The 144,179-nt window shown below is 36.5% G+C and overlaps 1 protein-coding gene and 1 long non-coding RNA gene across 2 annotated transcripts; both read left to right on the forward strand.

Annotated features, from left to right (window-relative positions):
• The first annotated feature begins 3,039 nt into the window (after positions 1 to 3,039).
• cdh11 (cadherin 11, type 2, OB-cadherin (osteoblast)) lies at positions 3,040 to 59,846 on the forward strand. The gene is made up of 12 exons (XM_051114591.1): positions 3,040 to 3,542; positions 41,044 to 41,501; positions 42,215 to 42,509; positions 43,213 to 43,332; positions 45,033 to 45,200; positions 46,736 to 46,923; positions 49,027 to 49,280; positions 49,484 to 49,620; positions 50,257 to 50,378; positions 51,010 to 51,127; positions 56,570 to 56,821; positions 58,377 to 59,846. The coding sequence occupies exons 2-12, from the start codon at positions 41,250 to 41,252 to the stop codon at positions 58,871 to 58,873; spliced, it is 2,403 nt and encodes an 800-aa protein (XP_050970548.1). The 5' UTR covers positions 3,040 to 3,542; positions 41,044 to 41,249; the 3' UTR covers positions 58,874 to 59,846.
• Positions 59,847 to 102,038: 42,192 nt separating this feature from the next.
• Positions 102,039 to 136,970, forward strand: LOC127168069 (uncharacterized). Its single transcript, XR_007828063.1, has 3 exons — positions 102,039 to 102,176; positions 136,305 to 136,377; positions 136,456 to 136,970. It is a non-coding gene; the product is annotated as an uncharacterized LOC127168069 (long non-coding RNA).
• Positions 136,971 to 144,179: the final 7,209 nt, after the last annotated feature.

Here is a 144,179-nt window from a genome sequence, read left to right on the forward strand (position 1 = left end):
AAATCTCTTAAAGAAAATAAAGCAAGCTCTCTCTGATGAGCACCTCCAACTGATAAGGTGTCAGATGTACCACTCCATTACTGTGACTGAGGTTGTTCTGTTTTTCTTTCATTTGAACTCCCACCGCAATAGAGTGAGTAATCAGCTCCTCTCCGTGCTCTGTTCGGAGACCCCCGCCAGGTCTCTGATCCACCAACAGATATCAGTGTCTCGTAATGGATTAAAATAGGGTTAGACAAAATGGATATTATATCAAAGAGTACATATGTCTGGCTGCTTCCTCTGTTTCTGCAGCGAATGCATGATCAAAACAGCGGAGACGGAGCAATAGTAATGGTTCTGAAGTGTGTCGGAATCCAAGCCGTGGTGGAACGTGTTTGATTCGGCTGCTGGGATGTACATTGGCATGGGTGTCTGATTTTATTTACCCAACTGTGCCCCAGTAAGCCTGTGCAGTTGATACTGGCAGCCATTTGTTTGTGCAAATGAATGATAAAAGACGTGTTCATCTTTGTCTTTTTAGACATATTAAATGGTGGCTTTAGTCTAGCAGGTCTTTTAATGTGTTACTTCAAAACAATGCTGCCACTGTCGTATAATCTCTGGTGGAAAGTTAATAAGACAAACTGCTCAAATCGTGCCATGGAATCCTCCCGAGAAATCTCAACAGGCTCTCCTCAGATGTAAAATTGTAAGTTGATACAGTACATGCAATTGTGCTACGGAAAGGCAAAGCAAGACATTTTCCTTATGTGACGGCTAATTTGTGCCTCCGAGGAACCTGATTAAAAACTGACACGGATCTGATTGCTCTGCCATCCTGAGGTATCACTGCCAACGTTGTCGCTCTGCTTCTTTTTGCTTTTTTCTATTCCATCCACACCCCCGCCCTCCTTCGCTACTTCTCTCTCTCACACTTCTTTAAACCAGGCTTGGCTGAAGCGACCGTGTGAGCAGTGAATCCATTACCCGAGCGACAGCTCAATTCAATTATTAGACGGGCTAATAATCTGACTGAATTGATTGTTCACTATATCCCCAGCCAAATGGCTGATGGAGAGAGGATCATGTTTGAGATTTCTTGCCGTAACGACAGGAATAGAGCACGCGCTGAATATGACCAGGAGCTGTTCTTAATGAACACAACACAACACTTCCTCAACCTGAGACTGTGGGACCTGAAATCATAAACATGCCTAAGGAAATCATTTTTTTAGCGAACAATCAGTATTGTCTTCCTTTATTGTATCGGTGGTGCACAAACAACACCGAACAGTGAGAAGAAAATTATTTTCATCTCATTAAACTCTCTCCATCTAAATGGAGTGTTTTGCATTTCTCTTGATAGACTTCAAATGGGATGCTGAACAGCGATATTAGATCAGTTTTATTTTTCAGCATGATCCACATTCACACAAAAAGAGACTTTCCTGCCTCAACCTTAAGCCACAAATGGAAAAGAAGTGGGTCAAACTGCAGTTTTAGTAGAATACCAATTTCAATCAACAAAGCACAATGGTACGAGTAGACATTCCAATTAGCAGGCCAGTAATGGATACCATAATTATAGACCTAACCTACAATTAAGCTCTGACATGATGACCAGAGTAATGGTCTTACAACATAATGACCTATTTTCAAAATGAGTTTTTGTGAGCTACTCTGCTGTGATTGTATGTGCGAAACACTGTGTAACCTTAGAAAAATTGTAGTACTGTAAAAGATACAGTCAGCTTTAAAACAGAGGGGTCTTGTAGCACAGGGTGAGTTGTAACTCACCTATACCTTCAAATAAGTCTTTGAATACCTTATTGCTTACATTGTTACAACAAATTGTTACAACAGTATGTATGTATATAGCAGTATATGTACGTATGTATGTATATAACAGTATATATATATATATATATATATATATATATATATACTTTTTTTTTTTTTTTTGCTTAAAAACATAATTTAGTAAATTATTATTATTAATAATAATAATAATAATAATAATAATGTGACTTAATTAATGTGAACAATTAATCTGACCCTGGACCGCAAAACCAGTCTGAAGTAGCATGGGTATATTTGTAGCAGTAGCCAAAAACACATTGTATGGGTCAAAATTATTGATTTTTCTTTTATGCCAAAAGTCATTAGGATATTAAGTAAAGATCATGTTCCATAAAGATATTTTGTAAATTTCCTACCATAAATATATAAAAACTAGCATTTTGATTAGTTATATGCCGTGCTAAGAACTTCATCTGGAAAACATTTGTTCTTTTTTTTTTTTTTTTTTTTTTGCACCCCCAGGATCCAGATTTTTCAAAGTTGAATCTCTGTCAAATATTGTCCTATCCTAAAAAACCATACATCAATGGACATTTTATTTATTCAGCTTTCAGATAATGTATAAATCTCAATTTCAAAAACCTTATGACTGGTTTTGATGTTTTGCAATATATAAATGATATGTTTTTGTTACAATATTTTGCATCATAGAACAGCTTTGTATTGGCTAATCAGAAGTCACAACTATATTTATTTTCTTATAATCTGGTAACTTCTAAAGGATTTCATCTAGGCCTCTATGTTACTGACATTTAAAGATAAAATGTTTATTATTTGTTTACTTACATCCTGAATGAAAATGGAGGACATTAAGTGAATTTTACAAATAAAAAAGTGAAATTGATCAACAAAATAAATCCACTCACAACACAATAAGCTGTGTCCGATAAATACGGAAATACTGTATTAAAGATAGACAAAGAAAAAAAAAATGTTACAACAGTCCTCTCGGTCCTCGCAATCATGTCAACTAAATAAACTACACAGAGAAGAGTGCGAGATTAAAAGAGTCATTGTGTATTAAACAATCTTTATTCGTTTTATTAGCTTGATTTCTCAATGTGAAATGTGTCACTTTTTACAGTTTCTATATTCTTTTATTTTATTGAGACGAGCGGGTTTTTCATTCCCCAGTGGGGGCTCAGCTTTCATCCGCCTGTTTTGATTGGAGGAGGATTTTAGAGGCCGGTTTAACAGTTGCGTTGGCCGCTCGCTTCAGATGGGACCGCACGACAGGACAGATGAGAAACTGCTTCCATCTGGAAACGCAGGGAGAGAAGGAGGGTTGACTCGACACAGTCACCGGCGGTAAGACACACATCCTGCTTGCGTTACATCGCACCGGTCATCATCATTCCGACTGTTGGAGGAGCAGAGCGAACGTGCGCGCAGAGCAGCTGCACCTGACTGATCGTGGACATACCTCAGTTTGATTCCACCAATCTTCATTTAACAGTTGCCTTCGGTACTTACTTGAAGAAGGAAGAGAGAAAAATAAATAAAATAAACCAAGCGGGTTTTTATGTTTTGCTTCATTTCTGGGAGAGGACTTTGGCAAGGAGGACCCTGCGTCTGGAGTGCTAATACACAGACTGCTCTTGTTGGATGTTGATTGTTGGTCAGAGAGAAGAAGTGGCAGCGTTTAGCCGCTGTTGGGACCATCACTGGACAACCGGTGTCGTCTCTGAAAGTGTTCAAAGGTAGGAAGTGCTGTTGCTGTTTACGACTGAAATGCGCATCATATGAACGCTGGACTGCAAAAAGCTGTCTTCTGAGGAATGGAGAGGACAGGTCAGCCGTTCTCACCAAAGGTTTTCTCCATACCTCAGCAGACAGCTCTCTTGCGGTGACTGCACACCTATTGTAAACCATGCGCTCTTAGAGCGCCTCAGATGACATTCACAGGAGCGATTTGCTTTCGTGGACAGTTTACTGGACCATGGAGCTCTTGCTCATGGCTCAGTGAGTGAGCTCAACTTTTAGTTTTGAGCTGCTCTTCACGATCGTGAGCACGACGTGGTGGAGATGCATTGCGTTCCACTGAGCCTGAGCCTGAGGAGAAAAAAAAAAAAGAAAAGAGGGTCATGAATTCAAGTTTAGTAAAATATAGGCTATATAGTGAAGAAATTCGCTGCAGTTTTATTTTAATGGTTATACGACGTTATTATTAGCTTATCAGATTAACTGATTTATTTTTTGCGACTTTGGTAATATTTGGGACTGTCAATCATCGACAGTGTTGCATAGAACTTTCCATGCAGCTTTAATATAGCCTAATATCCGTAATAAGGATTCCATCTGGCGCACAGCGCAGGAATGGTGTCCCCTGTTCCTCACTTATGAATTTATCCAACAAAACGTTAAAGCGATTTTTTTATTATTATTATTTGGATACAAGTAATGGGGTTTTCCCCCATCACGAGTTTCTGGTTTGTAGAAGGGAATGCGAGTCGCCTGTCGCTGGAGTGAATCCACAAACGCCTCAGCATTCACGGTGGGGAATGAAGGAGTCGTGCGGGTGGTGAGAGAGCACAACCCCGGGCATAAAAACAGTCATATACCCCCCACTGTGAGAATCACACCATGAATCATTACACAAATCTTTTATGAACAATATCAGCTCTGTATTTCCTCGGTAAGACAGTGAGTGATTTAGTGAACTGAATTAGTGCGTTTGGAAAAGGCCATTAGCTGTTAAGAAAAGGCCATAAACCGTGAATGTTGCATTTCTAAATTAGGTTTGTTTGTAATTATTATTTTACTTTTTGAAAATGATTTGTATTTATTTTTATATTTTTGAAAATCATATTTTTTAGTTACATTGTTTAGTATTAGCGTATTATGACATTAAAATGTTTTTTTTTTTTTTTTTTTTAAGTACTACTTAGTTGTCAGACTCAGTGTAATGCAGTAGCTAAAAGATAATAAGATGTTACTTTGTGGCAGTAATATCTCAAATATAGGCTTAACAAGACATATCTAAAATATACACATATTTAATCAAAAATAAAATAAATCAATAAATAGTTAAATAAATCCAGTTAGCTCAGCATCCAATACTAATGCATTTAAAATAAGAGTTAAAAAGTAAATAAATAAAATAACTATTTGAAATAAGGCAAATGTGCGGATAAATGTGTTAGTATTATTAATATTAATAATAATAATAATTGAAGAACACCATGTACACTCACATGCATTCAATAGAGGGTGCTGTTGTTCTTTTTAGCCCTGGCCCAGTTTGCTTACCACAGTTTTGTCTCGGAGGGCCACTCAAAAAGATTGAGCGCCACCGTCTGTGTTGCTCATGCTCCCCAGGGATGCAGAATTCAATCTAGCAGAGGCTCTGGCTAATGCTGTGGCACTTTGTCAGGATTAACATCTTTCTAGTCAGTGGCTTCTGTTACCTTTGGTGTCACATTACCACCTTGGAGTTGTGTGCAGGGAGAAAAAATGAAGCCCCGGTATCTTGCTCTTGCATTGTGTTGGGTGCTGCGCTGCTCCAGTCCCACATCACTGTGGGTCGATAGAGGAAGAGACTCAGTCATTTTCAACAAATAAAGGCATTTGTTACGGTGACTGGTGAAGCTTCTCAAAGAGAATCTTTTTTTTTTTTTTTTTTTTTTTCACCACCAGCCACATCCAAACAAGGCAGAGAGACCTCTATGCAGAGTTTAATTTTCAATTAAGAAATGAATACCTGAGCTCCTCTGATCAGTTTGTATTCTACGAGGGAGCATTTCATTTGAGGTTTTATTAAAGCAAGTCTTTTGAAAGGCAAAAGCGAAGTTAAGATCAGACAAACATTGCTTTTGCACATCATTTGGCTTTGCTGAAAAAAAGGTAAATTAATTTGCACGCCTAGGTAAATCCAGTCACGGTGATGCATGAAGAAAATCTTTCTGAATCAGCTGGCAGCCTCCACGGCAGTATGGTCTCATTGTGGTGGTTTCTACTCAGGCGCAGAATAATGATGATTGTACCGGCACTTGGACAGGGCCAAGTTATTCGTGCCAACTGTCTCCAGTGCAGGAATCTCATGCCATCTGTTAGTGACCTTGGAACACATAAATACTATTTCCTGACTGGTAGCATGGCTCTATGTGAGAACCCCACACTTTCTAGTATTTACCTTTCTGGTGATTTATTAAAGTGCTTCGTTTGATCTGGTATCAAGCTTATATGACAGCCTGCATCTTTAAGTATACATACAAAGAGTCTACAATTACCACTCTGAAGTATGGTGGATGAAATGTTGCAACAGGAGCATAAATTGGATGCATTCGTTTTTTAAAAATTCCCCTCAAAGAATTATTAATAGAGTATTTGACACAGTGGAGAATTATAGCTTCATTTATACAAAGCAGCCTTCATGCTGAACGTGGTTGTACTAATCACTGCGTGGGTGCGTGGAATACATCCATTCACCCTTATGAGGAGCAATTAGCAAAGCAGAAAATCATACACCCTTTTATATGCTAACTTTTAGAGCAGGGGGTGATTTTCTTTTCTTCCTTTCATTCTTTTAATGCCTTGCTTTACAAGGCGGTCCAGTGACAAACATTACTCATCATTCATGATCTCACGACTAATACTGTAGGGAGATGTTGAGATTGTGGAAAGAACGCCTAATGAACAACACCTGAGAGGATCTTCTTAGTGATACCGAGGTACATGAGGATGAATTGATAGAACAGCGTAAGATGATCGGCCACAACGTTCCAGTTGCAGTTTGGTGTTTGTACAGTTTGTTGTTTGATGAGATTTGGTGTGATATGTGATCTCACATTGAAATGTTGGCAATCTGAAGCCTGCTGTTCTGAAAATGCACTGGATTATGAAGGAAAACATGTGAATTCGCTGCCAACAGTATGGCGTGCTGGTTTTACTAGCCTTCACTGTTAATATTCTTCATTTGCTCTGGATGGCCTGGAGTGTGACAGGCCAAGTAGATTTTGTCAAAGCAGTTTGGAAATACTTTTTTTCTGATGTCAAGACCGCTCTTTGATCTAGCACTATATCATCATACTGCTTTTTTTTTAACCTTTTCCTTTGAAGACCATGATGTAACTCACCCTTCTTTCAATGTTGTATTCTTTTATGGATGACTATACATAGATAAAATACAGCATATATTTTAAAATGCTTCAGGTGCACTGGTGTTCTCCTGCCTGCTTGTATATCCCTGGTTTAAAATGCAGCAAAATGTAATGCATTTATGAAATGATTAAACAATAAAAAGAGACATTATTTGCTTGCTTTTGAGGAGGGATACGGATACGGTTAGGGAAAGGGTTTGGTGGTATGGGTAGGTTTAAGGGTGGGTTAAGTTGTAACGGATGGGTCAGGTTTTTTTTTAACTACAATTACAATGTAAAAATACTGTATGCGTGTACACAATAAGTGCATTGTATCAAATTATTAATTTAAATGGAAGTAGTTAAGGCCACCTAATATAAAGCGGCGCTATGAAGGATATGGATATATTTTATTTTGATATATTTGTGGTATTACCTCAAATAAATGGCATTGCTAATTATAAGCTAGTACATTAGTGACCCTGGACCACAAGTAGCACAGGTATATTTGTAGCAATAGCCAAAAATGCATTGTATGGGTGAAAATGATTTTTTTATTTTTTATTTTTAATGCCAAATATCATTAGGATATTAGGTAAAGATCATGTTCCATGAAGATATTTTGTAAATTGCCTACCATAAATATATCAAAACTTAATTTTTGATTAGTAATATGCATTGCTAAGAACTTTATTTGGACAACTTTAAAGGTGATTTTCTCAATATTTAGATTTTTTTTACACCCTCAGATTCCAGATTTTCAAATAGTTGTATCTCAGCCAAATATTGTCCTATCCTAACAAACCATACATCAATGAAAAACTTATTTATCCAGTTTTCAGATTAAAAAATTACCCTTATGACTGGTCCAGGGTCACATTTAGGACCGGCATTATCTGTGAGGTTTGAATGTGTTTTTTCATTGCTTCCATTGCTAATTTTTCCTAATGTATTCAGTCTTATCTTTGTTATAAAACTAGATTTTACATAATAAAATTCTACTGACTAACATTTAAACAGGCTCATTTTGCTAGTGATATTTTGTTCTATAGGCCCAGTCATTAAAATACATCTTGAACTAATTTTATTGAAATTAATCCAAAATACCAAATCTTGCTGCGTTCTCACAGAGCTGACCTTTAGAAAGAAAGCACTGTTCATAAGTGATGTGTCTTAGGTGTATGGCCAGTAATAGGCCTGATTCTTCTCTCAGGCTTGCTTGGTCGCAAAATAGCAGATAGCATTATCCTGAACCCATTTCCACACAACGCAATTAGACATGAGACACATAACCTTTTCTTCGATAATGTGTCCTATGACAGGAGTGCCTCCCCCTCTTTCCTCTCATTTTGAATTCCAGTCGTAATACCACTGATAAAACAGACGTGATGGGTCAGATACAGAAAGCGCAGGAATATTTTAAAATACTCTACGCATACCGCAAACACATAGGGGCGACAACATGTGGTTGCGTGAATATGGTTTTCTATGCATTAGTTCCTGGCGTTCCATGAATTCCTGTAAGTAAACAAGTCCCAGCTTATTTGTGAATCCAGATACCAGCCATCTGGATAGTGTTACTGAGGGTTTTCACAGGTTTGCAACTCCTTTTTGAAGTGAGAAAGGGGTGGGAGGATGAACTGATCTGCAATGACACGCTCCATTACTCCTTCTTTGCATCTGCAATAAAGCTAATTGTTGGGTTTCCCCTGTTTAAGCTCAGCGTAGCCACAGTGCACAATAACACTAATATTCAAGACGCTGAAGACAATGAGCACGGGCTGCGTTCCTCGTAGACCAATCAGAAGGAGCACACCGGCACAAATGGATCACAAATACCCCCTCCTGTTCCTTCTGAAAGTGAACTAACATCTTTTAATTTACAGATCACCCATAGCCCGCAATCAGAGCGTTAAGTGCTCTGGGTTCATTATCTGGTGGCATATGGTGATGCATTTGCATAATACGCTAATACTTACTCAGACTCTCTTCCTTTTATCCTTCACTGTGCTATTGGCGATGTACGATTTGGTGCAATTAAACTTTCCCTGCAATGTATACTCGTTGTTCTCTCGTCTAATTAAGTCTTCGAACGTAATGAAACAATAGGGAAGAACACACCTTGACTCATACCCTGATCGTTGTAATTCCGCTCGACGTGTCTCTGAATGCGTGAGGTGCGTAAATGGCTACATTGTTCTGTCTTTAAATATTTATTTACTGCCTCCCCATTCCAGAAATTACCAGAACAAAAGGAAAAAGACAGAGGATGCCAGTCATGATGACAGCGGCTAATGCTCGGTATTTGTCTCTTAGCTAGTTGTCTCTCGCGGTTTGCAAGCGCTACGCCATCACGCGAGTTTTCACAGCAATGTTCAAGTAGCTTATTGTTTCCTATTTAATGGTAATGAATATTGCTGCAGATTGTTGATATGCAGAAACAAAATAGTGAAAGGGAAATCTCTTAAAATTAGCTCACTTTAAGACATGAGGCATGAAATTGGATTTTAAGTTTGCAGGAGAGAGAGAAAGAGAGTGAGAGGGAGGAAAAGTGCGTTGCTGTTCTCACAGTTCAGTGCATCTCTCATTGCTTGCTGTCCTTTTACTCTGTTGTGTTTCCTCAGAGCTGCTGCCTCACCTGTTCTCAATATTTAATGTGGTGGAGGGTCTTTTGGGCTTGTAATGAAGTGGAGGTCAAGAGCTTCCTCCAGCTTCTTTCCTCCAAACGGGCCCTGTAAATGTCAGACGGCTGCGAGAAAAGAGTCTGAACTTTCCCCCGTCTATCTCAGTCAGTCATCTCTTATTTCTCTTCATCACTGCCCACTCTTTTGCTCCCTCTATCTCCGCCAGCCTTCGTCAGAATTCATCTCAGAGCCCTGGCCTCCACTCAGCCATAACCTGAGCTTTTTCCATGTTATATTACCACCTCATCAGCCTTTTTTCTGTCACTCATCTCCCCTCTACTACCACTTTTTTTCCTTATCTGATGAAAGACGGAGAAAATCCGCCAAAACAAAACGAATTTGACACGTGCGACGTGTATGGATGCGGATGGCCGCACAGGATGTTTCTTTTCAACAGAGCTTTTTGTTTGTTTTGTATATATATCTTTTTTCGGTTCTCAGAGAACACGGTCGTTTCTTTTGGCAGAGGCAGGAGAAAGACGTAAATCATCACCTCCCAGACTTAGCGCCTCAGTTTTGTGCGGTCCTGGCCATTTTGGTGGCCTTGATAAAATATTCATCCCTTTTAATCCCTAAGCTGACAAAATGGTGTGTGAAGAATCAGGCGATGTTCCATTCCACTGACCATCTGATGGGCAGCCTTCTCTAAAGACCTGGCCACAATGCTAGCGTTTGGCTGGTTCACTTAGAGAAAACAAGAGCTCCAAATCTAGCAGCACTGGGGCTTTGTCAACAGTGAATAACAAGCAGGCCAATTACAACTCAGTTACCAAAAGAACAGGGGAAAAGGCTGCGGGTAACAGCGACTCCCAAACGGTGAGAGAAAACTAGGTTTATGGAACAGATGATGTGGAAGATAAAAGAATTTGTTGAATAACCTGGTGGGCCAATATTTCAGGCATGGGGTATGGATAAAGGCTTCCAATTTTTGTGTTTATACATAATAAGTAGAATAAATTGAGCTTGCACTACCGGGACTTTAACAAGTACAGCACTGATAACCTTCTGTAGTCCTTGGCATTCATAGCCGTCTATCCGCGATCTCCAAGGTCTCATATTAACTTTTGGATGGAAATCTGTCTCGAATGAATTATGATGCAAAAATAATCCCAGGGGTTTCTAATCAGTAATTTTGTTTACTTTAGCCAATCGCAGGGCCCCAGATCCAGGCTATGATGTGGCCCTTTCTCTGCCAGGATTTTGAGGACTTGAAAAGATATGTAAATGATATTATTTTCTCCATTATACCTCTTAGTTTTTCAGGGAATTATAATAGGGCAAGATGCATGATTGATTGCATGTATTTAGCTAAATTTAACTATCTGAAGAGCTCATTTCCTCGGAGGGAAATTGGAACTAAGTCAATAAGGATGAATAATATTTTTTTTTTAATAAAAGAAAGAAAGAAAGAAAGAGAAAGTAAGAAATGTGTATGAGATTGGAACATCTGGTGTTCTATAATGTATAAATTCTTTTGACTTGATATGCTAATTAAATTTTTAGGCAAAAAAGAAAAAAAACACTCACAAGAGTAGTGGGACAGCCCCGGCACATGTTCTCGGATCCCGGTTTTCCTTGCTATTGATGCTTTAAAGAGAGGGGCATTCAGTCAGTCTAATCTCTTGAAATGTTATTTGTGTCATTTTCGTTTTTAACCCTGAGATCAACAAAAATAGCATGGAATGAGTGAATAATTTATTTAGTTCTACTTCTAGTGCCTGGGTTAATGGGAAGCAGTTTGGTCACAAAGGCATACACTTGTAAATGAGGCAGATAAACCTTTGGGTAGACAAGGAGCGTTTTGTTTGACACAGGAATTCTGTTGTTGGCTGTTTTGGTTGTCAAGTACTCTGGGAAGGCAGGATGTGTACTGGGCCTACAATGGGCCTTTCAGCTAAGCATCTCAGATGCACGGCGATGCTGTCCCGCCTCCTTTCACAGTGCCCTAATCTCTTTATCAGGCAGCCACAATGGCGGATTCAGTCTTCAGCCTTGCCGGCGAGATCTTAGAGACCAGGAGGCAGATGCTACAAAACTGACCACCGTCTAACCTCAACCAGCCTCAAAGTTTTCACAAGTGGCCAAGGGTTATAGCCATTTTTGAAAACATTTACATAATGTTATTAAATCAGTTCTAGGGTTAGGGTTAGGATTTTTTTTTCTTTTTTTGTACAGTCACTTATATGCAAGTTTTCAGTGACACATTTATTTAATAATTTTGGACTTTAAGCTTGTTTGAAGTACAGATTCCCCATTTATTTTCTGCTAAATCAATGCTAGAAATTACTTTTTTCTACATGACATCATGCACAGATATACTCAATAAAGGAAATACATATTCTAAGTTTAGATATACATAAAGAAACTGTAATGAACATTCAAGAAAACGCAAGATTTCCAATCCAATGGTATCAAAGCTATAATCTGGTTATCAAGGCACACGTGATCTAAGATGACCATCACGCGTTCTCCAATAGTAAGTAATACAGAATAAAATTTAAATACTTTTTAATCTCAAGCGCTTGTCTTGTCTTGTTCTCCCTGAACTCTGTGTATTCTGGCTCAAGACAGTTAGGGTATGTCGAAAAACTCTGATCGTCCTACATCGCTGCAGAAGTACTGACCCAGTCTTTCCAAATTGAACATGCAAAGAAAATCAAACACCCTCAACAAAAAAGGTAAAGCAGCGATATATTTTGAAATTGAGGGAAAACATGAGATGGGATGTTTTCAACATATCCTAACTGTAATAAACCGGAGTTCAGGCAGAGCAAGACAAGATAAGCATTTGACATTAAAAATATATAAATTGTATTATTTTTCTGAAAATAACCAATCGTTTTGCTAGATAAGACCCTTCTTCCTTGGCTGGAATCATTTACAACCGCATCTGGGATCGTTTGAAGCTGCATTTAAACTGCATTTTGGAAGTTCAAAATCAGGGCACCATATCAGTCCATTATATGGAGAAAAATCCTGAAATGTTTTCCTCAAAAAACAAAAATTTATTTACGACTGAAGAAAGAAAGACATGAACATCTTGGATGACAAGTGGGTGAGTACATTATCTGTAAGTTGTTGTTCTGGAAGTGACTCCTTTAATGTACTTAATTAACCAAAACAAAGTATGAAATGAAATCAAATATATTATAAATTTCAAAGAAAAGAGGAAAATGTAAAAAAAAAAAAAAAAAGAACAAAAAGACCGGCACCAGAAAGCAGCATTTGTCTCCCTCTATCTAGCGGCCTATTTTTGTTTAGTGCCTGTCAATGAGGGTTTGCATCAGTAAACTCATTCACACTCTTGGATCCAGCACCCTCAGGAATCTGCCAGCGTTGCAGTGCTGCCTCTGTGGCGCAGACATTGTCATTCCATTTTCGGGGCTGTTTGTCTTTGATGCAACAGCTTTTCCATTGCTTATATATCCTCTCTGAATCATTCTTCACTCTCGCATTAAGCAGGCATTTTAGGTTTGGCTGGATCACTGCAATGCCAAATTGCACTTAATTTCACACCTCTGTAAATTCTGTTGTGTCAGGAAAGCTCGTTTTAGACCTCTTTCTGTCACAGACAAGCTCTGTAGTAAATAGTTTGGGGCCTCAGGGACTCGTCCAGCCTGAGGTTTTAATTGTTATAATTTAATGCAGGGGTGTCCACATCCTGTTGACCCCTGTTTGCTGGGCTTTATAGGTTACAGTAAGGCAGAAATTATTTCCAGCTGCCTGACATTGTGGGTGGCCCATGGGTGGACAGTCTTTTAAGAAAAGCAGCCGCTTCCCTTTCTAATTAGGCTGTTAAACATTAGCACTACAACTGTTGGAGGAGAAGGATGTAATGGCCTTTTCAGTGAGAACGGTAAAGGGCTGTACACTGCTTGTCACTTCCACAAGGACACAGGGCTCGTGAAGGCCAGCAAGGCGTTCATTAACATGACAGTTAGGCTGGCGTCGTAAAAACCGAACCGGCTTGTAATAGAGAAGCCCGGCCCCTGCTGAGAGACCAGGACAGTGTGGTGTATGGGGGCCCTAAACTAAAGACCACCATCCATACAAATCAGGCCGCCACTCCCACGAAGAGCAAACAAGCTGGACTTCCTTCAACTGTCATGTAAAACACTGTCTTTCATTTTATGCCGGAAAGACCTGTTCGCTTCCGCACAGTCCCTTTCTTCTTTTGCCATTCGCCCGTTCACCTTCTGTGTGCTCCTCTTACCCCACAGCAAACCATCTTTACTTTGATGCCCACTTGTGTTATTGTTGACCTGACAGCTGTCTGTGTTTCAATAGCTCTCCTTGGTAACAGTCGAGAATGTGTGTATGAAAGTGCTAAAGCACTGAATGTGCTGCCTAGAGAGTATAAAACCATTGCTTATGAATTGCATCATACGCTCCTTGACGTTATGTCACTTGTTACATACCGTACATATACGTATTAAAGCAATTCGACTCTGAGTTACTTTATTTCTCAATGCTGTTTCTCAAATCCAAGCTTTGAGCAGAACAGTTACTGCTGAAATTTAAGAGCTGAAGAATTTTCTTTGCTTTCAGTGAAAATCTCTGCTGTGTTTTTTTTATATGTGGACAGTTCAGGGTGAGCCAGTGTGCATTGTTTCTCAGAAGTGTCTTAACGCAGAATAGAGGTATGTGCGTCACCACATGCACACACGCTGCTCCGAGCGGCATTGTAGCAATGGAAATAGAAGATTCTGAGTGGCATGAAAGCTGACAATTCTATAACTTCGTAACTTGAAGGTGTTTCTCTGCTTCTGAGGGTTATTTGGGGTACCACATATCATCACTGGAAGTGGGGGATGGATAGAGAAAACAGTTACTCTTGTTTTTTGTTTTCTCTGGCCTGACTTTGAGGTCACGTCAAGCATTGTTTGTGTAGCGTTTAAAACAATGTGTGCGGTTTTAAAGCAACTTCACAAAAAATGTTTAGAACTGGTTTTAAGAGCAGACTGAGATGGTCAGAAGTGGTGTTGTGTAAATGATAAACACAGTCCAAAAGGTTTTGTGATTTAATCACTCCATGCGGAGGATAGACCACATCCTTTTTGCAGTGTAAACACTAATCTGTCCTGATGCAACCCAGATGGTTAACTTCTAAAATAAGATTTTTAAATGTTGCTGTGTTCATAATTTATTTAGATCTTATCTTAAGACATTTTAGTGTATCTTTTATTTGAGTTTATTCTACTCATCCAAAATAATTTATAACATTTTTTTAGATATGTAAAGTTATTATTATTAATAGTAGTATTATTAGTAGTATACTGTTCAAAAGTTTGGATCAGTGATTTTTAAAAGGATTTTAATACTTTCATTCAGCAAAAAACCATGTAATTGTTCAAACGTTACAGTAAAACCATTTATTTACATTATTTATTTAAGTAAATCATGACAAAAATGTATCACTGTTTCCAGAAAAATGCATTTCAACTTTGATTTCAAAATTTGTCATCATACCATATTAGATATTAAAATGATTTCTAATCATTGTGACATTTTTTTCAAAAACGTCAAAAAATCTTAATGACTTAATGATATATGCAGTAGTATAAGTAGTATAGGGCCCTGTGAAATCCGTTTTATTTTTTTCCCCAAATTCCGTTTAAATTTTCTGGATCCTTTTTTTTTTCCATTTAAAATTTTCTGGACTCTTTTTAATGGTTCAATTAAATTTTATTAATCAAAATGCATGTCTAATTAATTAAAATCATGAAACTTAAACAATTTAACATCAGTTTATTAAAGGTTTAACAAAAATTACGTGTTTAGGGCCCTTTGAAATGTTTTATTTTTGCCCACCTTATGTTTTATTGTTACCAAATTCTGTTCTAGCATGTCACATTATTTAAATGCATAAAAACTAATTTAATTTATTCTTACAATAGCCTTGTGAAATGTTCATTTTTCTCAGAATTCTGTTTTTTTTTTTCTTTTGATTAATGAAAATTAAAATTAAATGTTATTTTTTTGGGCAAATAAAGAGGATTTACTATTACAATTAAAATATTGAAGAAATATATGATTATTACTTAAAAATAAGGTTTAATAATTTTAGTAGTAGTACATTCTGCTGAACAATAGTAATGTATTCCTGCCACAATGTCTTGAGTTTAAACCGAACTTTTATTTTGACGGGTTGCTGTGAGTACCTTTAAATTTCTGTGTAGTTTTACTCAAATTAAATGGTAACATGCTCACAAAGTGACTCTTAGAGCGGTTCTGAAGGTGTTGTTCATGTATTATTGTATGTATTTAGGGAGACGACAGACGCTAATATCACCACAAGTGTCACGTGTGAGTAGTAAACAAAAAAATTAGTACTTCATTAAAATAACCATCTGTCTCAGCTCACTGCTTGTGAACAGCTCACGCAATGTGTAAAAGTGGTACGATGGTTATGTAAAGGGATTTTTTACATATATATTTTATTTTTCTTAAATTTTCTTTTATTTTTTCTTCAATGTGCGATGTGCGTAGTACCAACCTTTTCCCAGTGAGCACCTATATAAGGAATTTGTAAATGCAGGTGCTGAAGAAAGCAGGCAGATGCTATCATTTATCACAACCCTTGTGTATGCAAGCCAAGCAAATCCTGAGGCTAAGAACAGAGCGAGAGGGATGAAAAAGAGAGCGATTTCCATGCCTGTTGAGGCCACGCTGACAGATATGGTCGCCTCTGAGATTAAATCAGATTCACAATGAACACATCTGATACTAACACAAAGCTCGGCGAGAGCTTCGTTATTAACATTGTTATTCATTCCGTCGTCCAGTTATTCCACCTCCCGTCCAGCCTGAACAGAAAACATTATTGCTCGGACGGAGGGTGCCCGGTGGGTCATTATGGGTCAGCGCAGGTGTCCCTGGAAATCCTGTTGGGTAGCTATTCACACTGAGGTGGTAAGACCCGCTCGGGCCATTTTCTCCTTGGTCTCCGTCGTCAGTATGCAGCAAACACAGTCGCTCAGTCCCTCCGTCGGAGGTGGCTTTTCAATTACTGAGCGAGGCTGCGGGGGAAAGGCGCTTGACAAAAGCCATGACATAAACCATTTATAGTGCGGCTCCATCATGGCCCCAATGCCAAACCGGGCTGGACGGTTCATTTAAAAGAGAAATTAATCACACATGGTTTCAGGCACACAATAACAGATTATGACTGGCTAGTGGCACCTCACTGAGTCCAGGGATAAAATTTTAAAAAGACACTTAAATCTGTGGAGAAATGCACAGGGTTTGTGCGCCCCTTGAAAGGAAATTGCAGGCCTACAATTTTAGCTTATTTCAGAGCTGCAGACTTTGTATTGAAATGAGGGAGAGAGGAGAATAAAACTGCATAAATGTGTATTTAGCTTTATTAAGTAATCTAGAAGTAGTGACACTACAAACTACATTTTTCAGTAATGTGATAGTGGCTCAGCTCTCTTCAAAATACCAACAAGGAACTTTTTCCAAAAAAAAAAAAAAAAAATCTAAAATGCATTTTTCATCATATTTTATTATGCCTGCAGCTTTACAGATGAATGAGATGAGGCAATACTCACACAAGCTCTGTCCCCTGTTGCATGTGTAGTGTTGAACTGATTCACTGAAATCATCTCTTCTTCACAGTTCATTTTAATACATTTAAATCATTCACAAATAAATGATTCATTTTAACTATTACTTTCAAATGCTGTTTTTGTCACTATTTTTAAATCTTCTATGTAAATTGTTTCCTGCTTTTATACATACTTGTATTAGTTTATTAGTAATATTTAAGTTAAGTTAAAATTGTAATGCGATCACCCTAATAAAAAAGTAGTAGACAACATACACTACTGTTCACAAGTTAGGTTTTAGTATGTTTTTTGAAAGAAATTAATCGTTTTAATCAGCAGAGACGAATCCTGAGGGGGAAAAAAAGTATTGCGGTTTCCACAAAAATATTAATCAGCATACTTCAAAATAAGAAGAATAGTAAATGGTTCTTGAACATCAAAAGTAGTGTATCCCCTTTTGTTGAAGCTTTCTCTCAATAAAAAGGTTTATACAGTTTATACGTCGCTTCCCTAATAGTACGTACTGTTTTAAGTTACAAAAAATGAGTGTTCAGTGTAATATATTCCCTCATTATCATTTTTTACTGTAATATGGAAGATTACTGTGTCTATACAGTCAGAGTATGCGAATCTGGGCTCACTTTCATTAAACCACTGGAATAATTCATTTTCATGAATTATTCCGTATTGTAGTCTGCTTAATAATTGGGCAAATGATTGTGGAAAGTACGAGACGTGGGAAAAGAATGTAAGGAAAAGCCACTGAAAGACCAAACTGAAGATGAGAGAGGCAGCGAGAGAAAGAAGGATGGAGGGATTCTGGGCAAAACGTCCCGGAAACCATTGAATCCAGCGTAGCACAGCTTGATGGCGACTGTAAGCATAAAGAACCAAAACCTTTATAATGTTGAAAATGACAGATTTAGTCATTAGCCACAGTATGGAGCACACATTGGAAGTTACATCTACCTCTCCCCCGTGAGTGAGGGGTGCGAGCCCAGTTTGAGAGCTACTGCCTTGATGAATGAGGCTCAACTGCTGGCGATTAACGGAGCGTCCATGAGTGGGTGAGATACAGAATCCAGATCGTCCTTTAAAAAAAAACTCCCTCTCAGCAACCCATCCCGCATCCTTCTCAGCCACCTTTTTGTTGCCTTTTAAAGCTGTGTGTATTGATAATTCAAGCTTATTGATTTCATTCTCGTTTTATTATCACGTCCTTTTCAGGCCGTCCGAGCGGGCGAATCAGATCCACATTAGGCATCTCAGGATGCGTTTAGTATTCACAAACACAGTCCGGAGCCTCTTTTAATTTGGTGGGCGACAGTGGGTGTATGTCAGCGGCCCTGCCTCACCTCTGGCTACTGAGCCTCGAGGTAATGGCTGTTTAAAAGGAGGCGGCGATTATAATGGAAGGGTTTTTTTATCCCCTCCGGAATGGCTGCAGACTGTGACTCACGTCACTTGATATTCATTGGAGGCTGTCACAACGCATGCAGCTCAGGGCCTACTCTTATCAAGATAACCATTCAGCTGCTCACCGCTTTTGAGCGCTGAAAGAAATAGAGCGAAATAAATAAATAACTCTGTAAATAAATAAAAAAAGTGCATTCTATAGGTCACTTTCCAATGACAACAGCCAAGGAACGAAGAAAAATAGTACGTTCTTATCATAAGGAACGGGGCGATGCCTTATCTTGGCGAGATGATGTTTCTTTCGTTTAGCTCGTGGCACCCATAACACACCGCAAACAGGAAAGTTCAAGTGCTAATTAATCACAAGGTTTATATTGACTGCTAAATTATGATCTGGAAAAGTTCAGGAATTAAAAAACGTGCCAGACTACCTTCAGGCTTATCTCATTTTCAATGCTCATTTTGGCTTGAAGACAGACAGTCTTTCAAGCGTCCTATACTTATCTCTCGGCCTATCTAAATATTGGTTTATCTCCCATGTATCACTAGGTTCGTTGCATGGCCGTCTTTTCTATTAATGACGATTTTATCAGAACGCACCTCGGCTATGCAAACAGGGCATCAGTGTTGTGCAGGCACAAAGCCCCATTTAATAGCAATTTACAATTTTCACAGCTTGTTCTCCAGCTCTCTTCATTTCTAAAGATTTCTGTAAATAGATTACTACAATCAAATATGCTGCTGCACAAATCCTATTAGAAAGCACTAGAGTGGAGAAAATCATTTGCAGTTTGATGTGAGGAACTATAGACAAATAATAAAAACCTAATGATTTACAAAATTAGGGTCAGATAGGTGGAACTGCAATAATTCGATGAGCATACCGGGAGAAACATTGCTTTTTTATCAGATATACACAATAGCAAATCCGACACCGGTCCCGCAGAGGCTAAATGCATGTTGAAAGCATATTGAATTTCCCTCAATCGCGGGTTTTCGCACAGGTAATACGATGCACTAGGAGCCTCTTCTTCAAAATAAATGACAGTCAAGAAGGAAAGTGGAGTGATTTAATTTGGCCTCGAGTCAGGTGATCGCCCGCAACGCTGGGTCAATGCCCTTTTTCAGGGGAAATAAAGGACAGTCTTTCTGAGGCACATCTCATAATCTGTGGAATACATATTCAAGAGCTTATCCATAAACATCACCCTCGAGAGAGAAGTGGTGCCAGGAATATCAGCGTTCCATTGACCCATGCTTCCTTAAGCTTCTGCGGCTCTCCACTTTTACATATATTACCAATGCGATCACAGTTTGTGTGTGTGTGTGGTTTTTTTTTGACCTCTTGTTGAGACACGCACAGACACAGACGTATAAATCCTGATTCGCATGTTTGCGCCAGGCATGCTTCTGTAATCGCCTCCTCACCGAGAGGAAAATGCCGGGTGGTTTTGATGATGCTTCGAGTTGGAAGCATCAGGGACAAAGTCATTACTTGGGCTGCACCCTCACTTGAGGCTCCAAAAAAATGGCTTGGAAAAGAAATGAAAAACCAGAATAGATGACTAGCTGTGAAAAGAGGATAGCCATTCATCAGCCACTCATTTCACGCCACTGTTGTCTCCCATACATGAAGCAGAAAAGCACAGTCGCTAGAACACGGCTTGACTTTGAACATGTCTTCTTATCAACAGTTCACTGAATATGTATAGTTAGAGGTGAATAGAGGTGAGTCACGCAGTTAGACAAGGTGACCTCGCCGTCTGACTCTTTTTCTCTCTGCTGTTTAAACTCTGAGATGTTAATAAAACAATGTCCTTTGATTGCTAAATGAATTGTGTCCATTTTCCCCACAGAAAACGCATTTACTTTCTCTCGCGAATTCGCATAAACAGCCTATCGAAAGCACTGGACGTGTTTGCGTCTGAGAGGCCTTTGATTGTTCTTCGTGTCTGTAGGAGATTGGATGGCAGTTATTGGTTTTTGTGCTGCCTGTGTTGGGCGCCATGCATGGTGTTTGAGGATGCTTATTTATGCAGTTTGTTCCCCCTGTCTGGCTTGAAGTGCTGGAAATCAGGCCCAGACGGTGTTGTTAGGATGCTAGAGCTATAGATGAGTGTTATGTCTCTTGACAAATCCTTTAAGGTTGCTTTTTATTGTGCCGCTTTGATCGTATTTGGACTCTTACGCTACAGTACAAGATGTCCACTTGTTGTGTTGTGGTCCCAGGGACATTGCTGGTCATTGCTATTCAGAACAGACAGTTTTTCAAACGGTTGTAATTGGACAGCAATAATAAATTATGAAACAAACTATGTAATATTCACAAAGACATAGAAAATTCAAAGGGAGAGGGAGAGTAACATTGGGCCCATCTCAAATATATTCACTATTTCCTGAAAACACACAGCTTTGAACATGAGTAATTCAGTTCTGTCTAACATCTCTGCCACAAATAACAGTAGTGTCTGGCAGGATGCTTCGTCACGTGTGGCAAAGATGAAGACTGTGGCACTGGCTCCACACAGCTGTGACCTGCATATTTACCCTGTAAACAAGTCTAATCTGTCCACCCATGCTCCATGTTTGCCCAAACCCAATTTCATTCTGATTCGCAGAGGTTGGACTCTACCACACAAGATATTTTACATAAAAATGCAACACATTCATATACACAACAGAGCTGTCAGATTCACACACAGCGTCTGTGCTTAGTTAAAGAGATACCTCTATTTGAAATGTGTGCCTCAGTTATTTTTTGGCAGGTCTTCATGTTTATGTGAAGGAGCGCTGAAGCATTTTTTTTTTTTTTTTTTTTAAGCAGACGGCTGATCGGAGGTCCTACTCGCTGTAATTATGAGGATAACTTGCTCTGCCAGGCTTCACGACTAGGCTGTTAATTACCCTTCTCATGCCTTAAGATTTGCAGTCTTGCAGCTGGGGAACAGCAAAACTCAATGGGCTGTGATTGGATATATGTGCTGGCAGATTTCTTTCTACTTGCATTTGCAAGTCTAGACAAACATCTGTATCAAAGCTTTAGAGATTTGAGTCCAAATTTGACTTTTTTTCAAACTGAATTTAGCAATGACTAATAAAAACATTTCATTTCAGCTCTACATGTGGTCACATGGAGAGATTGAAAAACACAGCAATAAAATAATGGGCTAGTCTTGGGGTTTTTGAAAGTTTGGAATCAGATGGATGCAAGTATATCCATGAAATATTGAACAGTGTGCAAAAAAAATACAAATTAATAAGTGAAAATGCGTAGTTAAAATGTTACTGTTACATTCTGCTTTCAGAAAAGATGGGTCAGGAATCACAAAGATATTTTATTCTATTGACAACTCTGATTAAACTCTGATAAAATACCTAATGTAAACATTAGAGCTAATGTACACTGTGCATTATACAAATGCCTGCAGAGGGTGCAAACAGCCTGACGACTGTTTTTACACTTTACTGCACTTTACTCTACATTTAATTCAAATGTCCACATAATCTTTAATACTTAGCTATTTCTTTATGATAGAAAAGCTGCAGCCATTGTAATTTCTTGAATATGTAAACATGAAAATGTATAAACTTTTATACAGGGTTTAAGCTTTTATTTTGAAATCATGATTAACAGTTAGCATATTGATAAAGATAATGATGTATTCTCCTATGTTCGCGTAGGTTTATAAATGGTTTACCTTACAAATCTGATGTAATTGCACATGTTTAATTCCCAGATAAAAGTTATAATAAACCCAAACTCACAACAACATGCAGAGATGGAGTTTTAGATGCTCTACACATGTACATTTCCACACACAGTTTGTGTAGCAGAATTTACTGTGAAAGAAGCCACTCTGAAACACACGTACGTAACCTAACGTAACGTAACACGTAACGTAAAATATATATATATATATATATTTAATTGAATTGTAGCGTTTGTGAATTCTTAATAGCATTTTGTTTTTTTATGATTTTTAAATAGGTTTAATATGTGGAATGTGCCACTTATTTTGCCAATTACTCGACACAAATGAAATTGAATCGAGGAATTGTTGCAGCCCTAATGTTATGAAAAAAAAATGCTAGGAGAAGTAAGAAAGCAAGATGTGTTTAAAAGAACGAACATCTTAAAAAATCCTTTTACAGATACTATTTGACACATATTTGTAAAATTATTTTGTTGCATAAGTAGGTGTTTGTACAAGTCCATACATGTTGTACACGTTTGTACATGCTGCTTCTATATTTCAAAAAAAGTGTTCATAAATGGGGGGTTTGCATCAACAAGTTAAAAACCCCTAGTCTACCCTGTTGAAAAAAACAGCATATGCAGGTTAGGTATGTTTTGAAGCATGGCAGCTAGTTTGAGCTAGTTTGTTATGAGCTGGTGCTGAGCAGGAGCTAGTTGCTTAGGACCAGCTCGTGACAAGCTTAAACCAGCTCACAACCAGCTTAAACCACCTCAAACCCGCTGCCATGCTTCAAAACATGTCTAACCAGCACATGCGTTTTTTTTGTTTTGTTTTGTTTTTTTTTTGTTTTTCTTAATAGGGTAGTCTACAACCAATTAGTAGAAAGTTTTTTTCTTTCCTTTAATTAGCATGCTGACAGTGTGGTGTCCTAGACAGCATGCTAGCTGTTAGACAGTTTATAAAACCTTCTCGTAAAAGTTAAAGCCTTAAAATTCATCCCCTCACCACTACGCCCATACACATTCAGACAGCATGCCAATTTAAAAAAAAAGCCCAACGTCTAAAAACATTCTGTTCCAATCCACTGCGTTTCATTTAGCTGTTTCTGAACGCATCTTACGTAAAGGAAATGCATTCCATTGGGGTCAAGTAAACGTGAAATCATCCTAATTATATAGTCGATTAGTCGTCTAGTCATTCAGGCAACCCATCAACAAGTCAATTTTGAAAATAAGTTGTTTTGCGCAACCCTAGTTTGAATTTGATTTTACAGACAGAGTATCCGCTTACAGTATAGTCAGGCCATATTTCTTGACAGTCGCTGATATGTCTGTTAATTCAAACTCCCATGTTCCTTACCTCCAATACTTCCCGCTGAGAGACCATTTCTCATGTTCTCTCATTACTGTACAGAATCATTGATATTCAGAGAGTTCAGAGAACTGACTGTGAGTCTGCCTTCTAGTTCCCAAAGTTGATTTGATGCTAGTGTAGCACTAAATGAAATTCAATATGTCATCAGAAGTCATTTATGGCCCAGAGCATATAGCATTTAATAGTTTAACCTTTCTTCATCTTCAACCACCAGCTTGTAGAGTTGTGTAAGGATGAAGGCTATAGTGAGTTTCTCTCAGTGCTTTGCTTACTATAATTGGCTGAAAGACTGAGGGTTTCTTCAGTTTGTCATAACAAGCACTTAGCGTGTGATGTATTTGTCAGAAAGCTTTTGCAGAACAAACTCAGCTGTAATAAGTAGCAGCACCTGAATGTACAGCTCTATGAAAGAGTCGTTTTTTTTTAATAAATAAATAAAAACAAGCCTGTTGCGACATTTCTGTGAAATGGTATTTACCTTGCTTCTGACATGTTTTCTGACTCTTTTAAAGTAAAATGTCCATTGAGCGGCACTGAAAGAGCATGAATTTGGCAATGTTTGGTGGAAAATAAATATCGGACACTTTTTTAAAAATACATTTAAAAATGTTATGCAAACATCAAAATGATTAGTTTACAAATCATGTACTGTGGTAAAAGTGTTTGAGGTCATAACATTGTATTGCTCAAGTAACATAGCATAAAAGAAGTCTTTATTAATCAGCACTGTGAAAAGAAATAAAAGTTATTGGTGTTTTACCATCACTAGTGTTCATCTCAGCTGGAAGCAGAAGGGAACTGGTAACAAGTGAAAGGAAAAACCCAAACAAGACACCTTAGGAATATGATCCTAAATTGCACATACTTAGCAACCTGGCCCACACCACAATGATTCCCCTGGTCCTGTTAGGCACAGCGTTTAGTGTATACGACTTTCTTCTTTATAGGCTTGAAGGCAAACCCGTCCATTTAACTAAATGATTTTTCTGCATGAGTTGCCTGGATAGAATTGTACATTTTTTTCACAGCATGACCTTTGTGAATCAAACAGCCACTGTGGAACCCTCAAAAAAAAAAAAAAAAAAAAAAAAAAAAAAAAGGGTTTGCCAAAAGGATTCACACACATGCAGACTGTGGAATTCATGTGAGAACTGCTGCCATTACGTGACTGACATTTTCCTTGGTGTGCTCTCACTCTCACTCTCATATTGTTGTGTTCTTTTCATAGACTGGATTTTTATAAATGGCATTTTGAGAGTGCGAAGATGACTAATCTAACTTGAGAATAAGCAAAGGAGAATTCTTGTTTTGGCTGGGTTGAGGAATGTTTATGTGCATTGCATTTGGTTTATTTTGAGTTATTTATTTGCAGATATAAATTCTAGAAGATTAATTTTCAAGTGGTCTGTACCAAAAAAAAAAAAGTATGCATAACAATGTATCGGCAGACATTTGATGTTAGCATGGCCTACATTTTCGTTCAATTTTCCCCGTGCATTTTGTAGGGTGTAGTTGTTGATTAAATTATTTTGACTGATTGATGTGTGATGCATGTAAATGTCAGGTGGTTAAAGAATGCACATCCTCAAACCAGCGCTGAAAATGACTCCTGTGGGTAAGCAAGCGTTCGCCTCCCATTATTTTATTACATCAAGATGTGACAGCTCTCATCACAGTTGAGATATGCACTCTCACAAAGCGACTTGCATTAATGAGCACCAACGTCTAGTTGTTTTAGCAGCCTTGCAGTTTTATGAAACTCTTTTGCTAGAACACGTACTAGGAATAACGCATGGTGTGATTTTGATCTTGGCTTGTAGCCTGGCTTTGCCATATGTCATGATTGTCAGCAGCCACTAATCCTGTCCCGTCTACAACGTGAGAAAAAGAAAACGGAGAGATACTCGATTTAAGCAAATGCCCTGGGAGTTGGATGCTAATGTCAACATTTGCAGCAGTTAGCCCCCCCTCTGAGCCTTAACCCCTGACCCCGGCCCCGGCGTAGGATAAATCAGCACGCTGGTGACATTTATGGAGGAGCGCGTCTCTTCATGTGCAGATGATAATGATTCTGTTGTCTTTAACCATTGACCGAAGGACAAAGCATTAGCATGACACACATGCTAGGCATCGAAACAAAACACTTAGCCTTCTGGGTTGTAGACAGAGATTATAAGTTTAATTCTAGCCATGCAGGTTAAACGATTAGATTTATTGTCTTGTTGCCATGGTAGAAGACGGATTTTCTCTCAACTAGTTTGCAGTTTATTGCTATAAATAGATAAGCAGCCTCCCATCCATCCAATTCTTCCCCCTGGTAGGATTTTCCTGGATTCTTGATGTGCCACGGGTGTTTTTCAGACCCACTGGAACTATTGATTGTAAGCAAGAGTTTTGATTAAACTGAGAAACAAAAATGACAAATCGATAGTAGTGCTGCAGTTCAAAGCAATTGCTGATATTTGTGCCACTTTGATCAAATTTGTACACTCAAATTTAAAATGTACCAGTTAGTCCACAAACAACAGATGCTGTGGCAGAATATAGTCTATAATGGTAACTTCGGAATTCAGGTTCTTGACAAGTATTGTACTTTAAGAAAAAAAAAAAAAAAAAAAGACTCAGGTAGTTCCTGAATAACAGTAAGCACAATTTAAAGAACTAACAAAACAAAAATCCGATGATACATGTACTCAGTAAATAAAGAAATAATACAAGGCCCAGATAAATAAATAAAGTAGAACTCCCTTGTCGTGGGATTATAATGATTCATAAATCCCAGAGGAATCAAACTTAGAGACACAAAACAAATGCAAACCCCAGAGGATTAACAATCTCATTTTCCAACTTGCTAGAATAAAGAGAGGATTGCCCTGCTTCCTTTGATACCTGCTAAATTACTATCTTCTTAATTTCTTCTGCTGCACAGGAAGCGTGACGGTGTTCACTGGGGCCTGGGAGCTCCGGTCAGAATCAACCAGGCAGACGAGCCGCCTTTTGTGCTGCTCTTGAAATGGTGGATTGTGTCAACTGCCGTTGAAAGCCCCATGAGGCACATTCACGTGTGTGTCTGGATGTGTGTGAAAAGGTCATTATGTAAAGGTGAAAAAGCACTGGGTAAGATTTACAGGCAGTGATGCTCAATTCAGTGAAGGATTGCTTGGGGAAGATACTTCACAACAGAAGAGACCTGATGATAAGGGATATGATTTAAAGGTTATTCTGCTAGGTACAACAGAAATGTGACATGAATTATCAATTGATGTGGATTTGATATTGTTGAGACTGTGTTGGGACTGCTTATGGCATTGAATAATAGTGATAATATCACTCAACAGTCTTTCAAAGCTTTTAAATTACAACAGAGTAGGTTTTTTTTTTATTATTATTATTATTAATTAAGTGGAGCTGGAGGAGATATAACTTTTTGGTGGTTCACAACAAGTGGTTGACAGACACACTGCGGAGAGGCGGTTGAGGGGGATACTGTCAGTTTGTTAAATTGCAGTGTTGCATTAGCCATAAAATGGCTTATTGCTGAAACAGCTGGATAACATTTTCTGCTACTTACACCTCCATTATGGCCAACAAACATTGCCAGAGCAAAGATCAAGGTCCCATAATGCAATTTGAAAATGTAAATAATGGAAAAACTCCTGTGAATCATTTGCTATGCACAATTTCTGTTAAAGTATACAGTCATACAGCTGTTATAAACACATATTTCTTACAGTTTAGCATGCACATGAGACTGTAGGTACATGGGTGGCTTCTAAAATGTGAACCTGGACTACAAAACGGGTCAATTTTTTGATTGAGATTAATACATAAGCTTTCCCTTAATGTATGGTTTGTTAGGATAGGACACTATTTGGCAGAGATACAACTATTTGAATATCTGGAATCCGAAGGTGCAAAAAAAATCAAAATATTGACAAGGTTGCCTTCAAAGTTGTCCAAATAAAGTGCTTAGCAATGCATATTACTAATCAAAAATAAAGTTTTAATATATATATATATTTACAGTAGGAAATTTACAAAATATCTTCATGGAGCATGATCTTTATTTAATGTATTAATGATTTTTGGGATAATAGAAAAAATATATACCCGTGTTACTTATGACCGGTTTTGTGGTCCAGGGTCACAAATTAAAAGCATTTATCTGTCTCCTATAATAATTTAATGAACAAAACAATATAAAAAAAAAGAACTATTCTTTCAGAATAATTGATTTTATAACTTTTTTGATGTTCATTTGTATATTTACTAATCATAAAGCTTGTTTCATATGCAGGCTTTTTGAACTATTAATCTGTATTACATTTTAGTTAAAACTAGTTTGCACCATTAATTAAGAACTAATATTTTCATTTTAGTTGGTATTTATGTGTCCAGTTTATATAAAATTCTAAATATATCACTGTCCCTAATATTTATGTCATTACCTTTCCGAAAAAAAAAAAAAAAAAAAAAAAAAGAGAAGTGGCAGAGAAGCACATTCTGCCAGGGCAGCAGAGTCACAGTTTAAAGATTTAATTAATTTTCTAATTAATTTTAAGATTTCTACATAATTATATGATAAAAGATTTATTAGTCATTACTAAACTGGTCAGTAGTTGAGCATTTTTAATTTAGAAACAACTCATTTTTTGAACTTTTAAGTTTAAAGTTATTTAACCCCTAGCTGTTGAACAGTCCAGTGCGTTAATAACTTTTTTTTTCCAAAAAAACTGTCAATTTTAAGTAATAAAAAGTGTCCCTACTGAAGAATCACCCACATTTTGACTTCCCCCAAAAATGTAAACTGTCATATCCTCCGTGAAGGAAGTTATGGCAGCACTTAATAAGTTCACCTAATCACAAAGTGCCTTGATATGGGCGATTGGTAATTTCCTGAATAGTGGCCCTGACAGACAAGAGCTTTTCCAAATTGATTCTGGAATATGACTCATTAACTTGAAGCTGTGCAGTTTCAGATAGACAAGGATATCGTTTAATGACAGATGTATCAGTTGCAGATAGGAAAGTTAGTGCTCATTTATAACCCCTGATTTCGACAGCGAAAGGTCCTGAGAAGATTGATAACGAGTGTGATTGTGTTCCCCTGACTACATTTTCCTTTGTTTACTCCCTGCTGATCTACAGGTCCAAGGTTCTGTGTTATTATATCACTGCCTTTTCCCATTTTGAATCATTTACACCTAATCTGTGGCTTGAGGCCGTCTCAAAGGGGTCCTGCTGGTAGGTAGTTGTCACCAGATGTTTTAAGGAAGACAGAGTATCTTTGTTGAGTCAGCGGAGCATGACAGGGGTGGATTGGGTCGGAGGATTGAGGACAGGCATCTCCTTGTTTTAACCACCTCTCAAGGTCTCTAAGCCATAGTAAGAGGGAAGCTTGAGCTTCAAATTGCTTGTGCTGAGAGACAGATGCATTCTCTCTAATGCCTTTAGAAATGGTCCAAAAGCAGCTTAATATTTTTTTCGAGGACAAAAATTCAGACTCTGCAGTTTCCGCTATTGCCATTGTGTTTGTTAGTAGGTTTGCCTTCTCTGTCCTGGTATTAGGACTTTATAATGTTTGCTTGCTCTAGAAACAGGCTGAAAAAAATGCCAGCGTTTTTTGCAGTCCCAGGGCCCACAATACACCCCTCTGCGACGGGATTAGGAATATAGGTTCAGTGTCACAGCCTTCTGTTCAAATGAGTCTATGTCTTCATCATTGATAAGAGGAAATTGGACGCAGTGAAGTGCTCTCCGACAGCGCTTTATGTTCCCTGCTTTTGATTTCCCTTTGCTCATGTTGTTTACCCTCAACCCTCCCGTCCTCTTCGCTACGTCTTGCTCATCACCTTGACGTCTCTGTGTTTGTTTAACAACCATAGAGACAGTTTCGGTTCTGCTGCCCGCACACATGAATGAGATCTGTTCAGTGGCTATGAAATTGTGAGTTTAACATGTTGCTTTGTATTTTTGCTATATTTGATAGCCCCAATCCTCTCGCAAAGCCATCCTGGCAGAGAAAACTGTCTACAAGGACAATTTCAAAGTCATCCTTTTCACGTATTCCAGTCAATCACTGAAAACTGGCATACGTATACGAAATCCATCGTGGGATTGGATCGTTTTTACCCCAGCCTTTGACTATTATATAGTTTTTGACTTAATGTGACACACACATGCCTCCATTTCATTCTCAGTTGTATGCCGTTCTATGCCAGAGCAGCTGGATAATCATTTTCCGTCTCTCTTCTTTTCAGTTGTGCGCACTATTGAAATGGCTGTGAGCTTTAATTTCTCTGTTTACCAATTCAATGAATTAACCTCTCCTCAGAGGAGATGCTTGGTGAAAAGGTATTAAAAATCGAGTGATGTTTATCAATGCACCATTTGCTTTTCAATCATCTCTGAAAAAGTCAAACAATAAAGCTGTCAGTCAAGTGGCTTCACCAAGGAAGAAGCTTGCAGATGTTAACGGTAAAAAAAGAGTGGTTTTAAAAATAAACAACCTTCATGGAAATTCAGAAGAGGGATGTTATTGAAAATATGCCTAGTAATTTTAAATATCGGCGGTTGCATGATCCAATAAGTTGTCTGGGCTTTGAGATTTGAAATGGCTCCCTACATACACCCAAGTTTGTCGCAGTAGCATAATAGCCTCATTTCTTACTCACTCCAGTGTCTCCCTACAAAGCGTTGTTGGGATCCATGACTTTTTTTGCCTGCTGTCCCCCAAACCTCAGGAATCCCAAGTATTTTATTTTCCCTTTGCCTCAAATCAATTCCAGACACCGCAGTTTCCTGCTCCCCGGATCCTCCGGGACGGGGCTGTCTGAAAACCCTGACTAGTCCTCCATTTTCCAGGAAATGAAAAGGTTTGGGAATGAGAGGCTTTGGCAGCGCCTCACCATTCACCTCTTTGTAACATAGCTGCTAAAAGAAAAATATGCAAGCGCGTCTTCCACACTGACAGAAAAAAAAATTCTGCGGCCTTGTGCGTGAGACAAAAGAGAAGACACGGGGCCTTTATTAGCCTTGTACATTTTAATAATGGATGAAGTGTCTTGCGGGTGATTGAAGCTCTGAGGAGATGCAGCTGTCGTTAGTCAGTGTTTTTATAACCTAGTCATTAGTATTCTTGCGTATACAGTGAAGCTATGAAGTGCTTATTGGAATAGCATAATAACTGAAGACATAATTAGGATGTTATTGATGTGTAAAGAGGGGAAAAAGAAGAAAGGAACAATTATCTTAAATAATTAGAAACCATGTTAAATGACATCCAAGAAGCCAAGTGAGAGGCTATAGAACTCAGGATTCATCATTCATGGCTGAATATTTTTAAGTCAGTCATGCATGAGTTTTTCCATAGACCCCAATGATTCCATTTAGTACTGTCATGTACGTCTCCTTGAACTGATTATCTGTCAGCTTTTGTTTATTTGCTCTCAATTTCCTTAATAATTGCTCAAATACTGCATTATTCTTGTATTGCTTTGAGCTTCAGTGTCATCATCTGCAATAAATACAGGAGGAAATGAATCATTTTTCAGTACATCGGCGTATTCATGAAAATTAACACAGTGGACTTTTTTGTGGAGTTTTTGTTGGGGGTATGGCAAGAAAAGCACAGACTAGCTGGGAGGATTTACAGATTGTTATTAATACACCCATATTTGTGCTTGCATGAATAAACAGGAGGATAATGTGTTAGCGGAAATGAATAATGAGAGGAATTATCATTACCAGGCATGTGCAAAAGCTGATTCTTGTTAATAATTATGGCTAAAGCTGCAGTGAGTTTTGATCACTTGGTTAAGCCAAATGTAGGCCCACCTGCGTATGCGGACACACCGATGACCCTTACACCGTAATGAGTGTTACCGATCGTGCCGTATGCATTTTTGCAGATTGTTATCTGGACATTCTGCTGTGTTTCACTTGCCTGACGGAAGTTGATGTTCTATTGGAAACGAATACGCCTCGTAGAGTGGATAATCGAGGTATGCGGGGAATACAAGGCACACACTGTTGCCTTTAGGCGTCTAACCTTCATGTTGTTCTAGGTAATATAAGTAGAGTGCTGAGCCTTGTTTGCCCTAGTAAGGTGATACTCGGTTCTCTTCTCCAAGGGCACGTGCTGCAGAACAGACAGTGGCGGAGCCTTGGGCTCTTCTGAAATAACATCACGAGAAAGTATAAGGGCGTTCAACTCTGTAGTCCGACTTACAAGACTCCAACCAGCTCAGTGTTTTTTAGCCACTGTGGTTTTCCACTAACATAAAGCGGTGGCAGCAGCAGCGGCATCAACATCTCAAAAGGCGGCAAAAGCAAAGGCTTTCCCTCACTTCCATATCTAAGAACCCTGGCCACAACTGTTAGCATATTCATAATCCAGACCTCTCAGAGGAAGTGCGGGAGGCAGGAAAGGAGAAAGAGGCATGAGCATTAGTCACCTTTTTAGAATACAAATCAGCTCTTTAGCCGTGCACTGCAGTGAGCCAGGCTGAGGGATTTTTGTTTGCGAAACACCTCCACCGATTAGTCTCTGTAATTGAACGGCAATTAAGAGTCAGGTTTCGCCCTGTGAGCACAATCGCTGACCAGGGGAAGTACTGCTGGGTAATGAGAAACCAAAAAGCTCTTTTCTCCGTGACAGCATCGGGAAAGGCTTTGATGGCAGAACTTTGAAGTGAATAGATACGCATCTCAATTCCCAGGTCCATCACGAGCACGTGTAGTGTTTAGAGGTTATGACTTCCTGTTACATTGCCACTTTTTAAAAGCCTCCTACTTTCCATGCCTCAAACAGCAATTAGTCATTTGAAAGCAGTTCTTTTTTTATTTCTGACTTTTGGTCTTGAAATTATGGTAGAAAGTCCTAAAAGTTTTGGCCTTCGGCACATTTTTTTAAGGGGGTGAGTTCACCACTCTAATGTAAATGTTGAATGACAGTCTGAGATCCTTAAAATCGGTGCTAAACACTTGACCCGGTTGGCTAACATGAGCACTCTCTGTGATGTAGTAGCACTCAGATCTGTGTGTCTTGAGAGATGATCTCTAAGTGCCTGAGGAGAAAGTGAAGATGGAGGAGTCGAATGAGAGAGAAGCAACCTTAACAAAAGTTCAGAAGTCTCAATGGCTTTGAAAACAAAGAGCTAGAAGGAAGCTCACATTGTCTGTGGTGAAACAAGCCTACTTAAAGATTAAGTGTGTAATTGTTTCATTGTGTTTAGAATGTTTTTTCTATCCCTAGCTAAATATCAAGAGGCAACTACAAAGGTGCGGTCAAATTAGTGAATTTTTGCAGGCAAAAATGTCCATTGTCTATTGTTCATATAGCAATGTATGAAACACAGCTTTGTGAAATCTGTTTCAAATTCCCTTTGAAATTACTGGATTTTGCCTGCAAAAATGATCCAAACAGCAGTAAAGGTGGCCAGACCATAAGTCAGACATTTGTAGGCTGACCAGTGGCATATTATAATGAGGCTAGACCATCATAATCTACTATAATTCCGTGTGGTATGGTGGTATAACCTTTAAGCATTCCTGGTTTCTCCATCAAACCTATAATATACTATTATTAATGCTATGATTCATTAGATTCAATGGTGTTGAAAAGAGCAATTGTCTCTGTGTATTAGAATTGGGCGATGTCTACCAATTTGGCATCGGACGATGACTAGAGTGAAATGCAGCCTCAACATTGTGGTGTCTATCAGCCATCGGCGATGGACGATGGCATCGTCTATCAGTCCAACACTACTGTGTATGCATTAAGGCAGTAAGATGATGGTTAAAAAGAAAGGTAACACTTTATAGTAATTAGAGTATTAGACTGCCTTCTTAATATCTGCTAACACTTTATTTTGATGGTCTCCTAACAGAGATTCTGCTGTACTGACTGTAAGTAACTTTGCAAGCTTATTCTACTAACCATATAACACTAACCCTAACCATTTTTTGTTTGTTGACATATACTTGCAAATTAATGGAGAGTTGGTTGACATGTAGTTGCAAAGTTACTTATAGAGAATCTAGCAATGTGGACAATCGAAACAAAGTGTAAGCGCTTAGTAGATGCTTTTGAAATATAGACCCCGCTATATACACCAGGGTCGAAGGCACTCAAGGTTCTTCACCACATCTGTAAGAGCTTCAAAGCAAGCCACCAAACCAGCAGGCAGTACTTGAGATCTCTTTCAGAAAGCTCTTGAAAATATAGCAAGGGAGAATAAATTTGGATGTACAGTCAACCATGGTTTAAAAGTCCAGTCTTAACAGACCATCAAAGACCAGTGACCAGTGACTTACTAAAGCAAAAGAAACTGCTGGATCATTTTAGATAAACACCATGTAAGTGTATACTCTTGAAAAACATTATGGTGACTGTATAAGTGTGTGAGTGACACAGATTTACTACATATTCTAATAAATACTCTGAAAAAAAAAAAAAGGCTGAATATGTTTACTTACTTATAGTTCATAGGTGATATAATGCTAATATACCAATCTATCTGAACCACCAAAATGAGTTTTATATTAAATGTACTGATTACCACCATAATAATATGGGTAGAAAAACAGAAAGCCACATGCTGAATCAGAGTTAATCATAAGTGGTCAAGTAGAAACTATTTATATAAATTTGAAACAAATGTGATGTGTCACAGAGGGATTTCTGGGAAAGTCTGTTCTGTTTTTCACTGATTTGTACATTATACAGCAATTCCTAGTTCGTATGACATGCTTAAACCTTTATTGAGCTTGTTTAAAAGTGCTTTAGAGGGTCTGTCTGAAAAAGAGAAATGCTCTAGAAGTACAGGCTTATAGCAAAGATTTTTTTATATCTGTTTTCAGGTGGCTAACTGGCAATTAGCAATGTAAGTAAGTAGACTTATGTGAACTGTTTACTAATTATGCCTAAATTGAGTCATGTAGATTTCATAGTCTGTTGTATGGTCAAAATATATAAACAGCACAGTATGATTTGCACATTTAATTGAGAAAACACAATCTAACTGTCACCATGCATCATGGAAAATTGCTACACAGCATTCCGGTTCACTCTGCCAGCTAAATAGGATTCCTGTATGTTGGTAATGGTAAAATAACACCTCAGAACTAAGTCTTGGTAGGGGAACCTCTACTATGGAAAAAAATGTGATGTGTATGTGCAAACATACTATACAAATACGATCTCAGCGTCTTATGTGAACACATTGAGCGTAGCTGGATCCAAGGATCCAAGCAGCCAGTAGCATATATCAAATATACAGAGATGAATCATCTCTATTGCTTTACATCACTTTTACAAAGGTGTGCTTTTGCCCAGTACTACAACAGTGATTGTTACTGAGAAAAAATAAAAGAGAGAAAGATGAGTGCAAAATTGAGTAGAGCTGACCACACCATTTTCACATTAGAGTTTGCTCTCGAGCCACTTTTCATTAGATACCAAGTTTGTGGTTGGAGATCCAGAGCAGCAGAGTGTGCTTGCAGCTGAATTGCTGTAATTTTCTGCTTTCGTTTAGCGATAGCTACTAAAATTCAGAAACCAACAGGGTAAGTGGCTGTTAACTGAAAATACTGTGCAAAGAACAGAATAACTGTCTTTCACTGAGGTCTCAGTCTTCCACAGAAATAGCTTCACTTCTGTTTGATTTCAAGTGTCATTCCATAACCCTTCCTCTCTTTCGTTCTCCGTTTCCTTTTCTCGATCCTTCCGCCGAGAGAAAATATGATAGGAAATTAGATTCTTCTCAGACTTCTGAATGCTTGCAATAGGCCGTGACAGAGCTTCTGGATCCGGTTTGACATTTCTCCTAAGCATTTTGAAATCTATTCATTCAGCTATTCAGCCGTTTATTTGTTTTATATCTTCATACTAGTTGGGCCAGAGGATCACTTCCAGTGCCTTTCAGACTTTGCAGTTGCTTCATTTCGTCCCAAGACTCTTGCAGTGGCAACTGAGCCTGTAACTCTGCATTATGATTAAGGTCTTGGCATTTTATAGTGCAGAATTCAATATTTAGTTTAAGGCATGTGTAATATATTCCACTGAATATATCCCACTAAACTAGTAATTATAGGCTGTGAGGCAGGGTGATCATTTGTGGTTCCAAAACACCGAGGTATTTTCTTGCCTTGCCCTCCATTAGGCGTAACAGTACACGCTAGCAGTTTCTTTGTTCCAGAGACAAATACAGCCGCTCTTAAAATACTATATCTGCATTTTATTTCCTTCGTCAAATATGTTTTAAGATGCTAGAGCTCGAATCCTCTCAGCAGAGACACACATAGATGTCTGGCCGATAGGAGTGAGTGATAAATATCTCTTTTACAGATGTTACAGACATTGCAGGGCTGGTGAATCACTTACCATCTCTGAGTGACTCTACACTTGGTTTGTTATACAAATGTTGCAGTAAGGACAAGAATAACTCACTCTGGGGTTAGACCATTTACTGTAATTTCTCATTGTTTTTACAAATCATCCAGTGGTTTGGTGTTTGAGACAAAGAGCGCATACCCCTGATGACTAAGAAAAGGCTAAGAACTGTTTTGAAAACAATGTTGTGGGTTGTAGAACTGGAGTCTTCAACCTTTTTCAGATCCCTTGGTGGAGATGGAGCACAAACCTGGCCTATGACACCACATATAGTACCATATTAATGTATTTACATACTCTGTTATGCTTACAGTGCATTGCAAAGCTATTAAAATAATCACTGTTAAATGCGCAGTCATATACTTGTAAATTGTAAATGTTAATGAGTGAGAAACAATGAGCATTTAGCACAACATTAACCTCTTAATTAGAAGTTAACTTAATATAATGCTTTTGGTTGTGCATATTCATTTTGTTTTTACAAAAACAGTAATGTGCAGACTCTCTGCTGTACCACCGCAGACCCCCAAGGGGTCACAGACCTCCTTTTGAAGATTTGTTCTACCATACTTTTAACTAAAATTAAAAGACAAAAGAACAAGGCTTTTACTGAAAGGTGAGCAACGATTATCAACGTGTGTTTGAGTACAGTATTCAGTTATGCACATCGCAGCCTCAAATAAGAATATTTTTGTACCGTAAAAAAAGCTTTGCCTCAGGAATAAATTACATTTTAAAGTATATTAATATAGAAAGCACTTGTTTTAATTTGTGAACATATTTCACAGTATTGCACAGTATTTTCGGTCAAATAAATTCAGCCTTTGTGAGCATAAATAAATAAATAGCTTTGCCTCAGAGAAATAAATTACATTTTAAAATGTATTAAAATAGAAAACTGTTATTTTAATTTGTGGAAATGTTATGCAGTTTTACTGTATTTTTGATCAAATAAATGCAGCACTGGTGAGCATATAGGAGGCTTCTTTCATTAAAAAAAAAAAACTTTTATACAAATGGTCAAATTATTATTTTTTGCCTCACATGAATACATTACATTTAAAATTATATCATAATAGAAAACAGTTATTGTAATTTGTGAAAATATTTCACAGTATTGCAGTTTTTACTGTATTTTTGGTCAAATAAATGCCTTGGTATAAGATACTTATTTAATTAAAAATAAAATAAAATAAAATAAAATAAAATAAAATAAAATAAAAATATAGCTTTGCTTCACAATAATAAATTACATTGCACAAGTATATTAAAACAGAAAACAGTTGTTTTTTGTTAAAATATTTCACATTATTGCAGTTTTACTATAATTTTGGTCAAATAAATGCAGCCTTGGTGAACATGAGAATTCTTTCGTTTAAAAAAAATAATAATAAAAATTTGAAATAAAAATGACCCTACAGAAATAAATTACATTTAAAAATATATTAAAATAGAAAACAGTTATTTTCATTTGTGAAAATATTTCACAGTATTGCCATTTTTTTACTGTATTTTTGGGCAAATAAATGCCTTGATGAGACTTATTTCATAAAAAAAAAAAAAAGAAGTATCTTATTTTGATCGGTGTAAATGATTCCTAGTGTCTGCCAGAAGCACCCTTGAGAGGAAGACTTTAAAGGCTGTAAAACCACTCCAAATAACAGTGCATCCTGACATTTTGGTGGCCGGTCAATAATGAAAGGAGGGAATAGAATGTCTTCTTTCTCTACAGCCGATGCCAATTTACAGCCAAGTCTGAGATGAGCGTGAAGCAATATAATGTAATCAGGGCCTGACAGTACAGAGGCCCGCCTGAGTTAGGGCACCCACTTTCCTAGTTCTCTGCTGGATGCACTTTATTTGGGAGATATTTACAGGCTTTACTTTGCAGACTGGCAACTGGTTAGGTTTAGGCTTCTGTCTTGCTTATCATCCAACCCTCTGGTGCCTTTCACACTCTCACAAACCCCTCCTCCGTATGTGCGTGAAGTGAGGATTTGACTTACTATGATTAGGGTAAGGATGGTGCAGCATGCGCATGTGTGGGTGCAGCAGGCCACCGTGGCTGTTGTTGTCAGAGCTGAAGGTTGTTAGCGGCTCGGTGGATGAGAAAATACCCGGCGGGCCGAATTCCCATACCACGTCCGCCTACGCCCAGACAAAGAGCGATGAATGGACTTTATAGGATTTCACCCAACACCTCAAGTGGTTAATTATGGGATGTGTAACATGACAAGTGTTTACACAGCGTAAAGATCTGGAAAATGATGGCACTGATAGCTGTTTGAGAGCAGGTCTTGTGTGATATTAATTAAGGAATTTTATTAGATATATATTAATTAATGTAAATGTCTATTGAGAAAGCCAACTTACTGATCTGCTATATAAGCAGCTTCTTCTTCTGAGCCAAAAGTTAGTCAGTATCTTCTCCTAGAGCTACAACCACCAAAGTTGGGTCAGACCTTCAGACTGGTCTGATGTTAGTTGTTATATCTTTTCTAACTGATCCAGCTTACGGTTTTTGAAAACCAGACTATCAAAACCACCTAAAATCCCGTAGACTTTGATTGAGGGGGTCAAAACTTTTATACAAAGAGACATATGGTGTATCCAAGCTGTTTGTTGCTATAGAAAAGCTTAACAACTGTCTACTTAAAAAATAAATAAATAAAATAAATAAAAAAAAAACAGCTAAAGCCAGTCTAAGCTGAATGGCTGATTTGGCTGGTCTCCTAGCCTGGGTTTACAGTGGTTTAAAGTGGTTTTGGCCACTTTTTAGCTGGTCAGGCTGGTATTAGCTGGCCAAGCTGGGACACCTGCTAAAAGACCAGCCTAGGTTAAACCAGCCATTTTGAGCTTAGACCAGCTAAGTTTAGACAACCAATCTAGGCTGGTTTTAGCTGTTTGTTTGTTTTTTTTTTTTTTTTTTTTTTTTTTTTTTGCTGAATCAACTGGTTTTAGCTGGTTTAAACATGATAATCATGCTAGAAACATGTTAATCAAGCTAGCAACATGCTAGTAACATGCTAATCATGTTAGTAACTTGCTAATCATGCTAGCAGCTGCTAGTAGCTGGTTAAACATGCTAGCAACATGCTAGTAACTTGCTAATCATGCTACCAACATGCTGACAACATGCTAGTAACATGCTAATTATGTTAAAACATGATAGTAACATGCTAATCATGTTAAAAACATGCTAGCAACATGGTAGTAACATGTCAATCATGCTACCAACATGCTAATCGGGCTATAAACATGTTAGTAACTTGCTAATTATGTTAACAACATGCTAGTAACTTGCTAATCATACTAAAATCATGCTATTAACTTGTTAATCATGCTAGCAACATTCTAGTAACTTGTTAATTATGCTAACAACATGTTAGTAACTGGCCAATCATGGCAGCAATGTGCTAGTAACCTGCTAATCATGCTAGAAACAGAAACATGCTAGCAACATGCTAGTCCCCTGGTGAAAAAAAAAAAAAAAACAGCATATGCTGGTAGGTATGTTTTGGTGCTGGTTTAAGCTGGTCCTTTTGTTGGTTTAAACCAGCATCAAAACATATCTACCAGCATATGCTGTTTTTTTTCACCAGGGTCATGCTACCAACATGCTGGCAATATGCTAGTAACATGCTAATCATGTTAAAACATGCTAGCAGCATGTTAGTAACATGTTAATTGTGCCAGAAACATGCTAGCAACATCAGCTTCCATACTTTCACAACTGCTTTAAACTTTCAGGGTAGGTTTTCTCAAGCCAGCTCAGTTTGTTCTCTGGCTTTACTCATCTAGTGTCACTTGTGATCGATTTAAGACATCCTTGTTTAATAAAAGTATTAATTTCCTTACTGACCCCAAGCCTTTGAAATATAGAGAGGGAGTTTTCTTTCTTTCTTTCTTTCTTTCTTTCTTTCTTTCTTTATTTATTTTCTCTCCGCTTTGTGTTCTTTATGCTGTGTCTGATCTCCTGGAATTGAATAGAAAGTTCTTTTTTCATTACATTTTCAAATAAACAGCCATGAGACCTGCAGACCTTGTGGTTTATATCCTGCAACATAGAGAATAGCTTACCGCAACAATGGTTTGCTGGTAGACCGCTGGCTGTGTAATGTCTAACTGAATAGGCGCAAATGGGCTTACAACCTCTGATGCTTAATTAATTCAGGGGACACTGTTACTAAATGACTTAATACATTTCAACACAGTCAATTTAACTTGACTCCAGTGTGGTCTGACAAAAGCCACATTGTATAGCCAAGTTGTATATACAGTGGGGTACAAGATTTAGACCACCATTTTTCTAATTTAATGAATAGTTTTTATTACAAATCATATTGTAAGCATAACAATTTAACTACAAGTTGAATTGAAATACTAACATGAATTTTAGAATGTCTTTGGGTTTGATTTCTCACGCTTTTACTTCAATCAAAGCAGCACTCAAGCTGTATGAACACCCCAAGTGTGTTTGTAAAACCTGATGATCATATTCTCCAGCATGATATGAGCCAAAGAACATTTTGTGCTTTAACGGAAACAAGAATATTTGACCTTTACGAAGGATTTGACATTATCAATGACACAGATTTTCTCATTTGATTAGTGACTAGTAATAGTGCAGAATCTTTTACTTCAAAGTATCATTAAAGGACTACTCCACCCCAAAATGAAAATGTTGTCATTAATCACTTACCCCCATGTCATTCCAAACCCGTAAGAGCTTTGTTCGTCTTCAGAACACAAATTAAGATATTTTTGATGCATTCTGACAGCTTTTTTGGCCTCCTATAGACAGCAATGTAATTAACACGATCAATGTCTAGAAACATAGCAAGAATGGTAAAATAATCCATGTGACATCAGGGGTTCTACCGTAATTTTATGAAGCTATGAGAATACTTTTTGTACGCAGACGAAGTTGCTGTCAGAATGCATCAAAAATAGACTCTACTTATACTTCCACATGTGACTAACGATGTCTTTTCTTTTTTGTTTCAGAATCAGCGAGGAAGAAGGAACGGAAAAGTATGACTTTGTGATGAATCTCAGAAGTCAAATCCAGTGAGGTCTCCTCCTGTCCCCCTCAACCCCTTTAGAGACCACGCTTTCCAGAGGACACCATTTCAGGGATTCTCTCTGGACCTTGATACCCACAGGAGGGGTGCAAACAGGAAGGCCCAGAGGAAGTGGACAGTTTGGGCAGGATGTGGGAGGGACTGAGATTGCAGGTGTTCTTGTTGTGTTTGGGAGCCGCACTATGGAGCGCTGCAGCAGCAGCGACGCACAGGGGCTCAGGTCCACGGGAGCGCGGCCACCGCCGCCATCTCTCTTTGCACAGACACAGGGAGCGAGGTAAAGAGGGCCAGGTGCTTCACCGCTCCAAACGAGGCTGGGTCTGGAACCAGTTCTTTGTCATTGAGGAGTACACAGGCCCAGATCCTGTCTTAGTAGGTCGAGTAAGTAGAAACTTCTACGTCCATTTCTTGTTGTCCTGCTCCTCGTTCTCCATCTCCCTCCCTCTATTTTTTTCTCTTAAGGTTATGCTGTGAATGAAAGTCATTGGGGTTTTCATTACAGACAGAGTCCTTGCAATATCCTCCATTTGTTCCACAAAAGCAATCAGTGGCCCACTTGATTAAAGGTTATAAATTGGATTTCCTTTTTAATAACGCAGCAGTCCCCTATGGTTCTTGCATAGGGGAAATGGACGATTTATGGGCCTGCCGGATAGTTACATGGCGAACCTGCAGCACGTTGGCCTTTAAATTCCCACCTGAACCCAAGTGGAGGTTTAGACTTATTGAGTGGGGATATTCTGTGTCAGGAGTTTAATTTCATTTTAACCAGCATAATCAACATCCCTTGATTCGCATCAGCTCTATAGACTGTTAGTGCAACATATAAACAGTCATACATTACGAAAATGAGGTTCGTTCTCATTTTAATATAAAAGTATGAAGTTCGCCTGAGAGTAATGTAGAGGTTTCCCTGCTGAATTCACTGTCAATCCTGCCGGCCATCAAGGTGGATATTACTGTAAGATATGAGTGTGTTAATGTGATACTCTATGCTATCATAGGTCGTTGAAGACCAGCCAAAAAGCTTTCTACTTCGAGTCAGCGTTCCTGTTTGACCTGCTCTCACTCACATGCTCTTTCTCTTCTTCCAGCTTCATTCGGATGTAGATTCAGGAGATGGAAACATTAAATACATCCTTTCTGGGGAAGGAGCAGGCACTATTTTTGTCATCGATGACAAAACAGGCAACATTCACGCCACAAAAACACTGGACAGAGAGGAGCAGGCCCAGTACACCCTGACCGCCCAGGCTGTGGCTCGAGACACCAACAAACCCCTAGAGCCTCCCTCAGAGTTCATTGTCAAGGTGCAGGACATCAACGACAATCCACCAGAGTTCCTTCATGGCCCTTACTATGCGCGAGTGGCTGAGATGTCCAATGTTGGTGAGTGCGAGCCTCTGGAAAAGCATATTTGTCAGCTTCTTCTCTTTCTCTATGAGCCCACGCCTGACAGCTTGTTCCTCATGCATTATTCAAAAGAGCTGAAATCTGACTCTCAGAAAGTGAGTCGGTACTCTTGTTGCAACTGTTGTTTTGCGACTGCTGACTTGTCTGGGTGTGTGTGCGCGTGCTTGCATTTGTTTGTGTGCATGTGTTTGTGTTTACTGCAATTTTACCGTGCAATACATCATCAGTAATGCTCTCCTGTCACGGGGTAACGATCTGTTACCCCGATACCCCCCGTTCACAGCTCACATAATACTACTGGGAACCTCGAAAGGCTAGTTTTGTCCTGGTCAATTCCTTATACTTTTAGACAAGTTGATAAACATGCTGAGTAAATTGATTTTCGTGTGTAAACAGAATCAGATTTCATGGAAATTAGCCTGGCTGCCAGCAAAACATTGCATGCACAAACCCAAGGCAATGGTTTGTATCGTCTAGCTTTAGAGTCTGAAATATTCTCGTTGCCTTTAAAAAAGGTTATTCAGGATCAACTTCATAACCTGAGAAATAGCCAAGCTGCTATTCTTCCTCTTATCTTTGTTGTGAATGTCGATGGGTGGTGTATCTTAGACTGTGAGATCTTTGCAGTATCTAAAAGCGATCTCTATCATGGCTGATGTGTGATGTTCTTTCTCTCCAGGCACTTCAGTGATAAAGGTCACAGCTACAGATGCTGATGACCCTACGTACGGCAACAGCGCCAGGCTGGTCTACAGCATCCTACAGGGCCAGCCTTATTTTTCCGTGGAGCCACAAACAGGTACAGTCATCAGTAATGATCTTTTCACTGGTTCTGTGTTAGTTCTGTGAAGCCAGCCATGCATTCAAATATGCATCATGTGCAATTTCAAGTCATGTTTGGCTTCAATTCAATTACCACGGTATGAGGATTGGGAATGAAGAGGGTAGTCCTTTCACGCTTGGCGAGAGCACCTTGCGTTCTCTGAGCTAAATTAACCCGTGGTCACATTAGTCCCACAATTTCCCAGTGGCAGTGGAAACCCCTACAGCAGTCAGAGGAGATGGAGCAGATGCTGCTAATAAACTAAAGCTGGATGTTTTGCTTGATCCTGTTTAGTGCTGCTCATCTGTGTGGTACTATCAACACCATCATATGACTATTCCACATATATATGTTCTCTTTTGCATCATGGGGGAGTGTGTTTGTGTTAAATGCTTCAATAACCTAAAATGAGCAAAATACCCACATATTTTTCAAGTCTGAAAGATGAATTGAAGAGTAAAGTGTCAGTTGAAAGCTACTGTAGAATTTTATTCTACAACACTATCCTGAAATGTAAGACCAAGGTCAGTTGCCCTGCTGGATAAAAGCTGTCTGTGTATGACATGTACATAGATGTAGAAGACGGTATAGAAGACGGTATAAGATGCCCCTTTAAGAACACCATGCATTTTCTGTAACTTGCAACTGTAAACTGTAACATATTTACAGATGAAATTGATGATGATGATCATCTGGTATATTAAGGAAAATGCAATTTTTAATGAGTTTTCCTAAGTTGTCATTCAAGTGAAATACTACATCAGTTATTCTATGCAAATGCATGCATTCTGACAGATTAATTGAATGAACAATTACAATAAAATCAAATACAGAATACAATCATGCAAATTAATTTGACTTCTAACTGAACAGATTGTTGTAATAGCAATAACATACATTTTAGTCATGACAACTCTCGGAAAGTATTGTAAAAATTCAGGGCTATTTAATGATTAATTGCGATTAATTGCATCCAAAATAAAGGTTTTTGTTTGCATAATATATGTATGTGTACTGTGTATATTTATGTATATATGAATACACACACGTGCATGTATATATTTAAGATATGTTATGTTTATATACTAAAAATATCTATATAATATTAATTATATGAATATAAATATATACATGTAAATATTTTCAAAATATACACTGTATGTGTGTGTATTTATATATACATAATAAATATACACAGTGCACATACATATATTATGTAAACAAAAACATGCTGCTGCTGCTAGATCTAGGCAGGTGGTGCTGGGGAGGCGGTGGGCTAATATGAGGACAAATATGTCATTTATTGAATATAAGCATGTGAGTAATGAGCATGTGAACACGATTTGTTGGGAACATTAAAATTGAATAAACCAAGGTAGAGTTTCATGGCCGAACTATTCATTTAGACTAAATGACTGCACTGAATTAGCCTATAGGTTATATTGAGAAAATATTTGAAATGTGCATTTAATTCAGTAAAATATTTAACTTTCTGCTCCAGTTCTGAGAGGGCATCTAACTTGAAGCGTTTTCACTTTAAAATAACAATATTTGCAACTGCAAAAATCCATGGAATGAATCTCATAAATGTTGAAGAAAGTCAAGTCATTTAAAATGAGCCTAAGCATTCAATGGTCTGGGGTGCATCTTCATCTTATGTTTATGTGTGTTTATAGGAATTATTCGAACAGCTCTTCCCAATATGGACAGGGAGGCCAGGCAGGAGTATGATGTCGTCATCCAGGCCAAGGACATGGGTGGACACATGGGCGGTCTGTCAGGAACCACTCAGGTTAAAATCACCCTGACTGATGTCAATGACAACCCTCCGAAGTTCACTCAGAGTAAGAGAATTTATTCTTCCAGCTGTGAATATGCCCTCTTTCTCTGTCTTTCTCTCTTTCCCTATCTCCATCTCTCCTCCATCCATCATGTTTTGTCCCCTTCTATCCTTGTCAGGTTTTATTATAGTCACTGTGACCATGCCTTGCTCTTTGGCTGGCTACACACAACATCACTCTGACCTCTGCTATGCATACACCAAGGGAGGAGACTTTGCTTTTAGCCAGTGTACGGCTCTTTCTTTTCCACACTTCAATCCTCAAACCACATATTAACATTGACAAGCCCTCAGGGACCAAGTCAGAATCTGCTAATATGAGCTACAGATGTTAACATGAAAATATCACAACTTAATTATTCAAATGTTCTTTAAACGTTCAGCACGAGCATGATGACATCAAGTCTCTCGAGCGTGAAAGGCTGGATGAAATATTTACCGTGTTTGCTTATACAGAAGAGAGCGGGAACGGGCTAGTGTGTTGCCAATGTGACATTAAACTGCACACTAAGCACATAGATTTTATCTATCTTTTGTTCCAGAAATCGGCCCTATAAATCTCCTCCGAGCTTTTGCTTTTTTGTTCACTCTGAGCCTCGGGCTCGGTAGCAAAGGGCCTTCAAGCTTTTCCCTGACTTAAGCAGAATGCAGCATGGTCCCTGTGCTCCAGCTCCTACACAAGCCCTGTTTTTGGTGCTGGTAGAAACCGTTATTCATGGACCAAAATAAACTGTACATTGCAAGGTTATTGCCCACAATGAGTAGCTTAGCCAGCAGATCCTTAAATCTACCTCACCGATAGTTTTGAGCCGACTGCATGATGGAACAGTTCGGGAGTGAGATAGATTTTTTAATGTGGACAGCAGTTTGGCTCAGAGCACAGGTGAGAATGTGAGCTTTAGATTTTTAATGTGGTTCTGCTCACTGCGAAAAATGCAGTTTGAGTAGTCGGCTGTCTCTTTTAGGCTCGATATTGATTCCAAGACTTGTTTGCCCTATCCGAAACAGACTTTGACACATGACTAAGTCGTTACAAACTTGTAACGTGTCGATGAAAACGCTCCTTTTCTTTTTTTGGTCTGTCGAGGGTCTGATTGAAAAACCAGACCTCTTTGCACGGCCTGGCCTTTCTTCGCGAGGACTTCCTCCCCATGTGGGAGTTATTTTTATAAATGCAGCTGAAGCCTTTGGCTCTCAGCAGACAGGGAGTGGAGCCATATGGTCCTTCTGCGAGCTCCTGCCTCAGGCAGGTGTCTGTTATAGTCTTCATACACCCACCCACATACACATACAGGCTCACTCGAGCACACAAATATAAATTTCACACATGCACTCCTGTTCTCACCAGCTAAGAGCTCACAGGTGCCAGGCAGCTAGCTGAAGGTAGCTTTGGTATCACGCAGAGAACCGGCTCTCCATTCCCGGGTGGGCAGTGTGATCATGATTTTTCTTGCCTGTGATTCAGAGATATTATAAACCATATAACCTCCTACCCCCTCATTTCTGAGAGCTCCCGGGACTCACTCTCCTTCTTCACAGCTGTTTACGCCATGGCGGTCTCGGAGGACAAGGTTCCCGGTGAGGAGGTGGGTCGATTGAAGGCCAAAGATCCCGATCTGGCGGAGAACGGTCTGGTGGATTATCGCATCCTGGAGGGAGACGGCATGAACCTCTTCGAGATCTCCAAGGACTCGGAGACCCAGGAGGCAGTCATCAAACTAAAGAAGGTGAAGAGTGTGAGAGTGCCAAAGAAGTATGTGTGAATGCAACATCCAGTTACGTAAGTGCGATTGTGAATGGAAGTAAGTGTGCGCGCGAGAAAGGGAGGGGTGTGGTTGTCAGATAACATTAAAGTGAATTTCTCTGCCCATCCCTTTCTCTTCTTGAAGAATTGTTTGCATTTAGCTTATTTGCTTGTTCATTTGTGTTCCTATTTGCATGGATGCTCCAATATGCAAGGCTGTGAGTGCAAGTGCAGAACTGCTCGGAAGCTGGAGTGATTTTTCACCATTTTCACTCTGTAATTGCAATGACATTGCCCATCCCTTCCCTATTATGTCTGAGATGAGCATTGACTTTCATGGCTGCTTCTCTCTGTCCGTGTGAGGGAAGCTCATCTGGGCCGTGCTGCCCGGGTTATTCCTCCCCTGCTCTGAGGGCCTGGATTATGCAGACAATTACACAGCCACTCGGGTTAGGCTGCCTCCCGTCCGTACCCCCACCTCCCGTGGCCGAGAGAAGTCTCGCATCGCCCCGAGAAGCCCGCTAGCCACTAACCAGCTTTAGCCTGAGAGCCAAAGAGACCCAGCCTGCAGCCTTAACACTGCCACCTGCTGGTTATCCTGTGCATTTCACCCCCACAGCTTAAGGTCTCTACTGATCATCTACACAATGATCATTAGAAGGGGAAGCACGCTGAAGAAAGGAAAACGTATGCAGTCAAGAATTATTGCTGTTTGAGCTATGTAATCCGGTGGAGCGTCAGCATATTGTGGATGTTGTTTGTGTAAAGGTGGTTTGTATGGTGCAGGAACAATTGGAGGGGGATTTTGTCAGCTTCGCTTGTTTTTTAAAAAAACGTTGTGGCCACAGCAGTGCTTTTTCAGATTGCCGAGAAGGGTATAAGGAGGGGATGAATCACACAGAAGGGTGAGAGAACTGACAATACGGCATGCCAACAACAATCAGCTTGATGCAACGCTGCTTCACTCAATAACACAATGCCTCGCTGATACACCTCTTGGGAAATCATCACCTTTTGCTCTTCAAAGCATGTTGAAAATTAAAGTCGAAATTACTGACGGAATTGCCAGGGTTTTAATCAAGTATTCTGTTTCAACTGCGGGCAGGCGACGCAGGCTGAATATTAAGAGGAGACGTAGCATTATTGTGAATATTATCTGCTCCTGATTAGGTTCAGTCGGGAGTTATTAGGTGCCAAATAAAGGATTGTAGTAGGGGAAAGAGAGAAAGAGAGGGGGGGACTGCTGTTGTCAGGATAAACAGAGAATACTTTCCAACCTGTTGGAGGAAAGAACTGGGTCATTCTTGTTTCCAGCGTTGGCAGCTCCATTAAAGAGATCCAAAGAAAAGAAAATGGGAGAGAAGAGAATGAGGAAGCAAGAAAAACAACTTTCGACCAATCAACACACAGCTAGCCGGCATGTGTACGTGTGAGTGTGTGTTTGAGTTGATATGTACCCTTTATGTGTAATTCTCACTTGGTAATTTGTGACCGAGAGGTGTGACGGGTGAGACAGGCTAATCAGAAAACAGGCGGACGTGTGAAAACTGGCGATGCAGGAGGACATGAGCGGACCAAATGACTGGCTGCTTTTGAGCGCAGCTTTTTTTCTTTTCTTTTTTAAATCTTGTTTCATTTGCTTGAACCTAAATTGCATAAGAATTGTGCCATTTGAGAATTGTAAAAAAGTGCAATCTGTAACTGAAAGACATCTGCAAGAGCCTTGATATTCGAATGCTGTCTCGTTTGAGGTTCTTTCTGGATTCAGTCTCCTTCCCAAATGTATAACAACAGTGCCCTCTAGTCTGCTTCTTTTAAACTTTTCCTTTTTTTCTGGTTAGATATATTCTGCTGTTTACTTTTCCTATTTCATTTCACTTGATTCATTGGTAATCTATTATGGTTATTTTATTGCCCAGACTCATTTATCTTTTAATTCACCTTTGGTGCTCCATGTAGTCCAGAATCAATTGACACAAGGGTCATTTCATGTAAATGTATAATGATTTCTAAAAATATTTCTTGTTCTATCGACAGCTTTCATCAAATTGAATAACTAAACTGTATCCTAACCTCTTGTTTTCAGCCTGTGGACTTTGAGACCAAGCGATCGTACACGCTAAGGGTAGAAGCCTCCAACCCACACATAGACCCACGTTTCGCTGCCTGGGGTCCATACAAAGATACTACCACTGTGAAAATATCAGTAGAAGATGCAGACGAGCCCCCGACCTTCATGGCTCCCGGCTACAACTTTGAGGTGGAGGAAAACGCCCCAGCAGGCACTCTGGTCGGCCGTGTGCATGCCAAAGACACCGACATCATGAACAACCCCGTCAGGTAGCAACTGCTTCCTGTAAAAAGAATCAGATTACTTTGCTGTGGCTATTTTTTGGTCAGTACAGTGCTTTGTTTGATGACAGACTGTAAAATATTGTACTCTTCAGAAAATTTTGATTTATTAGATACAATTCAAAGACTGGAGAAAAACAGAAAGAAACCCAAAAAAGATTTTACATCATATTTCTTCTCTTTCGTCCCAGTTATATGATCCCACGCTACACAGACTTGGAAGAGTTTTTCACCATTAATCCTGAGGACGGCATTATTAAGACCACAAGGCCTTTAGATCGGGAAGCACAAGCTTGGCACAACATTTCAGTCAGTGCTACAGAAAATGGTAGGTCACTCATCTCTTTTCTGGGCTTTTAAATAACAGAGTAGCCTTGCGTGTTTCTCATTTTTTCCCTAACCAAGCTCCCCAGCTTTCCCTCCACCCTGCTCTTATGTGGTTGTAGTGTCGCCAGGCCTTCTGCATGATTTCAGAAGAGACAGCCACAGATTACCTCTTCAAACTTCAAATGATAGCCTCAGTTCAGTGAACAGTGTGTAATTGGCCCTAAAATGTTATATATTTATTTTTGTGCGTATGTGATTTCCTTGAGGTGCAGTTAGTGTTTGTTCTGGTTGAATTCAAAGTTGCTGTGTGATACATTTTCCTTTTCATTCCACTGTCTTTGATAATTTCGACCATCAAAAATTCATGTCTAAAGACACGGAAACTAGACAGAAAATATTCTTTTGTTATGTGGAAGATGCTTGTGTCTGAAAGCAAAACATCAAGGCATTTACTAAACCTGATCATTTCAGAAAAGAGATGCTAGTGAATCATACTCCAGCATTTTTCAAGGCAGCTTTGACAGTTTTGTCTTGTCACCCACGTCCTTCCCCTAAGGGCTAACTAAGGTTTTTACAGCAGACTGAATTATTGATAAATCTTAAAAATTTGTCTCTTGTTGTTCTGTTGTTGTTCCAGGCGGCCATCACCAAGATGCAAAAGTACGAGTTAATATCAAAGTCAAAGATGTGAATGACAATGCTCCAGAATTTGCCACTCAAAGCGAAGTGCTTGTCTGTGAGAATGTCAGCCCTGGAAAGGTAAGTCAACTAATTGTTTATTTGAAGACCAATTAAATAATTGTAAGCACACTTTACAGTAAGGTTCATTGGTGATACTAATAAATGTTTTTTGAGTACCAGCTCTGCAATTTCAGAAGGATCATGTGACATAAAAAAACTGGAGAACATTGCTATTTTTACTGTATTTTTATCTAAAAAATGCAGCTTTGGTGAACATAAGAGACTTATTTGAAAAACATAAAAAGTATATATATTACTGACTTCAAACCTTTGAACATTAGTGATGTGTTGCCAGATGATATTTTAGACTAGTGGTGAAGCTTTGGCTTTGAAAACTTAATGTCACTTATTTAATCCCAGTGTCTGTGAAATGTATGACTGTCTTTAAATAGGTACAGGAAACTGTTAATGAATTAGCTAAAAGAGGTCACAACTTCCATCAAAACTTTTAAATGAACACTATAAAAGATTATATTGATGTCTAAATTTAATCAATTCAGTGTTCGCTTTTCCTTTGTCGGGCAGTTGTAAGTTTGAATGAGTGAGAAAGAAAGAGAGAGAGATAAACGAGACATACATTTATTTAAAGGCATGCCCTGGTGATTTTAACCAATTTAACATGACCTGATTTGAACCCTCTGCTCCACAGCTCATTGAGACGGTTAGTGCCACAGATAAGGACGAAATGGCCCACCGCCAGCACTTCCACTTCAGCCTGGCCCCTGAGGTCGCTAACAACCACAGTTTCTCCCTCAAGGACAACAGAGGTGTGTGGCACACAAAACAGCCCATAATAGAATAATTTGCACTGAAGAACTACTTCTTTCAAGCCAAGTAAACTGCCTAAGGAAATACGCCAATTGAAAACACAAAATGTTTTAGTCTTTTTCCAAACCAAATGAGTTTATCCATGTGTAGGAGTGAGTGTCTGCAGTGTCGCCCAGCCAGCCTCGTGTTGATAATTAGGTCATGATGAGGTGGGCAAACTCAAGGCAACTTCCTCTCTTATTAATTATGGAGGCGTCGCTCTCGTTCGAGCTTCTCCATCTGTGGATTCGAAACGTGGGTGAGGCCCAGCTGGTAGGCAGCCCTGTTTCTGTCTGTTTCTCAAGCATCCCGCTCGGTGCACCCAAAAAACCTTCAACACCGTACTTTAGTCTAAAAGTCTTTGCTCAAACAGGTAGACATAGGTCTGAAGAATATGTATGTGGGAGTCCCACCTACTGTAATGTGTGAGTCAGTTGCTGGGAAATGAAAAGCCCCAAGTTAAAGCCCATTGAGGAGCCTCTTTTTACCCTTTTTCTACCAGCATGAACCAGTTGCTAGTTCAGAGCCAGTGCTATTGTCCATTTGGAGCTGGTTCGACTGGCGAGCCTTCTAAGAACCGGTTTGCCTTTCCACAGGCTAGAGAGCCACCACAGAGCCAGATCTTATGTTGCTGAATATGCCTCATCTTTCCCAGCAACGCTAGAGCGCCACAGGCCTGGCTCCAGAATCAAATCGCTGGGGGTGCTTCTTAAATTAGTGAGGGTGCTCTAACATTAATATATATAGGAGTTTTAGTGCCGTCCATTGCTATGGCGCAAAGAGCGGTCCGTTTATAGGCATAATCACTAAAAAACATAATCACTAAAAACTGAAAATCACTAAAAAAATTTTAATTAGTTTTTATTTTAATGTTATTTTATTTTGCTGTAAAATAGTTTTTTTTATTAGTTTCATCAATTGTTTCTTAATTTTAATTAGTTTTTTTTTTTTTTTTTGTGAACAGATTTCTGTTTAGTTTTTATATAGACTTAGTTTCAGATTTTGTGTAAGTTATTTAAACCTCCAGCGACACAAAATTAAAGCATGCTGCGATTGATAAGATCATAAAAGTATGCAAATATGGTTGGTAAATTTCCCTCTCAATCTCCAATGCATCGATCATCCCTTATTTCTGATTATACCTTTCTCAGTGCACACTGCGCCTGTAATGATTACAAAAATGATTATTTTTGATTATTATTTTATTTGAGTTATGTTTTCCTAACTGTTGTTAGTTGTAGTAGTTCTTTCTTTTTTTCTGTCTTTGCCTAATTGCCTTTATTTTCATTAATGCAACATATTTTATTTTAAATGTATACAATATTTCTTACATCTAAACTCATTTAACAAGAATTTTAGAAGTAAAAATTAAATAAATCGTCGTGAAAAGACCTATGCGGTTCGTTTGTGTGACTGACATTGTGTCTCTTTAGTTTGCTTTGCTTAAATAAAATGATTTACAGCAAAGAAACAGTTTTACAAAATAAATAAAACATCAATGTCACCCTTCTTTGTTCCAGAACCTCGCAATTTACAAATTAACCACTGGTTAAAATCAATGAAGTTCTCTGCACAGCGAATCTCTTATTTACACTGCGTCTACCCTTTGTTATAAAGAGATGATTCTTGCTGAACACAACACCTGTTTCGCTGTTGCGTTCAAGTAATCCAAAAATATCTGTGATTGGCTACATTACTCAGTGCTGCAAAAACATGCTGAAACAGAAACCGATCTCCAGAGTGCAAACCCTAGCTGGATAGTTTGCCAAATCTGCCATTAAATGCTATTATTACAACTGAGGGTGTTATTGATTGCATTTGAGGGTGCTTAGCACCCTCTAGCACCCCCGTAGAACCAGGCTTGCTCGAGATTCATCGTGCAGCACAGACCAAACGGTGCAAGACACCAAAGCACAGCCAGAGCGAATGGAGAACAGACGACTTTGTAAGCTTTTGAATCGCTCGCGCGGTACTTTGACGCCACACGCCGACTGGTCCGTGCAATGCCGACGCATCCCAAACAAGCCTAGAATCAACAATGGTGGACGTTGTGTTGCTATTAATATTCATGGCTTTGCAAACCTACATCGGCATCCAAATGTGGTGAATCCAACATGGTTGTGATTAACTGCTATTTCAAAATTGGCAGTTAAAAGTTTCTGTTCATCTTATTGGTCACCGTAAACCCGCCCCAGCCCCTGACGAAAGCAGTTCTTACTTCTAGACCAGTAATGTTTTGGTGCTATTTACAAACCACTTTTCCTGGTTCATAGCTGGTGCTTTGGGTGTCGAAAGACAAAAAAACAAGTTGAAACTAGGCTCTGGTTCTGAACCAGCACTCAAACTGCTTTGGTGGAAAAGGGTCATCTGAAGAGCACCATTGTGACTGGGTGGTGCTCAGTTTGAGCAGAATTTGCTGCTTTTATATGAACTCATTATGTGGTGGTTCTTGGTAGATTACAAGCTGAATTGTGTATGCTCCAAAGAAACTGTGAGGCATGTTTACTTTGCTTACAAGGAGGTTTGGTGTTATTTTAGAATGCTCAGTATGACTGCTTAGATAATGATAGTAGTCTAACATATGCTAACAAACTCGACTATTTTCCACCTGTAGAGCTGTTGAATTTGTAGTCGTTAAACCTGGATTGCCATAGGATCAGACATTTCCAGTCGTTTTTTAGAATTACTTTCTTTTCTTTACTTTCTCATTTTATTTACGTAAAATTACACCTAAAACGATGGAAGCTGCTGTTTTTCGTTTCTAAATGAGGACAACTATATGCTATCTCAAGGATGTGAGTTTACACATGCTTAACGAATCAGACAACTGTAGCTCCATGCAATTTAACCATGTTTTACCACAGACCTTATTTTACTCAAAAATCGAAAACCTTTTCTATTCGAAACACCTCAAGGGATCCCATGGCGAAATAGCCTTCCAGGTTGGCCTACAAATTGACGTCAATGACTGAGCTGCTCTGTTCCATTGGCTAATTTCTGATTGTGCTATATGTCTCTTTGACCACCAATAGATTGAAAATATCGTGAAATCCAATAACAACGTCGGTAGCTGATTCCAGTAACTCCACATAATTGTTGCCTGACTGAGTGAAACATGCGTTAATTGTTTTTAAAGGGTGAATGTTTACAATCACAGATCTGTTTAAGCTTCTTTCTTGGTTAATAGAGCGAACCGATGTGAACAGAGAAGTTGAGGGAGTGAAAAAGAGAGAGAGAGAGAGAGAGAAATGACTGTCTTTCCCATTTGGTCTGCTTTAATGAGAAAGGAGATGAGCACTTTTTAGCGGGCCATTTCAAAAGCCAACAATATTAGGGAGACAGATTAGGCTACTCAGATTGACTGGCTTTATCAGGATCCGGAGCCTTTCAAATGGATACAGTTTTCAACAGCTTTGCCCACCCATTTATCTGAAGCTCCATTATGCTCCACTCTCTGCGCAGAGGCTCTGACATCGCTCCTCTTATCAGACAGACGTAATAAAGGCCTGCTGATTATATATGTGCATGAACTCGAAATATTAAGTGTACAGAATATTATCTGTTTAGTAATAATAAAAAGTAAAAATGCATCAGATCTGGTTTTGATCTGCAAGATTTTGAGAGTGCCAACTGCATTTAAATGTGGGAACTAATCATCATCCAGAAATTGCAATCTTTAGTAAACTTCTGCTGTTGAGAATCATAAAGCTGAGGGCCTGTAAGTTTTTTTGAAAGAAATCGCAATACACTAACTAAGAATGACTAATACATCTAAAGCATTTATTAATATTAGTTAATGGTAATTTCAACATTTACTAATGCATTATTTAAATCAAAAGTGCTTGTTAACATTAGTTAATTCAATTAACATGCACTGTTATTAATTAACAATGTTAGTATTTTCATTAACATTAACAAAGATTAATAAATAGCGTAATAAATGTATTGTTCATTGTTTGTTCATGTTAGTTAATACATTAACTAACATTAACCGATGGAGCCTTATTATTGTTATATACCTTATTATTATTAACCGTAAGTGTTACTGGATTCTTTGAATTGAAGTTTAAAAGAACAGCATTTTTTAAATAATTCACATTATTTAAATATTATGGAAGTCCATTTCTAAGGTAATTACAACTTTTTATTTCACAGTTCTAACTTTTGTTTTTTTACTTTGAGTTTACATCTTGCAGTTCTGACTTTCTCTGAACTGTGTGATAAAAACTCACAATTCTGACTTCACTGTTCACAGGATTGTCTGATATAAACTTACAATTATGACTTTATTCTCATAATTATGTGATATAAACTCACAGTTATAACTTTGTTCTCATAATTATCTGATATAAACACAATTATGACTTTGTTCTCATAATTGTGTGATATAAGCTAGAAAATTGTGAGTTATAAAGTCAGAGACATAAAGTCACAGCTGCTTGTTATAAAATCAATTTCGAGATATAAACGTACAGTTCCGAGAAAAAAAAAAGTGAGAATTGTGCTATAAATACTCGCGATTGCTTTTTTTCTATTATTCAATGGTGGAAACAGTCTTCCAGAATATTTTCCAGATAATGATTTATTATTTGATTTGGCTTCACATTTATATAAAAGAAGTATTTACATTTGGGGGGAAAAAAGAAAAAAAAGAAATGTTTATCATATCAGATTTAATATTTTGTCACACGTCATGTGTACATGGCCAACTCCCTTCCTGGCACAAAAGAGGTATCTGTGAGACTTCTCCTGTGTACAGCATTTGCCCAAAAGCACAACATTGTAAACAAGGACCCAGAGGAGCTCTCTTGGTTTCAGATGTTGCAAATTGATACTTCACACAGCCCATGGTAATCTCCCTGACAGAATATGATATAGAATTATAATGGATAACATTAGATTGATCGAGCCTGTCCAAGGCGTCATGCTATATGAGCGTTGTAGCCATATCATTAGCGGCCTTCCCTGACAGAGCCACTGAAGGTTGAAGAAAGTGGTGCCAGAGGGAGTGAAAATGACTAAACCCCAGGCCCCTAAATGAACTCACTCCATCTATGCCTTCAGCGTGACCTTGCACTGAGTCAGGGAAATGTGCTGGCACTGATCCATCCCTCCCAGTTGCAAATAAAACCAATACCGCTCCCTCCGCTCTAACTTTGATTACACTTCCAAAAGCTGATAAATGTTCACAATATTAAACATGAATTTAATATTGGAGGATTCACACCTCATTGACTCTCACCGGTGGCTGTGGGTAATTCTCACGACACCTAAACATAAGGGAACAGGAAACTTTCCTGTAATTCTATTCAGCACATTTACAACTCTGTTGTTGTTTTGCTAAAATCCGGCAACCTTCTCGTCGGCTGAAGTAAAACATTCCATCAATGTTCCTTCCACAGATAGCACCGCTAGCATCTTCGTGATCCGGAAGGGCTTCAGCAGAATGACCCAGGATGTGTATCACCTTCCCATCGAAATCAATGACAACGGCGTCCCGCCGATGAGCAGCACCAATACTCTTATAGTCCGTGTGTGCAGCTGTGACAGCAAAGAGACCATCCTCTCCTGCAACGTGGAACCTTTCATCCTGTCTGCAGGGCTCAGCACCGGAGCTCTGATTGCCATCTTGGCCTGTATTGTTATTCTACTGGGTAAGCCTAATTATATTTGTATATGAATATACAAGCAAAGCAACCATGTGTAAATAATAGAAGTCTAGCTTGGTTGGTTTAAACATCTTATAGGGACCTGATGCATGTCAACATTTACATTTTACTCCAAAACATACTGGAGTTCTTATATTTATAGAACAGATGCTTTACAGAGAACATCATTTATTTACTCTGCTTGCTTCTGAAAATGGATTAGACCCTAAGTAGGTTATATATAAGGTACACTTCTGCAGTCACTTGCTGAACAACTGCAAAATTACACTTTCATTTAAACCAATAATTAAAAATAATATTAGTTACATATAAAATGTAATAAGTTTTATTACATTGAAATAAAAAATCATAAAAACAAATACAAAAACATATGAATGAATGAATAAATAATACATACATAAAAATATAAGTAAATAAATTGATGTGTGAGACTATATAAAATTAATATATCATGAATAGGTTATATTTATGGTGAAATTTAGGTTGAAGAGGTTTCATGTGTTTTTATATATAAATAAATATTAATACAATTAGTAATACAAATAAATTTAAATAAATGAATAATTAATTAAATTAATTAAACTGACATAAATACAAAAACATAAATGAATGAATACATTATGCATACATACATAAAAATATATAAGTAAATAAATTGCTGTGTGTTACAATAAAAAAATATATATATCATATGAGTAGATTGCATTTATGCTAAAATTTAGGTTGAACAGCTTTTATGTATTTTTATATAAAAATTATTAATAAAAATAAATAATACAAAAAATAGAAATTTAATAAATATTAAACTGAAATAAAAAAACAAATACAAAATCATGAATGAATGAATAATAAATACATACATACATAAAAATATAAGTAAATAAATAGCTGTGCCTGACTATATAAAATTAATATATTAAATATGTGTTGTATTTTAGGTTGAACAGCTTTTATGTTTTTATATAGAAATACATATTAATAAAATAAATCAGACTAATAAAATGTTAAATTTTAATAAATATTAAATTTAAATAAAAAAATGTAAAAACAAATACAAAATTTTGAATGAATGAATGAATGAATGAATGAATAATAGATACATACATAAAAATATAAGTATATAATTTGTTGTGTGTGACTGTATCAAATTAATATATTATATGAATAGATTCTATTTATGTTGAAATTTAGGTTGAAGAACTTTATGTGTATCTTTGGGAAACCATGTAATTTTAGTAACTTAGGAAAACATTTTTAAATGCATTCTAATGTGTAAAACATGTCAAGTCCTATTGAAGAGCTGTAATATTACAGTTCATCATTTCCCAAAACATATTAGCTGTCTCAAGTTGTGTGGACTTAATCAAAGAGCAGTATTAAACCATTGCATTTAATGGGAACACTTTATCTTCATAGTCAAATCTTTCCAGCAACTACATTTAAGAAAAGAGTTTCTAATGTGATTACTAACATACAGAAGCATCATACCCATTCCAGCATGCCATTAGCTTTGGCTTGACATTTGTTTGCATGTCTGCAGCGATCGTGGTGCTCTTCGTGGCCCTGCGGCGCCAGAAAAAGGAGCCTTTGATCGTATTTGAGGAGGAAGACATTCGAGAGAACATCATCACCTACGATGATGAGGGAGGCGGAGAGGAGGACACCGAGGCGTTTGACATCGCCACCTTACAGAACCCAGACGGCGCCAACGGCTTCCTGCCCCGTAAGGACATCAAGCCCGAGCTGCAGTATCCCATGCGCCCCGGCCTGAGGCCCATCGGCAACAGCGTAGACGTGGATGATTTCATCAAAACGCGGATTTCTGACGCGGACAATGACCCCACGGCGCCCCCGTATGACTCCATTCAGATCTACGGTTATGAAGGTAGAGGCTCTATCGCCGGCTCGCTCAGTTCATTGGAGTCAGTGACCACAGATTCAGACCTGGACTACGACTACCTCCAAAGCTGGGGGCCGCGCTTCAAGAAACTCGCCGATCTTTACGGCACCAAAGACTCCGCTGATGACAACTCTTAACGTTCGCTCAAATAAGTCCTTTTTCATCTCCCTCCACCCGGCCCTCCTCCTCCACTAACTGTGTGTTTTGTGAAGTTTACTATAAGTATTCCATGAGTTTTTCACTTTATAGTAAACTCTAGGTTGTTTGTAAGTATACGCACAGTATACTAGATGCTGGGAGTGTCGTAGGTACGATCACAACGTGCTATGGGGGAGCCAGAAGGGTAGAAATAAAAATTTTACAAAAAGAAAACAAAATTAAAAAAAAAATGATCAAAGAGACACATATACACATCTGTGGTGGACGTGTCTCTGTGGTGTGAAATGAAGAAATATGTGACAATGTTGTTTAAGAACTGAAGAACATTACGTTTCACTTTCGATGTTTGTAGGTTCCTACAGGTTTGAGGTTATGGATGTGGATCACAGAGAGACATGGATTTGCTGATACTGTGAACGAGCTCACGAAGAAATAAAAACAAAAACAGTTGCCTTATTAAGTAATCTGGAGCGAGCGTCAGCAAATTAAGACTTGTGTAACTTCTGTAGCGCCTCCATATTGTCTTTGGAGATATTGTCCAAACAGGTCCACTTGTTTTGTTTAATTTTTTTTTTTGGTTTGTTTTTTTTTATATATATATATATATATAAATATATCTGGAAGCAGATGGATCCAGCAAAAATAGACTCAGTGTGTTTCAGTCATCTAGAATAAAAAAAAAAAACCCTTCAGCCCATCTACGAACAATCACAAAGAAAGACCTGTGAGCTCAAAAATCGCCTTAACTAATGGACACTCTTGCAACGCAGTGCATTTTTTTGTAACTTGAAAGCTATATCCTAAAGCAAGCTAAAGTCCTTATAACGTATGTACAGTACAATGTGCAAAATATGTCTCTTGAGGATCAATCTTACACCGATCAGTTTATGTAAATCTTTTTCCCTCGCTCTTTTTTTTCCATTATGATGATATCATTATGATTTTTTTTTTCTCTCTCAGTTTTCTTCATTTCTCATTCTCTTTAATGGCTTATGTTATTCTCCCTGGTGAGAAAATAGCAGTCTGTCTTGTCGCAGTGAGAAATGGCTAATTTCTATGTCGATTTTATGGTAACTATTTGTACAATTTTAAAAGTTCTTATTTTAGTATACATACAAATATCAGTATTTCAACATGTAAGGAAAATATTACAGCATCACACTTATATTTTATGAACATTGTACTGTTGCTTTATTATGTGCTTCAATCTAAGAAGCAAAAACTTTGAAATAAATGCTCTTTTTATAAAAATGATCGATGGCGGTAAGAAATTTGTGTGAACACAATGCATCGGCGCTTTGCGCGACGTATAATCGCCGTAGCACAACTCATGACGGAAGCACAAAGGTTGAATGCGGATGCGGTGCAGCACATGAATTGCATTCACGATCGCAGAGACGTGCAGAGCTTTTCACCGGCGGCTTCGGTGCTTTCCAGTGGTAGGTCTCTCCATTGTCTCCCAGCAGAGAGGCTCGCATTCTTTCCTCTCCCAGGGTAGCTACACACTGAAAGGTCAATGTGCACTTTGTTAAAAAAAAAAGAAAAAGACTGAAAAGAAAAATAGTCTTACATAAAACCGAACTTCGGCCCACCTGAATGAGATTGGACACCAATTTCCCTGAAGGGGCTTGGAAATAAACAGAAGAGCACTGCTGCAGGCTCTTCTCACCCATGCAGGAAGACTACATTTGCCTTAACCGTGTATGAAGTAAAGCACAGGAAATAGCCTCTGATGACAAACAGTTCCCTGTGGAACCGTAGCCCTTAGCTATCCTCCATGGAACCCGCTGGGTGTCCTCTTAACAAGCAGCTAAAATGCATGCCCTTTAAAAATAGTGGTTTTGGTTTATTCCACCAGTGTTATTGTCAGAAAGGATATGGCTATCTGCACTTCTGAGTAGGAAAAATTGTCACTCTGCATGAGTTTTTCTTGTCATGTCTCTGGACGTGTTCTGTCAAAGAACTAGATTACGTGCGAGTCGTCTGAGGTGCACTAGCAGTGGGTGGCATCTGCTTGTTAGCTGATTAGTGATTTCGAACCAGTGGTCCACAGATACATGCCAATCGCAATCGCCAGATTTCCACCAACACCGCTGATTGTTTTGAAATGCGGTTTACTGCTTCTGCAAAATGGCCTGTGTGGACTGTATAAATTTAACGTTCAAAATAAATTGTAGCTGTTTTATAGAGTGCGACAGTCAGGTTCCTTGAGTAAAAATACCATTCTTTTTCCCCACAGGGAAAATGATTTTTAATTAATGTCAGCGGTGGAGACTGACCAGGAAAAGAAGAAATTATTGAATAAAGTTGTTATTTTTGCTTCAAATCATTAAGGTTGATCCACTGATGTACTGACTATTTTAACAATGTTTAACACGATAGTTACGTTGCTGTCTATGCATGGTCGGGAAAACTCTCGGATTTCATCAGAATATGTTAATTTGTGTTCTGAAGATGAACAAAGGTCTTAGGGGTTTGGAACTACATGAGGGCAAATAATTAATGACAGGATTTAAATTTTTGCATGAACTATGCCTTTAAAGGATTACGTAACTTCCAAAATAAAGATTTCCTGATAATTTTCTCACCCCCGTGACATGTCATTCAAGCAATGACATCCAAAACAATCAGTTATTTTCTAAAAAAAAAAAAAAAAAAAAAAAAAAATAGAATTTATACACTTTTTAACCTCAGATACTCATCTTGTCTAGCTCTGTGATGCACATGCGTACTCTGTGCACTCCAGTTGAATACAGTTGGGATATGTCTAAAAACTCCCATCTCATTTTCTCCTCCAATTTCAAAATTGTCGTAGATTGCTGCAAAAGTACAGATCCAGTGTTTACAAAGTGAACGTGCAAAGAAGGTCAAACGGTCTTTACAAAAACAGCGATGTAGGGTGATTTTGAACTTGGAAAAGAAAATGAGATGGGAGTTTTTTGACATACCACAGTTTTTAATCTTGAACTGGAGTGCAGAGAGTACACATGCACATCACACAGCTAGACAAGATGACCATTTGTGGTTAAAAGTTTATATCTAATCTTTTTGTTTTAAATGACTGTTTAACAATGAAATCTCTGTTGAAAAACTACATGACCCATGATGTTGTAAATAATCCCACCAATCAGAGATTTGAAAATGAATGCTAAGCTCCGCCCACTCCCATTAAGCAAATAACAATAGAATTGGTCTCCCCACACTCTCTTAAATAATAAGCACTTAAATATTTGAATGTCTATGCATATTTTGCAATAAACTTAAAATGCATTGTTTTATGTACAGTCAACAACTTTAAACTGATAGTTTTATATTCCTCCATCATTTTTCATTTGATTATGTCATTCACAATGGTTAATGGGATAGCAGTTTCCTTATTAAAGCTGTTAAGTACACAATGCTGTACCTTTGTCTTTTTGACAGATTATCAAAACTTTTTTGCTTTAATATCAAAGATTGTACTGTGGTGATTTTCCTCGTAGCTTAGTTCATGGCTTATAATGCCAGTTTTTGCGTTAGCAGCACCACACGCATGCGTCGTGGTACTCATATGCCAGGCAAAGACTGACATGGAAGAGAAGAAATTGTTGAATAAAGTTATTTTTGTTTTCTTTGCACACAAAAAGTATTCTTGAAGCTTCATAACATTACGGTTGAACCACAGATGTCACATAGTCCATGTACACACTGCGGATAAATTCGGTTGTCACTTCACTGTTAGTGCTTAATCCTCTTCATAATTCACTAAAATATGGGAGTGACAACGGCATTAACTCCCGAAAAATACAGGTAGTGACAACCACATTTACAGAAATTCTACACAGTGTGTACAGAACCAAACTGAACAGTTGTTGATGTATTTAAACGTGCATCAGAAATGTCTCTTCGTCTATATGTGAGATGCAAGAAAATAACAGTGAAAGAAATTATAACTTTAGCACATTTTGACACGGGGCTAGTTGCACTCACAAGCCACGCAGTAAAGTGTCAGTGTTGCCAGATCTTCATAAAAAAAAAAAAAAACAAAACAAAAAAAAACGTATATCTCATATCCTCAACAGACCACTTTATTAACTCTATAAAGTGTCTAGCTTTATGAGCTAAGACCAAACAACATGTCTAAAAGTGCTTGTAAAATATGAGGACATGGCAACACTGCAAGACAGTGCTCTCTAAAGCAGCCTCCCGAGCATACTTTAGTTAAAATTGACAGACAAAGAAAGTCTTTAGCCAAAAAATGGCAGATACCAAACAGCTAAATTCATATTCACTGTTGTTACAAATGCAGGAGTGACCGCTGTTCCATACACACATGGAACGATAATTTATGTGCGGTTGTGACTCCAGAAATTTGTAGTGTGTACATGGCCATAGACAATTTTAATGATGTTCCTATTACCTTTCTGGGCTTTGAACATGTCAGTTGCATTGCTGTCTATGCAGGCTCAGAAAGCTCTCAGATTTCATCAAAAATATCTTAATTTGTGTTCTGAAAATAAACGAAGGTCTTACAGGTTTGGAACGACAAGAGGGTGAGTGACAGAATTTTCTTTTTTGGGTGTACTAACCCTTTAACAAAGACTTTTAAAAAATCCTTGGTAAAATGAATGATAAAAAAATAACAATGATAATAATAATAATAATAATAATAATAATAATAATAATAATAAAAACTTGCAAAACCAGCAACGCTGAAAAAGCGGGGTTACACTCTACTGATAAATACAGAAAGAACAAGATGGGTAAAGATGAATGTCACATTTACACACAAAGGACTGTGAGTACTGTCACCTATTTGGATGACGGTTGGTATGATAGGCCTATTTCTATCTTCTGGTTAACAAGTTCTCTCAACCAAATCCGCTTGTCATTACCCTGACTGTTCTGGTGATTATCCTGCCACCCTCTGGACCCTCTAGGTCCCACTAACAGGGCCTGGGTGATTCCTATAACCTCTGTCTCTCCTCAGTGTCTAGGGAGCGGATAGGGAGGGGCAGACTTGCTGCTCTGACTCGTATCTCAAGGATCTATACAAAAAGTGTCAGATTCTTCCCTGGGAACTATGAATCAATAGTTCCTTCCTGACACACTGGCGCTGCAAGCATTAAGTGTGGTTGGGTGCACTGCGATGTACCTGAGATAGAGAACAGGGTGGAGGAGGCTGATTCAGACCTACACAAAATCCTCAAAAGTCCTAGAAACCTATCTTTGCATATGACAGATTCAAGCTCAAAATAGGGGTGAACTCTCTGTGCAAAAGTCAGAAACACAACAACTAATCAGAGAAAACAACAATGCATACTTACCAAAATCAATTCCAGTGTCAATGAGGGGTCAAGATCAAAATTTTGTAAGAGGGTCATGCTGTCTCATAGCAGTTGTGTATCTGTATTCCATAGCCAAGGGGCAATTTGCCACAGATTCTCTGACTGTTTGTGCATGTGGGTGTTTGGGTGTGAAGCATATCGCACCTCCACTTTATCTCCTTCACAGTGCTTAGCAGTGCTTTATGAACAAGTAAGCAAATATTAGGCTGTTAATAGTAGTGTTATTACATATACGACCCTGGACCACAAGGCCAGTCTTAAGTAGCACAGGGTATTTGTACTGTAGCAATAGCCAAAAATACATTATATGGGTCAAAATGATCAATTTTTCTTTTAGGCCAAAAATCATTAGGATATTAAGTAAAGATCATGTTCCATTAAGCAATTTTGTAAATTTCCTACCATAAATATGTCTAAATGTAATTTTTGATTAGTAATATGCATTGCTATTTTCTCAATATTTTGATTTTTTTGCACCCTCAGATTGCAGATTTTCAAATAGTTGCATATCGGCTAAATATTGGCCTATCCTATGAAACTATACATCAATGGAAAGTTTATTTATTTATGTTTCAGATGATGTATAAATCTCAATTTCAGAAAATTGACTCTTATGACTGGTTTTGTGGTCCAGGGTCACATATAGTGACTATAAATAAAATGTATTATTACGTATTACAATCAATAATTATTATATTAGTAACAGTAAGTTACTATTATTACAATTACCTGTAGTTACTAAATATTAAATGCCTGAAATGACAGAACTATGAGCTGTCATTAAATAAATGGTAGAAAATGGCAGCTTTGTGCATATTGCAAAATAATTCTTTCTGATGTTAATGTACTCTGCTTTGTGTAACTAAATAAATCCTGCTTAATATTTTTTTTTTCTTCGATCAGTGGCATAAGCCATTATTCCCTTTGTGTTGTCATTCAGCACTAAGCCCTCAATTAAGAATTGTAACTGCTCTGACTGATTTTGTCCTGTTTGCTTTATAGGATTGCTTTCAACAGGAAATGCAAGAAGATTTACTATTGTTTGATTGTTACATGCTGATTGTTAAGCTTGTAAGCCTGAAATACGGAAAGACTATTAAAGAAAAGGCAGTCGGCTCAGATGTTTGTGAAGAAAGAGAGTAAAGGACGATGGGAGAACAACTTGTGTTTGACCTTGGGTGGAAGTTAGAACTAAAGGCTTCTGGAATTGTCCATGATGACTTTTGTGCAGATAACGTGTTAAATTCTTCCACAGGAGTTGCTCCTCCTTGGTTGTAGTTGTAGGAGGGCAAAAAATGAAGGTGTAGAAAATAAATAAAAAAGTTCAAACCTGTTCCATGATTTATGGTGTGTCATAGGAAACTAGCAATAGCTTAGCTTCCATAACTCACCGCAGGATCCTTGCAAAGCTTCAGGGCCGTATTGCTTTTCTGTTCTGTGTCCCTCACCCACAGGGATGCAGGGATAAATTTATCTTTGTGCTCCAACAATATTGCAGTTTTTGTTGTTCTTCATGAAATACATACAGAACACCTGGGACAGCCACATAGGACCAACATTTACCTCAAAGTGCGGTAAACACGGTAAGGAAAAAAGTCCAGCGGCAGTTTTTTTTTTTTTCTCTTTTTTCTTTTTAGCTGTGAGTTAAACACGTCTGACCTCTCTGACTTATGTCTGGAATTCATAATGGCACCAGCTTCTTTTTGCGCAGCTTCACAGTTCTTTCTTCAAATTTCTTTATATATATCATATATAACTTCTTTGATAATAACATGTTTTTAAGTTTAATTTTAAATATTTATTCCCCTGACTGTTTTTTTTTTTTTTTTTCTTTTTTTTTAATGATTCAGAATGCATTACAACAGTTGGAGAGCCACTTATTTTTAATCATGGTCCAAGCAAACATGCTAGTTTTGATGTAAATTAGATTGTATAATTTCAAAATTTAAAGCATAAAGAGAATGCTCTGACCTTAGCTTTGCGAAATTATGCTATATAAAACACATCTACATGAAACAAAAACAGCAGAAGAATGAAAAAGCAAATTCACACTCTGACAGCAGGTGGCATTTATGGAATACCAGCGATACAGCGTTTTCTTGGGCACTGCTGTATTCAATTTGGAGTTTATCTGGTGGCCAAAAAAAAAAAAAAAAAGAGACAGTTTTGAAGTAGTGGCCTATGAAAGCCATGGAATAAAAGAATACATTTGAGTTTATTTTTCAAAATTCTGACTTTGTTCTCACAATTCTGAGATTATATCTCAGTTCTGATAAGAAAAACCAACTCGTCATTCTCTCTTTTCCCCTCGGCTCAGAATCCTGAGTTTATATCCCACACTCCTGAGTTTTGTTTTTCTCAGACTTGACAAACTTATTATTGTTGCTATTGCTATTGTTGCGTTAAATTGAGTTATAAAGTCCAACTACAAGATATAAACTTGCATTTGTGGACAAAAAAGTCAGAATTGTGAGATAAAATAGGTAAGAATGTAAGGTCACACTTTATTTTAAGGTTCAGTTGTCGCTATTAACAAACCATTAACTACGGCTTTTGCCTCAATAAACATCTAATCTGCTGCTTATTAAAAAGCACAATATACATTTTTTTTATTAAATTATCCAGAAACCACTAGAGCAGTTTATATATTTTGCTGACTTGTGTACTTACATTATCCCAAATGTTTAGAAGAATGTTTAAATCCAGAGAAATGACATTACACACACTCAATTTTCCAGTTTTATTTTGTAGAAAACATGGAAACCCCAAAGACGCTTTAATATGTTTTGCATTTTATTAGACGTGATGAACACACAGAGTAGCATTATAACAGAACTTTCAACACACTCAGTTGTATCTAGTGTGAGAAAACAGTGCTGTTTTACCTCACTGGAAAGAGCATAAGTGCTCGACTGTGGCATAATAAAAGCTCCACTGCTTTCGAGCCGTGTATCGCGCTTGACCTTCATTAGCAATCGCTCCAGTAGCGTTGTTTTGCTTCCACAGCTTTCAGCCCCACCGTGCTTCATACTACAGTGACCTTAATAAGTCTTTAATACATTAGCTCATCCATGGCAATGAGTCCTGACGGATTGCATCGTCTGTGGGGATGAAGACTACAACTCCTATTATTCCACACTCAATCATGGCGTCATCAAACTACGCCTTTGTTTCTCTGTTTGTTTTGAATGTGCACCCTCTAAAGGCAAAAACTTACATATTGTGCCTTTAATAGTTAGTAAGGTAGTTGTTAAGTTCAGGTATTGGATTAGTGATGTAGAATATGGTCGTGCAAAATATGTGCTTTATAAGTAATATTAAACAGCTGATGTTAATATGCTAATAAGTTAATAGTGAGAATTGTTCCCTATACTAAAGTGTTACCGAATGTAAATATGTAAGATGTTACAGGTTTCATGCTGTAACTAATACAATACGTCTCCTATGAACTGCATATGTGGATATTATGTAGAATGTAATGTTTAAATCAAATTTATGCTTTAAAAGTAGAGTAGTCATAGCAGTTTTCAACCATAGTCTGTCCGTTTAAATGTCTGCGTTTAGCTTCAAATGACATTTTGGACAAAAGTATTCTATAAAAATAATCTGCATTCCGATTCTGACATCCAAAGGCACAACAATACATTTTTTTTTTTTTTATTCCATGGATTTGACCCATTTCCCTCCATTTGTTACCAGTGTTTTTCTGCCACCACAATGCTCGCGCAGATGCAGGTGACGTAACTGTGTAGTCTACTCCAAATTGGTTTATAAATATTACTTTATACAGAGGAGAGATGAAATGAAAATGCCATCTAAACATTTATTAAGACAGTTCCCCTCAGAGATACATTTATAAAACCCCCCAATTCAGTAGGATTTTCATCCAATATTTCAAGTAACAGTGAGCATTAGTATAAAGTATGTTTAATGTTTATTGGTATATTCCTAAGTACCATGGTATTAACGTACCTTTACGTACCACAGTACTTTTTTTTTTTTTTGTAAGGGAAACAACATCGCAGTGCTACCATATGATTTGCTATGCACTTTATGTTTGTGTAAAGAATATTATTAATCCTTTTTTTAGCCTTTTTATAGAGCTGTTTGAATCAAATGATCCCTCATAACTGCTTAACAGTGACTTTTCAGTAGCCTTCCACTTTGTTCCAGTTCTTCAGTATGAAATGTCCTGACATTCTTTGTGTTCCCGTATCAGAACAGGTAGTGCTACGTGTGACAGCAGCCGTTGTGACATGGGAGTTAGCATATTTAGGCCAGCGTATGCCGGATTGGGGAAAAGCTTCTGAGAATTATTTCTGGACTCACAGAGGACCAGCGGTGTGAAAACAATTAAGAATTTTTTTGTGACTTTAATTAACATTTTAGTTAATATAATTGTCTCCCAGGTCTTAATCGCTAGAGGTATGGCTAATTAAAACATATATCCTTCAAACTCTTAATAAGTAGGCACACTATGCATACTGATGTGATAGATGGAATCTGGCTTGTCTGTTCCACAATCAGCATTTCTTAAAATGTTCTGACTTGTCAAATGGGGTTCTGAAGGTCCCTTGTTAACCCCTGCACAAGACATGACCTAATATACCATATCAGGGACTAAAATGATCAGCGAAAATATGTGATAATCAAGTATATAATATCAAGTAGCCAATACAAGATGGAATCTCATTTGTATCTAATTATGCTAATTATTAACCTACTTCTAGTTTGGGCATTTCAAATGTATTATTATAAACTAGGTCAATTAAATCAGTTCTCAAAAGTGAGGAAATTTAAAACCGGACATGTTCACCAAATCACTAAATTATCTTGAATTAAACCTTTTATAGCTAATATGAAAAGGTGTTTGTTTATTAATTAATTAATTAATTTTATTTCATTTTTGATTGTAAGCCTTACTTAACCATTTTCTTTATGTTTAAATATAAATATAAAAATACCCAGTGTACAAAAATAACAACACTTGTTTAAAAAAAATTAACTAATACTTCTTTCTTTCTTTCTTTCTTTCTTTCTTTCAGAATATATATATATATATATATATATATATATATAAATAACTAATTTCAGTTTAAAATAAGAATTTAATCCCAATGTATACAGTTAAATATACACACATATACATACACAGTTCAAAAAGTACACAAATCTCAATTTTTTTTTTATTTCTTTTGAGCTGACAGTATAAATGTCTTAATTGTGTTTTTTCACATTTTTTTTTAATTAAAAGGAACAAGATTTGTCTTCACTAAAATTACTTAAATACCCAAAGTGTGGGTGTCCACATGTTTTTGATAAGCTAATCAGAATTATGAACATAATTACATGTAGGCAATAGTGAATATCATGTATATGGAGATTTATATTTAGTAAAAAAAAAAAAAAAAGAAAGAAAAAAAAAGTATATATATATATCTCATGCTTTTTTCACTTATAAAATAAGCAGTATTTTATATCATATGCATCTCGCATCACAAATGAGACATTTTTTAACTCACATATGCATTCTAGAGGGGGAATCTATCTACTGTATGCCTTCTGGGGTAAATAAAAACAGGTGGAAAATAAACAGAATTCAAACAGAGGCAAACAAACATATTCAGCAACATCCTCTGTAGTAGAAGCAACATTTTAGTATGAGCTCCCTGTGAGTGTGGAGGTGGAGAAGGTGAGAAGAGAATTAAAAGGAAAATAAGCAGGACAGAGGCAGTGAACATCTCCTGTGAGTCACCAAAGAGATATATTGGTGGTAAGTAAAAGTAACTGAGAAAGATCAGACCCAGAATACCCAGCAGACCATCTAGACAGGGCAAATTCTTATTCTTCTTACACACAATGGCATCAAATCACACCCCAAGGACGTGATGAGGTCAAGGCCGACTCTAGTGCCACTTTCATTCCCCTTCACAGTTGCAAATTATCACTTATGCTTCAATAATCATGCAATGGTGAGATGTGTGTTTATGTGTTTGCATGTGATACTGCTGTACTTCTGAGAATCTGAGAGCTCTGATTGTTTTGCTTGACAACAAGCTTTATCTGCAGGCAGATGCTGGTTAGTTCCCTAGTCAAATGTTTCATCATGATACTATAAAACATTCTGTAGGAGAAAGCACAAATGTTGATTTAAATCTGATCCACAAAAAGATATGTTTTGAATGCATTGTAATTTAACCCTTGTGCAACCTTCTGGACATTTTTTTTGTGATCATTTCACCTGTGGTATTGCCAGCTGCATACATTTTGGCACAGGTATGTATTTTTATTGGAATTTTACTATTTCACCTCCTTTAATAAATCTATTTTGCACTAGGTACAAAAAAAATTTACCATTAGCACCTTTTGGACAAAAATGTCCCCATTGCAACCCATTAAACCTGCTATTTTTAATCACAATGCCATTCAATTGTAAAATGCTGCTATTTTTGTTAATAGATTTTCATTCTGATGGCAAGGCTTCAAAATTAATTTTTTTACCATTGTTACCAGATGGTGCCATTTTTTCAGGTTTGGCCAATAAAGCAAATACTCACTTTATTCGTGTTTTCTCCTTCTGCAAATTATAGTGCCAACTGGATAAATAATTCAGCTATAATTGTGTGGGTGTGTTGGTATGGATGTCAGAGTGTGGTTTGTACGTGTCATTAAAAAAATAATAAAATAAAATAAATAAATAAATAAATAAAAAGTGTGTGTGCGTGTGTGTTCTTGTAATATTTGAGAGAGAAAAACTCAGCAAAAAAAAAAAAAAAAAAAAGCTGTAAATCACAAATCCAACCTCTGTTTTGCTGGCATCTTATGGGGTAAATCAGGTACTGCGCCCAAACACAATCTTCCTGAAATCTCATTTTTTGAGATATCAACCTCAAATTTGGAACACAACTTGTTTAGATTTATGGCTCTATTTTCTAGCAGGTTTAGAGTTCAACATATTTCATAAAATATATATTTTATATAAAATATTGTTCATAAAGCATTTTCATAAACTTAAACCTCTTGGTCAATAATAATCTGCCATGGGCCTTCTTTAAAATGAGACCAAACTTAACTCCCAAGCTTAAAATTTATATGCACTAGGTACAAAAAATTGTTACTCTCACCACCTTTTGGACAAAAATGTCCCCACTGAAACCCATTGAAACTCCACACCAGAGGGGTTTTGCTGGCATCTTATTGGGAAAATTTGACACGGTGCCCAAACAAAATCTTACTGAAAGCTCATTTTTTTTTGAGATATCAACCTCATTTTCTAGCAGGTTTAGAGGCCAACATGTTTCATAATATATATATGTTTTATAAAATATAAAATCTGCTTTATATAAAAGCATTTTCATAAACTTAAACCTCTGTAACTTTTTTATTTTCACTGTTGAAACTTTTTCCACTTCATCAGTAATCTGCCATGGGTCTTCTTTAAAATGAGACCAAACTTAAGTCTGTGCTCCCAAGCTTAAAATTTTTATGACAGTTTTTTTGACATGGACATTTTTGTCCCTATGTACCTATGTGTAACTTTTATTTATTGATGAACAAGCGTTAAAAAAAAGCTAGCGTTTAGCCTTAAGTGTATTGCAAGAAAATCTTAGATTTATTCAATTATTCACTATTTGTTTAAGCAAGGGCTGCTTGTGGGCTCAGGAGAGATGGTTGGTCTCAGCGTGATTTTGGGTCTGAGAATTGCTTCAGACAGCCAAGGTGGGGGACAAACTGTCTTTACTGGTGCCAGGCTGTCATGGCAATGAAACAAGTCATTACTAAACTGGCTTCACAATCGACTCCCTGGGCACCAACAACCGATCCACCTCAGATGTTTATCCAGCAAAGCCTAAATGTGTAACTGGATTACACTGCTCACCAAATTACAATCTTTTCATGTGATGACTGCCATCTTTGTCTTTCCAATAATGCTTTCTTGCTCGCAGGTCTTAAAGAAAAAAATGAATGTTTTATTTAAAGCAGGATTAAAATCTTAAAAAATTACATATGTAAGGTTTCTGTTGTGACCCATCATTTACATTTGCTTTCCTTTCCATGTACAGTATTTTATGTATTAATCTATTTTTATTTTTTCCCCAAACAACACTGCAATTTTTTAAACATACTATTCAAAAGCTTGGAGTCTTTAAGATGTTTTATGTTTTTGAACATATAAGTTTTAAACTTATTTTTTTTTAAATAATGAAAGATATGTATAAGTATGGTATTTGGGGTAAAAAAGTGCACCTGCTGTTAGGGCAAAAAGGCACAATAATTACCATGATAATTAATAGAAGGCTGACTTTTCCATTTGTTGATTTGACATTGTTATATTTAGATGGTAAATATCACATATTATGTTGGGTGCCTATCTTAGAGATAATCACCATGATTAAAATTAAACCATCATTTTTAAAAACATGATGTTAATCATATCATATAATAAAATATAATTTGTTGTTACTACTGTATATCTATATTCAATTATTATGGGATCTCTTTCAATGCTTTTAGAATCTTTACATTTTTTTTTTTCCTGTATTTTAATATATATGTTTTATAATAACATTTTAATGACAGTATATTTATTGAACAAAAATGTATAATTTTATTTATCAAAATAAGCAGAAAATAGTACAAACTTTGCTAAAGTGATTATTTTGAACAAGTATTAACTTTCACCCAAGCTGGTGAGCCATACATTTATAGGATTTTTAAACCAAATGAACGACTGTTCATATATGATTTATTTTCACACAAAATCTTTTGCTCCATAAATGTTCAATATAAACGTATATATTTTTTCTGGAATCATACACTTTGGGTGCAGTGAAAAGCACATTTCTTTCTTAGGGTGTGCCTTTAGCCCTATTGTACCCCACTGCTTATTAAAAATAGTGGCAAATATCTGCACCTCAGTATTGTAGTACATTATATTGAGTGTAAATGATCATTTTTATTGAAATTATTATTAAATGTCCTCTACTGAGACAATAAAGCCCTCCCTACACCTACCCCTAACCCTAAACTTTTTGATTATTTTCTTAATTTTTTTGAAAACAAATGCCTTTCCAAAGAGATGTAAAAAGGTGGATTCGAACTTGGGTCAGTCGAATTAAAAAAGACTGCGTTACATGCTTTACCATCTACGGAACTGTGAGTGTTGCTTGACACTTGTCTTTTGTAATGTTGTCTTAGCCTCTTGTAATGTTATCTTAGCCTCTGAAAAAAAAAAAAAAAATAGCCTTCTGCCGTCCAGACGGTAATAGCCTCTGACACCAAGGTGGGCTGCACTTAGAATTTTTTTTCTCCTTCTTTTTTTCTTCAGGATTTTTTGATGAATAGAGTTCAAAAGAATAGGATTTATTTGAAATGGATTTTTTTTCTTTGTAACAATGTAAAAGACTTTACTGACCCAAATAAAAAAATATAAAAATATGTATTTATATATATGAAAATGACTCATGACAGACAGCAAACAGACACTAATGTCCCCAGCTCATCCAGACCCGTCACGGTGCAATGGCACGAACAGTCGTATTTTGTGGATGAAGAAACTGTACACCAAAGAGATGCTTGAAAGCCACATCAAACACTGCATGCATTTGAGGAATCTCTAGATACAGGTCCTTTTTTCGAAGTGCTGACCTTCTCAGCAAATCCCACAATTCCTTGTTTAATCAGATGTGTTTCCCATGTAAACTCAAGATTAGACCACAGCCTTCATGAACATATAAGATAAGCAAATGGACACTTTTTTCTCTCTCGAAGACTTGTAACCTGAAGCAGCTGTGTACGTATCTTAAAGCCAAGATGAAGAAATATTTTATCTGGGATTTGGGATACTCTTTGTGCTACATTTCTTTCTGTCAAATGTTTCCTTTGTTCCAGTCTATCCAATCATTTGCTAAGCTTTCCCTTATAGATAAGACTAAAGCTTTTCGATTCAGAGGGACTGGGACTTTGGAGATGTGATGATCACTGGAGACATGGGTGTAGGGCTTTGCTGAATCCTCAACATCCCCCACTGTTTGCCCACATCAAACACTGATGTAAGAAACACATGACACAAAATCCAAGAGTACTCAAGGACATTAGCTCTATTTTCTAAAGGTAAATCACAGTTAACCGTGTCTACACCTTGAGGCTGTCCACACTGAACACAAAGCGACCATTGCAAATCATTTGAACTTTGTGTCAGTACCTTACTCATAGAACGAGGCATCAGTTTACTGTCAGGATTTGTTGTGTCACGTCACATCAGATGTAGACAGCATCACTGATTGTTCAGCCTGGTCTCATTGTTTATACATAGGTATTAGTACGTAACATTTACAAGCACAAAACATACATTTTTGTATGTTTTTATTCATGCTGAAATGTACAGTTTGCATTTTCAGCATTTTATTAAAGCGATTTAGATTTGTATGTCCCTTAACCTATCCCCAATCCTAAACCTACCCATTTCATAAAGAATATAATAAAATGTAATTGAGCAAATCTGCAAGAAAATGACCAATTTGGTGACAATATAGCATTAAAAAGATTTTTTTTTTTATACTCACTAATCTCACTTTTACATCTAAACCTAAGCATAGCCTCTTCTGTACAGTATAAAAAAAAAAACATGACAGACAGTTACAGTTGAGGTCAAAAGTTTACACCTCGCAGAATCTGCAAAATGTTTTACCAAAATAAAATGGATCATACAAAATGCATGTTATTTTTTTTATTTATTTTTTTGGTACTGACCTGAATAAGATATTTCACATAAAAGACATTTACATATAGTCCACAAGAGACAATAATAGTTGAATTTATAAAAATGACCCCATTCAAAAGTTTACATACACACATACATTTTTTTTGTTTAGTGATAGTTTTTCATGAGTCGCTTGTTTATTTAAACCCTTTCCAACAATGACTATGATTTTGAGATTCATCTTTTCACACTGAGGACAACTGAGGGACTCATATGCAACTATTACATAAAGTTTAAACATTCACAGTTGCTTCAGAAGGAAGGACAATGCATTAAGAGCTGGGGAGTGAAAACTTTTTGAATTTGAAGACCAGGGTAAATGTAACTTATTTTGTCTTCCAGGAAACATGGTAAGTATCTTCTTTAGATTCTGAAAACCAGTACTAAAAAAAAAAAATGCAATATTTAGGCAAAATAAGAAAAATGTACACATATTCATTCTGTTCAAAATTTTTCACCCCCAACTTTTAATGCATTGTTTTTCATTCCAGAGTTTTTTCCGGAGTTGTCCTCAGTGTGAAAAGATGGATCTCAAAAATCAAACAGTCATTCCTGGAAAGGGTTCAAATACATAAAAATGCTGAAAAACCAAAGATTTTGTTGGACCTGATGAATTTTTCTGTAGAACAGCAGGCAGTTTAACTGTTTAGAACAAACAAGGGACTCATGAACAACTATCACTAAACAAACAAACAAACAAACAAAACAGCTGTGGATCATTCAGGTAACAACACAATTTTAAGAATCAAGCATAAGTAAACTTTTGAATGGGGTCATTTTTATAAATTCAGCTATTATTTTCTCTTGTGGACTATATGTAAAATGTATTTTATGTGAAATATCTTATTCAAGTCAGTACTAAACAAAAAAATAACATGTATTTTTTATATGATTCCTCTTATTTTGGTAAAATAATTAACATTTTGCAGATTCTGCAAGGTGTGTGTAAACTTTTGACCTCAACTCAAATGTACATTTTACGTAAAATACATATGAATTATCATGAGATCATGTTGGATTCCAATGGGTTCTATAGTATTTTTTCATGTCACACCACGCCGCTCACATCTTGTGTAGACGCAGTGTGTTTTAAGCAAAAGGACCCACACAGTCTGCCTCAAATGATGAAAGTGTGTCAGTTGGAATAAAGAAGAGACCATTTAATTTTTATTTTAAAGTACAAAAAGTGAATTCAGGAAAAACTTGATATAAAATTGGAATACACAGTACACATGGATGCGGAGTGACAGAGTCGTTATGTAAACAGGTCATGTGTTGAGTTTGTCCAAAAAATGACACTGCAAATAAGAATGCTAACAGGGGTAGATTTAGTAATCTTCAGTGTGAAACACCATCTTATGATGAGCAAGATAGAAGATAAGCCAGGATTCAGTTCACCCGGGGTTTCGAATGACCCAGGGTTAGCTATTTCAAGTGGAAAAAGCCCTATTGTTCTATCACTCTTAAATGTGGGCCACTCATTCCAGTGCCAGGCTTTCTATACTGTCACAGCTCACAGCAAATATTCCCATTACTGCACTTCATTTTTCATCTGAAAAAAGAGACCAAATTAAATTACTCATATGCTGCTCTTTTATTCGCTATATGATTATGTCTTAAACCTATAGCACCCGGGGAGAATACAGCGTTTGCTAAGTGGGTTTTGCAAACACCTCCAGATTGCAGAGTTCGTATGGTTGATGTGAAAGGCATGATAGAGATGAAGCAATTTCTCTTCTGAAGAGCTGGAGGGTGAGTGTCACTGTCATTCGTCTTCCTGCAGCATTTAATGACTACTACAACAATAATGAGGATATTTTATGGACTTCTCTCTCCACGGCTCATCTGCTACATGAGAATTAGCACAGAATATACGATACAAACATTCCCGGTGATGACGGATGAAGTCTATAAGTGTTCGCCATATATAATTGGTCGTCCAGTCATAACAATCCTTATGAGGGAAAATGTATGCTATTAGTCTGAGAATTTCACCGTATCCCACAACAAATTCATCATGACAACAGCGATTACAGAACAACAGGCTTATGTGCTGTATGTAGGTAGTTCGAGGATAATCAAGACATGAAAAACACCAAGATTACTCTGATTAATGGAGAGGTGAAAGCATTGAAAAATAGAGAATCTAACAGGAAGAAAAAGAGAGGAATGATCTTACGTATGCCATCCCTTTCATACTCAGTATATAGTTTACTCTTGTATACAATATATAATCATATTATTGAATTTCCTGTCAATTAGCTTGTTAAATAAGCCCTTGGAAAACTGTGGCATTATACATACTAACACTTCTGAAGGTTGTCATTTGCAAAAGACTATTTAATTTGTTAATAATGTAATTTCAAAGTTCAAGGAAAGTTCCCAGTTTAAAGAATGAATAGTATAATTTATTTGCAGTATCCTTTTATCAGGCTACTCTTAAACGTCATTCAGATTTTCTGCCTCAACAAGCTTTAGACACAAGGAAGTGAATAGCAGGCTACTTTATGATTAAAATCTTGTACACTCACATGAACACTCCAGTATTAAAAGTTATAATCACAGATTTATTGAAGTATATTACAAGTATATACAACGTAAGCAATTTACTATGTTTTTTTTTTTTTTTGTATATATATTTACACTACCAGTAGTCTTTCTTTCTTCAAAATAAATTCATACTTTTATTCAGCAAGGATGCATTCAATTGATCAAAAGTTACAGTAAAAATGAAAGTATACACTTTATGTTCATCAAAGAATCTCGAAGAAAAAAGTACAATGGTTTCCACAAAAATATTAAGCAGCGCAACTGTTTTTGATGTTGATAATAAGAAAAAATGCTGTTTGCATTTTATTTTATTTTATAGTACGTGTACTTACAGTGTACTTACATAAGAAAGTTCTGGTAATATAAAGTAACTACATGGGGCAGTTAGGTTTAGGGGTCGGTTCAGGGTTAGTACCTAGTTATTACCTAGTTATTTTAATTAGTATAACAAGTACATAGTACACAGGACTGTAAAAAAAAAAAAAAAAAAAACAAAAAAAAAGTGCTACTGAAATGTTTTTTGAGCACCAAATCCGAATGACTTCTGAAGGATGCTGAAAATTTCCGTGACAGGAATAAATTACATTTTTTAAATATATTAAAATAGGAAGCAGTTATTTTTTTATTGTAACAACAGGTCACAAAATTGCTGTGTACTGTAATTCAGGAATTTAATTTAGCCATGGGGAGCATAAGAGACCTTCGAAATCATTTTAAAACATCTTATCGACCCCAGACTTTTGAATGGTAGTGTGTATATATTCCAGATGGAATGGGATGGTTGATGAAATACCACAAACTAATGTGACACAACTGAATTCACCCCTACGTCTTTAAACCTGCGCTCTTAATTCTGCTTCATCGTTCTTCATTGCTCCGGCACTCCGCAGATGAAAAGCATCACATTTATAGACTGAATGGTCATGCTCCAAAAGTTCAATTAAGGAAAAACATTCCACTCAACCTTTATGTGATAGGATTACCAGATACATTTCAAAAGAATGAGGAATTCTATCAAGTCCTCTCGTAAAACCCTCATCAAAAATCTCCATCATCTTACAACGGCTGAAAAGAAGAATTACAACATGACAATGAAAATGCAATGCTTTCAGAACGATTTAAAAAAATAAATAAATAAAAAAAATAAAATCTGTTTTCCCAATGCCATTTCTTTGCTTAACTGAGAATATAAACAACTTCTGCTGCAAAGTCATTAAGATGTTTGTTGCAGAAATGCGAATATTCTATTAGCTGGAACAGATGTGATCTCAAGATTAATTTGTACATCTAAACTATTAACAAGATGCATGAATTGACATTTTTCTATCTATCTTTCCGTCTATCTATCTATCTATCTATCTATCTGGCACATTTGTCTTGATTATTTTCACAGCATACCAAATTATTATTGCCATTTCCGCAAAATTATCCCAATTTGGTTTTGAATTGCGAGAGGGGAAGAGAGCTCATGTGACACACCCTCAATCATGGAGGCACAGACAGCTAGCCTGAAGCCTGCCTCAGGTACTCGTCCCATCATTCTTTCTCTAAACCCAACTGATGTAATTAGCACCATGGCACCACGCTGAGTCTAGTGATGACCAAATTAGTGCAACACAAACAAGAGACAGAAGGTTAACTGCTGTGTGATGCCAGCTTGTTTTGATCGGAAGTTCTTTGCAGCGCTGAAGTTACGTGGGGACTCTTGCTTGACAATGCTGTCAGATTCCTGGGGCGAAACGAGACACTTTCTACCCCCACACAACCGTCTTAGCTGTTTCATCATTTGTAAATGACACATTATTATTCTGTCTCCCCACTGCCTGATTCCCTCTTCTCATTAGGGATTTGATTTATTTATTTATTTTTTTTTTTTCCTCAAGCACTTTGAGCCCCTTGAGCTGTTTGACAAGTGCAAAGGATGTTGGTGGCAAAATGAGAACAACTAAAGAAAGGCACAGTTACATTGTTAAGATTTTTTTTTTCCCCAGTCACTTTATCTTCTCAGATAAACCTGCCATTTACATGGCTGAAATTATTACCAAAACTTTTTTTTTCTTTGCGCTACGCATTACATAATATTGTGAATTTCATATGTGAAACAAACAATGCGTAATTTATCAAATTTATTTTAAGCAACAAGTCATTGTAGACCTTTCAAATTTACATACCAAAGAAATATGAAAGAAATCAACAGCAAACGCAAGGCATAATGCCATATAAGTTATCTACCCTTATCATATTTTTATCAAATAATTAGCTTATTAGTAATTCGACTGATGATTTTGAGAGTTTATGTTGTCATATTATTATTTCAAAAATATTTTTTGGTCTAGATATTATTTTGTTTGTTTAGTCATGAAAAAAAAATCGTATACACTCAACTAGATATGTGATTCTTGATTTATGGATTCATTTGCATTCAAGCCACAAGCTTCTAGATATTAGAGAGTTAGACACACCACCCAAAAGAAAAAAAAAAAAAGTTAAATAAAATAAGCATTATGGAGATACTGTATTAATATGCCCTGCAATACTGATTTATTTTGTGCAATTGGTTCAAGTGTAATGTGGTGGATTGCATCTCTGGTATTCAAAATGTCAGCTCAGCTGTGAGAGAAGAGTTTGAACAATCCAAATCAGAAATAAAGACAATGAAAGCAAGATGAATCACACACAAACACACAAAAATTTAGTAGTTGCTATGTGCCTCTGTCAGCAGACAAAGAATGGTGTGGTGAAAGCTGTAAGACAGCAGGGTGGGATCAACAAAGAGACAGATGTGGGGGAGAGAGACAAAGATCGCATCTGCTTACAGACATGAACACACCGCAGCAACTGTGGGTGTGACTGATGCTCTGACATACAGCAAGGTATTTTTCTCTACAACAGAAAATATAATAATAATAATAATAATAGCATTTTCATCTTATCTAAAAAAATATTCTGGTATGTACACTTTAAAAAATGCTGGGTTCAGCCCGTTGGGTCATTTTATTGGGTTGTTTTTCTTTTCTTTTCTTTTTTTTTTTAACCCAGGTATTGGTAGTTTTTTGTTATACGTAACATACGTATTTTGATATACGTTACTATACGTAACTAAGTTGATTGGTCATTTATAACACTGGGTTATTATTATTATTTTTTTCTATCCAACTGCTGGGTTGAGCCTGTCTCTGACGAAACAACCCAGCTGCTGAGTTACAGTCAGAGCGCAGGCTTTTTGAGTCCTCTACAGGAGAGAGCGGTTCACAGCACCTCTGATTTGGTACCCTTCTTCAGCGAAATAAAGGTTTGTACAAATTTTATTTCATTTAAAAACTCTTTACTGTGCTGTAAATTGTATTATTTTATGCAATGCAACATAAGAACAAGATGCCAGTCAGCTGTCACCAGTGGTCACTTCGCATGATGGAAACGCCTTTTGCCTTGCATAAAATAAATGGATTTTATTTGTTATAGTACTGAGTTTAATTTAATTTGGTGCATAAGTATGTTCTCTAATGTAAATACAGTTTGTTTATAGGTAGGTTTTGGAGTCACAGCATCTTTCAGCCATGAGTGAAATGCAAGGCCGCGGCCTGAAGTTCACAGTTACCCCAGCGAACAGCAGCCCTTCACTGGCTCAGATTTCAGCGACACAACAGCACAAGAATTATCACTATTTCGGTAAAAAGCAATTACAGAGAATGGTTGAATAAACTACAATTAAACGCTTTTAAATGTTACATTTTTTATGTCTAAAATGCTTGCTAAACGAGTTTAAATGTATATAATCTTGTAAACTATGCTGTATTCACCCAAATAAATTGCATTTGTGTTGTTTAATAATAAATGTTCATCTTTAGATTATTGCTGCCTCAGTAATTCTGTGTTTTTATAAGTTCCAGTCCATTTTAAGCCAGCAATATAGTTATTTGTAGTTGACTTAAATAAAATATTTAACCCAACCAGCTGGGTCAGAATAGCCCAGCATGTGTTCTGTCCAATATTAACCCAGCGACGGGTTGCCAAATAACCCAAGTTGGATTGTTTTTAGCCCAGCTTTTTTTAGTGCATCTATGTACAGTGGAGATCAAAATTAGAGAACAACCTACAATTTCCTAAATTTCAAGGTCACTGCTTAGTCTTATTTGAGGTTATTCTAACAGGAGTGGATAGGCAGCTTTTAAGAATATTTCATAAATGTATTGTATTCTGAAACGCGGTATTAAAAAAAAGAAAGAAAAAAAACAAAACAAAACAAAAAAAACAAATAGAGAACTTACACTTACAGATATCGCCAAGTTATTGGTGTTAATCTAGCACCTGGTGCTAATTTCCTTAATTATCTGACAACCCCTATTTAACTGGCAGCATTCAAGATTGCAAGATTGCAAGATGGCAGGCCACTCTAAGGTGACTAAAACTATGCAACAGGAAGTTTTTCAGATGAAGGCCAAAGGGATGACCCTTTCATCCACTGCAGGAGAAGTTGGTCATTCCAAATCTGTGATTTCTTGAATATTGCAGCTTTACAATGACACTAATTCATTCAAGTCCCCCAAAAAGACTGGTCGTTGGACTCTCAATGGGAAATCGGTTCAACACTGCAGCTGGAATTGCTTGCCAGTTCAGTGCTGAACAGAGTAAGGATCTTTCTCTGCATGTTTAAGAGAAGTAGGACTGAAAGCGGACTCTGCAGTGACCAAGCCTCTCATCAGCAGAAAGAATCAACAGGCTAGGCTCACTTTTGCGGATGAGCATGTTGTGTGGAGAGTAGAGGGTGACACGGGAGTGGATTTTCAAACCTCTCCTGTCCCACTCCCACAAAAAAAAATCCCATCCCATCCCAATCCCACGAAAAAACTGGGAGAAAATCCTGTCCTATCCCAATCCCGGAAGAATGACTCCCATTCCCTCCCACTCCCGTATTATGTTTTTTTGGCCGGAATCTGCCAGTTACAGTAAAGAATACAGTACAGATCACAGTATGCCTGTAACTTTTTTTTTTACATTAGTTGAATAAAAATGCAAAATGTATTTTTTTTTTTTTTTTTTATTGAACTGAAAGCCATCTTAAACAAATGCACAGTGTGCATTGCACACACATTAAATTTCATGTAAATCATTCATGCAAACACACGTTTCCTATATGAATTGGTCCATTTGAAAGCAGACATTTCACTCTGTAGATATATTTTTCATGTCTCTAAAGTAAGTATACACGGAGTTTCTAAGTGACGCGCTCAAGTTCACAGAGACAGACGGCAGAAAGCGCGTCCTTTTTGCTTTAATTAGTTTACAAAAGCGCAACGTTTCCTTGTTTTTCTGAGTGCACACAAATAAACGTTGAGTCATTACAGATTCGAAAGATGGCTATCACTCTTATCTGTATGACTAAAAATGACGGTATTTTAAGAGCAAGTGACCGCACAGGCGACTCTGTCATGCAGCACCGCGCTACTTTTCGGCTTCCACACTCGCACTGACACTTCAATAGCGCACATTTTTCCAGGTTAACATTAGATTGAGCGGCCATGTAAACTTGCTACTACAAACATCTTTCAGATAAAAAGCCATATGGTCGATGAATGATAGGTGAGCATTTGGATGTCCTGCTGTATTACCAGTCGTTAACGATCTGTCCGTCGTGAACTCACTTGCTTAGCCACACCAAAGCATACAGAAGGAGAGCATAAAGAGACAGGTCAACTAGAATTATACGTTCAAAATTACAATATATAGTTTATTTATATAAAAGGTATATTTGTGTATAAATTTGGGTTTCATAGCGTTACGATTCCCGGTCCCGCCCACTCCCGCTGACATTTTTTCCTATCCCGTCCCAATCCCGTGATTATTAGTGATTTTGTTTCCCATCCCGCGGGATTCCCGAAAAAAATGTCAGCCTCTAGTGGAGAGAGAACTAGTCCAAACTTCAATTTAGTAATGAAAGCAAGTTTAATTTATTTGGGTCTGATGGGAAACATTTCGTTTGGCATCAAACTGTGGAAAGACTGAAGCCCAAGTGCGTAAAGAAGTCAGTGAAAGGTGGAGGAGGAAGTGTCATGGTTTGGGGGATGTCTTCTACAGCAGGAGTTGGTTCTCTTATACTGTACAGATACATAGCAGGGTGAATGCAAATGTTTATCAGAGACTCCTTCAGCAACTATGCAGTTTCTTCACTGCAAGCGTCTCCCAGTCAACCTGCAATTTTCATGCAGTGCCCAAGTCACACTGCACAACGGGTAAAGCAATTCCTTGAACCTAAGAACATTGAAATAATGAAATGGCCAGGCCAGAGTCCTGATCTGACCCTCTGGAAAATCCTTGCCAACAAAGTTATGGCTAAGAAACAAAGTTATCAAACTAAAAAGAAGAGTGGACCAAGATCACACCAGCTCAGTCTGAGAAACTAGTGAAGTCCTCCGGGCGCAGATGTGCTGAAATCATTCAAAACAAGAGGCTCTACACTTCCCAGTAATTTCTGACAGCTGTAACCCTTCAAAATTGTTGTTGTAATCTTCTTTCGTGGTACAGTGGTTACTGTTCTCTAATTTTAATCACTGGGTTTATCACAAAATAATGCTTTTGTGGAAATTCTCTGGTTATTTTGCAAAACATGTTAGTAGAACTTTGGTATACCCACAGCTTATATTCCTTCAAATTTTGAGTGATGAAGATTAACAATATTTTTTGGGGGGGAGTATTTATAGATTGTTCTCAAATTTTGATCTCCACTGTATGTATATACAGGTATGTTTGTATTTGTTTATTTTCTTTTGGAATAAGATAAGATTTTTGTGCACAGATTGAAGATTACTAAAATGCTACATTTTACATCTGGCAAAAATAAAAGCAACAATACAAAATGTATTTACATAACATGTATTTATATTATGTACTCTTTGGAAAGAATACTTAATTACAAGACCATTATCTCTTAACTGTAATTATTTGTGCTGCTTTATATGTGTCCCTTGATTTGGTGCATCCCATGTACAAAACAAAGCACAAAAATCCTTTACTGAAATTCATGTTGCAACACACTTATCCATGTTTTAACATGGGCAAAGACACACAGTCACACACAAACATACACGCACATAAACAAGACAGACTGCTACAACCCTACAAATGACCTGAAGTTCACCACAATTCTGATGAGATGTCCTTGTATGGATTTCCATCTCTGCCATACGAGTAAATACCTCATGCCTGCTCAGAAGCGTTAGGTTAATCCACTGTCATCCAAAGCTTCAGCGATTAATCAGCCACAGTCAATCCATTATTATTCTTGTTTACTCTTTGAGGAAAAAAAAATTAAACCGAAGGTCCCACAATGAGCTTAGGTGGAATTACATGTGCAAACCAAAAATAAGATTCAGAAATGATTTACAGTGAGGGGCCAAAAACTGTGCATGCATCTAATATTTAGAAAGATTAAATCTTATCAGAGAGGGTTATATGAAATTAAATATCAGGACAGATCGGTAAATGGCCTAGTACTTCAAAATAACTCTTGCAAAGCACACCGGAGTTGTAATAAAATCCAGCTCACAAGGGTCCACAATAGGTCTAGCTACATATAATGAGATGAGATACTTGCAAATTACTTCGTTTCGTTGCGCAGCATCTAGAGTTCATTTCTCTTGGTTCTAAATGAAGTAGAACATAGCTGCCCTTTTCACTCTGACTAATAACATCTAGTAGAGGAAGCAAGAGTTTCTGGCTGATTAGAGGTAGTAATATATTTATTAGCATTTGCAGGACAAAGTCAATCCATCATAGACAAAATATTCAGGATAAAAGAGAAGAGTGATTGATTTTGGCTTAACTCAGCTGATCTGAACAATGAATCAAAGATGCAGTGTGGTACGATAAAATGACTGAGACACAACCTCCCTTTTCAACTACCTCTGCATCTGATGCTCTTTATTGCACTCCCTCACCCTGATGATGACCCTATGACCTCATACTGTTTTGAAAAACAAAGTCTGAAAGATTCGATGTTCTTTCTTTCAAATGAGGTGCACAAATGCAGATACAGGGTTGATCCTGAGGAAAATATGCTCTTGTTCTTTAATAACTTGTCTTTTTTTATACATCATCGCATCAACACACTGCTGCTTTCCACCATCAGTGTGAATTTACAGACAGTGCTGGATAAATTACATACAAATTGTAGTCCATTACTGATTAGAGATGACTAGCAGTATGATGGTAGTTAGCAATCTAGGTTACGTTTTGAGGTAATGTATTCTGAATAGCTTTTAGAGCACTTTTACTTTTTTAATATTCTTGGGTTAAATGTTTAACCCATAAATAATCATTAAATAATAAACATTTTTTAAACCACTTATTAATAGACGTACCTTTTGATTATTGCTGATGCCTCAAGTAATTATGTGTCTGACTTTTAATTTACAACCTATTTTGGGTTCATTTTAAGCCAGCCATATAGTATTTGTTTTAAACAACAGTTGAGTTAAATTAAACTACCCAGAAGGTTGCGTTAAACAATTAACCCAACCGCTGAGTCAAAACAACACAGTCGTTGTGTTTGTCAATATTTCACCCAGCACTGGGTTGTATTTAACCCAGTATTTTTTAGAGCTTGATATACTGACATAGGGGAGGGAAAAGAAAAGAAAATAAACATCATGAAATGCACTAAATATTACATTACTCCAGGGTTTCCCAAACTGGGCATAAAGTAAGAACTGCAGAACTTTACAGATGATTTACTCACCCCCTTGTCATCTAAAATGTTCATGCCCTCCTTTTTCAGTCGTAAAGAAATTCTGTTTTTTTAAGGGAAACATTTCAGGATTTCTCTCTATATAGTGGACTTCTTTGGTGCCTGTGAATTTGAACTTCCTAAATGCAGTTTAAATGCAGCTTCAAAGGGCCCTAAATGATCCCAGCCGAGGAAGAAGGGTCTTATCTAGCAAAATGATCAGTTATTTTCTAAAAAAAATACAATTTGTATACTTTTTAACCTCAAATGTTGCTCTGTGTGTACTCTGGCTCAACTGTAAGTATTAAAATTGTAGTTTTTTTTTTTTTTGAAAATAACTGATCGTTTCGCTAGATAAGACCGTTCTTACTTGTCTGGGATTGTTTAGAGCCCTTTGAAGCTGCATTTAAACTGCATTTTGGAAGTTCAAACTCGTGGGCACCATAGGAGTCCGCTGAGAAATACTGAAATGTTTTCCTCAAAAAACAATTTCTTTACGACTGAAGAAAGACATGAACATCTCGGATGACAACGGGGTGAGTAAACTATCTGTAAATTTTGGTTCTGAAAGTGAACTTCTCCTTTAAGCAAGAATAAAGAAAGCTAAATAGTATGAAACTCAGCAGGACTCTTAAAAAGTAGTATCCTTATACCGCATATTCCTTCACCTGAACTGTATGGATTGCTAGTTATAAATATAAACACTTCCTCAGGCATTTTGTGTTTTCTGCTAGCATTACTGTTTAAATGCTAATTCCTGCCATACTGCATAATGTAATCTAATCATATTGCCCTGTACAGAGAATTACATATTTTGTCATTAGGTATGGTATTGTATTGACAACCCAGACTACATGCATATTATCTTACAAGAGGGATTTATTTTACTTTATTTCATGCTGTAATGACATCTCCACACTAAATTGGCTTGCCAGCTTTGGGTTATACCACCGAGACTAAGAAAATCAAGATTAAAAGCAAATAAAAGTGTTTTTGTTACAAATGGCTCAAAGGGTTTTTGAATTCTGAGACGGACTTGTGAAATTCTGTGAGAAGAGAAGCACATCAATCCAGAGGCTTCTCAAGATTCTGGTCATTTACCGATTTTTTTTCCCCTGTGGTGAATAAAATGGAAAGCGTGGAACCTTCAAAGAGACATCTAAAGTGCTGGCACACTGAATTAGAGCTAGTTCGAAGTTTTAGAGATGAGTTTGCCCACGCAACAAAGACCAAACCATGCACCAATGTGCTGCATGCTCTGTATGGGATTTTGAGAAATTATTCCAAACAGAGGGCAGACTCTCACCCATAGGTACAAAGCGGCAGCCTTCATTGTTAGTGTGCAGTGGATTTTAGCCATCTACTTTAGGCATTGTAAAAGAAAACAGTTCCCGCTCAGTTGCTTCCCAACAATTTGATATGCTTGTCAAATGTCTGAATGCATTTTTAATGTCTAAATGGGATCTGGAAAAGTTGGCAACCATGTCCTCTTTCCTCTGAGATCCTTTCGCTAGATATAAGGCCAGTAGTGTGGATCACATACAGGATTAAGTAAGTGTACCTCTTATGGAAGGGTGGGTTTCTCTCTGAATCTGTCACCTGCTTGAGTTCTGCATTAGTGGCAAATTGATTTCTTGGTGCAGTGAAGGCACAGCCTGTGGAGATGTGGGCTCAAACTTAGAGGGGACTGCCATCTGTGGACACTCAATCGATGTGAGATTGTGGAGTGGAGAGAAAGATTGACAGCATCAGAAATAACGAAATAGGGCAAGAATGTGAGCCATGTGATATGGCTTAAACTCATAGGTGGAAAGTTACCGAGAAGATGAGTTCAATCTCCAGTCCTTTGTTACACACTTCGAGGGCACTTAGGTGACAAACATTTCCACAGTGTGTCAAATAAATCAGTACAGTAAAACTCCACTCACCTGCCTGCTGAAAATATTTGGATTCAAAACTTATAATAGGATATGGGATATCTGACAAGAGATTTCAGCAGTTGGGACATACTGAATTCATTTTCCACATAAATGACCTTCACAAGGGTAGAGAATTTCGCTAATTACTATATACTGGTTCTACTGACCTTCTTTTGTCAAAGAAAAGAATTAAAAGGAGAGATGTGGGCCCTTAAAACCCAATTTTAGCTCAGTGAAGGTCAGAACAAAGTGGCTGTGTCCCCTCCCAAGACTATCAATAATTTATACATTTGTAAAGGTACGTCTCAGTTTTAATACCCTAACCAATTTAGAGCTGGATCTATTCACACGAGGCATGCAGATATATCCAGCCTTGAGGGGGGGCACAGATTTAACCCATGACTTGATGAAAAAGAAGATTTTACAAGCAAGAAACAGTCACTGACTGTTTGAAACATGTTTTTTAGGAGAAAAATTTTATTGTTCCATTGCACAATATGTTTGGAAACATTTTAATATCAAAGCTTATATACAGAATACCAACGAGATTATGCTGAACGCTGAATGAATAAATAAGGCTGACAATTAATATAGTTTTATTATATCAATCAACTGTAAGTGGGTGCTTTTCAAACAGAGTTATATTACTTTTAAATATTTCTTCAAAGACAATCAAAAAAAAAAAAAAAAAAAAATCTTTCCAACTATCCTAATTTGTGTAAAAAGGTAATATTAGTTTTGTTTTTTTTTTGTTTTTTTGTAAGATGAAAAAAATTTTCAAAGCACTGTTTAGTTCAAATTTAAACTTTCATGTTGAAGTACTGCACAAGTTTCAAAGTGTCAAGTCATAGAAAAAAAAAACAATGAGCTTCATGTTTCAAAAGTTTCATGTTCGTTAATAGAACTAAAGGGATTCGCTTAAAAAATGCTGTGTGTACTGAAGTTTCATGATTTATTAAAAAAATTCCATATGAATTTTTAAAAGCTACTTGATGTGCCCTCAGAGAAAAACTCAGCTTTTATTGGCTACTGTATATTTTTTCCAAAGTGTATGTGGGGCAACTGAGACAGCAACTGATTTATCACACAAATATTTACAAATATAGCGTTTATCATTTGAAAATCAGGATTTATTTGCTCTTGTGCGGAAGAGCCATAGAGGAAAGGAAACTTCAGGAAAGAAAAGATAATTTAGAACTGAACTATACTTTTAAAAATTAAATAAAAAAGCTCTGATCCATAATTAAAAAAAGGATTTTTATTCAGGCACATTAAGATGTCTGCAAATGCACTGAACAACTAATGACTAATTAGCTCTAAATGGCTTTATTCAGTGTTTGAATAATTGAATCTGAAGTTAAAGAACATATGGGAAAATGTTCTTCGAGAAAGAACTAAAAGACAAGTAGCTTTAATGAGTTTGGTGGCCCCAAAAACAACAAACGCATACTTACAGAGTCTGCAATGCAACTTCTCAATGTAACTTCCGTTTGACAGTCCAGTAAAAGTCTATAATATCCTTTTCCTGTTATGAATGCTGTTATGAATCTTCATTTTCCCAGTATCTTTTCTTTAGCTTTCCCTTTGCTCTCTCTAGCTAACAATCGGATTATCAGCAACCTAAAAAGAGACCTATCTAGTCATCTCCCCCAACAAAGTAATTCATTTTTGATGTTGCTTTCAAAAGGGTTACAGATGAGGTTAGGATTAAGATGGGGGTTTGGGTTGGAGTTGCCTAATGCCATGAAACGGGTTTTACTTTCGAATACTTGCACACTAAACACTTTTTATTTCTATAGATTACTACTTCAAAATCACATAGCGATGGCATTACGAAGTCCTATTGAAAAGTCTGATAAAACGACCACCCTTACTCAATGGAGCTTCAGAGGGCTTTTGATACAGGTCATTAGACTTCAGCTGGCTGGGATCAGACAAAGTGACCATAAGCCATCAGACTAATCTGCTGATAGCGATGTGACAGGGTAGCCATTGTGACATTCCTTTTCTCACTTCCATTCCACTGAAGACTAATATATCACCAGTGTCTCCCATTAGCAGGGGCCATGAGCTCATTTCTGTATTCATGCTGTCATTCACCCTTTTTTCTTTCTGAGGTTAAAACAATTTGTACTTTCACTCAGAGCAGCGGAAGGCTCCTTATCCAGCATTTAATTAGAACTCAGTGGTCTATAAGTAATGAGCCTAGCCTATATCTTTCTCTTTGTATCATGATACAGTATTACACTAAATACTAAGTATTTACATAAATACATATCCTATGTTTCGCTGTTAAACTTAGCCAGTGGTTCTTAGATTGCTATTAAACTAAATTCTTTGCGGTTGGTTGCTAGGTTGGTAAAAGCTAGAAAAGGCTGTGAATGTTTTCAGAGATTGTCCATAATACATTGTCCCTTTACTGGCAATGATTCTATTCAGAAGCTAATGGGATAATTGGAGAGAAAAGGTTTCAAAACAAAGCAAGAGTGGAAGAGATGGGAAGGGAGAGAAAGGAGTGGAACAAAAAAAGAAAAAGAACATTTTATGGTCCAATTGCTTTGATGATTCAGAGCTGACCTATGCTTTGGTGGCACTAGAGGCAAATAATTCATTCAAGCTTATTCTCTTGAATTTAAACTCTGCACCTGCTATGAAGACTTCATCACATTTTGATTTCAAAAACGTGGGGGCCGTTCCAACAGGATGCATTCTTGCTTTGAAAAACAGCTAGACGCAGTGGAACGGAACAGAGTCAGGGGTCTAAAGGTGCGTTTTTAAAAGTTTGACTTCGCAGGTGTCATAGGGTGTCCAAAAATGCTGAAGTGAGGTGTGTCACAACAGCCACAGATGCTGTCATAAAGTACTCCACATGGCTCCGGGGGGAAATAACAGCCTTCTGAAATGAAGCGATGCGTTTGTCTTAGAAAAATATTCATATTTTACAACTTTATAAACTGTCTAGCTTCCACTAACTGTCGTACATGCATAAGAGAGTGGCGTTCCAGCTGATGACGTCGAATATTGGAGAATGCAGCGATGAACGTGGAAGGACAGAGGTCCGGGGGGCCTGCAATCCGCTCCGCCATCCCCACCACCACACCACCCGAGCGTTTTTTTGTGATTGTGAATGAAAACTACTATGTGCGAATATGAAAAAAAAAAATATAATAAATTAGTAGGACCAGTGTGACTGACCCGATCAGTATATTTGTGTTTGCACTCAAGAGAGCTTCAAAGGTTTCTACAACATGTTTTTTCAGTGTTGAGTAATATCTACAGACATATCTATTGATTCACTGAATGCAATCTAATCAGGATCCAGTCACTGCCCAAAATACCCAAGTTATGTAAACAAATGAATCCTCTCATTATAACAAAAACACAATGTAAATAAGAGATTCATTGTCCAGTGCAGAGAGCTTTGTTGATTATAATCGAACTGAGATCACGATGAAAGGTGAGTGAAAAATTTTAAATATTATTAAAGGAGTTTGTAAATGTGATATTGGTTTAAGTTTAATAAACAATAAGTTAATATTAAGTAACTTACATTCTCCGACTATAACAAAATTGCCTGATTTTGCTGTTTCGTCAACGAAAATAGTTGAGCCGCTGTGCATCTCCATTCAAACACAGAATTGAATTGTTTTGTTTATGAATGCGTTTGTGGTTTTAAACGAATCTAGTGAATCAATGAATCAGTTACCCATTCATAAAGACAGTTACTTGCTTCATTCCTGAATAAATCAGCTGTTTGAATGAATCAGTTGAATGAATGAATCAGTGATAAACTCAGTGACTTGCTGCCACCTACTTGCAGTTTTAGTTTCATTTTTAAATGATCATTTAATTCAATCAATCAATCAATCAATCAATCAATCAATCGATCAAATCAATATTTCTGTTTTTGTTTAATGTTATATTTAACATTAATCTCATAACATTATGAATTTAAAACATCCATGTCATCTCTGAGCCTCATTAAACATCTTTAAATATACCTAAATGCCACTTTTGCGTTCTTTTGATTGCTGACTTCTTATTGTACTTGTTCTGATTTGATTGTTTGGATTGGAAATTTAAAAAAAAAAAACAACCTTATACATATACATTTTTTGAATTTGACACAAAGGATTGCATACTTTTAGTAAAGTTAGGGGGCAAAATGCCTTTACCAAGGTTAAAAAATGCCACTGTAAATCACTTTAAGCAGTCAAATATCACCCATCAATAGGAAGGCTAATTTTTCTTATTGATCAGAAGGTGATAGTGCTCCTAACAGCAAAATGCATGAATTCATGAATTAGAAATAAAACTAGGATTTGTAAAGAAAAATGCAGGAGGATTTTAATATAAGCCAAGAGGACACTGATTTTGTTTTGGTTCTCACGAGACTAGCATATTCTCACCGGAACTTACGAAACATGCGTACAACAGTTTTGCGGAAGCTAGAAATTACGTTTATACAGTTGTAAATATGGATATTTTCTTATACAAATGAATCGCGTCACTACAGAAAGCCTTTAATAACTCCCTCGAGCCATGTGGAGCACTTTTTATGATGGATGGATGGATGGATGCACTTTATTTCACTTCAAAATCTGGACCACTACCCACTGCCATTATAAATCACGGAAGAGCCAGGACATTTTTAATACAACTCAGGTTGTACTTGTCTGAAAGAAAAGGAAAGAAAAAAAAAAAAAAATAATAATAATAATATACAGGATTGCCTTTAAAGCAAGCTAAAGCAAGCAATTAGAGAATATAATTAAATATAATTCAGAAAGCAAAAAGTAATATTTATTTCGTTTTCAGTCTATATATTATTAGAATAAAATTACAGCATGTTAAATATATAATATATAAACTTTATTGTATTTCAGCAAGGTTCTCAAGGTGATTACACAAGCGTTTCTGAAAAAAAAAATAAAAGTCTTATATAATTAATATAAATTAAAAATGGAATTAATATAAATATATATTTCAATATTTAGTTTTCAGTCTGTGTATTTCACTTTTCAACTATATGCGATCAGTTCAAGCTAATTTAAAATAATTTAAATTAAGTTAAATTAAGTCAGAAATAAATGACAAGTGCTTCTTTGTTTTGTTTTGTATAGTTTCAAAGATATCACAGTGTGAACGCTGAGTAAGGTCAAGCAAAGACCCCCAGCTCTGGCCACCATTTAACCAAGTGCATGTGTAAAGCGGTCTGGAAATTATTTTTAACGGGCCATTTCCTTAAGCTTTCTAAACATTTAATCATGACTGATTGTGTCCTCTGCTTTGCCTGCAGACAATAAAGGACATTTATCTTCTCGGAGGTTTGACAGCTTCCCAGATTTGTGTGACACTGTACGAGACGCTGTGTGTGTTGTGGTGGGGCGATGGGGGGGCGGAGATTGGATAGGGGGTCTGTTTTTGTGTTCTTTGTCTTCTGCTTTGCTTTGATTTCTGATGCTTTGGTTTAAAGAACCCCTGCATGGGCACAAATGGTCACACTATTTAAAATGTTGACATAAAAGAGGAATGACTTTATGCCAACACTATACGCAAACAACTGAAATGGGTTTCACTGTAAAGCAAAAGAAGGATGATCGATAGCAGACGGCCCATCTTGAACCAGTCGCTACGCGTTTGATCTGACTCCAGTGATCATTAACTAATCCCTTCCAGGTGTCCAGTTTACACACAGACGTTTGCAGAAAAGCAATCCATAGTGTTAGGGAAAAGGGAGAGTGAACTTTTTAACTGTCAGGCTTTGTGCCATTCCATTTGCTTCTAGGATATGCCTCTTGGATGCTGGCAGGGAATGGGTGGATGTATTCAACACGCTTCACCTCTGGAAATGTCTTAATGTTCTTACTCGCAAAACCTTGGCCTTAACACATGGGAGGTCTTGCGCCCTGATTTTTCAATTCAAAAATAGTTTCCTTTAGAAGCAATTTTTACAAATTACACCAAAGCTGAAACCCCCTGACCACGGAATTTCTCAAAGAAAGTCTTAGATGTGCCCTACTATGGCTCAGGGTAGAAAAAAAAAAAAAAAAATGTTTCATATTTCTTAACACAGATGTAAACTGTAGTAGCTTACATTTGATTCAAAGCAAGGCACTGCAGGTGAATAGGGTAAAAAAAAAAAAATGAACTAATAGTTATCACCTTACCCTTACACCTTTCAACTACATTGAAAATTGCAAACATTTTTTGTACAACAAGTTTACAAGTTAAAATATTAGGGTTAAATATGAAGAGTTCAGATGCAAAACCAGCTAAAACCCATCTCGGTCAAAAATGATACTGAGTGAATGCTCTTGACACATATTATACGTCCATCAAATACTTTTTCTTCAAACTCTCTAAAATACCAACCTCAGCCCAGTCAGAAGTGCCAGTACTTACATAGAAACCTATACATCTGAGCCTGATAAAAATGCATTTTTTTTAAAGAAAGACGTCAGATGGATTTAGCTGGTTTTGCATCTGAACTCTTCATATGCAAATGACTGGATGAAGTCAGTTTCAAATTTCTTTTTTTTTTGACATATTAGAGTCAAATGTTTTTACAGAGGGAATTTTGGGTATCTCATTTTTGTCGTTCCATAATTCAGAAAATACTTAGAGCAGACAGAAAGCAATTTATTTAAAAAAAATGTTGTGTATAATCAAGCAAATTATATATGAACAAATCCCTTTGAAAAAACTTTTAGAATATAATAAGTGCTACTGAAGTGGAGATTTATGGCTCAGTGTAGGAGAAAAAACTCATTTTGGGATAACGGCCTTTTAAAAATATGCATTGTAACTAAAATCTATTGACTCAAATCCATAAAGTGCTATACAAGACAGTGTTTTAACAGCGTCTTTTGGATGTTTTCTTTCCACTAGTTAGAAAAAAAAAAAAAAAAAACACTTTATAAAAAAACCAAAAAGCCCAAAAATCTCAAACTCAAAATCTCAAAGATAGATGCATAAAAAACAGTGTTCTTGCCTGCAGGGTCTTCCCTTAATAATAGCATATATACAAATATAAATGCTAAACAAAGAGAACCCCCAAACAGACTGACACATATGTTAAAATACACCACTGACAAAGATAAATTGCCATTGAAATTTATCCATGTAGGTTTAAGACCCACTACGTTAGAGCTGTAGCTTCATACAGAGCATTAAAACAAGTCTATACCCTCAGGAAGTGACCTGTCAGAAGGAATAATGGCTGCCCGCAGCCTTTCCAGCCGAGATATTTGTTATTTGTCACCTGGATGTGCTTCCTTGGCTCCTCTCCAACTCCCACATTAACTTAACCAAGTCTCTTTATTCTTGCCATGATTTGACTTCAAACGAAGCAATAACTGGCTCCAGTTGTCCCTCACTCCATACACTTTATGTACCATCTAACAGTTTCATTTTTTTCCCCCCTGTCCACCTGAGTATATCAAACCATCCCTGAAGAAGTCATCAGATGTATAGTATAGCAAATCCGGTAAACACAGTGATAACTGCATTCTGTACTGTACATCAGTAAAGAATTGCCTCTTATTGTGGTGGCAATAGATCATTTGGGTAATCAGAAGAGGCTCGTCTTGTTTTAAGACGATAATGGGACGGGTGTGGATGGCAATATTGTGAGCTGTCAGCTATGATGGATGGCAAGCTTTGCTGTCAATATTTTCTCATGGCAAAAGATGAATGATGCATTTAGCTGTATATAAACTATAAGTCTGTGATCTCTGGTGTTTGCGGTGACAGTCGGGCTAATTTAATACCTGAAATAAGTTATTGAGGATAAAATGAAGCTTCTGAGGACCAATGCATCCAGGTTGAGGGTATAGCATAATTTCATTAAATATATGGCACCTGTATTTGATGAACAGAGCAAACAAAAAGAAAGGGATCTTTATGCAGTTCAATAGCAATCATGTATTCATGCGCAGCCTGTACTCAGGCCACACAATGCTGAGCTTTTTTTTTTTTTATCTTTGCATGTATACAACTATAGCCCATATGCATTATTCAATAGGAATAGCCTACACTGTCCTGTTTAACAATTTCCATAAAATTCTGCAAACAAGTGAATCTCCATGGGCAATACAATCATATTGTACAGTATTTGGCAGAAATGCAGGGTAATGAATTTAAAATAAAATTCTAAAACACTGGTCAGTTCAGGTCATGCAAAATATTACAATCATAAGTGCAATGGCTGGCTAGATTTGGACAAGGCTATAAACATCTGTTTAGCTTTAAACGTAGACAGATGGGCTTTAGCACAATATCAAGCAATTTCCTTTCTTAGTGCACTGAGAGTACAATCTTTCTCCTACCACCAGAACCAGGCTATGAGTTCATTACACAAAACACAAAAACTGACAGAAAATAAATAGTACTAAAATAAACTACAACATCTATATAAAAATGTATAAACTAAGGAAGCATGTTAGAGGTTATCATAATTATAAATCCTGTCTTGTGAACACAGTCATCACTTTCCTCTGGTTTTGAAAGGTAGGCTATGCATAATATAAGCTGATAAACCCTATTTGATCATGCATTAAAACTAAAATTCTTTGAAGCTGTGGCATTTAGAGAAGAAATTTTCTTACTGCAGAGCCTTTCAGTTCTCTTCAGTGCTGATTTATGGAGATGAATAATGTGAACAGATTTATTGAACGCAGCAATTCACAATCACACCTTATTATAGAAAGATAACCTTCCGTTATAAGTGACCCTCAAATCCAGACATGGTCATGACTGCAAAAGAAAACACGTTCTGTGTGCTGTGACATCATATTTAATTACTAATATTAATAACCAAGTTAAAATGCACACTGAATTTTAATACTGATACAATTTTTAGGGAAAATGTGCTAAAATACTGTTGTTTCATCATCAAGGAATCTCAGTGCATCAAAATCCTTTCACACATCAGTGTAATATGTCTCTCAACACTGCACAGTGAAAACACTCGGCCTCTTTTTAAATCGAAATGTTCGGTGTGGAGGGACCATGGTGCAATAATGGCAACATAATGCATGCACCATGTTCCAGCGGCTCAAGGCACCAGCCATATGCCAGCCTTTATCTCAGGAGTGAGGCAGAAAGAGTGTGATCGATAGGGCATCTCTCACTCAGGGGAAATAAGTGGCTTTGGCTTCCTGCTGGAGCCACAACGCACTGAAAATCATGCTGAAGTCCTCAAATTCCAGACCATCCCCCATTAAAAGAGCAGTGTTGAAACATTCAGGATTCCCCTGATCGCTCATAATTGCCATCCTGACCTAATTAGTTGAAATGAGTAGTCCACTGGATGCCTTAAATCATGGACCTTCTGTATATATGTCTGAAATCACTTGGTGCAGAATTGCTCTCTTCTGAGTTTCTCTTTATGAACTCCGGTTTGACTTGGAAATCACTGCATGGTTAATTTTACTAGATGTGCCCATTTAGTTATGAAATTAAAAACCCTTAAAGGATTAGTTCACTTCCAGAATAAAACTTTCCTAATAATTTACCCATCCCACGTCATCCAAGATGTTCATGTCTTTCTTTCTTTAGTTGCAAAGAAATTAATGTTTTTGAGGAAAACATTCCAGAATTTTTCTCCATATAGTGGACTTCAGTGAGGATCAGCGGGTTGAAGGGAAAAAAACAAAAACAACAACAACGAAAATCAATGCAGCTTCAAACGGCTTTACACGATTCCAGCCGAGGAATAAAAGACTTATCTAATGAAAAGCTCAGTCATTTTCTAAAAATATATATTTTTTAAATAATACTATTTTTTAACCTCAAATGATTGTCTTGCACTAGCTCTGTGATGTGCATCTATGACTTCGTTAGTTTACACACATCTAATGTTGGAAAGGTCACACGCGGTTTGTTCTTTATCTGTGTACTCCGGTTCAAAAAGATAAAGGATTGGGCATCTAACGTTAGTTTACATGCAAAAACTCCATCTCATTTTCAACCTCAAAATCATCTGAGATCGTTGTTTTACCTTTTTTTTGTAAAGGGTTTTGACTTTCTTTGCACGTTCACTCTGTAAACACTAGGTCGGTACTTCTGCCAATGGCTGGGAGAATTTTCAAATTTTATCGATTAGTTCGAATGTAATATTTTGCCACGGTTTTATCTTTTAGATATTAAGGAATAGCGATTTTGCATATAAATATTACTGAACGTTAAAATTGGACACTATGACAATATGCCAATGATAACAGTAAAGAGAAAAGAACAATCCATCTGCATGACGGCGCATGTGATTAACCGTTTGGTGCCACTGACACAGAATGCGCATTTGTGTTGACAAAGTATGCGACGCAGTGGATTAGGAAAACATGCAAGAAGACGGGAGTGAGCTTCTTTTCTTTTTGAGTTTCTGTTTCATGCATGAGACGCTGCAAGACACTTGAGTGCAACAATCAGACGTGTCCAGGTTTATATAGAAAAAACAATGGAAAAGCAGTGCAATCAAATAAAAAAAACCTGTGAAGAACTACTACTGTATGTCTGATATTTCATGTTTGCATCAAGGTGACACGCTGAAAGCTGCTGTTGATTGTTTTTTACAGAACATGTATAGTTATACCTTCAGTCATTTTGAATTTGAATTATCTTGAGATTTTGTTTAAAGCATTTTCATTGTATTATTTCTTAATATATAATAAAACAAGCTTGTACAAGATGTTGTAGCTCATGCATCTTTCCTGCAAATATATGTAACAAGTAATTTGTTTAACATTTACATCATGTTGACAACTTCATGCATTGTGCACTTGGAACAGAATTTTCTCTTTAACTAGAGGGTTAATAAAGAAAAAGTCACTTGAATTATGTTGTAGTTACATTTTCAAGTTGACTAGTTAAAAATTGTACAAATAAATAAATAAATAAATAAATAAATAACCTTTTGCCATATCGCCGAGCCCTACTTCTGCCTACATTGTGTGTGATGTAATTACATAATTACATAATGTGTGAAGTCAAGCTAAACAAGAATTGTGGTTTAAAAGTATATACTTTTTTTTTTTTTTTTTTTTTTTTAGAAAATTACTGATTGTTTTGCTAGATAAGACCCTTATTCCTCAGCTAGGGCCATGTAGAGGCCTTAGAAGCTGCATCTTGGACCTTCAACCAGTTGGCTCCCATAGTCCAAGTCCAGTATATGGAGAGAAATCCCGTAATGTTTTCCTCAAAAACCTTAATTTCTTTTTGACTGAAGAAAGACATGAGCATCTTGAATGACAAGGTGGTGAATAAACTATCAGTAAGTTTTTTTTTTTTATTCTGGAAGTGAATTAATCCTTTAAAGTGTGCCCACAAAATTGGAAATTCTGTATAATTCAATTTCTGGTGTGTGTGTGTGTGTGTGTGTGTTTTACAACACACGTCTGAAATTGTTTTCACTGTAAAGTGAAAACATCTTCAGAATGAGGGTAAGTAAAAGCAACAAGTATTTAAATAGGTCAAAACATTAAAGTGGGAAAGGTGACTAGTGTTGAACTTGTCTAACTTGACACAACATTTGTGTTAAACGTGTGCAAATGAAGCATTTGCCCAGAGGACACAGGTATGGCCCTGCAGAGCTATCGGAAACTCAGGCGGCACAATGCCTAATTTGCATTACAAGGACGCAGCTCCCTCCAGGCCAGAAAGATGGCAGAGTTATGCTCCACACCCACACTCTTCTGATGAATAAATAATGTTTCTCCACCTCACATCTGAATGATCAAGAGTAAGTTCTTCAGGACGCAAATAGCCGCGTAATGGAGCGACACATCTTACAGTAAGTATTTCTCTGTCAAGGGAAGAGGGTTGGGTCAGGCTGATAACAATAGTGGGAGGTTTGGGAAATCAGCGGAAGGGATCCTTAAGGTTTCCCCCTCAAGGCTCCACTGAAAGTAAGACATGTCTCTTGAGTGTAAAATAAAATGATGGGTATCAAAATGAAAAGCAAATGGTGCAGGTGAGAAGTACGAGTTTGTTGAACTTCTATGCATTGTGCACAAAGTGTTCAGACACTTTACCTCTATATGCATGTCAATATTCAGGTCTCATGCGAGTTCATGCACTTTTTATATTGTGGACTGAAGTTTAAAAATAGGGTCATTAAAAATAGTCTCACGTAGTGATGAGTTAGTGTTTCTGGACATTCATTTTAAGCTCATTTAGATTTAGACATGACTGAAAGTGGTAATGTCTGAGTGGGTGAGAATTAACTCAGTAAACAGTCACATCCATTCAACAGGCTTGTTTACAGACTGACTGCAAACACGATAGGTGGGCATTATCTCATTGACAAGGTCAGCCAATCACAGCGGGTTCTCTGTAGTGACTTTTCAAACGTGTCCTTAGAGAAAACGTCCCTCTGTGAAAACTTTTCCAATTGCATAGTACAAAAATGAAGGCATAATTAATTCATTGGCAAGTTATTACTCGCAATAAAGCCCTTCAAAGTTATAACAAATGGTCTACAGCCAAGAGTGTAATGAAGTTTTGTGGTCATGTGCTGAAAAAAAATGTATATGTAATGAAAATGTCAACTTTAAGTAACTAATTAAAAGTATAAGGAAACAGTTTCTGAAAACAGTTAGTTTTTGACGTATTACCAGCATGTTACAATGTCTGCACACTGTACTCTCTACAGAGTCATTCTCAAGTGTGATTATTGTAACGTAATCTCAAGAGCATTACTGTGCTGTTGTAAATAGCTGACATCCAATCTTAACTTAATTAGAAAAAAATACATTATTTACTATTACAATACAAAAAAAAAGCATTATATATTATTATTCTTTAATGTTTATACACTTAATACTGTGTAAAGGAATCCTGTGGCTTTCATTATATATACTGGGGAGAATTCACTAAAGAGTTTTGTGCTGTATTCAGTGCAACCCCTGCAAATTGCATTCAGCACAGTTTTTGGGGGCATGTTTGTTTCATTACCTGATTTGCATAATTCCTTTAGTGAATCGGTTGCTAAAACAATGCAGACAGCACGTGCAAATAAACGACGCTATCAGTGGGGCACAATTTATTCTAAATTCCTCCCTACAGGAACTACTTTTTCAAATGTTCACTCTGGTTTTTGACAATTACTGAGCAGTTCTGAATATTGATTTTGGAATTTAATTGACCTATTTTCATTGTCAATCTCTGAGGTCCTCAAACTGTTATTTCCCTGTAGTCCAGCGTGTTATTGAAAACAAATCTCAAGAAAACACCCTGGAGAAAGGGCTACAGAGGTCAAAGCTTCACATCACTGTCGCCTATAAAATATAGCTGCTCTATAATAGCCAACTGGATAAACAACACCTACTGTTTCTGTGGGTTTCTCTTTTCATCAAACCCAGTTAGTTTACTATTTTTGTCAGCTATTTATTGACAAACAGTATAATGGCTGGTTCACACAGAACGCGTTCTTGCGTTCCACTGTGCTGATTTTAATTGCCGTTCTCTGTAAACACGTGGTTCTACATCAATAGTTTGCACTGCGACTATAGCTGTAGCTGCTTTTCAGCGTCTGCGTTGCGTTTTTAAGACGCTGTGTCAAATTAAACTAGGTTAAACTTTTAAAATCATTCCTTGGTGATGCGCCTAGACTTTTAAAAGCAAAGACCCTGTCGAACACCTTTAAAACTATTTGGCAGTCGCATTAAATCAAAGTGATCAAAACAGATTAATTAAATTCTCAAGGACAAAGACTCTCCTCTACATTTCTCAATACTGAGACTCTTACCAGGTGTGATCCGTTAAAAACACTGTCTGCCTCCACCCACAAAGACGTCGCCTGGGCTGTGCATTCATCCAAAGCTAGAGAGTGCGCTGCAGCTTGCGTGCTGCGTTTGCTGCATGTCACTTCCGCGACACAAATGCGCACAGTTTACCTTCTTTGCAGAATCCTGATCATGTATATGACAACGAGCGCTGTTCATCTATTGGCCTGCATCATCCCAACTGACGATCATGTTAGTGTTCACGGAGACCATGCAGGTTTGCTCCTATGACCATCTAACCTAACTGTGTAAGCTGTATTCACATTGTATTTTCATTAGACTTAAATTTCAAGAAATAATGCACGAATGAATCTAGAAATTACATATGAATTTTCTAGCAGTAATAAATTGACTTGAATTATTATTATTATTATTATTATTATTATTATTATTATTATTATTATTATTATTATAATTAAACCATACCATAGTCTAAAATACAGCAAACCAAACATATATTAAGAGAAAAGAGAAAATGTAGTCTACTCTAATTTATTTAGTAGGCTATGTTTAAATTCTAACTAAAACATATATATTTTTATTCATTTATTCATTTATTGGTAAATGTAATTACTACAGCATGAAAACTCCTGGCCATTTACAAATGTGTCTTTGTAAATGTACCTATATAGCTTTTGTATTTTTTTTCTTCTCCGTATTAAGTTTGTCTTTTCTGCTTTGTATGTATGTTTGACCCTGAAAAAATAATAATGGAAATGTCACTTAAAAGGTCTATTATATACTTTTAAATATATTAAATATTAAATGCTATTAAATGTGTCCCTGCACCACAAAACCAGTCATAGCACAGATATGTTTGTAGCAATAGCCAACTATTATATGGGTCAAAACAATCGATTTTTCTTCCAAAAATCATTAGGATATTAAACAAAGATCATGTTCCATGGAGATATTTTGTAAATTTCCTACTGTAAATATATCAAAACTTAATTTTTGATTAGTAATACCCTCAGCACCCTCAGATTCCATATTTTTAAATAGTTGTATCTCAGCCAAATATTGTCCTGTCCTAACAAACCATACATCAATGGAAATCTTATTTATTCAGATTTCAAATGATGTATAAATCTCAATTTCAAACCCTGTATATTATTGAAGCTTCATATACCTCATTGATTTTTCAGTGTCTGATATCTTTATAGTAATGCTGCTTCTGCCTATTTAATGTTTTATTTCTGGGACCTCTAATAGTGTCATATTTCTTATTGCATAAAGTCATAAAATATCAATCTGATATTGCAAATTATATTTTATAATATTAAGCTTTTAAAATGCCATTGGGCTATTTGGGTCCCCCATCATTTGTGTTATATTAGAATATATCTTGCCTGTGATTTACAAAACCATATTGCTGTAACATATCTGTATTATATAGAAGTGTCCGATTCTGGAGAGCAGAGTATGCATTTACATTTATTAATTTAGCAGACATGCTTATCCAATCCTAATTAAACACACCTGAACCATCTAAATGTTAAATCTAATCTCTGCAGAAAAGTGGGCTTCCAGGAGTGGAATCAGACACCTCTGGTATTATATTGTATGTGTATAATGGGCCCAATCATGATGTAAATACGCTCCATAGTTTTTATCTTTAGTATGGTAAATAGTTTTTAGACGAGATGGCTGTTGCTGCCGTGCCCTTTCTGTGGTCTACAAGGTTGCTGTAATTATGTATCACCAGGGATTGTTATTATTCATATTTGCTGCCATGAAAAATTGCTTCAGAACCACTTTTCGACCGAATGCAACGAGCGGCACAAATGAGTAAGTGCCTATCATCCCTACCATCGTCGAACACTCCAGAGGATTCTCTGCCTATCTTCACCCAAAAGAAGGTCAACACATAATAATTGTACACTCCAAATGGCCTGTTTTATTCATTTGTTTAGTCTGACATCTGAAAAGTTAAGGGTGGATGGCATTTGTTGAGTTAAAACAATACGTGATCGATTTATTGCGAGCTTCATGGACTTAATCGCTCAAATAACAGTCATTAGCGTGCAGACGCACATTATTGTGAGTGCTGAGTTTTAGAAGCCCTTGATAGGGAACGCTCCTTTAGGTGGACAAAAGCCTGCCTTCAGTGAGCACTGCTAACTGCCTGAAGGCTTCTCAGTAAGACACAGCAGCATTATGCTAAGTCTGCTTGGGGAAAAATAAAAGGAAGGGGAAAGAGAAAGGAGACCGAGAGAAGATTACAATTCTGCTCTGCAGCTGCGCAGAATTAATGCACTCGCGATTGGTTTCAGTTGAGTCAAAGAAGAAAGCCCTTCACCAGGGCTTTGCTCGTATTTCATGTTGTCTCCCTTTGTGGCTGACATCAGTGAAAATTAATGTATTCAGAGACGTCCTGAGTGCTTAGCAAGTGATTGATAAGATGATGCAGCTGAGGAGGTTTAAATGCTACTCAGGGAACAGCTGTAATCCCAAGCACGTAACTTTTATTCCCTCTCTTTTCTGCCCCTCTTTTAAGGGATTAAACGGACGTTATTTATTCCCACTGCATTTCAGTTACTGAATTGGCTGGTGATAATTCTTGCATTAGCGATCCGCAGTTTGTTTATTTCATTTGCGGTGGGGCCGATCTAAATGTGTAAACATAAGGCAGTGTTCTGCGAAACCTCTCACATGCGGACTGCTTCCGTTCAGAGAACGGCACTCAGATTTGTTTACAGCCTGGTGTTAATTGCATGCGCACTGTAAAAGTTTTTGTGGTGAGTAAATCAGGGGCAGCAGCTCGATCCTGGCTTGTTTTGATACCTGTGTGTTTGGGTTGTATTGATTGCTAGGTCAGCTTTTAGCGGTGGGAAGATAAATGACCGTGAGCGTCGTGGCCTGCAGGTGTTTTAGTCACTGACGTGAATGATGCAGATTTTCACTGATCAATACTAAACCTATGGTGTTTCTGCCCTGTGACCTTGTCAATAACAATTACATTTCAAAATTTGACCTACAGTGGCAGATAATGGATCATACCAAGATACAGAGCTCAAAATCACTACCTATATGTTGGAGTACGAAAACAAAGTTCTGCTTTCCATCCCTGTGAGGATAGCAGGGACATGAAAATGAACAGCAATGCGAGTTGTTTTGATGGCTCTCTGAAAATCATTCTCATGCAAACTCTCAGTTTTGAGTGTGGACAGGTGTGAGCATGACCTCTGCACTCATGTTTAAAACACAAGAGCTCTCATCTGCACATAAACACTTTAACAGCTTTTGTTAATCGTTTGCCAAATTCACACTTCACTGTTCACCATGTTGCTATTTCTCTTGCAAATTTATCCTAGAGCTCTGTTTAATTTGTTGCTGCAATTTTATTAGATCAGAAGAAAAGCCTAGCTTAATTTCCAATACAGTAATTAATTAATATCAATAACATTTGTGTGTAGTTCTAGCTAAAGGGATAACCAAATGAAAATCAAGATTATTTGCAGTGCAAATGTTGATGTGCACTGCACATAAATAAGAATGTATAGCATGTTTTGTGTTTTGTCATAGGTAATAGTGACAGATGCTATTTACACTAAGTAAAATAGCATATTTTCTTAGAGACATGCTATTTACATTAAGTGCAAATAGCGACAGATTCCATTACACTATGTATTTATACTACTTACTGCAAATAGTGGCAAATATCTGTAGTTGTTGTACAATGTAAAACAGCATGCAATAATAATGTATTGAGTGTAAAATATAGTTTTTTATTAAAATTATATAATGGGTGCTGCCTTATTGGGACAATAAAGCCCTCCCTACACCTACCTCTAATTCTACCGATACTTTATTTTCAGGTTTTTGATTATTTCCTTCCTTTCTATTGAAAATAAATGCCTTTCCGATGTGATATGAGATTTGAAAAGGGAGAGGAACATGTTCGGCAAAAGGCGGATTCGAACTCGGGTCGATCACGTCATAAAAAACTGCGCTACATGCGTTGGCATCTAAGCGACTGGAGCTGTAATGTTGACTAGCCCAACCACAGTTAGTGTAAATAGCCTCTGCCAACAAGGAGGGCTATTTGGACTTGTAACATAGACACTCATAAATAGACACTCAGAAAATGGAAATACTAAAGATTATTAAAATATATATAAATAATACATGAAGAAGATAAGTGCATTGTGCTTTCAAGCAAAATGTGCTTCCCATTAGACTGTTTGTATAAACATATAAATGTATCATTATATTGTTCAGTTAAAATGAAACAATTTTAATTTGATTCAGTTCTACTATTAAAAGGTATAGTTCACCCAGAAATAAAAATTGGCTGAAAATCTCACCCTCATGCCATCCGAAATATAAATGAGTTTGTTTCTTCATTGCAACAGGTTTGGAGAAATTTAGCATTACATCACTTGCTCACCAATGGATCCTCTGCAGTAAATGGATGCAAAATGGCAGTCCAAACATTTGATAACATCACAATAATCCACAAGTAAGTTACACAACTCCAATCCATCAATTAACGTCTCGTGAAGTGAAAAGTTGTTTGTTTGTAAGAAACAAATCCATCATTTTGTCAACTTTAAACTGTTGCTTCTGGCTAATATACCAGTCCATAATCAATTCTGAATTTCATACAGCGAAAAAAGTCCATCCGCTACTGACATATTTGTTTAGAACTGCTTTGAACTATTTTTACTTGTTACAGTTTTGCTTGATCTGTGCATATTTCTCTCCTGATTTAGACAATACATTTTTTAATGGGAGAAAATAATATGTATAATGGATTTGTTTATTACAAACACACAGTCATGTTGCTTGTTTGTGGATTATTACAATGTTTTTATGAGCTGTTTGAACTCTCATACTGATGGCACCCATTCACTGCAGAGGTTTAATTCGTGAGCAAATGATGTTATGCTAAATTTCTCCAAATCTGTTTCGATGAAGAAGCAAACTCTTGAATGACCTGAGGGTAAAATTTCACCAAATTTTCATTTTTGGGTATTCCTTTTACATGGGTTATTCTAATATTTTGTTCTATAAAACTATTTATACAACAGTTCTTTCTGGTTCTCCAATCTGATTGGCTGATAGGAGTGCGATATAAGAGCGATATCAAAACTCCAACAGCCCTTTCACAGTTTGTAGTCGGATCACTCCACTTGCGGTACTTCTTACAGCGAGTGTCATGGCGGACACCCACATCTTCATCTACATTTTCAGGCAAGAATGTACTTGTTTATAGTTCAAATATGTAGTTTGTTAATAAAGATAATGTCTATTTGAAAATTTGCGTCAACGTTTTCGGACATGAACTCCAGATCGCCAGTGGCTGTTATGTCTCTCGTGATGGTGATTATAGTTACATTAGCTGGGTTTCCATCCAAAATTGTGAATTTAACTATATATTACTAAGAAATGTAGGAGAAGCCACTGAAAATAGTAATTTTCATATATAATAAATTACTTGCGCCTCAGAGCGAGCAGACGGAACACAATAAATGTGAACATTTCTTTTGGAGGTGGATGCCTGGTGTTTGGGAACACAGTCGTGTAAGACAGTTCTTGGAGGCTTATACAGAAATACTTTGATGACAGACTTTGCAAAGGGATTTCAGAATGACCATAACAACATTTTAGATGCTGTGGAACGAAATAGGTCCACTGGTTAGACGGGATTTGCCATCCCATAGCGCAAAGTCACATGACTTTTTGATTCGCATGGAGGAATTTATTCGTCAAATGCATTTCCATTTCCCATTATTTGCATAACCCTTTTTCAAAAACCACCTTATGTGAGCGTAAAAACTTTTTTGCGAATTAAGGGATTTTTATTCGAAATCACTCGTTTCTGATGCAATACTTCAAAATGCGCATAAAAACAGGGTGATGGAAACATAGCTACTTTTCCACCATTAGATAGCGACACAAGATTTGACTTTTATGTTAAAAAAAATTAATGCAGTCATAAGCAAAAGTTATTTTTAGTTTCAACATCAGCTTAACACAGCTAACAAATGCACTGAGCAGCGCTGTCTTCAGAAATCATCAAAGGATATTAACATTACGAGTAAATGCTGTATGCAGGTAATCACGATCGGTAAGTCAACTCTCTCTCTCATAATACTGTACATAATACATTGAGCTTTTAATGCAGTAATACAATAGGTTTTCAATGAAGCAACTCAACATGGTTACTAGTATTATTAAATGTTACTAGTTGTTAAACTGTAAACTTTAGATTTGAATCTGTGGCGGAAGGAAGTAGTTTTGCACAAGAGAGGGCTTTAAAGACACTCTGTTGCTATTTTGTTAATTTATTTACACATTCGTGCTGTTGAACTGTTGCATAAACGCAATATCACACTCTGAGATTTGGCTGTATATTGGCACGCTGTAATTACATATGGCCGAATCACAGCAGTGCGGATATACAGCCATATCTCACATCTACGAGTGTGATATTGCTTATTTATTGGCTATATAAATGCTGTATGGCCACTCTACACTGTCTTGTTTGATTTGCATAGGGCATAATCAAAAAAAAAAAAATCAGGAAGTTATTTTCATAAAGGATGGTGATATAAGAGTGCGAGATAGCTGATCTCCTTATGTATGGTGTTAACGGTCTTCCTGTCGTGTGTGAAACTTCAACATACTCCAAAGACTTGGACAGAGGTGCATGGGAGAATAACATGCACAGATGCATATGCAAATGTTTCACGAATGCAGAGCTTATGAAATGTTAACTACACCCACATCGTCATGGCGATGGATATGATCCCACTGGAGTGTGCGAGTCATATCGGCTTCCTTTCTTTTGTTCTTATCTGCAGTCTACATACTTCCTGTGCATGTCTGTCTTTTAGGGTATAAAATGATGATATGTAAAACAGCTTTCATGAGTGAGTGGGTGGGAAGGAGGGGGCTAAATCTCTCATGATATGTAGTTTGTTCTTATCGTCAAATTATAGTATTGAACCTAGCTGAAGCTGTATATCTGACAGAGTGTTGCTTTGTTTACGTCTTTCGAGCGAACGGATGCCAGAGTGGATTTTCCTCGCTATGCCCTTTGAGCATAACAAAGTAAAGGGCATGAGAGGAAGGACACGTTCATTTCAGGGACGGAATAACAAGGCTAGATGAATGCCGCTGCGTCTTCAGAACACCGCATCTCTCTTCGGTAAATGCGTTTCTTTGTGGAGCCTATTCAGCTTGGTTCAGAAAACCAACGGCATCATAGCAACAGGCCTATGGATGGCAGATGAGAGGAGAGAGAACAATCGATGGCAGACACAAAGCTGGGTGCATAGACTAAGTTTGCTTTTCACAGGCAGCCTGTCTGAAGTGAGTGTGAGGTTAGCAGGGACCTGTTGTGAAAAAAATAATCCATTCAGGTGTCTCTCTGTGAATGTCAAAGACGAGCTATTTTAACACATCACGCTTTGCGCTCAGCTTTGTTAGTACTGACCTGTGCAACTTTCTCATGAGTGTAACTAAAAGGTTTTAATATATATATATATATATATATATATATTTTTTTTTTTTTTTTTATTATTATTTGCTGTGATGCATTGAAGACTCTTAAAGGGATAGTTCACCCAAAAATGAAAATTCTGTCATTAATTACTCACCCTCATGTCGTTCCAACCCCGTAAGACCTTTGTTCATCATCGGAACACAATTTAAGATATTTTTGTAATGTGGCACAAAAAGTATTCTCGTAGCGTCATAAAATTAAGGTGAAGTACTGCTGTCACATAGAGTATTTTAAAGTGGTTCTTCCTATTATGCTCTTTTACAAAGTCTTGATTTTGTTTTAGGGGTTTGTACTAACTAGAACATGTGCTCTTGTTTGGTTGTTCAAAAAAGCATTATTTTTTACATAATTTACATTATTACAATGCCTTTCTACCCAGTCTGGCACAAATGGCCCGATTAGTTCCGGGTTTGATGAACGCCCGCCTTCTGAAAAACAAAATGCGTTGTGATTGATTACTTGTCCCAGTGCGATGTGATTGGCAAACAGCTTAGATGGTGTTTCAGTACTGCCACGCCCCTTGCCAAAGCAGCAAGTTCCATCTGCTCCAATATAGTTAAAAATGTATTAAGGTATAGTTGACACTACAGTAGTGTTGGGTCCTATCATAAGCCTGCGAGATAGCCGATACGTGATATTATCGTGGTAATTTATTTAATTATTTACATACTTAGTTTCATTGCCCGAAACCAGCTTCAGCATAAGGCTAAAAGCAGCCTAATGTTTTTAATATGACCTAATTTGTATTTAACATGACAACAACTGAATAAAAACATTATAGGTTACTAATTATAATGCTTACATTTCCTTAGTTATTCAAAATCATCACTGATTAGCCTAGCCTAGTCTAGTGCAAGTTTATGCATTTAAAAAAAAAAAAAAACACTTGAGTTATAAGTGATGCTATCTACGCTGTATGAAAAATAAATCTCTTACCACACACAGCCACAGGAACTGATCACGGCCACTCTAGTAGTCAATGCTTGTGTTTACATCCGCCACGCCTCGGCATGTGTTTCAACCCCCTATGCATTTCGGCTCTGATGCAGCCACTCTAGTCAGTGCTTGTGTTTAAACCAGCCGCACCACAGGGTCATTGAAGTGGCTCTCCGTGCTGCATCGCTAAAGTTAGGCTTATCCCCCACCTTGTGCCTAACCCCCCCCCCCCGCCCCTCCCATAGGTTTCATAGGTATTTCCATAGATTTATTTTAATGATATTTTAATGGCCGCGTTGTGACATCAGCACCTGGAAAACAACGCTGTAGTCCAAAGGAGCCGTTTGTTGTAGTTCTTGAAAAGGGATTTAAAAAAAAAAAAAAAAAAAAACAAATATCTCCCTTAGGAGTGGACTTTGAGATTTGTAACTTTGTAGATTGACTAAAATTCCAAAAGTGAAAAAGCATAATACCTTTCTGAGCCTTGTTGTGGTTCCATTGCTGTCTATGCAGGGTCAGAAAGCTCTCAGATTTAATAAAAAATATCTTAATTTGTGTTCCAAAGATTGAACGAAGGTCTTACAGGTATGGAATGACATGAGGATGACAAAATTTTCATTTTTTGGGGGCGGGTGAACCATCCTTTTAAATAGATAGTTGGAACAAAATAAAAACATACTGTAAGTAACTTATCGGCAGAACCAATATCAGTATCTGTGGCAATCTCACTCTCAAATCAGTATAAAGTGGATGGGGCTTAAACTGTAAATTCATCAGATTAGATGAGAAGCCACCTTAAGATGTAATTCTTTCAAAAATATTTTGAAAGAAAATATTCAGTGGTTGAAAATTGCTCCAGCTCCGGGAGACAAAGAAACATACCGTGTTTCATTTTGTACAAGTGTTTGTTGTATTTTTGTTGCCATTACTCTCGGCAAGCTCTGATTTCTGAGAAATGCACAGAAACGGCAACACAGCTATTTGATTTCCGTCCATTTCGCTCATAGAGTTTACATTTATTCACTTCACATACTCATTATTGCGTAGAGATTTTAGAGGGTTCTATATAATATTGTGCTATCCTCTGACTCAACCTGTTTTCCAGCAAACACAATGACTTCATCTTCTGAATATTTTTCCCATTATTTGATAGAATTTGTAATTCGTTTTGAAGCCATTATTTCCAAATAAGGCATTTGCCTTTGGGCACATCCCTCATGTTGTTCAAACCTATAAAACTTTCTTTCTTCTGTGAAACACAAAAGAAGACATTTTGAAAAATGTCTAGGTCTCGGGTGAAAAATGTCTCTTTTTTGTCCATACATTAGAAGCCAAAGGGTTCTTTGACCCCATTTCCTTTCCTTGTATGGACAAAAACATTCTTCATAGACAGTCGTACGGGTTTGGGGCGACACAAGAGAAAATGATAATTTTTGGTTAAACTATCCCTGTAGGCCTTTGCAAACATTTTGTTTATTGTTAAGGGTTGATTAAAGAACATTTGTTTAAAAGCTCCATAATGCTATTTTTGAGCATCTCAATAGTTTATGTGATTAGTCCTTCTTTTCCAAGAGGAATAATCCTAAATGATTTGAGCTTATTGGGTCACGCTGTATTGTGTGGACAGAGGTGGCAGTTTTACCTCACAAAGACACAGCTGCTTTTAGAGACCCTTTTTAGGAATTATGAGTCAAAATGGCCCCTCCAAAGGCACTACAAGCACATAACGGCTCTCTTCAGCTGTTACCCAGCAACAGAGAATGATAAGAGCACACTGCCCATTTAGAATGACTGAACAGAGCATATAGTGAGCAGAATGTACACCGTTATTGATAATTCATGTAACCCTTTGGCGTATATGCTGAAACTGTTGCTCCCAGCGGAGCGCCGTTGTTGTAAAGCACAGCGGCTCAAACGAGAGCTCTTGACACAGCCTAGGGATTTGTTGTAAGCCATTGCATATTCACAGAATCAACTCAAGGTTTTTATCCATCCTCATACAAAGTCTGGGTAACAAAGGCAGGCTGAGCCACCCTGCTTTGAAGCCTGTTTCATTTAGTGCCATTCTTCAGCCGCCGCACGCGTCGTCCATTTAAATGCACTGGTATTGTTCTCCGCAATGTCAGCTGCATTTTGATCAGGGTCATGATGCAAAATATTTTCTCATCTGAAAGCTGCCCAATAGGTGAAACAAACAAAACAAGAGTGTAAAAAATGAGGAGACGGTTGCTGTCGTGTTGTGAAACCTCATGCTAGGGCCTGTTTTGCATTTTAATTAGTTTCTTTTTGCACTGTGTGAACTCATTTTTTAGCAAGATGCATTTTCAACATGACACGTTACGACATTTCACATGTCCTTCTCGAGAATTTAAACGTGTAATCTTTCAGGTGCGTATAATAGACGTCATCTTGAGTTTTCTCTTTTCTGGACTTTTGGCTTTTCAAATCCTTTGATTGTAATACTATGGAAGCCATTATTCAAATGATCGGTAGAGCCACAAATTATTTCTCTTTACGCCCCATTCCAGTGTTTCAGACCAGTGGGCGCCTAACTGTACCCAGAACTTTCCACAAGAGAGAAATTTCTCCCACTGAGTGTTGAGGTTGTGCCAGCATAATTAGTCCCCCATGCACTCTCCTCCAGCTTGAGTGAGACATGCAAGAGACTTTCTTTGTTGCTTATAGTGGCTGAGCATTAGCCCCGGAAAAGAATGCAACAAAGGTTTTATTTATTTATTTATTTAGCAAGAGATATTTTAAAGTAGATGAAGCGTGCTTGTTGGATTTAAGAGAAACTGGTCCAAGTTCCCGGTACTAAAAGATGGAGCTGGTGAGTAAAGCAATTACATCCTCATGGATGTCTCCCCATCAACTTGGCAAATCTCCAGTCCAGAAGTCTTGCACTGTCCTAAAAATTAATGATTTTCATGCTGTGCATATTCTACTGTTGTTTCTGCATAGTTGGTGCAACAAAAACCAGTTGTACAATGTACATTTATTAGTTAAAAGAGCATTGATAGAAAATTGATAGCAGTGTTGAATAGCAGTGAAATGTTTAGCATTGTTACTTTTCAGTTTTTGTTTTGAAACTACAATGAGTTGACTTTACAAAACTCCTCTTCATAAGTAAGTGACAGTATGACATCAGTCCATATCATTATCATCACGAAGAACGTAATTTCTCTCATCTATTTCTGCGCTAGTATCATCGTCATTATCTTGACGTATATTGTTAAAGTCATATGGCCAGAGCAGAGATATAAGTCAGAGAAATGTGAAAAGACTAGAGATATAGCGGCCGTTAAGCATGTGTGTGAAGGAGTCTTCCTGTGAAAGGGGATATGATGTGACCCTCGGCGTGTCTGGATGAGAATGGATTTGAGTATATGATATTGGATGGCAGCTCTCAGGTGCTTAGGTATAGTCTGTCAGCCTTGATGAATGAGAGAGTATATTCCTCTTGGAAAAGCTTGAAACACTAGACCAGATCACCAGATTACTAGCAGTCTGTTTCAGGTCTGTTTTCCCACCTGCTGCTAAAACCATCACGGATATCTGGTAATTTTGCACCATCGTATTGATGATGAAAATCCAGACTGTGTTTTGGTGTTTGTCTTTACAAACACATTTGTGTGAGACTGGCAGTGCCGTGAGCATCTGCGATGCTCCAAAATAACTCTAAAATGCATCATTTTGACAAATAAATAAATATTACAAGTACTTCATTGTTTTGGAGCTGAAAAACAAGTCTCTAACTACCACTCAAAGTAAACTCTCATAGACTGTTTAGTCTCTAGACAATATGCATCCCAGAAAAAGAGTTGGATCTGAGTGGTCCTTGATGGGACACAGATTTAAAGCTTTTGCAAACCCCACTTCTCATGTGCCACAGTAATGTCCACCAATCTGTTTTTGCACATGTCCAGTGAGGTTATTTGTTACCTTAAGTAGCTAATACAGTCTCTTTTATTCCCAAATGGAAGGACTAATGTGTTTCTGGGAAGCTGTGAATCTGGTTGATACAATCATCTGTAAATCAAAGTTAGTCCGATAGTGGCTTGCCTATCTGGAAATACCAGATGGATAGTTCAAGGGATGTCCGGATGGCCACTTAAACACATTCGGCATGGACCAAACAGCATGTTTAACTTTCTTTCTTTCTTTCTTTCTTTCTTTCTTTCTTTCTTTCTTCCTTTTATTTTTCCGTCTTGTCTGTATAAATACATCTGTAACTCTGTCTTGTAATCCCATATTCAGTAATAACTTTGCATAGGAAAAAACATTAGAAATTTGTGTGATCTTCAGTGTTTAATATGCTTTTAAGGGCCCTGAAGACAATGTGTAAAAAAAAAAAAAAATCAATTTTATAACTTGGTTTCCCCCACATTGGAGGAAAAAAAAATTGATTAGTATCCTGACAGGTGGAGATGGATTTGCCATCTAACATCAAAGAATAGATTAAGCATACTTCCCTCTCAAATTACATTCACATATTTCAAATATGTATGAGGAACATTATGCCTTACGAGATTATTTTTCACACTGACCTCATTGCCTTTGCTCACACCCAATCTCATTTGGGCTTAAAAGTGAAATTGAGTTGTTGGATGAATCAGCGTCATTGTGGGACACACAATGGCAGATTTTGGGCAACATCAAAATACCAGATCAATCCACAAAGCAGCTTGGATTATGGCAGTAAACACAGAGAATAACAAACAGGACATGAAACGCTTCAGACGTTCCAGCATATGGATTTGTATTAATGTTTACAGCTTTAAATAATTAAAACCCTGTTTATCCCAGGATGGGAGAATTTTTTTCTGTAGTTTGAGCTAGAGAGTTACACGACATCAACTTGCAGGTAAAGTCTGGTAGAGTTACTGGTTAGAGGTCAGTCTATGGACTCGACGTCTTTGAGCAAATGTGGACTCATGTAAAGATGGATAGAGGCCCCAGAGACCTGGAAGCCTCTTAGCTGGATGTTCCTGACAGCACAGTCCTCTCCTGTAACCTTGTTCTCTCATCTGCACTCAAGCGAGCCTCCATGGCAGAAGAGTTTTAATGACCCATGCCACTTCAGAGGCCGCGCGGCCCGCTATAGGGTGGAGATCAAAAGGCCAGGGTTTACCTGTTTCTCCCCCTCTCTCCTTTGTTGTGGGATGAAAATTTCGACAGATATCAGAACCAGATCAAAGCATCTCTGTCTGCTCATTTACTTTGGTTGAATTTGGAGCGTATGAGGGAGAACAGCATTATAAATGGTGCTCAAAGGCAACTGCTGGGAAGTGAAATCCCTGTGCTCTCAAAACAGAATCAAACCTGTATGCAATGCCAGATTGTTTTTGAATCATGAGCAGCATTTTTCATCCGGGCGCCCTGTTAATACCTGTATTACTGACTCAATTTTAGACAGAAATGTCGTCCTCTTTTGAGCACGTACATCACCGTTAAAAAGATTGAGGTCCCTTATGTATTTGGTAATGTCTCTTATGCGCACCAAGGCTCATTTATTTGATCAAAAAATACAGTAAAATAGTAATATTGTGAAATATTATTACAATTTCAATATTCTATTTGGGTATATTTTAAATTTTAATTCAGTCCGTTGATGGCAAAGCTAAAAGGCTTCTTCAGTGTCACACGCTCCTTCAGAAATCATTCAAATATGCTGATTTGGTTCGGTTCAACGTTATTTTAGGTGTCTTTAAGTGCGTTTTTCTGTCTAGAAAAAAAAAAAAATTATAAGCTTAAAGTCAGACACAGGTTTGTTGGTCTGGTTAAGTTTAAGTGTGGGTGAAGAGGTAGGAGTCGGGTTGACAGTGTAATTATTGATGTAAGTACACACAATAATTACAATGTAATTATAGTAAGGTATTTTGAAATATAAGTAAAAACAAGTACACAAAAAAGGCATGTTATCAAATGATTAATATAAATGCAAGACACAGTAGTTAGCAACAATTAATATAAACTGGAAACATTTTTGCGAAAACAACAATAGATAGATAGATAGATAGATAGATCTATTTTGTCAAATATAATTATGATTTAATTACATAAACTAATGAATTTCTCACTATATAGCTATACACAATTTATTTAGTTTTATTAATTATGTTTTAACCTTGGCTGAGGGAAAACGTGTATTGTTTCCTTAGTTAAAAAGATCTAATGTTCTTAGTACTTGCTAAATTATCACAAACACCAATGTATTAATACACAACGATCATTAATGCTATTAATGCTCCTGTTGTAGAATCATAGCTATTGGGTAACTGCGATCATTACTCTTGATGTTCAGGTTACATGTTGTATTGTTAGTGTCTCTTCAGGCGATATTTTGTAGTCTCTAGTTTGAAATCTCTGAAGGCCACGCAGCAGCATGAGCAAACTGTTAATATTTTCATATCACAGTTTTGAGCTGATCTGCAGTACATAGTCTTTTTTTATTATGTTTTAGCTTTAAGCCATATTTTTAGGAGGTGAAAATTTATTAGTGTTCCATCTCTCTTGTGACATCGGTGGCTCCTAATCAGATGACACACTCACGCACCAGTCCTCTAGTGTTGAAACCAATCCCCTAAAAGTGGTGAGGAAACTCATTAGCACTGGGCTGCTGTAATTGATAAGTTTACATCAGAAAGATAACAGTGTGGACTTCATTAGCTTTAGGACTAGAGGGAGACTTTCTCTTTCTGGTGTCTTTGTAACCTGGTTCACAGAAAGCATTTTTAAACTGTGTATACTTATTTTTTGTTTGTTCGTTGTTGTTGTTTTTTCCCTCGTAATGTGCCGTGATGCTTCTGACTATACATTTTCACACATATGGATGAGTGTTTTATGTTAGATGTTAGCTAAATATAGATACATTTTTCAGAAAGTTTTAAATTTTATTCTTGATGAAGTGCTGCCACTTACTATTATAATCAAGACTGACATGCAGCAAGGATAATGAGGTCACGTACTATATTTTAATCACAATTAGTTTATACCTGCTTAAAATATTCTTAAATATCTGAAGTAGGAGGTTCATTCTCTGTTATAATCATTTATACTTTTATACTTTTTTTTCTCTTCCTCTTCTTTTTTTTTTTTTTTTTTTTTTTTTTTTTGGCATTGTGGAACCTTAACAGGTTTTTTTTAGGTTCAAGTTTACTGACTCCTAGAAAATATAAATCAAAGCTAGCTGGCATCTGAGCAGTAGAAATCGTAGCGTATGATATTATATTTTAATTTATTTTCATTGAGATTTCATTACTAAGCACTCATATGCATTGTATGTTAGATATTAGTTAAATATAGATATATTTTTCAAAATATTTTTAAGTATTATTCTTGATGAAGTGCTGCCACTGACTATTATAATCAAGACCTGCAGTTAAAATTATTGAGATCATGTCCCGATTTTTTTTTAATCATTTACTTAAAATATTCCTGTTTTTAAAAGGATTTATACATAGTCCCACACTTTTTTTAACATATTATTATTATTATTATTATTATTATTATTATTATTATTATTATTATTATTTTATTTTTTTATTTTTTTATTTATTTATTTATTTTAGGTTCAAGCTTACTGACTCCTAGAAATTAAAAAAAAAAAAAAAAAAAATTAGCCAGAGTTCCAAATCAGAGTTGGAAATGTCTTGGAAAAAACAAATGTGTGCATGTATGCAAATTGTATAATATCCAAAGTAAACATTTCTAGTAATTGTGCAGTTAATTCTCATATTGTATTTTCAGAAAGCTTTGGAATATTTGTCCTCTCCCCAAATTTGTAACTTTTGAAACGCAGTAATATATAATTTAATACATTGACCTATTAAGATTTTGCTTACATCTTTCTTGTAAATATATGTTTTTTGTATTTTAGTAAAAAGTTTTTAGAGCTAAATCAATAACAAGTACAATTTTAACAATATTTTAAATGTAATTTGTTGTATTTTGAACCAAATTTTTCTTTGTAAAAGGCAAAAAGTTGATCATACTGATTTTAAAGTTAAGGATTCATTAGTCTGAATATATATTGAACCAAACACTATCATAACATCTTGTCGATAATTCAGTATACATTATTTTGGATGAAACATCCCATGTTACAGTAGTGCCAGTGTGTTAGTAGCGACTACATCACATTACAGAATTTTAACCCACACACTAAAACACTACTAAAAAATGCTAGAATACTAAAACTTGCGTTCACTTTTATAACTACCGAAACAAAATTAATTTTAAATTTAATTATAGAAAAATCATGTTCGGTAGTTACATTCTTTAACCCTTGAACTGTCACTCCCATTTTTGAACACAGACATTAAAGTGCACTATCCCGACTTAAATTTTTATAATTCATGAATAAAAAAAATGTTGTAATATGATTTTAATATACTTTTTCTGTGGTAATGCAATGTCTGATTTTAAAATGCCTTTCAAAGGATGAATTCTGAGATTTTAAGTTTTTAGTTGATATATAATTTCTTAAGATTTCTATTGCGTGATAGGGAAAAAGGCAATGAAGAAAGTCTTTTGTGACAAAGGTCAGAACTCATGTTATGATGTAGATTTTTTTTAAGTTGCACTCTTGATATATATTAATCTATTACTTTTCCTACATAATTTCTAACACAAAAATATGGTAAAATATCTATTTAGGAGTCTTAGACTTTTCCAACGATGTATAGTTTGTCATGATTAGATTAGGATTTATTTGTAATACAGTGAAGTAAACTTAGGCGTCCCACAGAGGGGACGGTGACAGTTAAAGGGTTAAATTTACACACAGATTTTTAATACTTTTGAACACATTTACCTCAAAATGATATAGGGATGTAGTTAAAATCAGTCTCAGCCAATGGACTAAAACATACAATTTTTCGGTAGTGACAAGAAAATGCGGGACACTTTTTTTTTTTTTTTTTTTTTTTTCTTTTACATAAAGTTTCCTGATTTACAAAAAATATAAAATATAAAATATATATATAAATATAAAGATATTTTTAAAAACAACAATGGAATTATATATATATATATATATATATAGGTTAGGATTTGGGACAGCCACCTTCCAATTGCAAGTGCCCACTAAATGATGAGTTTATATGTATTAAACTTACTGATATTTTAATAATTATTGTGGGTTTCAATAGATAATAAAATGATCTTAGTAAACATCTAATTTGAATACGTTGACCCACATAAGTATATTTAAATGTATTTTCATTGACATTTCATTGATTAATCAAAGTCAGATTTTCATGATGACATGGATAACAATGGTGACAGTGACTAAAGTAAAAAGTTGTGAGAACGTAGAGTATAGAGCAGATATAGATTTTTTTTTTGATTCTTCACAATCCCCAGCTCAATTTTAACAGCTTTTAGGTGGGGAGGCACCCGCAGTTTGACTTCTCAAGGTTGCGAACAATTTCTTTTCCTCAGTATTCTAATGACTCGAGGCTTCTTCCTCTACGTCTTTACAGTCACTCAGATCCCAGCCAGCTGCTCATCAATTTGTCTTATCTCTCTCTTCCTGCTTCCATGCCTTGCCAGTGCTCAGTAGGTGGAATAAATTACTACCAGTCAACATAAACTATGAAATAACCAAGTCTCTTACACACAAACACACACTTTCCTTTGGTGCTACTGAATGATAACAGAGAGGGGGAAAAAAGAAAGTGTCTGAGATAGAGATCCAGGCTGAACATTTTCACTGAAACTTCCAGACCACTTTATTTTTTCTGTCTCGCTCTCCTTCTTACTAGTAATGACACCTTGTAATTCCTGGCAGATAATTGCTAGCGGGACCCTACCTGTAATGTTATTCTTCACAGGAAGCGAATGACACTCTCGGCCCTGATGTTTCAACCGAATGACAGCTAAATTGGCAGTAGCCAGTGAAGTTCAGAAGTTCAGATATAGCCATGTGTTACCAGGGGAAATCTGGGAAAGTAATTAGGAGCTTAATAACCAAATGAACGTATTACTCAGAAAAGCGGCTGCCGCTGCCGAGACGTTTTCAAACTGTAGTTATTATGAAATAGATAGTAAGGATACTATGTTCCGTTGGCTGATCCCACAAGGAGTGAAAATGATGTAGGAAACACTGCATGAAAAATAAACTGAATTAGGATATAAATACAATTCTCACAGCATTTTTGAGCAGTAATTATTCTGGACTTGAAGCACATTTGAATGTCATAGTGTGCGTGTGTGTGTTTCAAGAGGGCCCTGTTTTCTGAACGCTTTAAACAGCTTATCTAGTGTGCTTTTAAGATGGATTACAGTTGTGTGTTAGGGCTGATTTCCTCCTCCTGTGTGACTCCAGGGCTCCAGTCTGGCTGTGAAATAGAGAGAAACCTTCACTCACACACACACACGGCTGTGTCCGCAGAAGCCTCGCTCACTGCGCTCAATGCAGATGAGGTGCTTTAACAAACAGAAGGGCTGGTAATTTGGAGTGAAAATAAATGCAAGAACAGCCCGTGTGTATAAATGAGATCTCTCTCTTTAGTCTCCAGATACTGCTCTTGCCGTTAGCGCTATAAACACTGATGGTGTCACTGAAGCAAGGCAGTCATTAAAATGTTCAAAATAAGGGTGAAGGTTAAGTGGATGCCTATGTTATCTCAGTCATTGAATTTTAATTCTCAGCGCAAAATTATAGACCAGCCAATTAAACGTGCAATGAGGACAAATATTATAAAGGCTTGAGCTTTGGGGTGCTAATTTAAATAACTGCTGGCCACTGAGATCATCTCTCCCTGGAATTATTTCATCTTTTTTGTTTTTTCTATCTTTCTTTCTTGACACGTGAGCAGGAGAAGATGCAGTTTGTTAATGTCATCAGCATTATTGCGCTTGTGTAGTGTGTGTGTGTGTGTGTGTGTGAGAGTGAACTCGACAGGATATTTGTGATATGGCTAGTGCAGGACTTGACATTCTTATAATTAAAATGTATTGAATAGAATATGCTAGATTATAATATTGTTAGAATTATTTTTTGCGACACATTTCACAGCAAAGTATGCGTAGGGTTTCTTATTAACGTCTGCACGTAACTATTATTTATAGCAGTTTTCTCTGTGGCTATGCTGTCATTTGTGAATTGCAATGGTAAACATGTTCTAAGTCTGTGTTTTCTGTCAATTGCACACTGCTTTCAACTTCAGCCTGCTGTCACTTAGAAGAGAACCCATGGGACTGCCGATGGCAGTGGTGAGATATTGTCAACAAAAATACAATATAACAAACTAAGACAAATTCTGTAGTAGGCGCATGAACAATTTCAGGCAGTCAGGCATAGGACAATATTCAAGTATATAAATGTGTGGGTGTGTGTATGTATGTATATATATATATATATATATATATATATATATATATATGTATGTGTGTATATATATATATATATATATATATATACATATTAGGGCTGTCAGTAGAACCTAATTAATTACATGATATTTCGATTAATTAGATTAAATACATTTGACTGTGAAAATACCCACAAAAGATTATTTAAAGCTATTTTTGTGTTAAATGAGAAAGTATCAAGTAGACATTACAGATTGTAGCTTTAGAAAAGAACATTTTATTTGATTCAACATAGAATTTATTACGCATAAACATAAACAGTCTAACGTAAATGGAACATAAAAGAAGATCATTTTAGAAACATCTCAGTAGTTTTTGTTCATACGATGAAAGTAATTGGTAACAGTCTTCAAAATACCTTCTTTCATATTCCACCAAAGAAAGGTTTGGAACGACATGAGGGTGAATAAATGATGAAAGAGTTAACTTCCTTTCTTTTTTTTTTTTTTTTTTTTTTTTTTTGGTAAACTATACCGTTAATGTTTTGATTAGTATTCTTTTTTTTTAATGTTTTTTTTGTTTTGTTTTTTTTTCCCCTGCACGAGTCCATCTCTTTATGAATGGACTTTTGAATCATTGGTTCATGCAATTCGTTCAAACATGGATTCAGTTATAGAGATGTGCAACAATTCTGCTATGGCTTCTAAGGTATATATATATATATATATATTTGTATGTATGTATGTATGTATATATTAGGGATGTGACGAGTGTTTACATTAGAACTGCACGATTAATTTTTAAAATATCGAGATTTCGATTCAGACACCCACAGGATCTTATTCCTGAATGACAACGATTTAGCTATGTCTATTACGTCTGTTTCACATCGCGAGTGTCAGTGGAGCGTGAGAAGTCGCTGCCCATGTTAATGAATCAGAGGTTCGGGGTAAATGTGAACGTAGAAAAAGCAACACAAACAGTCTTTTCAGCCACATTATAATCATTATTTCTGTGTTACAGACATTTAAATAACAGAAGTACTGGGATAAAAGTTTATAGTTTGGGTATAAACACTTATTGTCTACAGTAGCAATCAAAACGAAAGTATCTTAACATTTGTGTGTATAGTAACGCTTTTCCTCTTCATCCTCTTCGACAACTGCCCGTTTAAAAAAAGTATGTCATTGAATCATTCATCCAGGAGATGTCAATAGTTAAACAAATCTTAATGAAGTGAGACACTGACTCCTTCATTGAATGTTTTTTTTTTTTTTTTTTTTTTTTTTTTTGTTTAAATGAATATAGGTTTTTAAAAGACTTAAGCAATGAACAGTTTGTCAGAACCACTAGTAAATACATTATTTTGTTTAGTTTTCTAATCTTTTTTCTCCGGAATCGTGAGAGAATCATGGTCTCCAGTTTATTAAAAATAACTGGGATTCTCAGTTTATCCAGAATCGTGAAGCTCTTGTTTAAATGTTCTTTATTACTGCATATAATTCATTAAAATGGAAGTTTAATTTCATAAAGTTCAAAATGCAACTACATTTTTTTGCATTTTATCTTTTTCAGTTGAATAAAAGACTATTTTCCCTATATATTTCATCATTGAGGATTTGTTAAGAAAAGTTAAAAATCTCGTCTCGTCTCGTTCTCATGAACCCAGTCTCGTGTCTCGTCGCGTCTCGTGGGATAAGTGTCTCGTCACACCCCTAATATATATAATACACTACCAATGAAAAGTTTGTAATAATGATGCTTTTAAAAAGAAGTCTTTTTTGTGTCTTATGTCTTTAAGTGCTCACAAAGGTTGTATTCATTTGATCAAAAATAGAGCAAAAAAGATTGTAATATTACAATTTAAAATAACTGTTTTCTGTACTGTTCTACTTAGGTTGTTTATCAGTGTCACATGATCTTTCAGAAATGATTTGGTAACTTTACAATAAGGTGTCGTTTCTTAACATAGTTAATGAACAATGAACAATACATTTATTACACTATTTATTAATCTTTGTTAATGTTAGTTCATAAAAAATACAGTTTGTTCATGTTAGTTTACAGTGCATAGTTAACTAATGTTATCAAACACAACTTATGATTTTAATAATGCATTAGTAAATGCTGAATTTAACGTTAACTAAGATTAATCAATGCTGTAAAAGTATTGTTCATTCTTAGTTCATGTTAACTAATGTAGTTAACTAATGTTAACTAATGAACATTATTGTAAAGTGTTCAAGTTATTCAGATGTGCCGATTTGATGCTCAAAGTTGAATGTTTTTGCTCAATGTTTTTGCTGCTTAATATAAAATAATCATCATCATCATCATCATCATCATCATCATCATTATCATCATCATTTGGTTTAAGCAAAAAGCAAAAAGTGCATTCAATTAATCTAATGTGAAAGTAAACATCTATAATGTAAATATTCACATTAAGCATTAAAAAATGTTTTTTTAGGATTTATAAAATAAGAACCATTATTAATAACTGAGCAGCATAACAGCATATTAAAATGATTTCTGAAGCATCATGTGACGTTGAAGTCTGGAGTAATGGCTGCTGAAAATTCTTTATACATTATTATTATTATTACTACTTTAAAATATAAAACGGTTATTTTAAATTGTAATATTGATCAAATGATCAAAATAAATGCAGTGTTGGTGAGCAGAAAAAAAAAAAAAAAATTCAAAATGTTTAATGGGTAGTTTGTAAAATCTAATTTTTAGAAGCATATAAAAGTATAAAATTATATTAAAAACATAAACTCTCATTTAACTGTGATTTTGTTTGGTGTACTCCTAGACAACAGACATCAGTCCACCCAGTCTGCATTATAACACGGCTCAGCAACAGTGTGACAGTATCATGGGACATCTCACTTTGCCAGCCATTAGTGAAAATGGAGAATTACAGGAAAGCAGCCAAGCCAACGGAGCATGAGTGCCATTACTCAAAGTTTTAAATCCTTCCACTAACTGTAACTGCATATTCAAAAATCTGTCATAATCAAGAGAATACAAGGGAGCAAAATAAACATTTATAGGATAATCTCTCACCATAAGAGGCTTTTAAAAAACACATTTATTTTATAGTATTTTTTTTTTCACAGGGGCTATTTGCAAGGAAAGAATACTACATACCCATTAAGGCACTTAAAGTGAGGTCAAAAAGGAAGAAATTGCTAGACTGAAGCATAAACATCAACTTTATTCAAAAGGAAGCATAACAGAATATGGTTTGAGATTATGCATGAATATTGCCGATTTGTTTCGTTTTTTTTGCATTGCGTAGCATGAAAGAGCCGATGCAGTAACTTTGACCGCAGCTATCACCCGATGTAAACTCTAATCTTCAAAAACAACGTGAGAATGAGAGAGAGAAGAGTGGGGTGATAAAAGAGAGTATTTCATCACGTCAAAACTGAAAAAAAGAGAAAACACAACGACAGAGGATTAAGTGCCACTGTGAAAGAAATAAAGAGGGAGCTCTCTATCGGCATGCAGATTGGTTACCAGTGGGGCTCTTTCCACTTTAATCTTGGTTTCTCTTTTTTAAAAGTGACTGCCCATCTGCCAAAGGCGAGTGCCTTAGATTGTAGAGTGAGCTAATGACCCTTTTTTGTGTTTCTAGGAGCTTAAGATCTCTACTTTTGACGAACACTGGCACCTGGGGCTTTGATAAACAGATCCGCTTGCTGCTCCTTTGCATGTGGGAGTCAAATGTTTCAAGGTTGAAATCATTGGCCTCATTTTTCCCAACATTAAACGGCAAAGGCTGTTGACATGTACTCCTGCAGTGATTATAAAATCCCCTGTTCTGAATAAAATACTTTTTCACTCATGTATTTCTCTCTCCCACTCAGTACAGCATTTTGCCATATGGTGTCACACTCACATACACTGTAGCATATATTCCTGTTAATAAAACCCTACTGTTATTCTCAGGAATTTCGGGTTGGAAGTGTTTTGCTAACACATTAACACATTTATAGTATAGAAATAGGTTTTGAAGCCCACAGTGGATGAAAAATGTAGTTATCAGTAATCCTGTGCTTTAGTTTTGAGATTTGAGACTACTGTGAATATGTTAATGTCTTTGCTTATTTATTAATATGTTACTGGTTTTAGTAAATGCATGTCTATCTGTAGCTTCTTGATTATGAGACATTTTAAGAATAATAATAGTTTCTCTTCATCACTTCAGTTAACTCCTTGTTTTTAAATGTTTTCCTCAGACAAACAACATGAAAGTTTCTGTGACTGTAAAAAGTGCATTAATTTTTAATGAGGCAAGTGTCGAGGCAGTTCATTGGTTGTGTTGCTAAATAAGTTGCTTTCTAAAGGTCAGTTCACACCACACCGACAGACAGAGCGCAGTTCATCTCTCTCAGACATTTCAAGACCCGACAAACGCCAATTCAACATGTTCAGTCGGCCAACAGACAGCAACAGCGGTAACATACTGATCTGACCGAACCTGACGAATGTATCTGCTGCCGTTTGTCAGCGTCTGTTGATGCAGTGTGAATTGGGCTTAACATTTTTGTACCGTACCATTTTTTTTTTTTTTACATTTATTGATATTATTTATTTATTTACCCTGGCTCAGTTAGAGGGCAAAAGTTCTGCTCTTCACAACTGTGAAATGCAACCCGCCATTAAAACGGGCCTATTTCAGGGGGCTTAAAAAGACGTTAACGCAAGGTTAAGTGTTGTGTGAAAAGCACTTTAGAGTTATTTATGGGTTTACTGATAAAATGACCAATGTGTGGGAAAAAAAAAAATCACGAAACTCAAGCTGCATGGCATGTCTTTTGTTTATTACGAGGCGGTACTAACTGTCACCCTGACATTTTCACTAGCCTTCAAATCTAGAATATTGCATGGTGCTGTCTCTTGAACACATTTCATATAATGATAGGTTTTCATTACTAGAGCAGCTTTCAGATGTCATTCTAACTATGACCAATAAAACCAAGTACATTATTCCATAATGTACTATTACATGTAGTCTGACATGTTCCCTGCTGGGATGCAATATCTGGCCAAATATAAACATTAATTTGGCTAGCCATTTAAATATGTCCACAATGTAACAATAATTACTTAGAAGTCTGTGGTGGCTAAAATTTATGCCTGGGAATGAAGTATTACACTGTGTGACGCAAGTGGAGGAAATCACTATTTTGGCTTGGTATACGGAACCTAAGACTTCTGCTATTGAACTGATATAGCCTTGCAGATACAGTATATAGAAAATAATAAAACGCTGTATTCAGAATTTTAATATGAATAACTGCAGCAAACTGTCATTTTATGTTGTAACCAACAAATTGTTGTTTAAAAAAATACATTGCAGTAATGATAGTGTATGTACATGTTTTGTTTGAAGTCACCATCTTGTATTTTCATTTTAGTTATTATTCTCCCAGCATAGTGGTACAGAGCAGAACTGGCTGCACTGAGAAAATAAAGAATGGGGATACAGATAGGACTACAATATCTGGGAAATATAATATTTCAGGATCTACCATTATCATGATCACAATACATGTACACATGTGAACTGGTCACATCTGTAAGCAGTGGGAGAACACAGACATATTATGAGCGAGCAGCTGATTGATGTATGATTTTAAAACTACAAAGTAGTTTTAAAAGTAAATATCAAAGTATTTTTACAATATAACACAACACCCCAGTAATATATTATTTTATTGCTTGATAAATTGTACAATTTATGACTTTTTTCTCATTGGCAACACGACTAAATGACTTTTGATGTTGAAATTGCATTCAAATGGTATGTTTGATAATGCAGATTTCAGAAACATATCTAAATATGTTAAAATCAATGTTAAAATTAAGATATATCATTATAATATAATAATACATCATGATATATTATTATAATATAATAATACATCATGAGGTACAGTAATATGTCTTGGAGAATTATATACATAATAGTTTTGTTACAAAATTCAGTATGGGCGCTGAGAATGACAATAGTGACTTTATAATAAACATAACCTAAGTGGTTTCATTTATTTATGCAAGCAAGCAAGGAAGCAAATAAATAAATAAAAAATGCAGGCAAGCCATCACATATACACTCCATTTGCTAATGGGGCTATTTAAATGTTATCCCCTTGAATTTGACCTTATAGTTCAAAAGTCAATATTTAGAGAATCACCAAGGTGTTGCCCCTTTGACAGTGAATGTTTCCCTTGCAGGATTAAAGAATTTTGTAAAGCTACCATCTGCTGTCGGAAATGTCAGGCCTGTTCAGGATCAAACATGAGAAGCGCTCAGTCTTGCATCCCTCTCAGCACCCACAGCATCCTAAAGTGCCTCTTTCAGGCCTGCCATAAAGGCCACTTCAAGGTCAATGGACATGCTTTGTGCATAACAGAGCCTTTGAGGTGCTGACAAAGGCTGACGTTAGAGAGACAATCACCCAACCAAAGCATTTTAACAATAGATTTGCAGACATTTAGTACATGTGGATCGAGTGTAAAGAAATTATTAAAACTATTAGGTCCATCTATTATTGTACAGTACTGGAGAAAAGAAACACACATGCACTGAGAGGTCAAGGTTTGACTAGTTAGCATGGTCGAGTTACTCCCTGCAGCAAGGTGCTGTGATTGTATCTGGCATTATCCTTTTTTAATGCCCACTGAAATATGTGAATTATGACAATTATTATTATTTGCATTACACACGTTTCTTCATGAATTGTTCTTTGAAAGGTTCTTCACAGCAATGCCATAGAATAACTATTTTTGGTTCCACAAAAAAAAAAAAAAAGAACCATTCAGTCAAAGGTTCTTTTAGAACTACCTCTTTCTGACCTTTTTACAGTCTAAAGAACCTTCTTTTACCACAAAGAACCTTTTTTGAAACAGAAAGGTTCTTCAGATGCTAAAGGTTCTTTATGGAACCTTTTAGACAAATAAGGTTCTTCTATGGCATTGTGAAGCACCTTTATTTTTAAGAGTCTATGAAACCAAAATATACTGCATAAAACGAACTTGCAATTGACTTTTTTTCCTCACAAATTCTTTTTCTCAGAACTGGATAAAACAAACTGGTAATTCTGACTTTTTTCATAGAATTCTGAGATAAAAAGTCAAAGAAAAGAGAAAAAAAAAATTGAATTGCATGTTTAACATAAATATGTTCTCAGAATTGCAAGTTTATATCTCACAATTCTGCCTTAACAACTCAAAATTGTGCTGTAAAGTCAGAATTGTGAGCTATTAACTTGTAATTCTGGAAAAAAAAAAAGTCAATTGCAAGATATAAATTAGCAATTCTGAGAAAAAGGTCAGAATTGTGAGTTTATATCTTGCAATTCTGACTTTTATTTCTCAGAATTGTGAGTATAAATTTTGCAATTCTGAGGGTTTTTTCCCCTCTATTACGAGTTTATATCACACAGTTCTAAAAACGGAAAAGTCAGAACTGCGAGTTTGTATAATAGAATTCAGAGAAAAAAATTCAGAATTGCAAGATGTAAACAGGCGTTCATAATATACAATATGTTTTGTCATTATGCATTGGCCTCCTTACATTGCACAGAAAGCAATAACAGTTTCTGTTGACATAGAACATAGTGTTCATATGAAAACACATTCCTAATTTTATGCTCTTCAAGAATAACATTAAGTAAAATATCCGCTCACATGGAACTGTTTTTGACACACAGTTGACACAAGCATGGAGCTTTTGCTGAAGTAACATTAGCTTAGCAAATATGACATGTCCTCAAAAGGCATCAGTCGAATGAACAAGCGGTTTTCTGATCCAAACAAAAACAGTAGAATCATTTGATCCATCGTGTTCAATGGACTAGCGTTTAGCCTCAGTGGTCGATGGTGTTAGAAAAGGATTATTGTTGTTATGTCAAAAGAAGATATGTCAAACAGATGGCCAACTGCAGTGACATTTTAATTTTGCATTAAGACCGTTCTTATCCTCAAAAGCCCTTATTTCATGTGATACTTAACACAAAGCTAGGCCTTTCATTACATGATATGAATGTCATCTGCAACCTTGTGTTGTCGCTATAAGCATACAGGGTCAGCAGATCCCTTCATTTTGTCTGAGGCAAAGGATCTTATATCTATAAGTCAATATGCTTTATTCAAAAGAGGAGTCAGATATGAGAACAGGATGTTTGGTGGATTAGGAGATGTGTCAGACTAATCCATGGATTTCAACTGGCATTGAAAATATTAAGAATATGCTCTCAGTGGGGTGAGCCAGAGTCACATTCACATCCACGGTGAATGCATGGAAGACAGAGTGAGGTGGCAAACAATAGAAGTGGGCCAACAACTGCCTGTGCATGAAATGAAAACTATGGACAATGGCCAGCATTATGTCCAAAAGCAGCATAACAGGCAGGAAACAATTCTGGAGATTGATAAGCAGCGGGGGCAAATAATGCACGTGGTTCTGTCACCCACGGTGATGCTGGGTGGCAAGGTGGCTAAAAAGGTCACCGAGACATCTGGATCAAAAATCTGTTTTCTTTCTCCAACCTGTCCAACCTCCAACCCCAGAGAGGGAGCGCCAGGACCGCTCATCTGCTTCTGTTTGTATCTGGTAACTACATTCCCTTGAAAAACAACATCCTGCTATGCCTGGCAATATTGTCCTGAGTTCAAAGGTGTTGTTCAAAGGGAGGGCTGTTCTGGGTCACTCAGCCTTGACCACAACCCCACCTGCCATTTGTTATTAAATGTATGCGACATGACAGGTCCACTCTGGAGTTCTGCTTGATGACCCCATTACTGAAGGGCTTGACTTTCCATCTGCCAGGCTTTTCTGATGTGCTCTTCCTAAAGGTTCCTTCCATATTGTTTGAGCACACAGATGGTTTGTACAATGTCTTTATCAGGCATTCATGATACAGTATGTTTTGTTAGATTGTCATTCAGCTACTGAGTTCCATGGGGAAATTTGCTGTTTCATAGATACATTAGCTGCTTTCACACAGTAATACCAACAGGGCCTAAAACTAACTTTTTGCAACACCTGCCATTGGCCGGTGACATGAGAAAATTTACCAGCCAAATTATTATTATTTTTACCGGCCATGAAACTATTTTTGCAAAAACAGGCAGTTACTTTAATTATGTGCATTTATGGTGTAATTATTACATTTTTGAGTCAATCCATGTTCATATAGCGCAAACAATGAGCTGTTACTTTAATTCAGCGTGTCCAGCACAGCAAAATAGAGTCGATGCGGAAACAATCGCTGTACTGCTGCAGACGCAAGGCGCCTGGAAAAAATACGCACCGCATATGCACGGCAAACGGAGCATGTGTAAAAAAAAGGCATACAGTATCAAATACAAGACAGTCTCTCTTTTATCCATCGTCAGTGAAACACCACCTCTCGCTAAAACACCAAGAACCGCCATGACTTTGTGACGTTTGCTCATCATGTTTCCATTCCGTTCCAGTGTAACCCCAGGTATGTGTCACCACATTCTCAGGTTATAAAGAATAAAGAAGGGAAAAGTTAATCTTAAGAAATAAAGCAGCAATATCTTCTCAGGTAAAAGTTTTTAAAACCTTGTTCATGGACACGCTAGCCATCACACTGCTCTGACCTTATCAGCCTGTTTGTATCCTATTATTTGATTCGCTCTTGTCGCTTATGACAAAACAGCTAACCAGTCACGATGATTTTGTCTTTGGAAAAGATTATTTTATTCGCTTACGTCAGAAACAATGAATCTCTTTAAAAACTGGCTGTTGCATTGTTGTAATTCGTAAAAGTTTTACCCGCCAACTGGCAGCTGACACGGTTCCGTATACTCGCATTTGGCACTTGGCGAGTGTTAATTTTAGGCCCTGAATACCAGTAAATTGCCAGACAATTACCAGTACAACTTTACCGGTAAATACAACAATGAGCTGTTCACACAGGCAATTACGCTCCATCTTTTTACCGGTAAAGCACCATTCACACATTAGTTTCAAAACACCAGTAATTTCTATGAAATCATTAACTAGCAAATGACCTTTAAATGGTCAGTGTTTTTGTTGATGTTTCCATTTTTGTGTCACACGTTCACATTCATGCAGCTGCGCACACAGCGCAGAGTAAATCTCATACACTCATACATGCTCATTCTGTGTTTCCACAGAGCACATTACCGCTAAGTTAATGTTAATGTTACAACTTCTCATACCGATAAATTGCCAAAACGAATTTACCGGTATTTATGAAAAGGTCCTATTCACACACAATGTCTTAAAGGTGCAATAGGAGATTTTGGAAAATGCTAACTTTAGCCTGATAACATTTTTGTTTTGTTTTGTTTGTTTGTTTGTTTGTTTTTCATACAATTTAAGTCAATAGAGAGGAATCAGTTATAGTTTTATATGTATATGACACAGAAAATAAAATGCTAATAATTCATAGCTGAAATATGATGATATGGGAGGGAGATGGATTGACTGCTTATTTAAGTGATTAAAGGTGCTGAAACCATTATAAAAGACTGTGAAATTGGTTGAAATTAATAATACATCATACATGAATAATTCATTAAAATTCATATCGCACAAACATGTGAGTTTGCTGTAGAATTAAATTCTGAAAATTTTCCCCTCTTAAAACTAAACACTTCAACAGTGGCTAACCATCTGAAAACATAACAGAATACATAACATATATTTTTAACATGAAATGCATCCATTTTTTAAATGTTCGTTTGCACCTAGTTGAGTTTTCTTAACATTTTCCACCAGAGATTTAGCAGTGGAAAAAGTGCCAGTAAACCCCATTCCTCTTTGTATAATTGGTGTTACCATGTCATTTTACTCAACAAGCCCGTCTTTGCGTAAACATGCCCTTGATGAGAATGCTACAAATTTAATGATGGCAAAAACAGAGCAGCATGATGGAAAGTAAACATTTTAAAAGGGGATCACAAGGGAGAGGAGAATATTGAATGTTTTATGTCAGAAGTCCCTTCCCTCAGGTATCAATTCATAATTGCTTTAGATAATAGGGATTCAATCATTTATGTTCCATTTAGGTCTTGGGAGAATTGTCGGAAAAGTACTATATGTCTTAATCTAATTAAGGTGTGAGTCAGACCGGGAGGTAGATGAGGGAAATCGAGGGAAAAAGGGGAGAGTGGAAAAGAGAGCAGACGCAGACCGGTTAGCGAGACGGCATTTTGATGACAGTGGTAAGAAGCTGTAACTGCTTTCTCTCATATGCTAATAATCCTGTTTACTTTGGTGAATTCTTGTAATTTACATAATATCACAGTTGAACAAAAGGCATACCAGAAGCCTTTTTTTTTAAAATTCTGATTTCCACTGTGTTTTTGTTTGTTACAGAGATATCAGAACATGATTGAGTCGAGTACTTTAGATGTAGTATTTCTGTCTAAGGAGACATTCCACCTCATAGCTTTCCCAAAGTGATCTCTCCACCATCAGAAAACATACCATAAGTGTTAGTTATGGCCTCTTACCATCCTATTGAGACAGACTGTCACCAAAACCCCATTTACATCCTGATATACATGAAGCTTCAGTTTGTGATGACAGCAATTTCAGAAGGGAAATTACCTTCCAACAAAAGATGACTGTGCTCTACTCCAATGATGTGGTATAGAATAGCAGAACTTGGAAATAGATTGTGAATGACAGCATGCTTGAATATGTAACAATGGTACAGAAATCTCTGTATAGGATTCAAAAATATTTATGTCTCAGAAAAAAAGCTTTTACTTTTTTTTTTTTTTTTTTTTTTTTTTTTTTGGAGGACTGAGATTTATTTTGAGAGACAAATATGTATTTTTTATATTTATATTTTTATTTATTTATTTCACCTCCCACATCGGCCTTCAGTAACCTTGATTTGCCCATAGCTAAAAACTAAAAGCAGTTTGTGTTATCAAGTCTCAGCAGTGCACAAGTCAGGTTTTGGACTGAGGGTATTGAGCAAATTTCTTGAATTTAAAACTTTTCCATTTCTAGTTTGTATGTGTGGAATGTAATGCTTCTTTATTTGTGGAGTGGCGTAGCACTAGATTAGTCCAATGTACATTATCACGCACTGACAGATTGAGGTTACAGAACAAAACAGTCGCACCATAGGAGGTTAACACACAGTTTTGCATCTGTCCTCAAACAGAAATGCTCAATAAAATATATATATATATATATATATATATATTTATTTAGAATACTGTTCCATCATTAATGAATTGCTACACAGTAACAAATAAATAATGCACTATTAACTGATCAGTAAGTACCATTTTTATATCTCCCAGAGAACTACTACTATACAGGTTCATAATTAATGTGAATGATGCAAAATGTATAATTAATTCTAAAGTGAAGATCATGGTAACACACTAGTAAAGATTCCATCCAATCAGAAGATATTTACTAATTATTTGGATCTGTATTCCAAAGTGAATAACATGATAACTCTATAGTAATGACTGAAATCATTGCACGCTTTTGAGGTATGTATATGTTTTTAGTAATGGCTCAAGTGCTACTACATCCTTCTAAAGGAATTACTAATTATTTGGATCAGTATCTAAAGTGAAGATCATGGTGACCCACTAGCAATGACTCAAGTGTTCCCAAATATTTGCTTATGATGGATTTGATAATACTTGAGTCATTACTAGTGGATTAGCATGATCTTCACTTAAGAATTAATGCTGAAACAAGGGCTGGGCGATATGGGCAAAAAAATTATTTGAACTTTGGTCCGAGGGGATAAAGGGTCTGTGAGTCACGCTGTTTCGTTCCACTTTTGGCACATAAAAATTATATCGAACATTTATCGAACTCTTCATATCGTTTTATCGAGGAAAATTATATTGTGATAATTATCGTTATTGAATTATAACCCAGCCCTAGGTGAAACGTTATTTTAATGTCCAGTTCTTGCTATTAACAAACCATTAACTACAGCTTCACAGCCTACAGCCTCAGTAAACTACTAATTTGCTGCTTATTAATAGTTAATAAGATAGGTGTTAAGTTCAGGTATTGGATAGGATTAGGGACATAGAATATGGTCATGCAGAATAGGTGCTCTATAAGTACTAATAAACAGCCAATATGTTAATAAAAGGCATGCTAATAAGTAACTACTTAATAGTGAGAATTGTTCCCTATACTAAAGTGTTACCGGTTTAATTATTTTGCATTATTCACATTAATTATGAACCTTTATATAGTTTTTAGTAGTTCTCTGGGAGATATGGAAAAAAAAAGTAGTTACTGATTAGCTATGAACTACCACTTACTGTTACTATTACTTACTGATTAGTTAATCAGAGTTTCTTGCTAGAATGTTAATAGTGCATTAGTCATTTGTTCTTGTGTAGTTAGTCATTAATGACAGAACAGTATCCTAAAGTGTTACCCATTATTGTACTCCATCAGTTGTGCAGCATCTATACAAATGAAGTTTGGTTGGACTTTGCACTTGCACTTTGTGTTTTTGATAAACACCCAAAAGCCTTTAGTGCAAATGGCAAAGCTGTGTTTTCTTATATTCTCTTCAATCTTTGTAGCACCTCTGGGGCACTTGGCTAAAAAATGATGTAACAGGCAAAGATTTAAAACTATATAAAAAGTTTCTAAAAAAGAGGAAAGGAGAGTACTTCCTTACACTGTTTGATTTACACGCTTTTTTGTTTTGTTTTGTTTTGTTTTTGTATTTGCGGTGAAGGGAAACTGTTCAAATTGACAGGCAAATATTCTGGACTAAATGTGGGCATGGCAAACTCAAGGGTGCTCAAGAGGTCACAAGAGAAAGGATCGAAATGATAATTACTGTATGATCAGATCAGACAGGATCAATGAAAAATAAAATGATTATTTAGAAAAAGAATTACTAGAACTAAATGGAACCTTGAACTAGAAAGCTCTCCAGGTGGAAGGGTATTGAATGGTAGTTGCTGAGGGTTGTTTTCTATGTGTGCAGGCAGTGGGAAAGCCTTGTTGATGGAACTTGTAGTAGCAGACTTTATCAGAGTGGAGAGAAACGCTGGAGTCTGCAGTGCAGTAGCTGCTCTCTGCATGTACATCATACCTCCTATTTCTGACAGCACCATTACTGCCTCGCCGATTTGAGGATAATGACTTTCTAAATGCTGGGACCTTTATCCCTTTATCACACACTTTCTAAATATGGAGACTCTGCTTGTTCTATGTAGTCCTCATGTTCATTTATTTACTGTCACAACTACATTTTTGTTGCATTTGTATTCCACACATTACATGGCACAGGTAAATTATGCAAATTATGCTTAAATGGAAACAGTAAAAATAAAATATCTTGATCAATATTGATTGATAGTTTGAAAACACTTTTATTAATTAAAAAATAAATCCATATTTTTGTTGTTGCTCTTTATATTTAAAAGAAAATATCCAGGAAAATTAAAAGTCAAATTCAAGAAATCATGGAGGTATAGGGAAAAACAGAAAAAGACAAAGCAATATGTTTAATTTGTGGTTTTGTCGCTGTTATGTCATTTCAGATTATGGTTGGATTGTTCTCCGACTCTGAGTGGGCATCCTGTGATCCCCATGGAGCAGTGCCTGGCTGTTGTGGTGCTGAAATATTTATAAATTAAATGTTGTTTCGTGGTTTTTGTCACTGTGGTTGAATTTTAATATTTATCTTTCCAGGAAATGCCTTGAGTCTGGCCCGAGGATGCTGGTTACTATTTGTTGAGGCTTCTTCACCAATTGCTGTTGTTTGCACCCAATTATTGCACTATTATTGCACAATTATTACTAATTTTGCAGTATGTGCACTAAGCGTGCATAATGTACATGTGGTATTTTGGGCCACAGGCCTGTACCTGAACGGTCTCTGTCTCTGGTGATCATCCCTGGCCTTCTTATTTAATTTTATTCATATTATTTATTGGTGTACCAGTATAGTGTTATTTTAATCAACTGTTAGTGTGGTTTGCAACTTGTTTTACTACCTGGATTATTGCAGATGGTCGACTGGAGTGACATCCCCCGGCTCTATTTCATTAATACTGAAACTTTCAATAAATGTTACACAGTATAGTTTACATGTCTTTTTCTGGACATCCTATATAAAATACTCCCCCATGTTAGTGTCTCTGCTTGACTTTTTGCAGTATGCTTAAGGAATAGTTGACCCAAAACTGAAAACTCACTCTCAAGTTGTTCCAAACCTGCATGAATATCTTTCTTCTGCTGAAAACAAAAGATGTTTTGTAGAATGTTGGTAACCAAACTGTTTATGCAACACGTTCTCACTCCCAACTCGTCACATATTGACGCTTGGTCAGGACCCTTTGGCATCACTTTTTGATGCACAGGGTACCCCTTTAGCGTCAGTTTCGACATGTAGGGTCCTTCATTGTTTTAAATAAGAAACCCTTGGCCTTATACACTGTAAAAAAACAATATGTTGAGTCAACTTAAAATAATTTGTAACCTGGTTGCCTTAAAATTTTAAGTTCAGTCAACTCAAAAAAAGTTTATTCAACTTGAAATGTTAAATTATACGAAGTAACAACTTAGATATTTGAGTTGAATCAACTTAAAATTTTAAGGCAGCTGGGTTACTTACCCATCTGTTAAGTTTAACAAACACAAATATCTACGTTGTTACTTAGTACAACTTAACATTTCAAGTTGAATAAACTTATTTTAGTTGACTGAACTTAACATTTTAAGGCAGCAGGGTAACAAATTATTTTAAGCTGACTCAACAATTTTTTTATTTTTTACAGTGTAATGCTGACGCTGAAGGCAATTTTATAGTCATGATTAAATTATGCACTGGGTAATAATATTGCAATTATTGCATATATGTTGGGGTGTGATTTTTCAATGTAAACAGTCACAAGTTTTATTTACATTTCATTATTTACACATTTACGAGCACCCCTGTCCCTAAACCATTTGTCAGTAAAACACAAGATATAACTGGCATAAAGATGCCATATGGCTTCAGAAGACTCGGAATGCAACTTGTTTTTAATGTTTATAAATAAATATATACCTGCATATATAAATAAATACCTGTGACTGTACTTATATTTGCCTGTTACGAGTTTAGGGTAAGGGTGGGTTAGGTGCTCCAGTGAAATTAAGGCAAACAACTGAAATCAATGGAGGACCCTGCACGTACAAAAGGGATGCTAACGGGGTACCTTGAGTCTCAAAAACCGACGCCAAAGGGTCCTGACCAAGCCTCAATATGTGACGAGTTGGTGTTGGTTGGAACGTGTTGGTTTATGGTAGCCACTGACTTCCTTAGTATTTTCTTCTTTATATTATTGAAGCCAATTGCTACCATCAACTATTTGGTTATCATAATTTTTCAGAATATATTCTTTTGTGCCCAACAGAAGGAATATACACATACAAGTCATACACAACTTGAGGGTGAGTAAATGATGACAAAACTTTCATTTTGGTGTCAACTCTCTCTTTAACTAGTGCACAAAGATACAATAACATAAAATGACCACTGTGCACAATTTTTTTCTTTTTTTTATTTTCTTTTCTGTGCTTTATTGTATAAATGTCAGAATTCATATTTGTGCACCATGTGCTGCTCAGTATAGTTTATGATTTTTGGGAAATGGTAATTTAGCTCAAAGCCATTTTATTTTTTTTTTTTTTTTGCACATATGTGTATCTCCATCAAGCCAAACCCTGGGGTGCAGCAAATCTCAATTTTGAATGCTAACACCAAACATACACATCCATATGTTACCCATGTGAGAAAAGCATATTGAAGAGCTCAACACATGCCTTTCTGCCAAAATTCGAAGTACATTTTTAGCTCTTATATGTAGCTGTTAAACATTTTACATGCATGTATGGATACTTGTGCACATCTATGCACAAAGACACACAAGAAGCGGGTGAGACACTAAAAAATAACGAAAAGCAATTGGATGTGAATAGTAGCATCTAAAAATATGTAAAAGCGCTTATATAAATCCCATTTTTGCGATTGGTAAATGGGTTACAGATTTTTCTTTAAAATAGTGTGTGATTTGTTGGCAACAGTTCTCTTCTGAGTAGCCTAAAATTGTTCCGAATTCAAGTACTTTTCCTCAGAATCTTTTGGTTCACACAGTGTTTGAGTGCTTCCCTGAGCTCTAGTGCTGAGACGCAATCAACTTCAAGTGGGCTCAGATGAACCCAGAAGACCTAGAACAGACATGTGATGATAACCTGACATGAGTGGGAGGCTGTCATTTGTTTTACCTCAAGTAGCATTAAGTAGTTTCGGTTATGTCATTATTTTTTTATTTTCTGTGCAGACACAACAACAAGGATTATTTCATTATAAAAAATAAGTAAAGCCTTTGGGTTATGGTTGGAGTTTGCTGTCAGATCTGATGTTCATGCTCTGATATACCAGTCATAAAACATGAAGACAAGAAAACGCACTACATGTCAGAGAAATGTTAATTTGGTTTCGACACCGAGAATTTTTGCTCGATGCAGTGCTCAACTTGTTAAGATCCCTGAAAACATAAAGGCTGAATATTGTCAAGAGAGAAATGCTAGTGTACTCTCCAAGAGAGTTAACCATTATTTTGCGGAAAGGAGTCTTCTGCTATAACAAAACCCTTTAATCAAGTGACAGACAATAGAGCACATGTCAATGAATGAGTCCACAGTCTATTTAATTGGTTTCTCCAACTGTAAGGAGCTGCACTGAATGCATGTCGTTTCCTTTATTTTTCCTCTGCCAGTTGTCAATAATTAAGGGATAATTTCTTCTGTTTCCAAATGTCTCTGAATAAAAACAAACAAACTGCACTATTGTTGTCCTGCTAAAAAGTGTAATTAATCTAATTAGAAATGATATATACTCACATAATAACCAATTTAATGCTGCCAATGCTTTTAAACAAACTGAAAATAATCTTTGGTTCTAATAGTTTAATTACTAGCTGTTCTAAATGAGAAATGAGAAATAGACTACAATAGTTTTAATAATCTTTGAACATCATCTGCTACATATATAAACTAATAAGTCAACGTATTTACTGTAATGTACATTTTAAAGGATTATTAGTACTTAAAGAACTGATATTTAAGTTTAAATCCATAAGAATGTATACATTCCGTAATGTGTCTAAAAGAGACTTTATAAATATGCAATTTGCTATTTGAAAAGTGCTGACAAGTTAAAAGGTGATGCTGCAATTATTGAGAATGTAAATACATTGACGTTGCTGTTGTTGTTTCAGTTTCTTACTAAAATAGAAAGTACAGTAGCATATAATGTAAGAAAAAGAATAAGAAGAAATGACCAGCACCTTTTCAGTTTATGGACATTTCCTTCAAGTCTAAAGCACAGCACAAAACAATATGTAAGTCAAATGTTGTAGGGGTTTATAACACATTGGGCTGTATTTTAGGCTGACCTTTCTTAGACTGTACAGCTATTTGAAACAACAATTTATTAATACCTAGGGTATAGAACCAGTTTGGACACACCTGACCGAACTGTATTTTTCATTATCACAATGACCTTTTGATGTCAAGTTGAGGCTATATTAATGTCTTAAACAAACTATTTATTAATGTTTTTTTGCCACAGAGTGAAGAATTAGCAGCCAGTAATGTGAACTCCTTTGAAGCATATGAAAACGTCAGGTAAACATTTGTTTGTTGTTAATGCTGCGACAGTATTAAGGCAAACTGTGAGAGTATTATACATATATGTGTATGAAGAGTTCAGATGCAAAACCAGCTAAAAGCCATCTCAGTCAAAAATAAGATGATGATACTGAGTGAATGCTCCTGACTCATATTATACATCCACTAAATATTTTTACTTCAAACTCACTAAATTCCAGCATTAGCCCAATCAGAAGTATCAGTACTTACATAGAAACCTATACAAAGTAGCCAGAAAGAAATGCTCATTTTAAAGAAATACGTCAGATGGATTTAGGGGCTTTTGCATCTGAACTCTTCATATATATATATATATATATATATGATTTAAGAATTCCTATGATCACATTTAGTGCAATTTCATTTGAGTGTGGAAATTTGGAAAATAATAATAATAAAGAATGAGTAAATGTGCCCAAATGTTTATCAGGTAATGGACTAGTATTTTTTTTTTTTTTTTTTTCCGCCCTAAATATGTACATTCTAGCTGTTTAATTGTCCTTTTTTTATTTCTTTTGAGACAAGCTTATTTATTTTGGTTGTAAGACAACAGGTTGACTGGAAACAAGAAAAAGGTACGGAAAAGATTTTCCCTCAGTGTTCATTAGAGTGATATAGCAAGAAGGGAAAGAGGCTGGCTAGGGCCTTTCATTTGGGCCTTTCGTCTGATTGCCAGCCCTCGCTCCCATCTGGGTCCAGAACCTTTCCATTCTGATTAATGAACCAGCAACACAAGCTTTTTTTCCCTTCTTCTTCTTATTTTGATACCTTGTCGGCTATTTCCTTCTCAAAAGTTCAGTTATACACATACAAAGCAATCCATCATTTAAATGAAACTGACTGCAGAGGCAAATTAAAACTGTCAATTTAAATTAAGAAAGTTCACAATCTCTTTAAAGAAAAAGGTGCCTGGCATCAATAAGTTTACTTAAAACAAGGCAGCTTTATGCACAATCAGCTGTGAAACCTTGGAACACAAAATCACCAATCACTTGAAATATACTGTAAGCTGGGCTATTAATGCCAACTAAATGTTTTTACAACCAGAATACTGTAATATTTCAGTCAATAATCCTTGCTCTGTTCATGTGCTATATGTAATTTTGCAATAATGTAGATATTGTTTTATTTATTTATTTTCCCCAAGTCCGTTTCATTTTCACCTGGTCATCAAGTTTCAGATTCAGACCCCATATTTCGGTAATGAGCTTTCATTGCTCAATGCAGGAGAGTGGGACAGCGCTCACAGGCAGGTAATACAGTGAAGTGTCTCATCTTCTGTCTACAACCTGTAATAATTATCTGAGAATCACAGGGGAAATAAGCCAGACTAAAGAAAGAATATTTCCTCAGCAGGGCTTAATATAAATATAATATAATTATAGGATTAATATAGGGGCTAGGAGGGGCTAAAGCCCCGGGGTCCAAACATGCGGGGGTGCCCACAGCTGGCTGCATTGTCTTGAGCTGAATTCATTAAAGACCTGCACTGACAAGTGATAAGTTGATTAGTTTACACATGGTTGTTCTCGATCTAACACACGGTACAAATATATGGTTGGAGAAATTGTCCAAAGAAAAGTTTGCTTAAATGACATAATTTCTGACATTGCTCCAGTTTTGTTATCTGTAAGACATTTTAGCAATGACATTTTGATTGTCTGTTATCACTGCCTCAGCGGGGGTGTACTTTTCTAGATTATCTTTGATTAAAAAATCAATTGTGGTCCTCTATAGCACAAGTGATTGAGCCATCTTACACGAATGTGACATTGTTAAATCTAAAGGATTTACTTTAAAACTGTTTTCTCTCAAAAAGTACTAGTACATTTTACAGTTTATTACAAAGAAACTTCAAATAACACATTGAGATAATGCTTTAGAATACTGTTCCAGCATTAATGAATAACTACACAGGAACAAATGAGTAATACATCCTAGAAGCTACTATTAACTATCAACACACTTGTTGTTCACAAATTAGTAAGTATTAGTACTCAGTTGAATGCATTAGTTCACTGTTAGCCAATCAGCAAATACTATTTTTCATATCTCCCTGAGACCTACATAGAAACTACATACAGTTTCGTAATTAATGCAAATAATGCATAATGCATAATTAATTCTGAAGGTCATGGTACCCTACTAGTAATTACTCAAGTATTACCAAATCCTTCAGAAAGAATTACTAATTATTTGGAACATAATTCTAAAGTGAAAAGCATGATAACTGCCTATTAAGTCATTGTAAGCTTTAGAGGTTTTTGTAAGGTTTTGGATGGATTTGGTGACACAGTCATTCTTGCAAAAGTAATTAAATGTTCCAATATAGTCTTGATGACTCTCAGTGAGAAATGTGGATCTTTCTCTTTATTTAAGTAGCAATAATATGTGACAAAAAGAATACAGAATAGTGTAAAGTCCAGAGGGATGCCAGAAATTTGACCACACACTGCAAAAAAATTATTTTCTTACTTAGTGTTTTTGTCTTGTTTTCTAGTATAAAACATTTAAACATTCTTGAATCAAGATGCATTTACTTGACCAGGTAAATGGTTTACGATACTGTATTATGTCTTGTTTTCTGAAAAAAAAAAGTTAGTTTTTTGCTTAAAACAAGCAGATATTTTGCTTCTTTTAATTAGATTTTTTTTTTCCAGAAAACAAGACATAATATCTTAAGTCATTTTACTTGTGAAGTAAATTCATCTTGATTCAAGATTTTTTAGATATTTATACTAAAAAACAAGACAAATATACTAAGCGAGATTTTTTTTTTCTTTTTTTTTTTTTTCTTTTTTTTGTTTTTTTGTTTGCAGTGCAGGCATTAAAAGAAAAAAAAAATAATTAAATTAATTTCTTCAAAATAATCCACAGTCAGTTACTAGCTCCGTACTGGTTACTGATAAAACGTGCTAATTATTAACAGGCTAGTTCACCCAAAACTGAAAATTGGCCCATTATTTACTCACTCTCCAGGCAGGTATGACTTCCTTCTTTCAAATGAATCCAGTTGGAGTTATATTAAAATTTATTCTCGCTCTTCCAAGATTTTTAATGGCATGCAAAACATAATAATGTTTATAATAACAAACACTTTTCTCTAGCTTGCGCCAACTGGTCGTACACGGAAGCCTTTCCGGGTGGATGTCGGCGTTGCACGTACACTGCTAAGAAGTGATGAATGCGAACGCACAGTGGAAAGACGTAAAAAAGATAGCGGTCGCTAATTAAAAGTACAAAATGAGGATTTGAAAAATAAAAATGTCAAAGGATTTTAATATAAACCAAGAGGAGACTGGTTTTCCTTTGCTAAAGTAAGGAAATTTAGCTTTCTTTGCTCCTGTAAACAAACATTGGTTTTACCGAGACTCACCGGCACATCCGACATCATCCACCCGGGACCGCTTTAGTGGATTATAGGATATAGGATTCATCTGAAAGAAGGAAGTCATATACATGCCTGGAGGGTGAGTTAATGGGCTAATTTTAATTTTTGGGTGAACTAACCCTTTTACATATTATTATCTATCAATTATGTAAGTGGTTAAATGTTAAGTAAAGTATTGGATAAAATCTAAATTAAAACATTAGAATGTATCCTCTGGTAGTTATTCATTAGTTTTACATTAATTATGAAAGTTTGTATTATGAGTACTGTGTTTATTTGGCGCTTTATGATAAATCGTTTGTTGTATTCCTCAGTTGTAAGTCGC

The sequence above is a fragment of the Labeo rohita genome, chromosome 7 (assembly GCF_022985175.1).
Source record: "Labeo rohita strain BAU-BD-2019 chromosome 7, IGBB_LRoh.1.0, whole genome shotgun sequence".
Classification (NCBI taxonomy): Eukaryota; Metazoa; Chordata; class Actinopteri; order Cypriniformes; family Cyprinidae; genus Labeo; species Labeo rohita.

Bases quoted from the DNA above. Each gene is read 5' to 3' on its own strand.
- cdh11 (XM_051114591.1), top strand. From the start codon at position 41,250: ATGTGGGAGGGACTGAGATTGCAGGTGTTCTTGTTGTGTTTGGGAGCC. The intron at 43,333-45,032 runs GTACAGTCATCA...GTGTGTTTATAG, and splicing joins TTCCGTGGAGCCACAAACAG to GAATTATTCGAACAGCTCTT. The intron at 45,201-46,735 runs GTAAGAGAATTT...CCTTCTTCACAG, and splicing joins CCCTCCGAAGTTCACTCAGA to CTGTTTACGCCATGGCGGTC.